At 41.4% G+C, this 143785-nt stretch overlaps 2 protein-coding genes and 2 pseudogenes across 4 annotated transcripts; 1 reads left to right on the top strand and 3 right to left on the bottom strand.

The window, feature by feature from the left end:
• Positions 1–30773: 30773 nt before the first annotated feature.
• LOC127223598 (glyceraldehyde-3-phosphate dehydrogenase-like) lies at positions 30774–31976 on the bottom strand (annotated as a pseudogene).
• Positions 31977–48557: 16581 nt separating this feature from the next.
• Slamf6 (SLAM family member 6) lies at positions 48558–70010 on the bottom strand. Of its 3 annotated transcripts, XM_051186293.1 has the most exons (8): positions 69696–70010; positions 57901–58251; positions 54123–54386; positions 53585–53695; positions 53162–53191; positions 52171–52247; positions 50689–50760; positions 48558–49844 (listed from the first exon to the last, which is right to left on the bottom strand). In XM_051186293.1, the coding sequence occupies exons 1-8, from the start codon at positions 69778–69780 to the stop codon at positions 49806–49808; spliced, it is 1029 nt and encodes a 342-aa protein (XP_051042250.1). In that variant the 5' UTR covers positions 69781–70010; the 3' UTR covers positions 48558–49805. The 3 variants fall into 3 exon arrangements, with proteins under 3 accessions (XP_051042250.1, XP_051042251.1, XP_051042249.1); XM_051186294.1 differs by lacking the exon at positions 50689–50760; XM_051186292.1 differs by lacking the exons at positions 48558–49844; positions 50689–50760 and having other exon boundaries at positions 51356–52247.
• Positions 70011–75129: 5119 nt separating this feature from the next.
• On the bottom strand, positions 75130–118107 carry Cd84 (CD84 molecule). The gene is made up of 9 exons (XM_051186295.1): positions 118047–118107; positions 114055–114165; positions 98819–99160; positions 95385–95636; positions 94903–95040; positions 82030–82121; positions 81027–81089; positions 80448–80513; positions 75130–75327 (listed from the first exon to the last, which is right to left on the bottom strand). The coding sequence occupies exons 2-8, from the start codon at positions 114098–114100 to the stop codon at positions 80448–80450; spliced, it is 999 nt and encodes a 332-aa protein (XP_051042252.1). The 5' UTR covers positions 114101–114165; positions 118047–118107; the 3' UTR covers positions 75130–75327.
• A 13636-nt stretch (positions 118108–131743) lies between these two features.
• On the top strand, positions 131744–132523 carry LOC127223285 (DNA-directed RNA polymerase II subunit RPB3-like; annotated as a pseudogene).
• Positions 132524–143785: the final 11262 nt, after the last annotated feature.

The raw sequence follows: 143785 nt of genomic DNA, 5'->3' as shown, positions 1-143785 counted from the left end.
CCCAAGTTTGTGTCACTCCAGGCTCTGCAGGAAACAGTGCCTCTAACCCAGTTCTTCCCCAAAGTGTCTCCTGGATGGAGGTCCCTTTTCAAAGGGCACAGGGCCTTCTTGATTTTACCCTAATTCTGAGCCCCCACTTAACAAACCTAAGTTCTTAGAGCCCTGCTCTCCAGTGGACTCTAATAGGGTTTCTCTGGGGGGCACAGCTTTGACCCCAGAGAGCCGCGGTGCCAAACTCCTGCAGGACAGCAGCTGACCCTATCCCCTGTCCCCTCCCATAGCCCTGAATACCTGGGCAAGGATGCACCTGTGACAGTAGTCACAGAGTTAGTATTTTCCCTGCAGTGTTACTTGCTTCCCATTGTTACAGCTGTACTTTCCTGCTACACACACACACACACACACACACACACCCCAAGTGGGAATTCCCTTCTTCTACCCAGGAGTCTTCACTGCTATTTGTGTGATCACATGAGTGTAGGCAAATTGTTTTGACCACTTTACTAGGGCTGTGGACAACTCCTGAGGAGAAGGGCAGGATAGACCCCTGAGGTCGGAGAGATCCTTGTCACTGACCTTCATTTCTTCTGAGCCATTCATTCCCATCCTTGCCCGTGAAGGATGAATGTTGACTTCTGTTGAGACTTGAGGATGTGCAGACCCTGCCCAACCCTGTGGTCTAAGACATTTTTCTTTTCTGCTCCAGCTTCCCCAGGCCCACTGACTTCCAGCTCTAGAGACCTGTGGCCTCATCTCTTCTTAGGGGAGGGGCCAGCAGCCCCTTTTCATGCCCTGCCTTACGTCCAGTTCTTTGCCTCAGGGGTCTCTTTTCCATGGCCTTCTAGGGTCCCATCCTCTTCGCTCCCTGCCTGGCTTTCTAGGCTCTATATTGGGGTGAGGGACCAGGATTCCTGCCTTTTGTGGCTCTTAGCTCCTCTCCCCAGTTTAACTAACATAGCCTTTGCACCAAATCTGAATCTCAATAATCTAAAGCTCACTTTGAGCAGGATTCACTAACCCTCTAATGGATATTTTCAGAGCCAACTTGAGCCTTTAAATCAGACACCTTTAAATGATTTTTTATCACAGGGAAAAAAATAGGAAATAACCACATCCATCCTTCTGGGATCCATGTGGAGGATGGTTCTGATGGCTGGGATGGAGCAATGGCCCTGGGCCGCTTCTCTAAACAACTCCCAAAGCCCCTGCATAGGCCTCGCTTCCCTGGAAATGTTACTGGTATTTGCCATGCCACGCCCACGCTGAGATGAGGTCCCCATTGATCTTGCTGTGAGGCTGTGGGATCCGCAGCCCACTCCCCCCTTACTAAGGGGCTCATCCATTAGTGCTTACTTTGTTCTCACAGGAATGGGCTTTTGGAACTGACTTAGACAGGGCCTTAAGGTGAGTCTAGGGCTGTAGTAGAGGTTCCTGGATAGACTACAGTGAAATAAATCTGTACTTGGGTTATCTTTTCTTAAAACAAACAAACAAACAAAAAACAAAACAAAACAAAAAAAAAAAAAAAAGGAAGAAAATCAGGTTTCAGAGGAGTCCTTTTTGGGTCACATAAATACCTCACTATCCTGGAATAGCAGGGCCTGGATAGTGATTGGGGTCACTGCCTTTGCGGGCAAGAATGGGGTGTGGTGTTGGTTTGAGCAGTGGGCGGGGGTGGGCAGAAGAAAAATATTTGGGATCTTAGTTGATGCCCTAGGGTTAGGGGCACGGGAGTGTTTATTTTAAGAACCTGCCATGTTTTTTAATCACTGTGATATTTTCATTCCTTTCCCCTAAAACGAAGAGAAAAAGTTTCCCTGACTCTCTGTCTAAGCACTAAGGGCTGTGACTAAGAATGGTAGCGTTTTGGTCCTTTGTGTCAGAACTGTGGTATCTTTGTCTACTTTGGTTGTGATTTATGTTTTAAAATGTCAGGATGAATTGTCAAGTGTATATCTCTGTGTGTGTGAGAGAGAGAGAGAGGAAGAGAGAGAGAGAGAGAGAGAGAGAGAGAGAGAGAGAGAGAGAGAGAGAGGTGTATGTGTGTCTGTCTTTTGCTTCTCCAGAATAGGGCGCTGTCCTCATGCTGTGAACTGCTGTGGGTGGGCAGCTGGGCCAGTCCCTCTGAGCAGTTTCCCCCACCAACCCTGCCCCAGCACTCATTCGGCTTCTATCCTTCCACTGTAGGAATGTGCCTACCCAGCCCAACGCCATCCACATAGGGGATGCTGTGCTGGGCTACTTCAGTTCACTTGTTTCTCTGTCTGTGTGGCATCCCAGCTCATCCCCACTGCACAACTTGGCCTTTGTTTCATGACCTTGGAGTGCTTACCTCTCTTCCCTCCACACCAGGACACCGTGCCTCAGTCCTTCACCTACCTCGCCACTCTGTCACTATTCCCCTTGGTTCCTTTCTAGGTTCTCCTAAATATGTGTTTTTGTTCTCTGTTTATATTTATGTCCCTCCAGTCTCTCTCACTCCTTTCCCCTTCCTTCCATCTCTTCCCTTATGCTTTTGCTCCTAGCCAGCCACAGCATTCCCACTGTAAACCCTGATTTAATAACGACAAGGAGGCAGGAGTCCCGGGAGGTCCTCACTCCAAATGTCTGTTTCCCAGGGTGTGTGCTTTCCCTGTTGGTTGGGCCTAGCTCTGCCTTGTCTCTTCCTGGTGTCTGTCAATCCCCCTCCCCACTCTGTTCTCCCTGTGGGGCAACATCTACTGATGGATTCTGTTCTGATGTGTGACTGTTGTAATTCGTTATTCTGTGTGCGGAGGAAGGGGCTTCTTGAGTCTCTTCCCAGTGAGATTGTAAATGTAGAATTCTCCATTGTTGGATCTAGATTTTTTTTATTCCTTTTTCTTCCCCCCTTCTTATTTTATCTTTTTTCTTCCCTTCCCTTCCCTCCCTCCCTCCCTCCCTCTTTCCCTCCCTCCCTCCCTCCCTGCCTCCTCCCTTCCTTCCTTCCTTTCTTTTCTTGGTTACAGAGCTGAGACCTTGTGCATGCATGTAGAAAATTGTAAAATGTAAATTTTTTTTAATATATAAAAAGCTTGTTTTTACAGTTTGCAGTGGATTAAACATTATGGCAACTTTAGGGATTTTTTTCTTAAACATAGGAACTAAAACTGTACAAATTTTTTTTATATATAAAATAAAGACATTTGACTTTTGTGGGGGTATTCTGTTGCTTTCCTTTTTTCAAGTGGGAGCTAAAAGTGGTCAAGGAAGAGAGAATATGTGACTGGGCAGTAGGGGGCAGTGTGAGCCTCGTCTTGCCACAGGCCCCAGGCGGTGTGGAGAAGAAATGAGGGGAGAAAGGAAACTGCTTGCTCTTAATCCTGATTCTGAGCAGAGAGAGCTGCAGTAGTTGATCTTCTGGGGGATGAGGAAGGAGGGATTGCTTTCATCCTGTGTCTTCCCTAGTAAGCTTGTGTGTGCGTGGCCTCCCAGGGAAGGACTGGAGTGGGTGGTCTAAGCCAGAAAAAGCTGATGTGATGGCTCCTCACAGGTTTCATTTATAAAGGTCCCCAAACTTCACCCCTGCTTGTTTTTATTTTTAAAAGATGGAATCCTGGGGCTGGAGAGATGGCACAGTGGTAAGAACACTTGTTGCTCTTACAGAGGACTCAAGTTTGGTTTCCAGCACCTACATTGGCAGTGGCTTATAACCACCTCTAACCCCAATTCCAGGGGATCTGGTGTTCTTTTCTGGCCTCTGAGAACTGCAGTCACACGTGTGTGTGTGTGTGTGTGTGTGTGTGTGTGTGTGTGTGTGTGTGTTAATCTTTTTTCTTTTTATTTATTTTTTTTCTCACACAGTACACCCTGACTACAGTTTCCCCTCCCTCCACCCCTCTAAGTTCCTTTCCCCCAGTTCCACTGATCCTCTGTTTCCCTTCATAAAGAGCAGGCTACCTAGAGATGTCAACAGAAAACAGTATAACAAGATGCAATAAGATTAGGCACAAATACTCATATCAAGGCTGGACAAGGCAACTCAGTAGGAGGAAAAGGGTCCCAAGAGCAGTAAAAGAGTCAGAGACACCTCTGCTCTCACTGTTAAGAGTCCTATAAAAAACCCCAAGTTAAACAACTATAACGTATGCAGAGGACCCATGTAGGCTCTGTGATTGTTGCTTTAGTCTCTGTGAGCACCTATGAGCCCTGCTTAGTTGATTCTGTGGACCATATTCCCTTGGTGACCTTGATTCCTTTGGCTCCTAAAATCTCCCCCCCCCCCCCGGGTTCCCCAAGCTCCACCTAATGTTTGGTTGTGGCTCTTTGCATCTGTTCCCATCAGCTGCCAAAGAAAGCCTCTCTGATGATGACTGGGTTGGGCACAGATCATGTTTGTCTTTCTGGGTTACATAACTCAGGATGATATTTTTTTCCTAGTTGTATTCATTTGCCTACAAATTTCACGATGTTATTTTTTCTAACAGCTGAGTAATAGTCCATGTGTAAATGTACCACATTTTATCCATTCTTTGAGGGACACTTGGGTTGTTTCTGGCTATTATGAATAAAGCCACTATGAACATAATTGACCAAGTGTCTTTGTGGTAGGATGGAGCATCTTTTGAGTATATGCCCAAGAGTAGTATAGTTGGGTCTTGAGGTAGATAAGTTACAATTTTCTAAGGAACTGCCATATAGATTTCCATAGAAGCTGTACAAATTTGTACCCCCACCAGCAATGGAGGAGTGTTCCCTTTGCCCTACATACTCACCAGCATGAACTGTCATTTATATAATTGATCTTAGCCATTCTGACAGGTGTAAGATGGACTCTCAAAGTAATTTTGATTTGTATTTCCCAGATGGCTTAAAAAAAAAAAAAACAAAAAGAAAAAACAAAACAAAAATGTTTATCAATGGAATTGACTCAAAGACCCAGACATAAATCCACACACTTATGAATACATGATTTTTGATAAAGAGGCCAGAAATACACTATGGAAAACAGCATCTTCAACAAATGGTGTCTTCATGTAGAAGAATGGAAATAGATCTACATTTATCACCCTGCACAAAACTCAAGTCCAAGTGACTCAAAGACCTCAACATAAAACCAGATACACTGAACCTGATAGAACGTAAAATGGAGAATAGCCTTGAATGCATTGGTACAGGAAACAACTTGCACAGCAGCATCAATAGCACAGGCACTAACATCAACAATTAATAAATAGGACCTCATGAAACTGAAAAGCTTCTGTAAGGTGAAGAAAATTGTCAATAGGACAAAGCAGCAGCTTACAGAATAGGAAAATTTTTTTACCAACTACACATCTGATAGAGGGCTAATATGCAAAATATATAAAGAACACAAGAAAATAGACATCAACAAACCAAATAATCCAATTTAAAAGAGGGATACAGATCTAAACAATTCTCAATAGAGGAATCTCAAATGGCTGAAAAACACTTAAAGAAATGTTCAAAAGAAAATCTTAAGAGAAAGGAGGGAGGTCTTACTATGTACCCCAAGCTGGCTTTGAATTTTCCCTCAATTTATGGAGTGCTGGATTCAGTAGTTCATCTCTGCTGGGCAGTGGTGTAGTAGCTGTCAATCCCAGCACTTGGGAGACAGAGGCAGGCAGATCTCTGAGTTCGAGGCCAGTCTGGTCTTCAGAGTGAGTTTCTGAACAGCCAAACTACACAGAGAGACCTTGTCTCAAATGCTGTGGGATAACCTTTCTGTAAACTGTGAATATGTGCTGCTCTAACTGGTTAATAAAGAAGCTCCTTTGGCCTATAGCTAGGTGAGAAAGCCAAGCTGAATACAGGGGTGGAGTTGGGGATGCAAGGCAGCCATCCAAGAAACAGGATGCCAACAGGCTGTTAAAAGGCACAGCCATGTGGCAATACATAGATTAATGGAAATGGGTTAATTTAAATGTAAGAGCTAGTTAGTGATAACCCTGAACAACAGGCTAAGCAGTCTGTAATTAATATTAAGCCTCTGTGATTATTTCAAGACCGGGAGGCCAGGAAACAAAAGGCCTGCTTCAATTTACTTGTGGTGTCCAATGTGGGGCACCACACAATGAGGGAAGTCTGGGGATTGTGTTACCTTTTATTAATATCAAAGTCGGTGCACAATGATTACAAGACAGAATGAGGTACCCAGGCTGTTCCCACTGGGGGACAGTGCTGCTGCTCTACAGCCTTGTTTCCAAAAGGTGATCCGGAAACTCCAAGCTGTGGCTTGCTGCTAGCTCATCCACCATTCAAGAGGGTGTACAACCCTTGCCCCCAGTTCTTATCAGGTTATGGATCCCCAGAGAAAACCACATACACTGGCCCAGCCACCCCAATACAATTGGCTATCAGGTGGAATTCCCACAACAACAAACACCCCAAAATCAACATCAACAACAACAAAAAGTGTACCTCCGTAGCTTTCAATGGATGGATGCATTCCCTCCCTCTTCCCCACTTCTTCTCTTCCCCTATGGTAATTTGTCTTGTCTCAGACTTGGCTATCCTGCTGTTACCGCCTCTCAGTACTGCTGTTGCAGGTGTGCTCCAGGCTGGGCCCCTAGTCTTGTTTGTTTAAAACAAACCTAAGCTTTCTTCTGTGGAGGTGACACATTTACTTGGTATTATCTTCCTTTTCCCCTGCCTCATGGTTTTTCTAGGCTTTGTGGATGACAATGGAAGACCCAGTCTACTGGAGATGCCAGATCAGAGAACTGAAATGGGAGTTCCAGTCAGTGTTCAGCAGTGTGGAGATGCTGATCCTAAAGGACTGTATAGTAGGGAGCTTTTCTCCTTTAAGGCTACAGAGGAGAGTGCCACAGTCTTGAGGTTAAGTTTTATTTCTCTAAGCATTGCTGGCATCTATCCCAACTCACATAGTGTTGGTGCTCAACAAAAATACTGTTAATGGCGCTGATGAGATGGTGTGCAGGAGCTAAGAGCACTGGATATTTTTCTAGATGACCCAGGTTTGATTCCCAGTAGCTCACAACTGTCTTTAACTTCAGTTCCAGGGGATATAATACCCCTTCCTGGCCTCTGAGGATACCAGGCATGCATGTGGTTCACAGACACCCACGCAGGCAAAAAACCCATATGTGTTTAAAAAAATCGATAAAGTTAAAAGTATTGCTAAATGAATAATGAATTGGATTAACATGATAAGGACTAGAAAGATGGCTTAGTCAGTGAAGTGCCTACCATGTAAGCACGAGGACCTGAGTTCAAATCCCCAGGATTCATGTAAAAAGCTGGGTAGCCACAGTGGTTTTGCTTGGGGAGGAAGGGAAACAAACAGATCTCTGGAGCTCATTGGTCAGCCAGGTCAGCTAAACCAATGAGCTCTACCCTGTCTAAAAAACAAGGTGAAGAGCAATCAAGGAATACATTCCCTCCACATACATGCATGTGTGTACATGCCTGCACAAACAGATTCATCCCCCATCCCCATACACAATAGGGGTACACATAGGATCATTTAGCTTTTGTTTCATTTTGAGATAGGGTCTCATGTATCTCAGCCTGTCCTGTGGATAACCTTCAATTCCTGATTGCCCTGCTTTCACATCCTGAGTGCTGTGTTTATAGTCCTACACAACCACGTTCAATCTAGGTGGTGCTAGGGATTGAACCCAGGGCTTTCATGGATGTTTGACAAGCACTCTACCAGTTAAGCTGTACCCAAAGCACCTTGCTTCTCCTTTAAAATGTCTTTCTTATGTGAATACAAAAATGCTTCTCTTGAAACTGCACTATTGTCCTCTTTGTAGTTAGGCTTGTAGAAGAATACTTCTATTTACTGTTTTCAGTTCATGTCACAGTCAAATTTTGATTTACTATGGCCAGATTTCTACCTCAAACTTTTGAAATTATTTTAATATAGAATAAATGCCTCTTAGTACACTAAGGTTTTGTTCAGTGTCTTGATGCTTGGTATTAAAGTATTTTACCTAGGCTGGTAAAGATATTGGCCATGACCCTGCTCTCACTGAACTGACCTGTGTGGATCTTTGAGCAGTCTCTTTCACTTCGTGGACTTCTTTCCTTAAAAGCTGGTTTAGGTTGGGCATGGGATGCACATGCCTTTAGGCCTAGCACCCTGGAGGCAGAGGCAGGTGAATCTGAGTTTAAGACCAGCCTGGTCTATAGAGCTAGTTCTAGGATAGCCAGGGCTACACAGAGAAACCTTGCCTCAAAAAAACTAAAAACCAACCAACTAACCAAAATGGGCTGGTGCAGGAAGTAATCAACATAAGGCCAGATCTCAGTACTTGCCAGGAAGACCTTATTTAGGGATTTACTAAGAGTGAAAGTTATGATCTCAGCCATTTGTCATGTAAACAAAGCATATTTGTAACCTTTAGCAGAGAAGGTACAGTTTGGAAGCACTTCATCTATCACTGAAGAACATAGGACTGTCAAGGTTATTCCTCAAATATGATGATCTTTGCAATGTAGCTGGAAAAAAGAAATAGCTGCCCATAGCTCCTGGTGAAATGACACATTACACTTAGTTCTTAGCGAGTTGTTACTTGTATTTTGGGGGAGCGGGACAGTTTATTCCTTTCTACAGAAATGAGAACAAGCTACTGAGAGCTCCTGATTTTATTTATTAGTCTAAACCAGCGATGGAAAGTCTCTTCCAATTGCTGGGAAGGTTGGATGGGGCAAGTCAGCTTTTGGGAAACTATTGTCGCATTGGTGTATTGTTAAGTGGTAGGAAGGAGGCGGGAGGAGAGAGGAGAGAGAAATTCTAGGGCACGTGGTGGAAAGAGTGCTGTAGCCCTTCACCATTTTAAGTAGAGGGTGAGATGTTGTGGAATATTACTTTCACTAGGTAGAGATGTGTTACATTTGTTTATGCTACAGAATATAACTTTACGTGTGTAAAGGTGTGGTACATTTGTTTCTGTTGTCTTTGTTAATGATGTAAAGATGTGTTATATTTGGCTGTGGTGCATTTATTAAATTATGTAAAGATGTGTTGCTGCTTTATCTTGCCTGCCTAAAGCACAGGATTGGTCTAATAAAAAGTGGAATGGTGCCAATAGCTAGGCAGAAGAGGAATAGGTAGGGCTGGAGAGCAGAGAGAATAAATAGGAGAAGGAATCTAGAGACAAGAGGAAGAACAAAAGGAACGAGGGAGAAAAGAGAGGAACTCATCTCGGGCCAGAAGCCAGGCAGCTACTAGCCAGATACAAGAAACAGTGACAGTAAGATACACAGAAGGATAAAAGATAAAAGCCCAAGGCAAAATGTAGATGAAGAGACTCAGATTAAAATAAGACCTAAACTGAGGCCTAGCATTAAAAACTAATAATAAGTCTCTGTGTCATGGTTTAGGAGCTGGTTGGTAGCCCAAATTTATTACAAAGGGCAGGACAGGCACAATACATAGCAAATGCCACATTTGCTGGTTTAGATGACTTTTGAAACCTGGGCAGTGCAATGGTTCTTGCCTCAGTAAGTTTTGGGAAGACATTTCTTTGTGCTAGATATTAGGATGCTCTCATTCCCTAGGAGTTTCCAGGACTTTTGCTAGCACAAGTGGGAAATATCATTATTGTCATTTTGTGACCTACTGTTGACAACTAAGGAAGCACATTGCGCTCTCCCTAGGGAGGCCCATGGCATAGGAAAGAGGCAGACTGAAGCGACAGTGTGTTTAAATCTTGAAGCCACTCCTTGCAAGGCTGTCTGTAATCTGATATCCTGTAACAGAATCTGTGGCTGGAAAAAAGTTTGGATATACTTGTGTCTTATTCATTTTTGCTTTTGCACACAACCAGCCTGTGTTGCTTGCTGCATGGCCAGGGCAAACGTGTGGTTAAAACCGGAAAAGTAGGCTTCTTTCCAGGACAGTGAGATTATGTATGTTACTATAGTGAACACATCATCTTACTGAACCTTACCAAGACTGAACCCCAATGTCAACTATGAGCTTTGATAATGTGCATCACTGTAGGTTTGCCAGTTGTGACACATGCCCCTCCTCGAGTGCAGGGTGCTGAACAGGGGAGGCTCTGCATGAGAGGGCGCAGGGAGTGGGAGTAAAGCAAATCTCTGTGCACAACTCTTAGAAAACTGAAGTCTGTATAAAGCACAAACAAACAAAAACCTAAGCAAAACACCAAGTACAGCCATGTGCGTGTAGTTCTAGACATAGATCAGACAAAAAAAGCACTAGTGTGGTACTTAAGATTTCCGATAAAAACGTGGAAACGCAGCAAGAGCATCTGAGGAGGAAAGGCAGGGCCTCATGATCTACCACAGATGCCAAAATTTGCATGAGCCCCACTGTGCCGGGAGGTGAGGTGGATAGGGCTGGGTCTTGCTCTTTACAACATCCTGTTAATGTTAGTTCCCACTGACACCCAAACATGTAATTCGAGGGTGGTAGATCGGGAGGGTTTTTATAGTCTAGATGAATTCCAGTGGGAGTGTTATCTTCTGCTTCTGTCCTTATCTCCTAACACAGTACCTTGCCCCACAAAGATGGGGTTGAACTGGAAAGAAAGCAGGCACAGCTAATGTGTAGACTTCAAGGACTGCTATGGAATCCAGTGCCTCTTGATTTGGAGCATATTAAGGAGCTGGACACCAAGTCTCTTTCTTTCATGGATTGAAATGTTCAGGTGGTTTTATTCTACCTTGAAACAAATCCCTAAATAGAGCATTTCAAACTGTCACTGTGCCTATGACATATGCACATCACTCCACTACTTTCTAGAAATGTAGCTTCTGATCCCACAGGTCTCTGTGTAGCCCTGGCTGTCCTGGAACTCACTCTGTAAACTAGGTTGGCCTCAAACTCAGAGATGTGCCTGCTTGCCTGCCTCTGCTTCTGGGATTAAAGGAGTGGGCTACCACCACCAGACTGGGAGTATACATCTTGAGGGTCTGGTGTCTTAGCCAGCTTGGGTCCCCAAGACAAAATGCCACAGATTGGGTGACTTAAGAGAACTTCTTAATTTCTTATTGTTCTGGAAGCTAAAAGTCAAGGTTTACATGGTTGGGATCTATAGAAAACTATTGGGTTGTAGATAACTTCTTTCTTATTGTGATATCACACTGGGGCGGGGAGAGGAGGGGAGGGAAGGAGAGAGACAGAGACAAAGAGACAGAGAGACTAAGAGACTAAGACTAGGTTTCTAATTTCTAGCCAAGTCACTAATACCATGATCAGGTCCCTCTTTCATGCCCTCATCTTGCCCTTATTTCTCCTCAAAGAACATCGAATTAGATGAGGCTTCAGCATTTGAATTCTGATCACATAATTCAGTCTGTATTACCTGGAGATGCTGTTAGGTCACCCTTTCTTGGAGTAGCAAGGCCCTAAGGGAAAACTTATGTACATATAAAGTTTAAGGGGACCAAACTTGCCTTTATAAGAAATAATGCTTGATGCAAGAGGTCAAAATTGTTTGCTGAGTGTGGTGGTGCATGCCTGTAATCTCAGCACTTGAGAGGCTGAGGCAGGAGAATCACTGTTTAATATCTTCTGGGCTAACTTGATGTACATAAGGAGACCCTATCTCAAAATATAAAAATTATTAGAAGGAAGCTTCATGACTATAATAAATAACTTGGTAAAGTCATTATTGTTCATGCTATATGATTGCAAATTGTGATTTCTGTGAGACTTTTAAATAATACATTGTAAGATGGCCTTATATGTAGAGAGCATAATGGTTCAAATAAGAGCCTTGATGCTGGGTTTTTCTCACTAAAAACCATACTGAGTTATCTTACCAGCATCCACTTATGGCAGCTCACAAACACATATAACTCCAATCCAGGGGGCCTGACACTTTCCTCTGACTTCCCATAGGCACTGCACTCACACACACACACACACACACACACACACACACACACACACACTTAAAAATGTTAAAAATAAACCTTAAAAAATGCCATGAAAACCGAGAGTTGGTGGCTCACACCTTTAATCCCAGCACTTGAGAGGCAGAGGCAGGTGGATCTCTGAGTTTAAGACCAGTCTGGTCTACAGACCTAGTTCTAGGACAACCGCCAAAGCAATACAGAGAAACCCTGTCTCAAAAAACAAACAAACAGACAAACAAAAACAAAACAAACAAACAACCCCTCCCAAAAAGCCATGAAGTTAAAGCAGCAGCTTGCATACTGTATGAAGTAATTATCTTCTGCTAGAAACTTCTTGTCAACACTACTGATAGAACAAAGGATATTTAGGACTTCTACTGTGTTTAAAGGATTCCAGATAAGATGCTATGACACACTCCAATATTTATATTTATTGCAATAGGTATAGAATGAAAATAAAGACCGAGACAGGGAGAATTCCCAAGAGCCCGAGGACCAGCAAGCCTGTTTATATATAGGAAGTGGAAAAACAAGAGGAGACCCTGCCTCTGAGTGGTGGTGGTGCTCATCTTTAAATACCAGCACTTGGGAGGCAGAGGGAGAGCAATCTCTGCGAGTTCAAGGCCAGTCTGGTCTCCAGAGCTCACAGCTAGGGCTGTACAGAGAAATCCTGTCCCAAACAAACCAAAAACCAAAACACCAAAATAAAAAAACAAAAAATAAGAAGAGATCCTGACATAAATAAGGTAACCGAGGTGGAAGGTGAAGATGGACGCCTGAAATTGTCCTCTGACTATATGTACTCCACAGCATGTGTGCACCCTGGTGTGAGCATACTTACACTCATATGAATGCATGCATAGGTTCTTGGTCAAAGAGACCTTGTCCTTTCTGTTCTGTGATGATACTGTCCAAGTAGTTTTTAAAAGTGAGTTTTGAAGCCACTGGACTTTACAAAGTTGCTCAAAAATTTCTCAGCATCAGAAATAAGAGTGGGGCTCAGGGTGGTGGCACACACCTTTAATCCTAGCATTTGGGACACAGAGGCAGGAGGATCTTTGTGAGTTCAAGGCTGGCCTGGTCTACAAAGGGAGTTCCAGGACAGCCAGGGCTACACAGAGGAACCTTGTCTCAAAACAAACAAACACACAAACAAACAAACAAATGGGCTGTTATTAAGAACAGTGATGCTGTAATTACGGTCCTTCATTGAGGCCCTGGTAGGGGAGAGATGCTAAGGAGAGCTGCTTATGACTTATAAAATTAGTGTTTTCAACAGGAATGCAGGAGTGTGGAGCTTGAAGTTAACCTCCAGAGATGCAAAAGCACAAGGCTAAGACTTCTTCAGGACAAAATTTATTTGTGCACCAAGGGGAGGGATTTTCCTGAGAACCTCAGTAAGTTCGTCACATAAGAATTCAACATCATAAGCACCCCTGGGCACGGTACATCACAGACAGGAGGACTGGGCAAGTTAGTGTTTTATTTAGTAATTATGGGTTAAAACCTTAACTACTACTGTGACCCTCATCCACTGCAGGGTAATTATTAGACCCAAATAATAGCCAACAGCCTTGGGGTGGCTGAAGTGGACCAAGCAAAGTGTTCATTAACTTTTTCCAGCTTTCCCATCACTGACAGCTTGTTACTCCAAGTTCATCAGTTAGATCCTCTTGAGTGATATGGGATGACATCTCTCAAATTTATCTTCACTATTACCATCCAAGAATGAACTTAGGATTTAATAGGTAAATAAGAGTATGCTTTTGTAGACTCTGGGTCTGATCCCCAGCATCACATAAACCAGTCTTGGTGGCACAGAGCTGTCATCTGGCATGCAAGAGGCAGAGGCAGGAGGATCAGAAATTCAAGGTTGTCTGTAGTGGGATATTCACTTTGTCTCCTTTTGTGGCACGCCCATTGGTGGGTGGAGCCAGGGGCGGAAGTGACCTGTGGAAGGATGTCTGAGGAGGAGACGGGAACACGCTCTTGCTGGCAGGACAGGGTCAGGAGAGGATCTGGTGGAACTTGCTGGTGTTCATCTGTCTAGGTTGTAAGTTATTTCTCCCTGAATAAACATCTATTTGGCCTATTTGTTTATCCTGATCCTTATTTAACTGCAATAGATGTCCTTGGTCGATGTAAAGATTCCAGCTTAGCATAGGATACACGAGACCCTGTCTCAAAAAAGTGCTTCATATGGTATTGAGGCTGGGTCCATGGCTGGGTCATAATTGCCAGTTAACACCAGATAAACCGCTAAGAAGGTCTTCCTGCTGGACTACACTTCCTAGAGCTCACCAGAATCACAACTTAAAGGCATTGATCATTTATAAGTCAAGTCGCTGTGTACAGAGTCACATGTGTTCTGCGTCTTGAAGGAGGATCACCTGGATAAATGAAAAGAGAAATAGTGGGAACAGAGTACATGCTTATTTATTTATTTACTTTGTTTGCTTTGTGCTGAGATCGCACTATGTAAGTTTGGCTGGCCTGGTACTGGCTATGTAGACCACACTGGCCTGGAACTCACAGAGATTTGCCTGCCTCTGCCTCTCAAGAGCTAGGACTAAAGGGGAACACTACTACTTCTGGCCTTTGGCATCTATTTTTGTCCTGGCTTTATTAATTTTGAGTTTCAAGAAAGAGTCATATTTGATCACAATTTATGGTGGGAGCCACCAGGGGGTAATTTTCATATCAGTAAAGGGTTAACCCAACAAAACAGTATCTTAGAAATTAGACTTTAATATCCGTGCCATCATAGTTTAGGCCCTACACGCAGTTCTCAAACTTCCTAGTGCAGCGACTCTTTAATACAGTTCCTCATGTTGTGGTGACCCCAGCCTTAAAATTATTTTTGTTGCTACTTCATAACTGTAATTTTGCCACTGTTATGAATTGTAATATAAATATCTGATATGCAGGATGGTCTTAGGCGACCCATGAAAAGGTCATTCGACTTTCCCCAAAGAGGGTCATGACCCACAGGTTGAGAACCACTGGTTTAGGGGATTATTATTTTAAACACTGGTTGGCAGGGAACTCACAGAGATCTATCTACCTGGCACTGCCTCCCCAAATGCTGGAATCCAAGGCATGAATCACTGTGTCCAGCAACAAGCCTCTATTATTATTATTATTTTTTTTGTCAGCATAGCAAAAGTTTCAAACATACTTTATGTTTTGTTCCTGTTGTTTTAAGACTGTTGAGACTAGGGATGGTAAATTTTCTTACTCTTCTGGATATAGACTGAACTTCCCACTTTTTATGCCTCCTGCTAATGCAGTAGGGTGGAGCAGTTGGGTGGAGTGGGGTGGGGACTGTTGTTACAGTCCATCCTGTTTTCATAGAAAGTAGCTTCTACTTCCTATGTGTTATATTATATAAATAGTTTAAGAAGTTTTTTTTTTTTTTTGTTTCAGAGTAGAACAACCAAGCCATTTGCTATCCCTGAGGCAAGAAAGCATCCTGCAGGCGTCATGAAACGGACCTTGCAGAGTCCCAGCTGCTGCTCCTGGTACCCTTGAAGTTTAGTCTGACCACCTCACCTTTGTCTGTGATTGCATGTGGTTGTTAATCTTCATCCCAGTGGCTAGAGAGCTCTGTTGCTAGAGCAGAAGGCTGTAGGTTGGCTAGTAAAATATTTCTTTAAAAAATCTCTTCTAAAGCCTAGATCCTGAAGGTATTCTCTGGTTCTTTTGAGATCTTATAGTGTCTTTTCAGATAGTCATTTTGACAGTCTGGAATTCAGTGTCACGTATGGTGACAAGTTGCATAGAGGGAGACCCTCTCCTTTTAATGTGATTTATTAAACAAAGGTTACAGCCCCAGCCCCCCCCCCCCCCGCCATTGCCACCTCTGCTATTTATCAGCTTCCTGTTGACTTTTGCTGTCTGAATCATCAGTGTTCCCTGTGCAAAAGTGAGAGTAATGGAATTGCTAATTGTGTGTTCATTCTTTGTTCTTCTCCGTTCATTGTTTCCACGTGGCCATTTTGCAAGTATGGTGTCCTGAGGACTCTTCAACACACTCAGTACTGAGTGCTTCTTAGCTCCCCCCTAGGCAGCCTGAGTCAGATCATCATGATTGGGAGGACTCAACGAGCTCCCTTTCATACAGTTTGCCAGCCTGCCACCAAGTCAAAAAGTAACAGTCACCTGCTTCGGATATTTTAAGGAGCATAAGGGATGATTTAAGTCATCAAGCTGAGGACTGTGACAGCAAACAATGAGTAGTGCCTGGAGAAGTTGAGTTTGTAGACAGAGGCATAAAAATCTGGGTCCTCCCTCCCCCAGATGATGCAGTTTTGTTTAAGTGTTGGACTACAAGAACTTCAATGTCTCTCTGACTTCCTAAAATACGGCAGGACTCTGCTCCCATCTTTCTATGTGGATACAGGAATCTTAGCTTCCTTTGGTTTCTTTTCCCATTGCTCTAGATCTTCTCACAGCACCTGTTCAGACTGAGTGCGCAGTACACATCTGATTTCTTTCTGCTTTGGGGAGTACAGTACAGATACACCTAGGGAGAAAGAGGAAAGGAAGCCTCCTATTTAGTGTATGTGTAGAGTTGAGAAGCAAGGATGAAGGTCCATGCAGTCTGCTCTAGGAGTCATTGTGAGGCCCTAGGGCAAGATAAGGACCTCTGCACCTCTTTCACTTACAAATAAGGAAAGCACAATAGTGATTTTGTTTATTATATGAGCTTGTTGAGAAGTGCAAATGCATTAATAACTATGCAAATGATAAAGTATTGGGCTGGAGATGCAGCTCAGTGGTGGAGTGTTTGCCTAGCAGTGTGAGGCCCTGGGTTATATATCCATGACCATTACCACCACCACCCAAAGAAGAGTATTTAAAAAATATAAGCAGTATACAAAGCCAGGCAGTGGTGGCACACCCCCCCAGCACTCAAGAGGCAGAGGCAGACAGATCTCTGTGAGTTTGAGGCCAGCCTGGTCTACAAAGTAAGTTCTAGGACAAGCTCCATAGACACTCATTTCATAGACACTCATTGGGTACTATTCTGGTCATGCTACACCATGTAACATATGCCATCAAGCAGCTCATGGTTGGTCATTAACCTCCCTAGAGATAGCTTGGAGTGGCCATTGAAACCTGTAGAAGCAAGAAACCTGTCTCCTTAGTTTCTTCAAGCATGAACTTTTGTGTTTGTAAAACAAAGCATTGTGAACTGGTTAGTTTTTGTCACCTTGGTACAATCTAGAGTTACCTGGCTCTCAACTGAGGAATGCCTCCCTCAGACTGGTCTGTGGGGAATTAATTTTCTTGGTTAATGATTGACATGAGAGGATCCATGCCATGGTGGGCAGTGCCATCCCTAGGAAGGTGCACTTGGTTGCATTAAAAAGCAAGCTGAGTGAGCCATGGAGAGCAAGGTGGTCAGTAGCATCCCTCTGTGTTCTCTGCTTCAGTTCTTGCCTTAAGTTTCTGCCTTGGCTTTCCTTGACGTAGCCTATAACCTGTAAGTCAAATAAACCCTTCCCTTCCCCGAGCTACTGTTGGCTGATGTATTTACCACAGCAACAGAAAATCAAACTCGGAAACACAGGAAAGATAAACCAGATGGTTGGTAATTTCCTTCTAAAATTCCCTGAGTCTGTGTCCTTGAACAAACCACAGTGTTCCTAATTTATTTTTCTTTCTAAGTAGGTTAATTGTTAAGGATCAAATGAGAAGTGTGTGAAAGGACTTTCAAACCCGACGAGGTTGTACAAATGTGATGTGTGCCCATTGCTACTGTTCTTGTCTCCTACTACCCAGTGTGAATGGGCCTCACAGCTGGCTACAGGACTGCCAAGATGAGAACAGAGTCCTTTGTTAAAACATTTTTAAGAGCTTCAGATATGGGTCAGTAGCTAAATAAAAGGCTGACGTAAGGAGATTGTGTGAGCCCAGGAATTTAGGACCAGCCTGGAACACGGAACTAAGACCCTGTCTACATGAATAAGATAAATGAGTAACAACAGACCATGTGTGATAATATTTGTCACAAATCCATGATTCCAGATCTAACAATGTTGTCTCCAGATGACAATTTCCAGACACCCAGTGTATCTGCTGTCCTTGAAGTGGCATATGGAATTAATGAACTTTCTCTAGTCTTTTCATGCATCTAAGACAGCACACAGGAGCCAGCCATGCAAGTTATTAGCCATTTAGTAGAAAGTGTGACATTCATCAGATGGGATTACGTAAGCAATTCTGGCTTTAGATTCCTTTTTAATTACACAGCAATATCTTTGGTTCACTTCACTGGTAGGCTATCTGTCTTGACTCAGTTGACACAAAAAGTTCTGCCTCTAGTGGCTCTGAGCAGTGCCCAAACCTTTCCATCAGAATCCTCTAACGTCTTATTCTGTTATCCTTCGTTTTCTACCCAGACATGCTCCTGGCTGTACTCCAGCTTCCCCCTGTCTTGAAGGCAATGCACCACCCCTTGGCCTCTCTGCTGCTTTAATGCTTACAGCTTTCTTTTACTTGTTTCAAATCTGTTCTTCTTGCTTGTAATGTAATCTTCAATCATAGAAACTGTCAGATGAACATCATCCCCACTACCCCCACTCAACAGAGATACTTCTGAGTTTTTAGAATGCCTGAGTTGGGACCTTTTGAAGTTTGGGCATATGGAGGGCCAGAGAAAACATCAGTGCTTCAAGGTGAAAAATAATCATGTGATGTGTAGACCCGGCAAGGGTAAAACTAATTGTTAAATAAGATAGTCACTCTCTTATCACTCAATGTTGTATAGCTAGGCTTAGTAGCAACTCATCAGATATTGTGTAGACGTATGATCCTGGCTGCCCATGAGCTTCTGAGGTTAGAGACTGGGCCATTCTAGGACAGCAAGCTTGTCATTGGACCTACTTGCCTTTTCCTTTTTTAGAAAATATGTTAAACTGAAAATTGGCATGAGGACTTTAGGGAGTGATGAAGTGATCAAAAATTAAATTTAAATGGTGATAATATAACTCTAAATTTTCTAAAATTTATCCAACTCTGAATGGCAAATTATTTGGTATGTAAATTATACCTCAATAGATGTTTTTGTTTGGTTTTCTTTTTCTTTTCTCTTTTCTTTCTTTTTTTCCCTTTGAGACAGAGTCTTACTGTGGAGCTCTGGCTGTCCTAGAACTCACTCTGTAAATCATGCTGGATTGGAACTCACATGCCAAGCCTCTGCATGCCTAGTGTTGGGATTAAAGGCATGCACAACTATGCCTAGCTTTCAATAAGTGTTTTTAATAATGATTTTAAAGGCATTTATTTTTATGTGTGCAAATGTTTGCCTGTGTGCATGTCTGTGCACCTCATGTGTGCATGGTGCCTGCAGAGACCAGAAGAGGGCAGTAAATTCCCTGGAACTGGATTTTATAGATGGTAGTGAGCTGGGAATCAAACTTGAGTCCTCTGGAAGAGCAATCAGTGCTAACAAATGCTGAGCCAACTCTCCATCTCAAAATGTTTCTGGAAACATAACAGTCATAGTTTTAAAAGAGTGCATTTATTTTACACTATACATTTTTATGTTTAAAGTAATTGAGATTCTCTTAAGAGACTAAATGTTCAAAGTAAAAGTTAAATTTAAAACCTGGAGAGTTACCTAGGGTGTACTAAAATTATGCAAACTTACGAAACATGGATATGTATTACTACCGACACTGCTTCTCCAGTCATTTAAAAATACTGTTCGTTTTAAATTTCAACACATTAAAATCCATGCTTGTGTGTATAGTTTTATGGGTTTTCACAAAGGGATACAGGCATAAAATCACTCTTGCAATCAAGATACAAAACAACTCTGCCACACTCAAATGTCTACTGGACCTGGCACAGTGGTACACACCTGGGACCCTAGCACTCAGGAGGTGGAGGTCAGCTCAGGTTACATAGCAAATGAGATATTGTCTTAAAATTTTTTCTCAGGGTCACCAATTAGTAATTAACCCCCTTTCTCAGCTCAAACCCTGGTTAATTCTCTGAACTATAATTTTATGTGTTCTAGTACAGTGTATTCTATGTACATTAAAAATACGGCCCTTTTTCCTTTTATTTACTCTGTGTGTATGTGGACAGAGAGAGAGAGAGAGAGAACACATGTATGCTGTGTGTTCTTCCTTTCTCTTTTTCTTGCTTTTTTTTTTTGTTTTTTTTTTTTTTTGTTTTTCTGAGATAAGATCTCTCTGTCCTGGCTATCATGGAACTAGCTATTTAGACCAGGCTGGCCTCACACTCACAGAGATCCTCCTGCCTCTGCCTCCCAAGTGCTGGGATAAAAGGCGTGCACCACCATGCCTGTCCTTGCAAAGATTTTCAAATGCAAGAATTTTAATTTTTAAACTACAAAAGTAATGGTTATTTTGGGAATGTGGGGATTTCCTGCTGTCACTTAGTCATACCGAGAAGGGTTTAAAGTTGTCAGAGGTTTTCATTGGTCTGACTTCAGTCACGTTCATAGAATCAGGGCCAGCCATCATCCCAGCTATACATGGGAAGAAGTGTGAGACCCACATTTACATAACTAGCTCTGAAGGGGAATACCCAGCTCTCTTTTCATAGGGTCAACCTCAGTATACTTTTGACTACAACTGCTGAGATTTTTATTATCATCTTTCCCCATAACTGAGTTCTAGCAAACATCCTGCCCCTTTCAGCTTCCTTTACCACATCCCAGATTACTAATGATTTCAACAGCACTTGGAATATACCACAAGCACTGGAAAAAGGCAGTTTTGGATTATCACCTCACCAAGTTATTGTTAATAGTTGTACCATAAAACCATAACTCATCTCCCTAGCTACTTTTGTATTGCTGTGATAAAAAGCCATGACCAGAACCAACTTACAGAAGGAAGAGGTCTTTCCGGCCTATAGCTTCAGAGAGATAGGAACCCATCATGGAGGGGAGACATGACGGCTACAGCAGGAAGCTGAGAGCCCCCCAACTTGAACCATAAGCACGAAGCGGAGGCAGCCACTAGAAATGGCTTGAGTCTTTAAACTCTCCAAGCCCATCTCCAGTGGCACACTTACTCCAATAAGGCTGCATCTCCTAAACTTCTCCAAACAGTGCCACCAACTGGGGGCCAAGTGTTCAAATCTATGGGTGTGTGTGTGTGTGTGTGTGTGTGTGTGTGTGTGTGTGTGCACAAGTGCGCGCTTATGTGTTGTGGTTTGGGGAGTATATATTCCTGTCTGAGTGTTGGTGGAGTCCAGGGAGGGCATGGGAACCCTTGGAGTTGTAGTTACAGGCAGTCTGAGCTACCTAACATGGGTGCCAGGAGTCCTCTAGGAGAGCAGTAAGTGCTCCTAGCCACTGAGCCACCCCTCTAACCCCACACATTTGATAATTCTTTATTGGATGCCAGATATCATGACATCATAAAATTTTAGATTTGCGCTTTTTGCACTCCTGTAGATAGTTCCTCCTACCTTGGGGTGCGCTCCCTGCCCCCTTGTTTTCTGTTTTTCCTTAGGTTATTTTAAGAATTTCTTTTTAGAGCCATTCTTTTTTTTTCAATTTGGTTTTACTGGTTGGTGTAGTTTGCATTACGTTTCCCCGGTCTGAGGTTCATTGAGCACCTTAGATGTCTGTGTTTGGGATTCATCAAATTTGGAATATTTTAAGCTACTAATCCTTCCAATTCTTTTTTTGTTCTTCCTTCTTTGGGGGTTCATTTATATTATATTGCTTAACAGTGCTTCCCTTCACTGATTTCCCCCCCTTTATTCATAATTTAGATGGTTTGTATTGAATACCATCAAGTTCATTTTCTGCACCAGTTAGGTCTACCTAGTGAAACTTATTTCAGTTTGTTTTCACATGAACGCAATGAGGAGAGGTGTAGAATATTTGTGTGTGTGTGTGTGTGTGTGTGTGTGTGTGTGTGTGTGTGTGACTTTTGCTTTTAAAGTCTTTTTATTGAGGCATCCAGAAAGGACACTACTCAAATCCTTTGTTTTGAGAAAGTCTAAGTGATGGATGACTTAGCAGCTGTTCTCTGAATTCACCATTGTGTTTGTACTTTTAATGGGCTTTCCTACCCGGTGATTAAGTGTGGTGTGAATATTAATGCAGGCCTTTGCCTGCAAGATGCAGATCCTTTGATGGGTGCCTTTGACTTGATGACTCCCCGGTGGCCAGGCTAAAATTTTCTTAGAATGGCAGCAGTCTGAGACCCAGCTAATCTAACCCTCCCTTTCCCCTCTTTCTCCCAGGGGTCAGATCTACACCACACTCTCCCTGCTTTCTCCAGCTCTTGTTACTCTCTCTTTCACAGGCATCTTCTCAACACAGCTTTGGCATCTGCTTCTTGGACGACCTGAATTAATCTATTTATTATTGTTGCTATTGTAGTTTTTATTTATAGTCAGAAAAAGGCCTTCCAGATTGGTATTTGAAGACTGGTGGTCCACTTTTCATCATTTTAAGGTCGAGGGACTAAAGAGCAGAGGTCCTTTTCAACTCATTAGCTTCAAAAATCCATTTATGCGTTGGCAGTTTTGCTCATATATGATACATCTGGTCACACTCATCCTGCTGTTCTCTCTCTCCATTTCCCCACTTCCGCCGAGTCTCCACCTCACTTTCATGCCTTTTTGTTTTGCCTTTTTCCGTGAATTAGTTAATTACTTACTTATTTAATTAATTGTGTATGTATGTTGGGGAAGGTGTGTGTGGTAGCAAGTGAGCATGCAGAGGACAGATAACTTTCAGCAGTCGATTCTCCTTCTACCTAGTAGGTCTTGGGATCAAACCCAGGTCAGCAGGCCTCTCAGCAAGCATCCTTAACTTTGGATCCACCTCACAGGTCCTTTCCACTTCCTGTAGTTTTGTTTTGGTGTTTGTTTTGTGGCCCATTGTATTTAACCGGGGTTACTCACATGGTCACAGGTGTGGAGCTACCCACTGGAATATTGGTAATTGCTCAGCAGCTCTCTCCTTGAAGACTTTCTTCTCCCTCACTAGCCCTAGACTGCCATTTGCTCCTCTGGGTAGGGTGGGATACTGTGAGCCCCTCGTTTATGGCTCTGTCTTGTGTGGGCCCTTTGTGAACAACGACAACTGTTGTGAGTATAGCTATGGCTGCGCAAGGCACATAAGCTGTTGTTTCACAGCTCCTAGCTCCCTTTTCTACAATGTTGCGGAAAGCTTGGAGGGAATGACATGGCTATCTTAAGTCTGAGCACTCAGCAGTTGCTTTCCCCTGGCACCTTGGCCAGCCACTGTGCTTTTCATTGCCAAGAGAAGCTCCTCTGATGGAGGCTGAGGCCTGCACTAGTCTGGGGTATGAATACATTTAGGAGGCAGTTCAACACCATGTCTATTTAGCAAAGCAAAAATACCAGTTTCACTCCTAGTGCCTATGACCTCCCCAGTCATGGGTTCTGTGACCAGAATTATACTATTGGCAATGAACTCCCTTCTATGGATTGGACCTCAGACATGACCCCAGATCAGTCGATGAACCCCATAACGGTTGCTTCATTATTGTACCAATAAGCACTTCATAGCTGGAAAGCTGCTGTTATTGCTTGAAGAGTCCAAAGCTAGGAAAGACTGTTGATAAAATAAAAACCATTAGGAGAATACAGGTTTAAGGTACAATACCTAGTTTAAGATAGGTAGGGAAGGTACATGAAAGTGGGCCACTAATGTTTCATAAACTAATTAATCAGAAGTAGGAATTTAGAGATGGTCTGACCATGAACTTTGCTCTCCAAGAAGATATCAGAATACCATAGGGGCTAGAATGGAAGCTAACAAGGACTCAAAGGGTGATTAAAAAAAAAAAAGTTAAAAAGCACTGTATTAGTCACTTTTCCATAACTGTGACTAATAGTTCAGAAAGACAACTTAAAAGAGGAAAGATTTTTTTCCCCCAGACCACATTTTGGAGGCTTCAGTAGCCCAAAGGGTAGTTGGACTCATTACTGTGGTCCTGAGACAAGATGGGGAAGATGTGCCATCAATGTGGTCCTGAGACAAGATGGGGATGATGTCCAGAGCATAAGTGTTTATCTCCTGGTGGACGGCTGCCAAGCAGACCCCCTCCCCTCGAGGTGCATGCTGGGTAGGGTGGAACAAGACACTCTTTGCTTCTTCCTCCAGTTAGGCTGCATCTTTCACCACACTCTAAAATACTATCAGTTGCTTAGTCCCCAAGAATTAGAATTAGATGGTAAGAATTAGGTGGTAAGACTCTTGCTGAAGATATCATACACTTTGCTGTAGGACACAGAGAAATCAAACTGAAACTGAGTTGGAAGTATTCTCCCTGCTAGCTTGATTTCAGAGTGCTGGAAGGTGCTATTCAGGCTGCTTGAGGAGAAAACCCATCAACAGTCTTACTTAGATGTGAGCCCTTTGGACTGTAATGATAACCTACCAGGCAAGATGTGCCTGTTGGTGTGATAGTGGCATGACTATTATGAAGATGACCAATTGCTTTCCAATTAGGTTGGACACCTGCCCCACAGAAGGGAGTTCATGACTGGTACTGCAAACCTGGTCAAAAGCTCATGGATGAGGATGTCATAAGTCTTAGAGAACTTATGACTGATGCTTTGCTAAACAGATGTATTATCAAAATGTCTCTTAAATATTTATGCTTAATACTATAGAGTAGGAGCTTTTGGCAGTTAATGGTGGCTAAGGAAGGAACAGTCATTTTCTCTAGTAATGAAGGTACTGGTAAGTTGCCCATGCTCCAGTAAATAACCTTATACCCATGCCCATGGAAGCAATCTTTATTAAAATTAGTGAGTCATTTGAAAAAAAAAAAAAACCCAACAATGTATGAAGATAGGGAGAGAGACTTTTTGAAAAAAAAAAAAAAAAGCAGTAGGGTTCCAGAAGAAATGGGAAGCAGATAAGAGAAGTAATGGAAGTATGTAAATATAAGCAAAAAATTATATATATGTGTGTGTGTATATGTGTGTGTGTGCTTGTATGAAGTTATCCAGTAATAAATAAAAATAAAGCATTAGAAAAAGGTTAATCAGTTGATTAGGTTGGAGTCACCATGGTCCAATCACCTCTTAATGAGGTGGAGACTGGAAACTAAAGTTTCAACCTATCGGTCTTTTTGGAGGATTTTTCATGCTCAAACCATAACAGGCACAGTCATGACTTGCACTTGGGCCAACAGCTGGGAAATTAAAGGCAGGATAAAGCTCAGCACATCTATCCTCTTTTTGTATCTGTCTTTTACTTTGGATCAGATTTCTATTCAGCTCTGTGTATAGGTGTGTTAATCACTTAAGGAGTGCCTGTGTAAAAGCTAATAATACAGGTTGATTAGCCTCCATTATTATTATTTTTTTATTTAGTTTTCTTGGTTAGCTTCACATTTATCTAACCTGCCTCACCTTTCAAGGAACAAAGACATTTTACTGTTAGCTTTTACACAATCTACTCTAGATCCCTGAAAATGTATCTGAAAGTGTCTGATATTGCTCTAAACCTGCAGTCTTGTTGGATTCTGGGAACAATAGAGTCTTGGAGGTAGATTACCCCATGTTGAAAGGCTGCCAACAAATGAGGGCAATTGTCCCACACCAGAACACAGGTGCAGACATCACCTGATGGGAACGGAAATGATCCCTTAATTGATGTGACAGAGACTTCTCTGGACTCACCTAACAGAGCCAGAATTGAGATAAGGGTCAACCAGATCACTGTTTGATCCGGGCCACCTGATCATGCATGGCCATTGCTCCCATGCCTCAGCTCTTCCTCCATCAAGCCTAAAGCTCACTGAAGTACTCTCAAAGCCAGGGCTGGAATGCAATGATGAGTTTTATTTTTTGAATATGCTGATACAATCTCAATTTACTATTACTTTTTCCTTTTGATTTCTGGAGTGAGTGGTCAGACCTAATTTGTTGGGACTCCTCAAAGTCAGGCCCTTTGTAGCCTAGGACATTAATAACAGCTGGAATACATCTTATATCCTATTGTGACCTGAAACATGGAATATACTTTAGGTTCTTCAAAGACTTCTCTGCTGGGGTCTTTAACTCTGATATTATAGCTCTTATCTGGCTTGATTTTTTTTGGTTTTATTTTTATATTTTTTTTATTTAATTTTTTTTCTTATTTTACATATAGATCCCAGTTCCCTTTCCCTCCCATCCTCCCATGCCCCCCACAGAGCCCCCATCCCATCCCCCATCCTCTCCCCAGGGAGGGTGAGGCCCTCCATGAGGGATCATCAAAGTCTGTCAAGTCATTTGGGGTAGGGCCTAGGCCCTCCCCTGTGTTTCTAGGCTAAGGGAGTATCCCACCATGGGGAATGTGCTCACAAAGCCTGTTCCTGCACTAGGGATACATCCTGGTTCCATTGTCAGAGGTATCATAGGCTTCCCAGGCCTCCTAACTGAGACCCACATTCAGGGGGGTCTGGGTCGGTCTTATGCTGGTTTCCCAGCTATCACTCTAGGGTCATTGAGCTCCCCCTTGTTCAGGTCAGCTGTTTCTGTAGGTCTCTCCAGCCTCGTCTTGACCCCTTTGCTCATTACTTCTCCCTCTCTGCAACTGGATTCCAGGAGTTTGGCTCAGTGTTTAGCTGTGGGTGTCTGCCTCTACTTCCATCAGCTACTGGATGAGGGCTCTAGGATGGCACATAAAGTAGTCATCAATCTCATTATTGGGGAAGGGCATTTAAGGTAGCCTCTCCACTATTGCTTTGATTTTTAGTTGGGATCATCCTTGTAGAACTCTGGATGTTTTCCTAGTGCAAGATTTCTCTTTAAACCTATAATGGCTCCCTCTATTATGGTATCTGTTTTCTTGTTCTTTGTTCTTCCCCTGATTAAATCTCCCTGCTCCCTCATGTTCTCCTCTCCCCTCCTCTTTCTCTGAACTCCCTCTCCCCTCCCTACTGTTCCCAAGATCAGGAGATCTTGTTCCTTTCCTCTTCAGTGAGGGACCTTGTATGAATCTCTTAGGTTCCTCCTTGTTTCCTAGCTTCTCTGGCGGTGTGGATTGTAGAATGGTGATCCTTTGCTTTATGTCTAAAATCCATATATCCATATATGAGTGAGTACATACCATGTTCGTCTTTTTGTGACGGTGTTACCTCACTCAGGATGTTTTCTTCTAGTTCTAGCCATTTTCTTGCGAATTTCAAAATACCTGGCTCAGTGTTTTTTTTTAGCTGCAACTCTTTTCCTAGACTTCATGGGCTTCCGTTGAGTGGTGAGCTTTCAGGTGAATTCCACCTTGGAATGCTTATGCTGCCCTGTAAGAACTCACGTGTGTGCCAGTCCTACCACAGGCAGATGGTCACTCTCTTTCTCTGCTCTGTGCTCTTAAGCACATCTGCCACAGCCTCTCTCCTTCTGTCTATACTCGGGGGATGTAGGTCTCTCCAAATGACCCACTCATGTTTCCACTGAAGCCTGTTGATTGACTTGACATGATGGGTGCTTCCTTTCCCCATAGGGGAGAGGAGCAGAACATAATATTCCAAAATATCCTGCCAAAGAGCTCTTTCCCCAATTCTCAACTTCAGTTCCTGAGGTAGGTGATGTACTGACTGTCACAACACCAGCTTTGGTTGTAGCCTTTAAATAAGAGCCCACACTTTGTAAGACAGGGAAAACATAGATTTTGTTTTTTGGAGCACCAGTTAAAACTAAATGAGAAAGAATCACATTTAAAATTTCATTTGCACGTAGACTACCCCACTTAATCAATAGTTATGTTGCTGCCATTTTGCACACAAGGAAAATGAGACTTATAGAGGCTAAGTAGCTTGTTAGAGATCACATGGATAAGTAACTGTTAGGAACAGGGTCTAAACCCAGGTCCCTCTGGTTTCAAAGTTTGGCTCTTTTTCTCTTGATAACCATGAATTGATTCCTGTGAACCTGGATCTGGAGTCATTGCTTTGTGTTCTGAATCAGTATAAACAGTCGTGTACTAGGGTCTCTGACTCAGTATTGTATTCTTAGTCTATTCACCTCTGTGGCTAAGTTTTCCTTTTTGTAAGCTGTGGAATATTAGAATAATACTTAAAAAAAAAAGTCTATTTCCCAACAGAGCTATATGATGATCAGGTGTGGGGGTGGTAGAGAGGGAACAAACAACCATTAATAGAACTAAAATTTATCGGGCATCTACAATCATGTGTCAGGCAAGGTCTGTGATAGGTTATTTACATATAATAATTTATTCAGAGTTAATAATATCTGTATCTGGCACAGCACAGTCATTGACAGAATGGTACTGGCCCCTAAGGGTCTTAACAGTAGTGCTGTGCTGATGAAAACTGCTGGGATAGGCCAAGTGCTTTAGCCAAGCAAGGCCGGACAGCTAGTGAAGGCCAATATTTACTCTTTGAGCCTTCCCACAACTAAGTGTGCTCTCTTGCTGATTACTTCACACTTTAGAAAAAGTAGCCACACACAGGCCAGCTATCATTATTCTCAGAGGCAGTTATACATACTGACGCCATTTGGACACCAGGCTAAGAAAATTCATCTTTATGGTTACCCTTGCAAAAGACCTCTGGGTTTTTTTCCAAAAAAAAAAAAAAAAAAAAAAACAAGACAAAACAAAAATTTTACTTCTTATGCTTCCAGTAGACCTAACTTGGAATTCAGTTAGAAGCTTCAAAATCTTCATCTCAAAGCTTTATTTCCTGCTAGACATGGTGGCAAACACCTTTAATTGCAGCACTGGGGAGGCAGAGACAGGCAATTTCTGAGTTCAAGGCCAGCCTGGTCTATAGAGGGAGTTCCAGGACAACCACAACTGTATAGACACCATCTCAAACCTAACACACAAAAAAGCTTTACTTCCTGTCTTTGAGATAGCATTCCTAGTCTAAGAGCCTTTAAATTCACGCACACAACACTCCAGAAACATGGAGAAAGGAGTGGGGAGGGGGCACGCGACCAGGCTGGGTTTTGAGTGTGTGTGTGTGCCTGTTTAATCTAGACAGGTTCACAATGACTGGAAAGTTTGCAAATTCTGAAGTCATTTCTTGCTTCACAACAGTTTTCAACATCAAAGGCTCTGGAGGCCTCAGTAGATTCTCTCAACAGTTGAGCTGTGAAAATCCTGAGAGGGAGGGGAGGTAAGGGTGAAAAGAAGACTCAACAAGTGCTTGAGGGACAACAGACGACAAACAGGAAGCATCAAGAAGGAAATGACTCACAAAGGAGGGGAAGGGTGCTCTTTCACTTTTATTACCCCCACCCCCGCCCCTCCCCGAGTTTCCATTAGCTTTGCTTCCAAAGCTTTCCTTCAACAAGACAAAGCCTCCCAAATCCCTTCTGTGAGAGAGCAAGTCACCTTTTCCGAAGACAACACAGGCTTCCTGACCTTGTCTTTCATTTTGCCTTCTTGTAGCCACCTTCATTCTGATGTTATGTTTGGTACTTATTATTATTGATGAAAACAGGGGATGAGCCAAAGATTTGTTAGTATATTATTTATAAACTGATCTTAATTGCTAAACTTCATCTAAGAAGTAGAAGGGCTCTTGGATGTGGGAAAGGCTGTTTTTGTTCAGGTGTAGGCCCCAAAGCCTGATCTGAAATGGGAACAGCTGTTTACTTAAATGTTGAAATTGGTCTGAATTACAGAGTAATGAATATGCTTCAGTTTTCCATGGTGGATAAGGTAGAAGAATACTGTGCTGGTAAAAAAAAAAAAAAAAAAAAAAATCAATCAATCAAACAAACAAAACAACCCAAAACAAAAAACCTTTGGTTCATAGCTGTTATGGATTTCTGTGGAAGAATTTGTACTAAGTTACTGAGAAAAGATGTCCACTAGCATATAGTATTTCACTATAAGCCAAGTAAGCATGAATAACTTCAAGAACAGCAGTAGCTTCCAAGGAAGGATGCTTTTAGGAGCTTAGAAAAATGATACCCAGTAAGAATGTCCCTCTCCAGGTATGTAGGTGTTGAAAACTGGCATTCTGCTGACCCCCCATCCCCCAACGATGGGTGGGACATGCATGGCCATGTCATCGCTATGTCACTCGTTTGGGGCTGCCTAGGAGACTCCTCTAGCTTTTATTCTTATAATTGTAACAAAAGAACAACAGTAGGAATTACCACAAACTCTGAGGATAGTGACTTAGAACACTTAATTTTAGTATTTCCTTTTATTTAAACATTTTTTATTGAATATTTGCTTCTTTGTTTCCTCTCTCTCTCTTTCATGTATGGGGCAGGAGGTCAATGTTGGGTCTTTATCATGCACCTCATATTTTTTTAAGATGGAGTTTCTCCCTCAGTCTGGGGCTCATTAACTGCTTAGAGTGGCTAGCCCACAAGCTCTGGGTATCTGTCTGTCTCCCTCTCATCTGTCCCCAGCACTGGAGTTATAGATGCACCCATGCTATATCATTGCCTGGATGCTGGGGCTCTGAGCTCAGGTCCTCATATTCATTTGGCAGGCATTTTACCAGCTGAGCAATCCCCCAGCCCCGAGCTTCCTTTCTGTATGGCGCTTTAGATTTCTGCCCTTGTTCTGAAGTTTTTAAGTGAAAGTGAGACAGACACACAGACTTGGACTGGTTGTCCTTTCGGGGACACAGCCCATGTTTGAGAAAGAACAGCATGGTGAGAACACCTGCAGAAGGTGAAATGACAGCAGGGATTGGAACAACTATAGACGCAGAAATTTGGAGAGGACACAAGGTAAACTAAGCATAATCACTTTCCAATGCTTCAGAAATGCGTATTCCCAGTGGAAATGCAGATTCCCAGTGGAGTACGCGAAGGCATTGCAATACTTTATTTAGATGTTAGAGGAAAGACGATCTTAAAAGGCAAAAGACACGGAATGATTTGGCTTATTTATTTATTTATTTATTTATTTGTTTGTTTGTTTGTTTTTGGATAGGTGCAGTGAACTTTATTGATGGTCTCAAGAGAGCAGGGCTCCCTAAGACCCTTAATTCTGGGGGTCTGGGATGGAAACTGTGAGGGAGATTAGTGTCAGGGGTTGTTGGACAGGGACTGCTCAGCAGCCAGGGCCTCTCTCTTGTTCATGTCCTTGCTGGGGGTGGATGGTCCAGGACGGGCTCTTACTCCTTGGAGGCCATGTAGGCCATGTAGGCCATGAGGTCCACCACCCTGTTGCTGTGGCCGAATTCATTGTCATACTAGGGAATGAGCTTTACGAAGTTGTCATTGAGAGCGATGCCAGCCCCAGCATCAAAGGTAGAAAAGCGGGAGTCACTGTTGAAGTCGCAGGAGACAACCTGGTCCTCGGTGTAGCCCAGGATGCCCTTCAGTGGGCCCTGGGATGCCTGCTTCACCACCTTCTTGATGTCATCATACTTGGCAGCTTTCTCCAGGTGGCATGTTAGATCCAGGATGGACACATTGGGAGTAGGAACATGGAAGGCCATGCTTCCCGTTCAGCTCTGGGATGACCTTGCCCACAGTCTTGGCAGCACCAATGGATGCAGGGATGATGTTCTGGGCAGACTCAAGCTCATCACGCCACAGCTTCCCGGAGGGGCCATCCACAGTCTTCTGGGTGGCGGTGATGGCATGGACTATGGTCATGAGTCCTTCCATAATGCCAAAGTTGTCATGGATGACCTTGGCCAGGGAGGCTAAGCAGTTGGTAGTGCAGGAAGCGTTGCTGACAATCTTGAGGGAGTTGTCATATTTCTCATGGTTCATACCCATCACAAACATGGGGGTATCAGCAGAAGGGGCTGAGATGATGACCTTCTTGGCCCCACCCTTCAAGTGGGCCCCAGCCTTCTCCATGGTAGTGAAGACACCAGTAGACTCCACAACATACTCGGGACCAGCATCACCCCATTTGATGTTGGCGGGATCTTGCTCCTGGAAGATGGTGACAATCTTCCCGTCAATTACAAGCTTCCCATTCTCAGCCTTGACTGTGCCTTTGAACTTGCCGTGGGTAGAGTCATACTGGAACATATAGACCATGTAGTTGAGGTCAATGAAGGGGTCATTGATGGCAACAATGTCCACTTTGCCAGAGTTGATGGCAGCCCTGGTAACCAGGCATCCAATACGGCCAAATCTGTTCATTCTGACCTTCACCATTGTGTCTCAGAAACGAGGCTGGCACTGCACGAAAAGATGCGGCTGTCTCTAGAACAGGGAGGAGCCGATTTGGTTTATCTATTTAAGAAATATTTTATATTAACATGGCTTAAATAAACAAATATGACTAAAAAAGATTTGAGTCATTATTGGCATTAGATATTAGGAGCTGATTCTCTCCTTCCAACACATGGGATCTAGGGATTGAACTCAAGTCATCCAACTTGGTGGAAGGTGCCTTTACCTATTAAGCCACCTTACCTGTCCCGTCATTATTAGATAAGTGAAGGATTGTGCTGATTTGGAAGTGTGTGTGTATACATGTGCCAGTTTTCCACTTTGATTCCTTTCTGGACTGTAAGGAAGGCATGGCACATGTATGGAAAGTATGACCCAAAAGCTATGCCTGTGAAATTATTACGTAGACATCCTCATAGAAGAGCTTAGTGACAACAAAAGGCTACCATCATGCTTATCTAAAAGCTCTCTGTAGGAGAGGTTCTTGTTTATAATCGGTGGTAATTGTATTCTTAGAACACAGCCAAAATGAAACGGCTGGTTAGAAGGTGCTGGGGTTAGGAGAGGCTCTTATAAACCAGTAATTAGTATTCTCTTAATAGGGCAGGGTCTCATAGAGAAACCCAATACACTGTGGTAATTAATAGCCACAGTCACAAACATGACTCACCATGAAATGGTCAAATTGTGTTAATCTGTTGAAGGTTTTCATCAAAATGTTTGTTACAAGAAGGGGTTGCTGGAAGAGGCTCTGAGAAACAATTTGTGGATCAGTCACGCTGTTTCTTAAGGACACTGTATGAAGAAGGTAGACAGGTCTATTCATTTTTATATTTGAGTTCTAAAATACCCCTGTAGCCACTCTCCTAAAATTTTCCAGGTTTGTTTATATTATTATATTTTATGTTAACCAAAACATCTCTGTGTTGTCTCTCTAGCTACACTTTCCCCTTCAATACTCTGTTCTTATCTTATTCTCAATTTATTTACAACCAATGCACAAGAAATCTACTTCCTGTTCGTAATCCTGGGCCTCTCTTTTTGTATCACAGTTCTCAAGTAAGATAGATGCCTTGCAGTATTAATCCTTTAAAGTGTTCCCATTCTCATGGACAGTCAGCTTAAAGTCCTGTTGAAGTGCCATTGGCTGCTCTGTTCCTTGGTGTTTTCTCCTCTTCGTTCCTCCTCCCAAACCTTTGTGACTGCCTAATTTTACTTTCTGGGCTTTTGAGTTCTATAGACATGTAACATAAACATGATCACACCCCCCCCCCACACACACACTTAGACAATGTACCCTAAGTAGCCCCAGCTGACTTGGAAGGCATGTAGTCCAGCTGACTTCAAATTCACAATCTGCTGCCTCAGTCTCCTAAGTGCTGGCATCACAGGCACGCATGAGCATAGGTAGGTCTTTTTGTGTCTGTTAGTCCACTCAACAAAATATCATCTGTATCGTAGCATGTGAAAGAATTCTTTTAATTAGGACTGAATGGATATCAATTTTGTAAATTATTGCTCTTTGTTTTATTTTTACTTTTTTTCCTTTGGAGACAGGGTTTCTCTGTGTAACAGTCCTAGCTAGTTTTGTAGACTAGGCTGGCCTTGAACTCAAAGAGATCTGCCTGCCTCCTCCTCCAAGATGTGGGGATTAAAGGCATGAGCCACCATCACCCGGCTGTTTTTGTTTTTTGAGACCAGATTTCTTTGCATAGCCCTGACTGTCCTAGAACTTGTTCTGTAGACTTGGCTGGCCTCAAACTCACAGAGACCCATCTGTCTCTGCCTTCTGAGTTCTGGGGTTAAAGTGTGCACCACCATGCCCGGCTTTATTTAAATGTTTTATTATTTTTATTTTTTTGTCTGTATGTGTGTGGTTGGGTGTGTGTGGAGGTCAGAGGATAACTTGCAGGAGTCTCTCCTACTATGTAGATTCTGGGAATTGAGCCCAAGTCATTAGGCTGGTAGCAAGTACCTTAACCCACTGAGCCATCTCGCTATGTTATGGAGAAGATCACAGACTCAATCTGGTTATAATTAGTTAAATTCATTGAAACTGCTAGCAGGACAACAATCTTTGAACCAAACTTGAAATGGCTGCATGAAGAGGCTATTTTGAAAAGTGAAAAACCTAAGAAGATCTTGAGTATCTGTATAAGCAAGTCATGGGCTGTTCTGCTCTGCTAAGATTAGGCAGTCAGGGCAACCTCAAAATAGTCCTTGAATGCGTTAAGTCAGTTACAGAAGCCAAAGAAGCAGTTAGTCATATCATAACCAAACAGAGGGTCATGGCTATACATTTTTGAGTGGAGGTCACTGAACCAGGGTTACTGGGAATTTACTGTCCAAGGACTGGAGTCAAATGGCTAGAGGGGACCAAGAGGGATGCCTAGTGCAAAATGGAGTTTCTTTAGCTTTAGCCACCAAAGCTGGCCCTATTTATGTTTTTCATTTTCTTTTTCCCTTCCCTCCCTCCTTCCCTTCCCTCCATCTCTCTCTCTTCTCTCTCTCTCTCTCTCTGTCTGTCTTTATTTCTTCCTTTTTTTTTTTTTTTTTTTTTTTATAGGGCCTTGGTATGTACCTGAGGTTAGCTTTGAACTCATGAACTTCTTGCCTCAGCTTTCTAAGTGGCGGGATAGATGTGTATACCATACCCAGAATATTTAAATAATTTTAACATATGTATTTTATATTTAGGTGAATGTTGTCACCTTATTATTTTAAGTACTCAGGGACTTTAGCTTTCCTTTTGTTAGTACCCTTTTATTTATCAGCACTTTCTGGTGGTCTTTGTTTGGGGACTCTCTTTTCTAAGCATGTAGAGCATATGTGAATAAATGATAAAGGAATACCACAAACCAAGGTCAACTTTGGTGTCGGTGTCTTGATTTGAGGAGGGCTCTAGGGTTGAGTGGTATGAACCTGAACCTTAAACCTAATGGAAGACAGATGTCTGGTACATGAATTCTCAGGTTCTCATGCAAGGCTGTGTTTCCTCCACTCAGAGTGCAGGCAGACAGACAAACCAACCTCAGAGACATCCCCTAATTCAAACAGATGGCTTTTCCCTTTAATCTACCAGATCATGCATGGCGCGATGCTAACTTTATAGGACTTTTTGTGTTTCATCTTTCGACTTTGAAAGGTTTTAAAACTTCACTTCCTTTTTGTAAATGTACATTATGTCCCAAGACCTGGGTGTGGGCTCCTAACCCAGACTTTCCAAGCAGTTGTTATTGAGGTTAGAGGTTTACAGTGTGAGAGAAAGGTCCCATGTCTGCCCAAGGGTTGTGAGCTCCAAGGGACATAATTGAACGAATTTGGAGACTGAAGTCAAGCAGAGACAAGTAGAACTAAGAGATGAAGTGAGACAAGGTTCTTATTATGTTATTTGAATTGTAGATCCTGCTGGGCTGGAAGCCACTTCTATCTTGGATTTTTCCAGCTATATAAGCCAAATGATCCCCCCCCCTTTTCCATTACACCCATGTATTAGCTACCTTCTTGTAATGACCAAATGCCAGAAGCAATGTAAGGGAAGGCTTTATTTTGGCTCACAGTTCAAAGAAACTGAGTCTATCATGGCAGGGGAGGCACATGAGATGACTGGTCACTTTGTCTCAGCAGTTAGGAAGCTGGGACAGAAGGAGAACAAGGAGTGGGATGGGACTATGTAATCTGAAGACCTTCTTCCCCTCCTGCAGATCCTCCAGTGAAGCTCCATCTTTTAAAGTTTCACAAACTTTCAAAACAGGTAACTGAAGACCAAGTGGTCAAAGACACAAGCCCCAACCATAAAGATACACCCAAACCATAAAGTTTTTTTTTAATACAATTTTGATTATTTTTAACACTATTATGATTAACCTATCTAGTTTCAAATTCTCTTTCAGTAATGGGTGTTTTAAAAAACCTGTCTTATAGAGATATTTATTTAACCCAGACAATAATAATCCTTGAAGTAGGGTGGTGTGGTAGTTTGAATGTAATTGGCACTATTAGGAGGTGTGGCCTTGTTGAAGGAAATGTGTCACTGAGGGGGCAGGCTTTGAGATCTCCTATGCTCAAGCTATGCCCAGTGTCTCAGTTCACTTCCTGTTGCCTGCATAAGATGTAAAACTCTCAGCTATCTCTCTAGCACCATGTCTGTCTGCAGCCCATGTTCCACCATGAAGATAATGGATTGAATCTCTGAACTGTAAGCTATCCAATTAAGTGTTTTCCTTTATAAGAGTTGACATGATCACGGTGTCTATTCACAGTAGTAGAAACCATAATTAAGATGTTGTTTTTCTGTTGGCTTAGGGGACAAAACCAAATCTACTGATATTTTAACTACTGTCTGTGCCTGAAGCCCAGCTGTCAGCACCTTGCTGCTCAGACCACTGCCTGGTGGGGCTTCCAGTTCTGCCAGTATTGGCTCAGCTGTGGCCACCAAATGTAGGTTTTAATTAAATTTTATCTTTATGTTTAGCAATAAAGACTTGGGATTCAGACATTGGAGTAAAACAAAACAAAACAAAACAAAACCCCAAACTCCTGGATCAGAGAAGCTGAGAATCAACCAGTTGACTTTCCTTTTTAGCTGGAGACGCAGCAAGAGAAGCGTCTCTTCATTTGTCCCAAAACAAAAAGACTGCGAATCTCCCTGCTTCTTTCTGTATGCCTGGCTATCCATATTCCTGGCTTCTCTAAGGCTAATTCTGGTCAGCTAATCCCTGGCTCTGCTCCCTGATTCAAGGTTAACTTGTATTAACACAATTTTGGGGTGTCAACAGTACAATTAAATATTCCAAAACACTGGGACACCAAGATCTAGAAGAATTGTGCCAGACTTTGTCACCCAGGTCTTGCAAGTAATCCTGCAGTGTCTCCTCGAGTATTTCCTTACTCACTATGCACCTTTCCCTATATTTTGGGATGGGAATATAATCTGGGCCATTATGTGTTGGAAGTACACCCCGGCTCTAGGAGTCAGTCGACAGGGACCCTGAGAGAGGGAGTGAGAGTGAGGAGACAAGAGACATGATGGAGACAAGACAGTATTCTGATCAAGTCTCGTGTAATGAATATAACTACAGGGTTTAAGTAGTAGAGAAATGAGAAAATGGGCCAAAGGGAGGATGTGAGGGGGGCAGAATGTCCTTCCAATCAGGGTGCTATACGATAAGCATGTGGTTGGGACTCTTTCAGGGTCAGACTGCATTATATGTTTAACAAGAGAACAGTCATAGGGGAATGGAAAATTACCAGTATGTTAGCATCTAAGAGAGTAGTAGGAAAGATGGCTGTTAAGATGCTTACTTTGCTCTGGGGTTTCCCCACAGAAGTATGTCATCTGTTCTTTTAATTTTGATTTTATAGGGGATTACAGTTAAGAGATTGCATGAATTTCAGGAGAAACTTTTGACTTTCAAAGATTGTTGAGACTGTGGTAGACTATGGGGACTTTTGAAGTTGAACTGAATGCTGTTCTGCATTATGGATTTTGTTACAAGCTTATGAGGGCCAGGACATGCAATGTGGTGGTCAGGAAGGGGAGGACAGTTTTTTAGTTGTTCTAGTTTTTGAGCAGGATGAGTCAAATTACCCAGACTTGAGTCCACAATGTTTTGTTCCTTTCTCTTCTCAGTTGGGCTCCAGAGATTATGTAGAGCTTTGCAGAGTAAGAAGTCAAGCTGCCTCAGGAACGTCGAAGAAATAAGAGAGGAAATATGTGGGGAATAGATGAAGTTCTGAGTGGATGTATATTGTTGACATAGGCACTGCCAAATCAAGGACCCCAATGCCTCAGACCATGGAAATGGCTAAGCCTTCCCCTGGTCTGAGTATGCATGTTGAGAAAGTCTACAGAAAGTATCAACTACGGCTTCCTCCTCCCAGATAACTTCAGCCTGAGATAGCTCAACCCTCTATGGAGATTGACTAACCCTCATCTGCAGTATGTAATAGACCTACCTCTGTGTTCAGCCATACACAATAAATATGCTGAGTTTGCAGGCTGTGGTTGGTGTGTCTCCATCAGAGAGGGCATGGCCCACTCAATCCCAGCTTTTCTATGTGTGTGTGTCTGTTCTGTCTTCATTCCCTGCTCAACCCCGTAAGGTCGGATCCCCGTAAGGTCGGATCCAAGGCTGTACAGATCATGGTGAGTTTCAAACCCCTATGGTATATCTTATTGGTCAGAAGCATGTCATGTGGCTTCTTCCATCTGCAGAGGAGCTGAGGAGGGAATGTTGTGACTTTTATTTTATCCTTGTAAAGAGAAAAGGAGGTAGAGATGGGAAAACCCATGTTAGCAACTTGGACTTTAACGCTTCCCTTCACTTATAAGCCATCAGATACCTGTTTCTTGTACACATTTTTCCATATTATAATGATGAGTGTTGGACAACGGGCACCAATTTGGAGACAATGGAACTTCTACAAATTAGTAGAATTTAATATTTAGGCAGATAAAACTGTTGTTAGTTTCATTGTTTCCTCCTCCACTGTAAACCTCTTAAAATGATTTTAAATTTTTTTTTATTTGTGTGTGTGTGTGTGTGTGTGTGTGATGTTTATATGCCATAAAGTGTGTGTGGAGGTCAGAGGACAACTTTCAGGACTCAGTTTTTTCTCTCTTGTTGTGGGTCCTGGGGATGAATCTGGGGTTATAGGGCTTGGAAGCAAGTGTCTTTATCTGATGAGCCATCTGAACAACCCTATTGTGAATATTTAACCTCAATTATCTTCTGTAAGTCTGCTCCTTATAGTGCCTTCAGTACCAATAGACTGCAGACTGCTGAGAAAATTGAGATCACAATATATGAAATTCCTCAATATTATACCTTACTCTCTGTTTCCCTTTAAAGAGTAGGACTCAAAATTGTAGTCTTTACCTCATTCACCTCCATTATGCTAAAAGCTACTTTATGTTGATCTTATTGTTTGTATGCTAATGTTTGGCTTCATGTGGTAGCAGGGGTACTGTAATTGTCAGCTGGACATTCATTGAAATCTCTTTGCAGGGCTTAGCCGCATCAACTATTCCTTCTTCTGAATACTTTTCTTTTTGCACCTCCAACTTTTAGTTATATTTACTTACTCAAACATGTATTTTTAAAATGCTTGTTTGTTTACTTGTTTGTATGTATATATGTATGTATTCACATGCATGTATGAAGGTCATGGCATGCATATGGAAGTCAGTCAGATGACAACTTGCAGAAGTTGGTTCTCTCTACTATGAGAGGTCCTGGATATCAACCATAGGTGCTCAGGCTTGGCAACAGACACTTTGACCTGCTATGCTCGCTATCTTGCCCGCCTTCAAATTTGTATCTTTAAAATAGGTTTATTTATTTATTTTTATTGTGTGTGTGTGTGTGTGTGTGTGTGTGTGTGTGTGTGTGAGAGAGAGAGAGAGAGAGAGAGAGAGAGAGAGAGAGAGAGAGAGAGAGAGACTGTATAGCATGTGTATGGGTGTCTGCAGAGACCAGAAGAGGGTATTTGATCCCTTGGAACCAGAGTTGCAGACAGTTTTGAGCTGCCTAATGTGCTACAATTAATTGTACTTGGGCTCACAAAACTATCTCTCAAGACCTTCAAATTTGCATTTTTAACGTGAGATCACAAAAGACAGAAATCCCCCCAAGCAAGCCCTTCTTTACATTATTTGCATTCTCCTCCTTGCCATCATCTGCTCTTCCCCTGAGACAGGCACGTGTTCTCTGCCGAGCTCAGTTTCTGAGAAAACAATCTCCAGTTTTAGTTTCTACTTCCATTTCTTCCTGATATTTCTCAAGTCTTTGCTTTCTAGCGTTTATGTGAGTAGAAGCTCCGTGCCAACTTCCTTCTCATCAAACTCATACATTACTTAAGATTTCTGAAGAACGTACTGACACATTTCCTGTTTCTTGGAACCCTCCCCTTCCTTGAGTTTTGTGAAGCTAGGTTCTCCTGGTTCCCCTGACTTCTATCAATTCCCCTTTCCCATCCTGTTGGGATCTGCATCACTAAAGCTCTTATCACGGGCTCTGTGATCATCTTTCCTTACCACACACTAGCACAGTCTCAGTAGTACCATGGCTCCAGCTTTCACTCAAATGAAAATGGTTTCCAAATGTGTAACTCTTCCACCAGATCCCTAAATGAGGTGGTGGTGGTGGTGGAGGGAACAAATCATACGTATATCTGCAAGATGCTCTAGGGAGTAAGAATGGAGACTTTGGAGGTATGTGCTTATCATATATAAAAATGGTAAGGAAGTTGGTGAGGATAGGGCTGAAAGTTTGGGAGGAAATTAGTAGCAAATGAAGACAGAGATACAATCATGAGGAGGTCAAGTCATGGAGACCTTAGGGACAATTTTAATGACTCTTTAGTTCTAGTGAGAAGAAAAACAAACAAACAAACAAACAAACAACTTGGAGGGACGGAGTAGAGAGGGTTATGTTCTGTTGAAGGCAACTTGGAACCCATTAGAAAACGAGCACAGTAACTGGTTGATGGTGTTCTGGACCAGGGGAGCAGGAGTGAAGCAGTTGATTTCAGTTCTGTTTTAAATGGAAAACTAACAGCACGTGTCCATAGATTGGGTGGGAGAATTCCAGGGAAAGGAGGACTCCAAGGTCTTTGTCTCAATAGCTGGAAAGATGGAGTTGCAACTTACTGAGCTGAAGGAACACTGTGGCAAAAACAAAGTGTGGAGCGATTGGGAAGGTCTACTTGGATTGATTAATTTATTAGAGATTTAAGTGTAGAAGCCTTAAGGCAGTTGGATAAAGAATGGCATGTAGGAGAGAAATAACACAAGGGGGATGAGGGGTGTAGATTGAAACAAAAGGGAAGAGTGAAGTGAATATCTGAAAGGCTAAAGGAATGGAGGGCAGGGTCATTGGGGAGGAGGTCAAGGACCAATGTGGTAAAAAACATTGAGTTAAACACATCAATTGATAGGGAGCAGTGACTACAACAGGAAGAGTAGGGCAGGGCTGGTTAAACCACTCTCCTCAGCGCCATGCATGATCTCCTCCTAACTAAAATTTTATCTGATGTTTTCTTCAGAATCAGTCATCACTTCCCCTTTCCTCTTATTCTTTCTTTTTTCATTCTCTTTCCTTTTATTCTTTACTTTCACGTTTCTTCCCTTTAAACTTCTTATTGAAAAAATTAAAGATAAGGTTTGCCATGAAGCCCAGGCTAGCCTTGAATTTGCAGCCCTCCTACCTCACTGAGGGCTGGGATTGTAGATTGTATCTGTGTGACTAACCCTGAAAAGCTCCTTCACCTTCAGTCATTTATATTTTCTTGAAATGTTACAGCCATGGGAACTATATATTCTCCTACCTTTTGGGTCAATTCCGTTTTTTTTTTTTTTTTTTTTTTTCATCTTGTAAACTTTTCTGCTCAGTGGGGTTGGTTACCAGTGTTCTCTACATGGTCTCTCTTCTCACTGTGTGCACACTTTCTGGGTGATTTTACTAATCTGTGACTTACTTCAGCTGCTGCCCAAATGCATATGGCCCCGAGTCTTTATCTCTAGCTTCCCTGAGCTCCTTTGTTCTTGTACTGTATTTCTAAGTGCTTGATGAGTAGCACTGATGTCCTCCCGGCAGTTTAAATTGGGCCTGAGCTATCTTCTCTAGTTTCCCTCCCTTAATTTTAAAATTTCAGTCAACCACAAATATGTTCTGACTTTTTGGTCTATTCCTCTTTCTCACTCAGCCACTAATTTCTTTGGATTCAGTTTTTCCTGTGTGTGTGTGTGTGTGAGAGAGAGAGAGAGAAAGAGAGAGAGAGAGAGAGAGAGAGGGCACACACTTGACATGTGAATGTATGGAGGCTAGAAGACAATCTAGGTGTTGATCCTTGCCTTCCACCTTGTTCTAGACAGGGTGGAGAGATGGCCCAGTGATTAAGAGTGCTTTTTATTCTTCTAGAAGATGTAAGTTTGGTCCCCATACTGGCTGGATTTTGTATGTCAACTTGACACAGGTTAGAGTCATCAGAGAGGAAGGTGCCTTGGTTACAGAAGTGCCCCCATGAGATCCAGGTATAAGGCATTTCTCAATTAGTGATAAGAGTGGTAAGAGTGGGAGGGCCCAGTCCATGGTGGGTGTTGCCATCCCTTAACCTAGAGACAGGAGAGAAGTCCCAGTCCCTACTTCAAATGACTTGACAGATTTACATAACCCCACCTGGATGGCATTGCCCTACATGTGGAGTTGGGGTGGGGGGATGGGAGGGGAGGATGGTCAGGGTGCATGTGAGGGGGGAGAGAAGGTAAAAAGGAGGGAGGGAGGGAGGGAGAGGGAACTGGGATCGACATGTAAAATAAAAATTAAAAAAAAAAACAAAACCAAAAAACTATCCAGCACAGAGGACAACTTGAGGGAGATCTCTCCTTCCACCTTGTGGACCCTACGGACTGAACTCAGGTGGTTGGGTTTGGTTGCAAATGCTTTAACCTGTTAACTTTCCCACCCAACCCTTGAAGTGTTTTCATTTATCAAGCAATTAAAAATAAAGAAAGAATGAAATAAAGGAGATGTCCAGTGACCCTTCTGATAAAGTCAGGGAAGGTAGGAAATACTTTCCAAAACAAGGTCACCAGGAAATTGTCAGGAAAATTGATGGAACTAGAAAAACTCATTCTGAGTGAGGTAACCCAGACCAAGAAAGACAAAGATGATATGTACTCACTCATTAAGTGGATATTGGCTGTAAAATAAGTGATAACTATGCTATAATCCACAGACCCAGAGAGACTAAGTAACAAGGAGGGTTCATGGGGGGACTCTCAATCTCCCTGGGAAGGGGAAATAGAAGAGGTTTTGTGAGTGGATTGAGGGCGGGTGGGGGTGGGAACATGAGAGATCAGATGGGGGGGTGATAATGAAAGAGAGTACTGAAAGTGTGGTGCATTGTGGGGTCAGGTTAAAAACCTGGTGCAAGGAAATTTCCCAGGAATCTACAAGAATGACCCCAGCTAAGATTCCTAGCAATAGTGGATACACAGCCTGAACTGGCCATCTCCTGTGACCACATTGGTGCCTGGCCCAATTGTCATCAGAAAGATATCATCCAGCAATTGATAGAAACAGATGCAGACCCAAATATTAAGCAGAGTTCAGGGAACTCTGCGGAAGAGGAGGAGAAAAGATTGTAGGAGCCAGAGGGGTGAAGGACACCATAAGAAAACTCACAGAATCAACTAACCGGGGCTCATGGAAATTCAACTGATAATCAGGGAGTCTGCATGGGACTGGCCTAGGCGCTCTGCATATATTCCTCAGCTGTGTAGCTTGGTCCTCTTGTGGAACTACTAATGTGGGAACAGGGGCTGTCCCTGACTCTTTTACTTTGTCTTTCTTGGTCTGGGTTACCTCACTCAGGATGAGTTTTTCTAGTTCTACCAATTTGCCTGACAATTTCCTGGTGACCTTGTTTTGGAAAGTATTTCCTACCTTCCCTGACTTTATCAGAAGGGTCACTGGACATCTCCTTTATTTCATTCTTTCTTCATTTTTAATTGCTTGATAAATGAAAACACTTCAAGGGTTGGGTGGGAAAGTTAACAGGTTAAAGCATTTGCAACCAAACCCAACCACCTGAGTTCAGTCCGTAGGGTCCACAAGGTGGAAGGAGAGATCTCCCTCAAGTTGTCCTCTATGCTGGATAGTTTTTTTTTTTTTTTTAATTTTTATTTTACATGTCGATCCCATTTCCCTCTCCCTCCCTCCCTCCTTTTTACCATCTCTCACCCCTCACATGCACCCTGACCATCCTCCCCTCCCATCCCCCACCCCAATTCCACATGTAGGGCAATGCCATCCAGGTGGGGTTATGTAAATCTGTCAAGTCATTTGAAGTAGGGACTAGGACTTCTCTCCTGTCTCTAGATTAAGGCAGTATCCCTCCATGGGGGATGTGTCTGCAAGGTCCTTTTGTGTACCAGGAATACATCCTGGTTCCACTGTCAGAGGTCCCTTAGACTGCTCAGTCCTTCTAGCGGAGACCTATGTTCAGGGAGTCTGAGTCAGTCCTGCGCTGGATTCTCAGATATCAGTCTGGGGGCCCATTAGCTCCTCCTTGTTCAGGTCAGCTGTCTCTATGTGTTTCTGCAACCTGGTCTTGTCCTCTCCATCTGCATCTGGATTCTAGTTCAACTTAGTGTTTAGTTATGGGTGTTTGCTTCTGCTTCCAACAGGTACTGGATGAGGGCTCCATGATGGTGGATAAGTTAGTTATTGATCTCATTATCAGGGAAGGGCATTTATGGTAGCCTTTCCACTGTTGCTCAAACTGTTAGTTGGAGTCAGTCTTGTAGGTCTCTGGACATTTCTCTAGAGTCAGTTTTCTCTTCAAACCAATAATGGCTCCCTCTTTTATGTTCGTTCTCTCTCTGTCTCTCTTTTCTGTCTGCTATTCCTACCCTGACTCAATTTTCCTAGTCGCATGTGCTTTCCTCTCCTCTGATTCTCTTTTTTCTACTTCTCTCTCCATTCACTGCTACCCCCCCCCCACTTCCCATGTGCTCTGGAGGACTTGTCCCTCCCCCTTTCTGTGAGGGACTTTATATGAATCTCTTAGAATACACCTTGTATCCTAGTTCCTCTGGTGGTGTGAATTATAGGCTGGTGATCCTTTGCTCTAGGTCTAAAATCCATATATGAGGAAGTACATACCATGTTCCTCTTTTTGTGACTGGGTTACCTCATTCAGGATGGTTTCTTCAAGTTCCACCCGCTTGCCTGCGAATTTCAAGATTTCATTATTTTTTCTGCTGAGTAGTATTCTATTGTGTAGATGTGCCACATCTTCATTATCCATTCTTCAATTGAGGGGCATCTAGGTTGCTTCCAGGTTTTTGCTATTACAAACAATGCTGCTATGAACATAGCTGAGCACGTGTCTTTGTTGCATGGATGTGGATCATTTGGGTATATGCCCAAGAGGTGGATTGCCGGGTCCTGTGGCAAACTGATTCCCATTTTCCTGAGGAAACACCATACTGATCTCCAAACTGGCTGTAAGAGTTTGCACTTACACCAGCAGTGGAGGAGTGTTCCCCTTTCTCCACATCCTCTCCAGCATAAGTGGTCATTGGTTTTTCTAATTTTAGCCATTCTGGCAGGGGTAAGATGGTATCTCAAAGTTGTTTTGATTTGCTATCAGGGTGATAGCTAAGGATGTTGAACACTTTCTTAAGTGTCTTTCAGGCTTTTTGATTTCCTCTATTGAGAATTCTCTCTTCTGTTCTGTACCCAATTTTTTAATAGGGTTATATGGTGTTTTGTTGACTAGTTTCTTGAGTTCTTTGTGTATTTTGGAGATCAGCCCTTTGTCAGATGTAGGATTGGTGAAAATCTTTTCCCAGTCTGCAGGCTGCTGTTTGGTCTTATCCACTATGTCCTTTGCCTTACAGAAGCTTCTAAGTTCGAGGAGGTCCCATTTATTAATTGTTGATCTCAGTGTCTGTGCTCCTGGAATTATGTTCAGGAAGCGGTCTCCTATACCAATTTGTTCAAGGGTACCTCCCACTGTCTCTTCTAAGAGGTTCAGTGTGGCTGGATTTATGTTGAGGTCTTTGATCCATTTGGACTTGAGTTTTGTGTGTGGCAATAGACATAGGTCTATCTGCAGTCTTCTACACATCATCATTCAGTTGTGCCAGCACCATTTGTTGAAGATGCTTTCCTCCCCCCATTGTATAATTTTAGCTGTTTTGTCGAAAATCAGGTGTTCATAGGTGTGTGGGTTAATATCAGGATTTTCGATTAGATTCCATTGGTTTACATGTTTATTTTTGTGCCAATACCAGGCTGTTTTCAGAACTATAGCTCTGTAGTAGAGCTTAAAGTCAGGAATGGTGATGCCTCCTGAAGTTCTTTTATTGTACAGGGTTGTTTTGGCTATCCTGGGTCTTTTGTTTTTCCATATAAAGTTGATTTTTATCCTTTCAAGGTCAGTGAAGAATTGTGGTGGGATTTTAATGGGGATTGCATTGAATCTGTAGATTGCTTTTGGCAAGATTGCCATTTTTACTATATTTATCCTACCTATCCAAGAACATGGGAGAGCTTTCCATTTTCTGGTATCTTCTTTAATTTCTTTCTTTAAAGCCATAAAGTTCTTATTACATAGGTCTTTCACTTGTTTGGTAAGTGTTACCCCAAGATACTTTATGTTGTTTGTGGCTATTGTAAAGGGTGATGTTTCTCTGATTTATTTCTCAGACTCTTTGTCGTCTGAATAAAATAGGGCTACTGATTTTTTTTTTGAGTTTATTTTGTATCCTGCTAGTTTGCTGAAGGTGTTTATCAGCTGTAGGAGTTCCCTGGTAGAGTTTATTGGGTCGCTTATGTAAACTATCATACCACCTGCAAATAGAGACAGTTTGACTTCTTCCTTTCCAATTTGGATCCCCTTGATCTCCTTTTGTTGTCTTATAGCTTTAGCTAGAACTTCAAGTACAATATTAAAGAGATATGGAGAGAGAGGGCAGCCTTAATTTGTTCCTGATTTTAGAGGAATCGCCTTAAGCGATTAAGGTCAGCCTGGTCTCTACAAAGAGAGTTCCAGGACAGCCAAGGCTACCCAGGGAAGCCCTGTCTTGAAAAACAAATGAACAGTTAAACAAAAAGAAGAGAGTTGAGGGTCATGTGAGGGGTTTGGAGGAGAATATCTAGGAGGGAAGGGAGGAGGAAGTGATGTAATTATATTTCAATTTAAAACATATTTTTTAATTAAAAAATAAAACATTGATGAGAATTTGGTTTTAAAGACCAAGAGAATAATACTAGATTTTGTAATGATTTAAGCATTTCATGTATATGTAGAAGAAATAAAAAGTTAGGATGTGTCAGAGTCAAAAAATCTTAACAGATTGTCTAAGGCACTGGCTCTCAATCCTCCTAATGTTTTTACCCTTTAATACAGTTCTTCATATTGTGGTGACCCCCCCAACCATAAAATTCTTTTTGTTGTTATGAATCATCATACAAATATCTGTGTTTTCTGATGGTCTTAAGTGACCCCTGTAAAAGGGTTATTTGACCTCAGGAAGTTGTGGCCCACAGGTTGAGAACTAGTTGTCTAAGGCAATGCAAAGGATGCCTCAAAATAAATGTTATGCTTCAGGTTTGGAAAGTAACCAGTTTAGAATGGAGTAAAATGCCATATGTTTCAGGAGGGTGTCTCTAAAAGAGTATAAACTTATAACTTAGTTAACAGACTTAATTAGATGGAGAGCACATTGAAAATTATTTTATATAGCTAAGGAGGACGGAAGTCTAATGAAAGCCAAGCCCCCCCCCCAAAAAAAAAGGCAACTATTAACTCTTAAGAAAAACAAAAACAAAAACAAAAAAACCCAAAAAGCAAAAAACAAATGTGACAAAGGAAATGTAATCAAATCACTTATTGCATCAGTAACCAACCACTTTTTAAGTATGGGAGTAGGGAACATAAAATAAAATTCTGTACCTAGTTTCTATATGTATTTCAAATCATTGCCTGACTTTTAACTATTAGTATATAAGATTGGGGAAAAAAAAGTAAGAGCAAAGATGACTGTTAGGATTATATATTTTGACCTAGGAAAGTTATTAAAGGGATATTACTAAGCAAAACTATAACAAGTTAAAACAAATGAAAAAATCCAAAAATAAACTAAAAACCAAGCAAAACTATGAAAATATTTTATTTTTGTAAAAATGATACTATTTTAATATAGGATTATTAATGGTAGTTATCTTGGATATTGTAGAGAAATTTTGTTGTGGAGTATGTCAGTTATTCATAATAAGCACATGTATTATTTTCTGAGAAAAAATGAGATATACTAAAAGAACTATTAAAAGCCCCTTCTCCCACTAAAAATCCTACTCAAGGACAGAGGAGCATTGTTTTTCACATGGAGTAAAAGAATATAATGGGAAACTTGCGCAAAGGCAAGAAATGGCATGAGCATAGTCAAGTAGTATACGTTCTCTTTTCTTATTATTTTACTTTTCATGACAGTCTTGCCATGTACCTTAGATGGTCATGGAACTTCCTGTGTAGCCCAGGCTGGCCTTGGACTTAGAATGCTTCTGCTTTAGGTGCTGAAGCTACTCAAGAAGATTCTATGACTTCAGAAAATAAAATTCAATAGAAAGAATAACATCTGTGATAATATCAATTTTTTTTGAGACAAGGTTTCATGTAGCCCAGGCTAGCCTTGAACTTTCTGTATAGCTGAGGACAACATTGAATCCTCTTGAGTCCACTTCCCAAGCATTGGGATTCTAGGAGTTCCAGCCAGATGGCACCAGGCAAAACTAGCATTTAGACCTGACATTTCTTGAGCTTTTGAATGTGTTAGGCACTATGCTAAGGGCTTCAGATTTACAGTTACCCCTTGTTATTCCTGGGAAATGGTTCTAGTTTATTCCTAGATGCCAGTTCCTCATATAAAATGGAACAGTATAGAACCTATATCTGCCTCAAGGGAATAATAAGAAAATGTATGTATATACTTAGTATAGATATAATTCTTTCGCAAATATTTCAGTTTGCATTGATAGAATACAGAGAAGCTGACCCACAGTTGCAGAGCCAACTGTATTCTCTTATTTAATTTTCACACAAACCCATTACATATACATTCATTTATTAAAATACTGTTTGAACACTTATAATGTGCTAGGTATTAATTAACACAATGTAATTAATTAACACAATGTACCAGCAATAAAATAATTATTGTTTCTGATCCCAACAACTTATGCTCTAATGATGGAAACAGATATTAAAAATAAATATTCAATGACATGATAAACAACATGGAAGATTGAGAGAATAATAAGGAAACCTACTTCAGGTAGAGTGCCCTGGGAAGATCTCTTCCAGAATCTGAAGTGTTTAAATAGAAATATAAAGAATAGGATGAACCCACAGGCACAGGAAGGGCCTTGAGGCAGATGTAAATCACTGTAATATAGAGAATGTTCTTCTTGCAAAGCGGAGCTGAGAGATCACAGAGGCCAAATAGAGAATGGAGAGAGTAAGGCTAGCAGAGTTTCCTGGGCCATGGAGACTGGCTTAGACTCATAGTGACATGAGGAGTCTGCTTGGTTATGAGCAAGTCAGAGAAAGAGCTGGTCTATACTGTTTGTCTTTTGGGCCATGGGCTGCAGGGAGACAAGAGAAAAACTAGAAGAGATATTTAGAGGTGGTTGGTGTATTCAGGTTCCAGATGGGGGAGGGTTGGATTTAGGATGATGATCTACAAGTTGGAAAGAGATAGACATGTTTAATGTACGTTGGAGGTAGAGGCTATAGGCCTTGGTGATAGAGAGGCTGTAATCAGTGATGGTTTTGATTCCTGACTTTAGCAATGTCCTCTTCTTATTTTTTGGCTATGAGATCCAAGCACCAATAACAGGAAACATCCCAGGAGGCCTGTCTGTCTAGTAAATGATTTGTAGGACATGAGTGTGGACCCATCCAACGCCAGACACTACACACTAAACAAAAACATCACACTCTATTTCCAACCAATTACCTCCTACTTGCCTTCTAGAAGGAGAGAAATAATTACCTGCAGAATTATAACCTGTTAGTCAAAACTCTGTTTAGTTATCAAAGAGAAAACAATATGTAGGTGTGTTATCCAAAACAGGATTTGTCCTGGAGTAGATTGGAAGGCAGTTATGGAATTTCCACACTGGAGATCTTGGTACTCTCCAAGCATCTGATCTGTGTATGCAGGACCAAGTCTGACACGATAACCCTGGATATCCAGATTCCATTGCCAGTAGGAAACCAGGCTTTTCTGTTCTCTTCTAAAGGGTCAGTAGATGCGTTCCTTATGAATTCCTTTAAAGTCCTCCACCAACTTACTAGATGTCCTTAAGAGTATTCATCCTGGGAGAAATGGGCTTGTTTTATGAGGAGAGAAAGAAGTAGATTAGTAGGTAGGCCATAGCCTACTTCCATTGCTACAGAGAGGACATGAAAGCCCTGCTGGTCAGATAGTAGAGCTATTGATGGCAAGAAGTAGGATTACATTAAAAAACAAGTAGAGTAATTATAATAGGTAGCCTAAAACAAGATATTTAAAAATTCATCACTTTATTTATTTTGTGTTGTATGTGTGTGTATGTATGTATGTGTGCATGCATGCATGTATGAATGTATGTACAGAGAATAACTTGTGGGGGTTGGTTATCTCCTACAATATGGGTCCTGGGGATTGAACTCAGGTCATCAGGCTTGGTGAAAATTGCCCTTTACCCATTGAGTTCTCTCATCAGCCCCAAGATAACTTTTTACATTTTGGTAATGTCCCAAGACTTTTTTTTTCCCTAGTGGTATTTGGACATCTGTAAAATGGACCTTTTATTTTATTTGCAATATTATAGGTTTTGGAGAGGAGTAAAAAAAAAGTACAAGAACATAGGGGCTGGCAAGAACATGGCTGCTGAGCAAGCATGAGGATTTGAGTTCAAGTCCCCATTCCCCAATGTAAAAAGCTGTGCATATGCTTGTAATGTCAGCACTTTAGGGGGCAGAGGCAGAGAGATTGTTTGGGTTTTCTGGCCACAGGTTTAGCTTTGGGTTCAGTGAGAGGCACTCTTTAATGGAAGTAAGATAGAGAATGGTAGGGGAGGGGACTGATGGGGTGGTTCCTATCCTCACACACATAAGCACAAACCACAGACATATATTAGACAGGCATTCATGCTTATAAAATGAAAGAAGATAAAACAGCCATGGATTTACCTCTCTGGAATGATTAACTATGGAGTAAATTGTCATAGAATCATTTTTTATAGATTTTGGGGTTTCCATTTCCTGTAAACAAACACACAAACAAACAAACAAAAAAGAGTTTTATGCATTTGACTCTCACAGAGACATAAGAGGGATGTGCACACATATATTTTTGGGGAAGGCAGTGTGATGAGAAAGAAGTGGATGCCAAGAGGAGGTGGGGACTACCAGTTTAAACCTGTGACGTTTTAGCAACATTTCTTGAGAAGTAGAAAAGCAACCTAAATAGAAGAGCAACAACATCCCATCAATGCAAAGTTCCCAACTAGAGACCAACAGAATTGTGGTTGTGTGTGAAGGGACAACAACATTGTTGTCTTGTATTGGACTCTATGCTTGCTTCTCCCATCTGTAAGAACTTACATGCCAGACAGTTATTGCAACATATCTTTTGTCTCAGTATTTATTAGCTATAACTGGAGCCATCCTCTTTGCCTGCTCCACTTATCCCTGTTATTCTAATGGTCCAGTCACCACGTTGTGGTCAAGCTTGGGAATTAGAAGTATAGGAATTCCTGGTTTTAATATTTAGAGAATAATTAAGGACCCAGAAACTTTCCAACACACACACACGCACGCACGCACGCACGCACGCACGCACGCACGCATACATGCGTATATATTTTAAAGAAGTTGGCAAATGGGCTAGCCATTAGTATTTTGGGTTTGTTAGAGAGCTTGCTCCCAGCAGGAGTTGGGAATGGCAATTGAGTAAGTGGTGTGAATGCCTTTATTGTCTTCTCTTTTAGGGATCTACTCCCATAAAGCCTGTGATGAGCTTGGCCAGGAGTGTTTGCTTGGGGAATCCAAAGCTTTAAGCTGGGTCATTTCAAGAATGTCACAATCTTTTGGCTTATTTCAGAAAACATGCGGACCAGCTACCCAGTCTGTCTAGTTACCCTGAAAAGTGTCCACACAATCATCTCCATCCTAGGTAGTGGGGACAGAGGGTTTCCTGGTGCTTGACCAAGGCCATCCTATTATGTGGGAGTTCTCTTGCTTTAGTTCTTTTTGTTGTGGAGGGGTTATGATTCTTGCCCTCCATGTCTCTTGAGATACCACTTTAGGCTCTCCTAGCACCCCTCTATCTGGACGACAGCTCCTCCTAGGGTATAATCTCCTCCGATCTATTCATGTGTTCATTGAGTGTCATGCTACATTCAGTAAGGGAAAGGGAGGATATTTAATTTGTACTTACAAGCAGGTTGTCCCTACCCAGAAGGGATAAGACCTACTGGAACACTGAAGAGTTAGAGAATACTGGGAATAAAGTAAAAGAATAAACATTCCCTTAAGGGTGATCATAGCAGACACTGGGATGATCAGCCCCGTGGTTGCTTTCTCCAGTAATGAATGTTGATGATCACGGTGACAAGTTTGTGAGTAAGCATAATAGTAACAATGATGGATGACAGAGTGGAAGGGACTTACCTGCATAGGATGAGTGACTTGTGCATACACAGTATTGTTCCCCGGAGACCCTGGAGAATCTGTGTTCTGGGAGGAATCTACGGTTAACACGAAAAAGGTATGGTTATGGGTGGTAGGACTGCAGGGCTTCTTCCCACAGGACCTTGGGTCTTGCTGATCTCTAGAATACTTTTTATCCCCAAAGCAGTTGTTTATAGCTTGCTCTTCCTTAAGTACTTCTCTTCATCTCCAGTCTTTGGGATTCTGAGCTAAACAAGAACTTTCATGTGGTCTATTCCTAACCTCATTTCTTGGGTGAGTTGACCATGTTCATATGATTTACAGTCTCAAGTGACTCCCTCATGTTCAACACTTAAAGGACTAAGGAGCACCACCCATGGGATCTCTGGAGACAGTGTGACAGATCTGACTGTTTTAGAGATGAAGAACTGCAGGTTCAAGAGAGCCCGGGAGACCTGTCCAAAGCCACTCAGAAAGCAGTGGGACAGGAAGTGTTCTGACCCGACTTTGTGCCCTTCTTCAATAATGGTGTCTTGAAACTATCACCCACAGGATTAGACTTAGAAAATGAGTCTGCATCGGCATCTCTTTACCATGCTTTCTTTTCCAACAGTGTCTATCCAATGAGGTCTAAACCTTGGCTGAACATCAATGGTGCAGTCATGGAGCCTGGTTTTGAGTGTTTCCTGCTCAAGCCCTATCTCTGTCTGAAACCAGCTGGGTGACAGTGGATGGTTTATGTGGTTTATGGATCCTTTCACTGGGGCTTATTTTCTCCCTCAGAAAGGAAGTAAGTGATCTTGACCTTGCCATAGAAAACCGTGGTGCCCCTCACATGCTTGGGAGGAACTCTACAGGTCTCACTGTGACAAATCCGTCTCTCTGATACCATAGGGTCCAGCTGAACAGTGATGTTCTGTTTTCTTTCAGCCCTGTGGCCAGCCCTTCTCTCTCTCCTCTTTCATTTGTAATTAAGAGCATGGATGCTTACCTGGATGTTGACTAGCCAAAAAAAGAGAACCTGAAAAACAAAACAAAACAATAACAACAACAACAACAACAACAAAAAAAAAAAAAAAAAAAAAAAAAAAAAAAACCCTGAAATGCATGACTTTAGTGAGGGAAGCCTTTCTCCCTCCTTTCCTAACAAGCATCTTTCCAGAGGATGCAGGTAACAGGTCCCAAATGAAGGGCAGTTGAGCAAATGTATCCTGCAAATGTGTCCACTTTTCTCAATAGTCACTTCCCTTGAAATATTAATAGACATCTGGTCACTCCCCAGGGCGTCATCCCAATGCACTCATTTAGCCAGAGGTTATGTCCACCCTCCCTTTAGCCCTTGGCAACCAGAGGTCCCAGACCCTAAACACTTGCAGTCTTAGAGGAGATAGAAAAAGGCTGAAGAAAAACTTACCTGTTTTTTTCTTCCAAAGACACATGCATATGCACACAATGACCATAACCAGCAAAGTACCAACAATTATAAACATTTGATGCCACTGTAGATTTTTCTTAGGTAAAACACCTGAAAAGAAGAAGAAGAGAAGTGGATCTTCTTAGTACACATAAATTGAGGATCCTCTGAGCTTGTTTTAGGCCTCTTTTGAGTCTCTTTTGGATTGCCTACAGGGACTGGGTATGGCCATTTAAACTCCCAGTTCAGGGCCCTGTCAGTCTTTCTGGGGTCCCTTCTGGAGGCAGGACAGGTAGGGTCTGGCTGGGGGAGGGAGAAAGCCATCCTGGCTCCTGAGGCTTTGCTCTTGGAAGAGGACTTAGTGGAGGCAAAGAGGGAGACTAATGAGAGGCATAGTTTTAGAGCCTGCCTGTCCCTCTCCTACAGGAGTTTGGCTCCTCCCACCGCCACTGTCTAGGCTCTCACATTGGCTGTGAATCCATGCTATCACACTACATAGCTGCTTGAAGCTACCAGAAAGACCCAAGGCAGAAGTTACCTTTGCAAAGACTCTGGGCAGAGACAGAGACGGACAGATTACTGACAGCGTTCTCAGCTTGGCAGGTATAACTCTGATCACTGGAATTCTTCGGGTCCCAGGAGACAGTGAGATTTGGTTTCCCTAAAGAGATACTTCCTGAGTCCCGCCACCCAACTGAGGCAGTATGCTTTGGATCCTCCACAATACAGGTCAGGTGGATCTCACAGGTCCCATTCTCAAACAGGCGAGTATGGTTGGTAACTTTTAAGTTACTCAGTTGTTCTGTGTAAAAAAGACCTTAGTTAAGGACACATGGCTTGGGCTGGAGAGATGACTCAGTTGTTAAGAGCACTGACTGCCCTTCTAGAGGATCCTGATTCAATTCCTAATGCTCACATGGCAGCTCACAACTTATTGTAAGTCTAGGATCCAACACTCTCACATAGACATACATGCAGGCCAAACATAATGCATATTAAAAAAAAAAAAAACCACATGATTGTTGTGAAATATTTTAACTAGGAATATTACTTTAAACATAGGAAGGTGTGTCCCATTTGTTTCTGCTACATTTTGTAACGATGTAAAGATGTGTTACATTTGTTTGTGCTACATTTGTTTAATCATGTAAAGATGTGTTGCATTTGTTTCAGCTTGGTTGCCTAAGGCACCTGATTGGTCTAATTAAAAAGCTGAGCAGCCAATAGGTAGGCAGGAGAGGGATAGGTGGGGATGGCAGGCAGAGAAAACAAGAAGGAGGAAAAATCTAGGCTTGAGAGAGGAGAGAGAAGAGAAAAGAGAACGAGGGAGATGTCCAGAGTCCATTAGTCAGGCAGCTGCCAGTCACAGCCAGACATGAGAAACTGTGAAAGTGGAAAATACAGACGGAAAGATAAAAAGCTCCGAGGCAAAGTGTAAGTTATAAGAGCGAGAGGGACAAGTATATGATAAGGCTGAGCATTCATAGCTAGTACGTCTCCAAGTCATGATTTGGGTGCTGGTTGATGGCCCACCAAAAAGTCTGCTACACCTGGCTTTGCTCATCAACCTGTGAGAAACATCCTCTACCGTCCTGCCTTTTCTTTCGGTGTGTGCATATGTGTGTATATGGCAGTACGTGTGCATGTGTGTATGGGTACATGCTTACATGCATGTGGAGGTTAAAGGTTGATGCTGCATGTCTTCCTCTATCATTCTCTGCCTTATATTTTGGAACAGGGTCTTTCATCCAACCTGGAGCTTACCACTAGTTGGTCAAGCATAGCTGCCCAACAAGCTCCAGGGGCTTTCCTGTCTCTTCCTCCTTAGAGCTGGGATTACAGATGTTAGCCATCACTCCCAGATATTTATGTGGATTCTGAGGACTGATGTTCAGCCTTCTTGAGGGATGCTCTTTGAGCACACATGAACTTCGTTATCTGTTCTGGATGGCTCTTCCTCCAGATATTCACATGTCTATTCTCTTAACATCAGTAGATGTTGACTCAAAGGTCAGGTCATGTTTTCCATGAGGCCTATTCTGATTGCTTCCTCTAAAATGATTCCTTGGGCCTGTTGTACATTCAGTGACAGAGCACTTTCCTAGTTTGCTCAAGGGCCTAGTTTTGGTCCCTAGCACCATGACTCCTACCTAGCCTGTACTCTGGCGCCACCGATGCCCCAATCCTCTTATTCTTAGCACTCACAGCATACTGTAAGTTTCATGAGGGCAACTACCTTTGTTTTGCTCACTGATGTTTTCCAGTTGCATAGTAGACTGCTTTGTACATTATCCATGGCAATAAATCTTGTTATTTAATGAATAAACATAACATGCCATCATGTACAACACTAAACTCTAGTCAGCTACTCCCAATTAATTGCAAATGATCTAAAAGATATCAAGTTTTTATTCTTTCTTTCTTTTTTTCTTTTAATATTTTTTGGTTTTTCAAGACAGGGTTTCTCTGTATTGCTCTGGGAGTTGTCCTGGAACTCACTCTGTAGACCAGGCTGGCCTCGAACCCACAGAGATCATCCTGCCTCTGTCCCCCAAGTGTTTGGATTAAAGGAGTGTGCTACCAGCACCCAGCTCATTATCCCTATCTTAACACATACAGAGCACATAGTCAGTGTCTGAGGAACAAAAGCTGTATTTTATCCTTGGAAATTCCTTCATGGGTGAGGGGAATGTTAGGACACAGCTCACATATCTTTGTGCGTCTGAGTCTGTGAAGGGAAGGTGTTCCAAGCAGCCCTGAATATGGGTTATCAATAAGTGTAAGGAGTCTGGTTGCTATAGACATAGTGTTCTGACAGTGTCAGGAGACTGGTGTCCCAGCACATGGGACAGAGCCTGGCAGGCAGCATTTATGCTCAGGTGTTCTGCTGCATGCGTGTCAGTTCTCTTCAGAAATCTGGTAATGATCTGACTATCACAAATTAGCCAGGTGATCCTGACTGTAATGTCTGGAACGAGGATATCCCTAAAGAGACACCCATATCTTAAATCCAGACTTGTGTTATCTTACTTGAATAAAGGATCTGTGCAACTTTTCTGTAAACTAGTTGAGGAAGTTACCCCTGACTTTCCAATGACTAGTGTCTGTCTAAGAGATAAGCAGAGGGATGTCTGAGACAGACAGAAGATGGGACATAAAGAGGTGGCCAAGGAACACCAAGGAATCTATAATAACCAGAGCAGAGACACAAAGAGCAGATGGCCTTCAGTCCATACCCAGAACTTCGCAAGAGTAGATTCATGTTATTTAGGCCATGAAACTTGTGAAATTTTGTTCTGGTTACTTGAGGAATCAAATACACTGTTCTGAGGCTACTTGGCTCAGAAAAATTTCTTGTTCAGTGTCATCTTTCAATGACGTCACTTTGACCAGCGTAACAAGGCAAAGTCATCAAATATGCAGGGAATAGAAAGGTTACAGGGTAACCAATTTGTGGAGACATTTTATTTTAATGGTGCCTTTTAAAGAATTCTACATCTTAAGCCAGAAGACTCTAAATGAATTTTAGATCTTGTGGACTCTGCAGTGAATAAAAATTACAGCATCTCAGTGGTCTTTAAAGTTATCTAGTATGGAGCCCAATTCATATATTTATTTTTAAAAATGTAATGACATTTAATTTTAATTTTTATTTATTTTTTGTTTGTTTGTTTTGAGAAAAGCTCTCTGTACATAGTTCCCTAGCTGTCCTGGAATTCACTCATCTGGTCTTGAACTCACAAGAGATCTACCTGCTTCTGTCCCTGGGGAGTGCTGGGATTAAAAGTGTGTACCAGCATGACAAAATAATATTTAGTTAATTTAACTATTTACTTTTATTTTTCTCTGTGTGTCTCTGTCGCTCTGTGTCTCTGTGTGTATGTGTGTGTGTCTGTGTACATGAGTTCTATGGTATGCATAAAGAGGTCAGAGGACAACTTGTAGGAGTCTGTCCTCTCCTTCCACTTGGGCCCTGGAAATCAGACTCAGGTCATCAGGCTTGGTAGCAAGCACGTTTACCTACTGAGCCATCTCACTGCCTGTGGATGCGTCTATTAACTCTACATTTCCGGTTGAAAGGGGAAGTGAGTTGACTGGTGTAGAGAGTCACAAGATGTAAGTTTCTAACTCAGCCCTGTTGCTATTTAGCGGTGCAGCGTAATCAAACTGTTCTACTTCTGGATCTTATGGTGATGCCAAATGCCATCCTTGTTATCACTAGGCCACAGTGCACTCTTGTTGGCACACAGGGTTGACATATGTTACTTGGATTTGTTTTCAGTTTATATGTGATTAAATGTTGTATTCAGACTCACCAAAGACCCTCAGTGTATAAATAGAGAAGTCATGTGTAGAGTCTTCTGTGGTTATCTGTGCTTTGTACACTCCTGCATCTGCCATTGTGAGGTTGTTGACTTGCAAGGAGTAGGACTGGGTGATGCTCAGTCGCTCTCCCTCCTTTGGATTAGTTTTGATGATGTGTGGAGTTTCAGACTTATTTAGCTGGACGATAAGGATTGCAGTGACCTGTGATGCTTCTGCTTCATGATGCCAGACGATGACACTGGTCTCCTTTCCTGCAGGAAGCTCCAGAAGAAGAGTTGCAGACCCCCCTAGGACACCATTCACCACCTTTGGGCTTTGGGTGCTTTGTGAAACTTCATTCCCTGTAAATGAAGAAGGAGCAGGCTATAAAGCTGTCCCAGTAAGCCCCTTCCATTCCTGTATCCTTTCTCTTAATTCTGCCAGTCTGTTTAAGCTCTTTGGAAGAAAGCTAGAGGTGTTATGGGGGAATAAAAAGGGTTAGAAGTGTTGTGGTGGGCAATTAGACTTCCAGTATCTCCACCTCCAGCAAAATATCTGGGAGTTTTGGTCAACAGGCAATTGGTCTAGTTAGATGATCCTGACCCATGGTCTACTTCCACCCTGACTGGTCATACTTTTGTGACCTTAGTCACTGAAATCTTTTGGCACCAATCTGTGAGAGGAATAATGAACTTTATTAACTCCTTGACACAAACTCCAACAATCTCAAGTCTTTGCTGATGGCAGTACTGTCATGACAGCCATTTACAACTTACCTAATGTCTGTCCATGTAGCATGCTTTTGCAACCCAGAGAGTCAATAATAGGGATACTGCATATACAGTTCTTTGTCTGCATTATTTCATTTGATGTTGATACATGTCTTTGAGGCCATTAAAAATGTCTGTTTATGGACAAAGAGACTGAGATATAGAGAGGTTAACTAACTTTTTTTGGTTGTCCATCTAAAAAACAGCAGAGCCAGAAAAGGGAGTTGAACTCCCAGGAAGTGGAGTCACAGACAGTTGTGAGCTGCCATGTTGATGCTGGGAATCAAACTAGAGTTCTCTGAGAGAGCACCCATGCTCTTTCTTAACTGCTGAGTCATCACTCCAGTCCTGTTATTACAACTCTTAAAAGAGGATGCATCTTCAGAGTCAGGGCCAAATTCTTTAAAAATTTTTTTTTAAATTTACATAGCAGTTTTTCATTTATTTTTACATACCAACCAGTTTCCCTTTCCTTCTCTCCTCCTGTCCCCTGCCTTTTCCCAACTATCCCTGCTCCCCATCTATAACTCCTTCATCTCCATTCAGAAAGGGACAGGCCTCCCATGGGCTTGCACAAAGCATGGCGCATCAAGTGAGGCAGCACGGAGGTGGGGCCAGGTAATCCAGCATGGTGGAATGGGTTACCAAAAGCCAGCTAAGTGCCAGAGAGAGGTCCTGCTCTCACTGTTAAAAGCCTTACTAAAAGACCAAGCTACACGACTGTCACACACATGCACATATAACAACCACAAGGACACTTGCTAATCTATGTTCATAGCAATGCAAGTTCTTAGCACGTATTACTGTTTTCTAGAGATCTGCTTATTTGTCACACAGTGATTATGCTCATTTTCAAGCACAGTGTTTGACACATGATAGGATCTGTGGAAATGTTTGGCTGTCAGTCAACAAATAAACCTGATTATGATGTCAGCTTTCTGGGGGACGGGTGTCTTATTTTCTAGGGAAGAGTTGCATATGTGTGTGTATTTATGGGGTGGCCCAGAGAATCCTGAAACACTAACTCAACTCTTGCATGACCTGGCACTTCTGCTTTCTTTCCTGAATTGCCATATGTTCCAGGCACATCTGTGTTGCTGCTACACATCCCCTCCTACACTGTGCTTCCCATCAGCCTTTTGACACATGGCTATTTGTCATTTTGACTTCTCTTCCCTCTCAGAATCACATGAGTAAAACATAGCAAGCAGAGTCTGGAGTTCAAAAGACTCCCTCAAGTACTATTCTGTTTATTTAAAATTAAAACCAAGTAAGACAGGGCTGTACTGTTAGAAATCCTAGGACTCACCAGGGACTCTTCCTCCCACTGCCTAGCATATTATTTAAGTTCTCTTGATTTTATAGATCAAAATGATTAGGTTTTTTTTTCTTTTTTCTTGTGTGTGTGTGTGTGTGTGTGTGTGTGTGTGTGGTTGTGGTTCTGAGACAAGGTCTTATATATAGCCCAGGCTAGCCTCAAACTTGCAATCCTCTGCCTTAGACTCCTGAGGCCTAGGATTACAGGCATGTGTCTCTATGCCTGGATTATTAGTTTTTGTCAAAGAGAATAAATGTATTCTGCTATTTACTTAGTTTTGTGTTAATTTAGCAGGTGAAAATTTAGAAATCATGGCATCAAGACCATATTATTGATTCCCCTTCATATGTCTGCTTCTGATCTAGATCTGTGAAATCCATATGTTGTATGTATGAACAAGTCTTGATTTGCTGGTTTGCTGTCTGTCAGAGAAGACTGACAGGTGAATGAGTAGCTATGATGTGGTGGATAGGCATTGACTTGGAATTAGGTTTGTCTCTGCATTGTCTGAGTACTGCTATTATATCATCTATGTTGTTTCCTGTGTACTCTTACTGTTTAGCACAGTTTCAAGTCAACAAATAATGAATTGATGGAGGTATGAATGTGCTCTGTGAATAGTGAATGATGGACCAGGGACAGTAATGAAGGAGCAAGCCAAAAAAATATGATGTTGTAGGAAGATTTTGAATAACAGGGACTTTCCCATTGCTCAGCAATTTGTAAATTTCCTCAATGATTCTGCTGTCTTTGCACTGATGTTATTTATGTCTGAAATGCTTTCCCCTTCATTTCTACTTGATAAGTTGTTATTTATCTTTGAAAGGTAGCTGAAATACCTGTTCACTTCTGCTTATATTCATGGAAGTTTTCACTGGGGGAGGAAAGGGGAGTTGTATTGAAGGTAGAGAGGTGCATGGACAGAAGGAACAGAAGGAATAGTTCCCTGCAAGTCTAAAACCAGATCTGAGCCAACAAACTTATAGTGCATGAAGATCAGAAGTTACTGAGTATGTTCAAAAGACCACCAGGTGACAGTGGTTTGGCCCAGAGGAAACACAGATTTTTTTTTTTAATCACTCTGGGCCAACACGTTTGGTGTGGGTACTAATGTTCTGAGATATCCATGTGCTCTGCTGGCAGTAAATATGGAAGGCTGGAATCAGAATAGAAGAGCAGAAGTTGGAAAGACACTTCATGGTGCCTCTGGCTGTGGCAGGCTACTTGGAATGTTGGTGGGAGAGGATGGATAGAAAGCATCCTGTTGGCACTCTACAAACCAATGGAGGACCACTTGAACTATGGAGAGGGTGCTGACAGTTTCTGGTGATATCAAACCTGGGAACATTATCTCATACTTTTTATGTTCTACCCAATGGATGACATGTTCTGGGAACACAATGTCTGGCTTAGCTTTTTATTTCTCCAGAAGTTGCTTCAGAGTATTCAGTGAAAGCTGTCTAGACTGAAATTAGAATGTAGAAAGTCTTAATGGGTCACTTGAACATTGAGAGTTAACTTTGTAAAGTATTAGTACATGTACTTTGGAGAAGTAGAAAAGTATGTGGAAAAGAGTGTTTTAGAAAGCATATGGCATAGGCAGGCCTAAGATGGCTCTGAAGAAGAATCAAAATTCACAAGAAACCCTGGTGTTTCTAACCTAGAAGACTTAGGTCTGTTCATAGCCAAAAGGATACAGTGGAATATTTTATTTCCCAGGCAAATGGATTTATTGAGCGAGTTGACAGAGAAAGGAAGAGAAATATAGAGCAGAACTTTTAGGTGGATTGGGATGCAGGAAAGGTGGCCATTAGGATAGCAAGAGCCCTTGGTGAACTTCATTGTCTAAAACAGTCAATGAACTAAAGAGAAAACCAGAGTAGAGTTAAACTGTATCCTGAGAGGTGTGGACATGAAAGCACAGTAAGCTAAAACCTAGGGATACAGCAAAAGCACAGAACAGAGGAGTGTCAAAAGCTATAAATGCTCTCACATTAAGAAAGAAGGAAGATCTCAAGTCAAAAATTTGACAAAGCCACAGACATCAGGCAAGAAAAGTAATGAAAGAGAAAGAAAAAGAAAACAAACAAACAAAATATCCTAACTCTCCAGTGGTTTTCAACCTGTGGGCTTCAACCTTTGAAAAATGCATATTTCTGATGGTCTTAGGAACTAAGATACTGTTCAGTAGCAAAATTACAGTTATGAAGTAGCAACAAAAATAAATTTATGGTTGGGCATTCCTAAGACCATTGGAAATATGTATTTCCAATATGAAAACCACCGTGGAACTAAATGTGGGAAAATCCTTAACAAAATATCAACAAACTAAACTGAACAACAGCATGAGGTTATACACCCAGTTTTGCTGGGTGTGGTAGCTCATTGCTTTAATCTCAGCACTCGAGACAAAGGCAAGTGAATCTTTGTGAGTTCAAAGCCAACCTAGTCATCATAGTGAGCTCTAGGATCCCAGGGCTACAAAAAGAGAAACTGTCTCCACAAACAAAAACAAAACCCCAACAAAAACTAGTGTTTGTATTTCTCAACACTAGCATGAAGAACAATCTATAAAGGAAATGAAGAAAATGATTTCCACTTATAATAGCATCCAAAAGAACAATATAGCTAGGAGTACGTAGATTTGTACCAATCTTGGCCAGAGAAGCTTCTTCTGACATGGGCAACAGTTAATGCAATGACTCAGAGTCAAATGGTGGGACTAAGTGACTGTTGAATGCTCATCCCTAAATAGGACATCTATTTCAACCCCACAAGATTCAGGAAATTTCAGGGAAGATAATGTGGAAAGAATATTGGAGACAGAGAATGCAGAGGGGTGCTGTGCAATGATGTTTTGTAGATGTGACATTACAGTTTCACTAATGAACTCAGTGCAGCTGTGGTTACTTGCACAAGATCAAGCCAACAAAATCAGTCAACATCCCAGCAGGCATCTCAAAGGGTTACAGAAACAGCAACAACACCCCACAAAACAGCTCAGTTCTAGGCAGATACCCCATATGAATTATTGGTTAGGGAGGCCCCAGAGGAGACTCAAACACACTGGCTATTGAAATTGCTCTTGGTTGTCCCCCAAAACAACATGGTAAGACCCTATTGCCAAAGATCCCACTTATTTGGGATACAGGACATAGAGAAATCAACTGCTAACTTAGCAGGGCACTCTCTGCCTGCTGGCTAACTTACATAGTGCCAGAAGGTGCCATGCAAGCTGCTAGAGGAGAACAGATATCAGTGGTCTCTTCCACTGTTGGACCCTGAGTACTGCAACACTGACATGTGGCCAAGATATGCTTTCTGGTTCAGTTATAGCATGAAAGGTTATTCTGATCAGATGTAAGGCCCGTTACACAGGAAAGATTTTGTACCTGGTATGTTAACATGGTTAGAAGACTTTGATGGGGGAAATCATAGGTCCTGGGAAAGGAAGAGGGAACCAACTATTGTTTGCTAGCATTTTGCTAAGTGTTCATTCTGTCAAACTGAGTTCTAAACATTTGTGTTTATACCCACAGATTTATGCTGCTTTCAACTTTGGTCAGGGAAGCTTCTTTTTGCAACAGGTAGTTAATGCAGAGACTCATGATTGGCCAAAGTACTGGGTATAAATAACTCTGGGTGATCAATTTTATTAACTTCTCACCATCCAAGGCTCAGGGACTTCAAAGAAGAGGGAGAGAAAAGAGCAAAAGATGTGAAACACTGACTTCTAGACATGAAAGCGTTGTTGTATATAACTACTCACAGCAACTGTGGTTACCTGCAGAAGAGAAGGCATTGAAGTTTCACATGTATCAGATGGGCTAACGGCAGCTGATGGCTGCCTGCTGAGGGAGAGTCACCCTCCTTTGGAGATGTGGCTGATAGTAGGTTGTTCATGTCCCTGGGCATAGCCACACTGCTATGCATATGGGCAGCATTAATTGGACTCAGAGAGTCATTAATGACAGCCTGAATAAAAGAAGGAAAAGGATAACCTGAAGCTGAGAAGGAGGTAAAGTGTGTGTTTGTGTGTGTGTGGGGGGGGACAGAGGAAGTGTCGAATGGATGTGACCAATGAACATTGTAGAGATGTGTGGAACTTACAAAGAAAATAAAAGTTTATGTATAGCAAATGAGTTTATTAATAAAATGTCAAAGCAGCTTTCATAGTGGAAGAAAATCAGCCATATATCCCAGTAGAGGATTAATATCTAGAATATGGAAAGAACTAAAGAAAACCAAACCAAACCAAAACAAAAAACAACCTAATAAAAGAATGGGCTGTGGAAACGAACAGAGAATTTTCCAAAAGAAGAAATTCAGAATACTAATAAACACTTTAAAAAGTGTTCAATATCTTCTCCCATGAGGGCAATGAAAATTAAAACCATTTTGAGATTCCATTTCAGGCCAAGCAGGATGGCTAACGTGAAGAATACAAATGACTACAAAGGTTGGTGAAGATACGGGCAATGAGAAAGTCTCATCCATTATTAGTAGGAATGTAAATGTATACTCAAAAATACTGAAAATAGGATTGCCATATGATCTACCAATACCACTTCAGGGTATATACACCAAAGGATTCCATATCTTACCACAGAGAACCTACACAGCTATACTCACTGATACTGTGTTTACAATAGCTAGGAAATGGATTCACCCTTAATAACCATTAATAGACGAATGAATAATTAAAATGTCATATATATATATATACATATATATATATGTTAGAATTTTTATTGATTAGTTATAAAGAAAAAGGAAATTATGAGAATTTCAGGAAAGTGAGCAGAACTAAAATTTTCTTGAATGAAATAATGAAGACTGAGGAAGACAAATGCCACATGTTCTGTCATATATACAAGATCCTAGCATCATTTTTTTCATTATTTTACTTTTAGTTTTTAAGATGAAAAAAGTTGATACTAAGTAATTGTTCAATTACTTAGTTGTCTTTACCATACCATTATTTTTAGTTATAAAACAATCACCTTCAGGAAGCTAAATATTTCCAAATGTGAAAAATTAAAGAATTAGTTTGCTATCCTTATGCAAAAAAGACAGAAAAAAAAAAACAGAAAGAAAGAAAGAAAAAAGGAAAGAAGGAAGAAAGAAAAGACATTGGGACAAATGGATACCTAGATACAAAAGAATGAAGCTAAGTTCCTGTTTCTCACATCAACTTAAACTGCACCTGGATGTGGCAGCACATGCCATTGGTCTTAACATTTGGATGCAGAGAGGAAGATCTCTGTAAGTTCTAGTCCAGCCTGTTCTACATAGCAAGTTCTAGGCCAGCCAAGACTACAAGTGAATCCCTGTCTCAACAAAACTCAAACTATTTTAAGTACCAGTTAAGAGTTAAATCTATAAAACTTATAGAAGAAAACCTAAGGGCTGGGCTAGGGATCTAGTTAGTGGCAGTATGCTTGCCTAGCATTCAATAAAACTCTGGATTTGAACTATAAACAACCACAAGGGTCATTATTAATGATCCTGAATTTGACAATAGATTCTTAGATATGATACCAAAACACAAGTAATGAAAGAAAAAAGGTAAATATTATGTCAAATTTTTTTTTTTTTTTTAAATGTGTATCAGTGTTAGGACACATATCTTAGCAGCAGATCCTTAACATTCTATTAGATGAGACATAATAGGTCAGCCATTGTATGCTTTCATTTAGTTGCTCAATAGATGCAGAAAGCATATTGGGGTTGGCTTAGGAGATGGGGACAGGAAGAAATGGGAGGTGAAGAACAGACTTCTCTCTCTGTCAGGTTTGATCCAAAGGATAGGAAGCACAAACTCTACCACTGAGCTACATGCCCAGCCTGGAATTTTCTTTTTGAGTGATGGATACTTTGAAACAATAGATTTGATGATTACAGGATGTGTGCCATGCACATTTCATCTTGAAAATTAAAAAAGAAAGGCCTTATGGCGAGCAACGGAAACAACCTGAGATCTGGAGTGAGGGATCCAAAGCGGAGAGGTGTGAGGAGCAGAAAGCTAGAGATTACAGTGGGGACAGAACACAGAGTCTGAGCAATGGAAAGTCATGTGTTTTTGAGCATAACAACAAGATGTGAAACAGCAGCCTGTCTTTGATGAGGTAAAACAACGACTTGAACATGCAGATTGTTGTAAAAAATAGTATTGGGAGGTGGGGGAGGGGAGTCATTAGACAACAAAACAATCTGTTATCAGTAGAACCATACACACTTTTGACTCAAAAAATTTCAGAACAAGGGTGGCCAGTGTAGTTCAGTGGCAGAATGATAGCATGCTTGAGGCTGTAGGTCGGATCCTTAGCTGCAAAATAAATGGAAGAAGGAAGGGGAGAGGGTAGAAGGGAAGATTTGGGAGCCGGCCCACATGTTTTTCCTCTACCTACACATCCACCTGCTGCTCTTCCCTGGGCCTCAGAGTACCTGCATCTGCTTCCTTCATACCCACCCAAAGAATTAATTCCTGGTTTCCTCTGGCACTAATTTCAGTGTGACTACAATTCAGAAACTTGCTACTCAAGGTGTGGTCCATGGGCAGGCAACATTGATAGCACCTGGGAGTTTGTTAGAAATGCAGATTTTACAGCTTCCTCTCAGAGTCTCCAGTCTAATAAAATTCTCAAGATATATATATATATATATATATATATATATATATATATATATATATATATATCTATGTTTGACGAATTCCTATGTAGAAAGGATAATTAGAGAAGTAGCTGAGGTCCACCAGGGAGCTTGATTTCATCTACAACCATTACCATTATTTTGCTTTTAGGGTTTTCCTATTTTGGTTTGCTGTGTAGCCCAGGTTGCCTCAGTATCCTAAACTGGGATTAAAAGCATGCACCATCACACCTGGATGTTGGACTATTAAAAAAAAGTTTTTGCTAAGATCTATTAATTATATGTGGTACTAGGTTTTATTGTATTTTCACACATGTATATTTTGATAATATTTACCCACAGTACCCTCTCTGGCCCCTTCTCACTCCTGTTAATCTCCTTCTTCTAAACTAACCCGCCTTCTATTTTTCTTTCCTTTTTTTTCTCTGATGAGCCAATGAGTTTCTTAGGGTTGCTTACAGGAGTTATGTACAGATGCCAGGACATCTGACAAGTGGCCACACCACTGAGGAAAAAGTCTTTCCCTCCCCAACAAACCATTAACCACTTAAAGGTCCCGGAGGGAGGGGATGGGCCTGATCGGTCTCCTCCATCTCCTTGACAGAATGTTGTTAGGCCTAATTTTGTGCTTGTCTTGTGCTGGTAATCACAGCTGCTGCGCATCAAAGAGTACAACTGTCATGTTACATAGTAAGTTGGGTTTGCCCCCAAGGAAATGAGTTAAAAGAGAATGAAGGGGGTTGAGGTGATGCAAGAACTGGCAAAGTGCTTGTTGCCATGCAATCTGAGTTCAGATTTCCAAGTACAAAGCCAGGTGAATTTAACGTAAAGCCAGTGCTGTAATCTCAGCTCTGGGGAGGCAAGGAGAGCCCTGGGGAGGCAGAAAGAGCCCTGGGGCTTAATGTTCGGTCAGCCTAGCCAAATGAGCCAGCTTTGGGTTCATTGAGAGGCCTATTTCAAGAAATAAAGGAAGAGAGAGAAGCAGTTATTTAAACCACTCACTGGATGCCCCCCACTTGCTCCCACCTGTTTGTAAACACACAAGAATAACTAAACACTCATTTATGCACACAAAAGGAAATAAGACTAGATTTCCAACATGGTTTAGCTTTGAGCTAAGTTTCCTAATTGAATCAGGATGTGTCTCTACCTGAAAGCTTGTAGTGAGTGAGTCATTCTCTCCATCTTCTCGAGAGCATCTTGTCCTACACATTTGCTACAGTGGTCTTGTCTTTCCTCACTCATTCCAAACTCTTCCCCTATACATTTCCCCTCACCCTCCCATATTTCTGTATTTGACCCCTTCCCTACTTAACTGCACATCATTTTCACCTGTTCCAGAAAGTTCTTCCTCACCTCCCAGTCCAGAGCAGTCCCCTTGTTTTTGGGGTCCTACCTAGTTTTACTTTGGAACCAGATGCTCCACTTTCCACCCCAGCAACCACAGTTCCGCTCCACCAAGTGGTTTCTGACCACCTGCATCTGTGTCTTGCAGATGCAGTCAACTGTGTTCTTACTCTACATCCTCTCCCACAGCTGTGTGGCAGTGAGCTGTTACTTAGGCGCTGTACCTTTGCTCATCCAAACATGGGGACTGAGCCTCACATTTCACAGGCTTGCTATAAGAAGAATCCACAGAGATATGGAAGAGGGATATTAAGAAGTGAACTCTCAGAAATTTTCATTTTCCCTGAAAATTTAAACGTGAGGTTAAAAACTCAAGTTGCTGCTTGGTCCCAGGTCAGGAAGCAGCAACACGGATGCGAGTACACTAATTCTCATCTTTTTCTGCATCTTGTATGTGTTTCCCAGGGTTCTGTCCTTGTTTTTCTGTTCTCCCTAGTTTGACTAAGTCTCTATTCTTAGCCTTGTGCCTCAGTATCTAGCTGCTTTCAGGACTCTCCTCTCACTGATACCATAAAGCAGATCCAAAGAGGAGCTGACCCTCCTCCTTGTGGCTAGTCCTCCATCCTACCTCTTCCTCCATTTGACTGTCCTGTTTGCAATGGTACTTCCCCCCCTCTATCTCTTTCTCTTTCTCACTCATTTCTTCAAATTATTTGTTGCTAGTCAGTGCACATTTTACTTGTTTTGAGCTTATCTTCCCTGCCAAGATGTTAATTCCATAAGAACAGAACTTTTGCTGACTTAGGTCCTGATGTAGTTCCTGAAACTACTACAGTGCTGAGTCATTGTTAAATGACCTAATGAATTTTCCTTTCCTCTTAGTGCTGTTGTTAATTAATCTAGTTAGTTCTATGTCTGCAGTATGTCTTGATCTTTCTTGTGTTACTGATAGATTTAGTCAAGTCAACTGTTTTTTGTTTGTTGTTTGTTTTTGTTTTGTTTTGTTCTTCAGACTCTTGCTGGCTAATGAGATTTTGACAAGTTATTTAAATTATCATAGACTCAGTTCCCTGTGTTAACATGAAGCTATAAATAGAATAAATTCATACACATGCCATATGACTTCTAAACATAATGCATGTTTAATATCTAGCCAATTTTTTTCCCCCAGTGAACTCCCCCAGGGTTAGGTCTGAGTTAGTAGCGGTTGATATCCTTTCCTAGAACAGTACACTTCAGCCCAGATGCTACTGTGGTTTCTCAAACTCTCCATTGTAACAGCAGCGAAAAGAAACAAAGACTCAGCCAAACCTTTCCTAACTGCAGTTCTGGGTTTTCAGTATTTGGTTGAAGAGCAAAGTTCAGGAAAGATAATGAATCCCCCTGAAGTTACACAATATAACAGCAGTTAAAACGCTGAAAATTTTTTTCCTCCTTAAACTTATTTTTGTACCACAACATGTTGGTCACAAACAGTCCTGACTTTCAAAGACTCGTTTCCCATGCCCAGAAAACACTCCCTTTCAGTCATGCCCAGCTGAAATTTTGCCCCAAATCAGTCTCCCTGCAGTCTGAGGGAAGCAGTTTGCTATGAACCACCTTGAACTTCCTCAGTCGCTGACAGAGAAAGTTGGCACGATCTAGATGACTTAGACTAGCAAGCTGTCCCAAAGAAGGGAACCACTCAGCAACAATATCAGTGTCCACAGACATTTACCTGAGCCAAGGCAGAAGACAAGTGGAAACAGCCAGACCATCATCTGACCAGCGGAGTCAGGCGCTGGAGCCCTTGAGACAACCATCCTTTGACCAGCTTGTCACTGAGACTTCCCTTTCCTCTGGTGATGAGAACTCTTCCTGTGTTAGTCAGCCTTTGGTTATCGATCTTCACTTTCACACATAGCTTATAGAAATGCCTTGTATAAGTTAAGACTCCTAGTAATGGGGTATATAGAGCCTGGATTGGCCACTTCCTGCAACCAGGACTTCCAGAGGAGGGACTGGGACACCAACCCAGCCACAAAACCTTCGATCTACAATTTGTCCTGCCTGCAAGCTGTACTGAAGTAAAGATGTTACATAAACTGGGAGTGGCCAACCAATAGCTGAGCCAGCTTGAAACCCATGCCACAAGAAGAAGCCCACGTCTGACACTGCCTGGAGGTCCAGGAACCAGAGGCTGGATAGCTCAGAGACCTAGGATAGAACCAAATACAATGGGGTGGGGGGATGAGGGGGTGGGGGGTTATGGAGTTGGGGGTCTGGGGGTGGGGGGTGGGGAGTCAATGAAACAATTCCTAATGATACTCTGCTATACTCATAGACAGGTACCCAGCATAATCGTCATTAGAGAGGCTTCATCCAGCAACTGATGGAAACAGATGCAAAGACCCACCACCAGCCAAACATTAGGCTGAACTCTGCATCCTGCAGAAGATGGGAAGTATTGTAGGAGCCAGATGGGTCAGGAACACCTCAAGAAAATTCAGGGCTCACAGGGACTCACAGAGACTGAAGTGACAATTGGAGAGCCTGCATGAGACTGAGCCAGACCCTCTGCATACATTTATGCTGAGCTTTACATTTTTGTGGGATTCCTAACAATGGGAGTGGAAAGAGAGGGGGCTGCTGTCTCTGAATCTTTTGCCTGATTTTAGGATGCCTTTTCTCCTACTGGGTTGCCTAGTTCAGTCTTTCTTTTTTTTTTAATTAATTAATTTTTTATATTCCAATCCCAGGTTCCCCTCCTCCCTCTCCTCCCACTCTCCCCTCCTTCCAACATCCCACCTCCCATCTGCTTCTCAGAGAGGGTTAAGCCTCCCCTAAGTCTGTCCCATAACCTTGTTGAGGAAGAACCAAGGTACCCTCCCATATCTAGACTGAGCAAGGTTTCTCTCCATAGAGAATGGGCTCCACAAAGTCTGTTTACACATTATAGTTAGATCTTGGTCCCACTGCCAGTGACTTCATGTATACCCCAAGCCATACCACTGTCCCCTGTATTCGGGGATCCTGGTTCAGTCCTATGCCTGTTTTGCTTAGCCAAGTCTTAATATGAGGGGAGGTGCCTAGTCTTATTTGAATTTGATACAGCATATTTGGTTGATATCCCTGGGAGGCCTGCCCTTTTCTGAAGGAAAATGGAGGAGTAGTGGGGAGAGAGGCTGGGCGGGGGGAGGAGGGAGGGAGACTGTGGTGGGGATATAATACATAAGAGAAGAATACATTTTAAAAAAGAGTTTGTATAATTTTAATTTTAAAAAAGTGTAGGTAAATTTGTATTTTGAGCTGTCTATGCATTTGAGAAAATGTTCACCTTGTCTGTGGCATCTTCTGTGATGTCTATCAGATCCTACTGGCTTGTCGTATTGCTCAGGTCCTTTATTTAAAGACTTCCTGTAGTTCTGACCCCAGAAGATTCATATGTTGGAGGTTTGGTCTCCAGTGTGGTGACTCAGAGGGGGTGGTGGGACCTTTGAAATGTAGGAGACTATTATGTCATTGATGGTGCTTTGACAGTGGGCTTATCAGGTATGCAAATGCCTTGGACCACCCCTATGACAGCTAACCCCTCACCCATTCACCAGTAACCCCAATGAACTAACCTAGACCTAGTGGGGGCTGTTTCTTTGTCTTGCTGTCAATGTCCCATCTGGAGATCTGGAGTGAATAGAAATACTTGTTCAAATCTGAGAGGGAGGGTTGCATGACTCCCTGCTACAGGTGAGGTACATGCAATAGTGACTGACCCTACTGTGGGTGGAGCATCCATTGGGCAATCCTGATATGATTACTCTTTCCCTGTGGTATGGGACAGTGTGCCCCCTTCCTGTGGTGGCTTGTGTGATGTCCTCTGATATGAATAAAACATGCAACTGAAGGGGAACATCTTTGAGGGGAAACCCTATCTTCCTCTATGCGGTATGGTTGGCATGCCCCTTTTATGAATGCAGTCTGTCAATCAAACATAGGAATGCCCCCAAGGTGGCTGATGGACTAGAGAATCTTTGTAATCCCAGAATCCCACATATGGCATGTGATTATAAGCAAGTCATAGAAATAGACACTTGGTCTCTGCTGGATGCCATAAGAGATGTAATTGAGGATAACATTTCTGCTCAGAAGGAACTGCTGGCAGGAGGAGGGGATTGCAATAGAAGAGACACATGGAGGCTCAGAAACAAGGAGGACCCTGAAAGAGACGTACATGGTCACCCACAGAAGGGGAAAGGGACACGATCTCCTGAGTATATTGGAGTGGGGAGGCAGTGAGTGGAGAGGGAGTTAGGAGAAAGAGAAGGGGAGAAGAGGAGGGGAGAGGAAGACATGAGGGAGCAGGAAGATTGAGTTGGGGAAGGAATAGAGGAGAGCAAGGAAAGAGATACCATAATAGAGGGATCCATTATAGGTTTGAAGAGAAATCTGGCACTAGGGAAATGTCCAGAGAACTACAAGGACGACCCCAACTAACAATATAAGCAATAATGGAGAGGCTATTTTAAATGCCCTTCCCTGATAATGAGATTGATGACTACCTTATATGCTATCCTAGAGCCTTCATCCAGTAGCTGATGGAAACAGCAGATACCCAGAGCAAAACACTAGCCAAACTCCTGGAATCCAGTTGCAGAGAGGGAGAAGTGATAAACAAAGGGGTCAAGACCAGGCTATAGAAACCCACAGAGACAGCTGACCTGTATAAGAAGGAGCTCATGGACTCCAGTCTGATAGCTGGGAAACCAGCATTGGACCAACCCAGACCCCTTGAACATGGGTCTCAGTTAGAAGGCCTGGGAAGTCTATGGGGCCCCTGACAGTGGAACCAGGATGCGCGAAAGGACTTTGGGAGCACATTCCCCGTGGAGGGATACCCCCTTAACCTAGAAACATGAGGGAGGGGCTAGGCCCTACCCCAATTAACTTGACAGATTTTGATGATCCCTCCTGGAAGGCCTCACCCTCCCTGAGGAGTGGGTTCGGAATGAGATGGGGGAGGTTTGGGGACATGGTAGGGTGGGAGGGAGAGGGAACTGGGATCTATATGTAAAATAATAAAACAAAATAAAGAGACACACGGATGCTATTTTCTACATTGCCTTCTGATTTGGCAGGAAAGGAGGGATAAGAAGGATGGGTTTGCATTTTTTTTTTTTTTTTCCAGGCAGTTAAGAGAATTCGTTAGACCTGGGCTAGAGAACCCTTCCTGGAACCCAAAAGTCTTGATCCGTGGGAAGAATCAGATAGTGAGGAATGAAGGAAGGAAGCAGAAGTGACAGAAGATATCCTTCAGGCCTGACTTTTAATACATAAGAAGGAAACATCTGTGATTCAGTATGCATAGAGAAGCCTTCATCATTTCTTAGCCCAGGAGATGATGTCAGTCGGGGGAATATTTGGTCCCTCAAATGCTTCAGCTGGGAGAGATTTGTAAATAAGCAATAGAAGAACTTTCCACAGCCTGGCTTGGGAGGTCATGGGACATGGGAGAGGAAGGCATGGGATCAGCCTGATATTGTGGAAGTGAGAAATTGAGATATATTATGGATTTTTCTCTTTCAGACATACGCTACATAGTTTGAGGCAGTGTAAGGGAAACCATTCCCAATGAGATGGCTTATATGAACAGTTAGGGAAGCTTGACTATCACTGCCTGGAGCCTATCATGGTTGGGGAGGTGTGTAGTTCTCCAGGATGAGACACTGCATGGCATATAGATTATAGTGGTTATGGATGATTAAGATCTAAATAATGCGGTATCTCCACCCATAAACTGTGTTTTGAAGAAACAGTTGACACAAGTGATGGGGTATTTTTAACGCTATATCTCCAATGTTAAAAATTATACTTCTAGATTGAATTCCAAGACCAATTAGCATTTGCTTAGAAGAGACAGCAATGGACCTTCAGAGGCCCTGCCCACCCTCTGTGTGCATACAAGCGCTCTATCTGCATGTATGCCTGTACACCAGAAGAGGGCATCAAATCTTATTTCAGATGGTTGTGAGCCCTCATGTGGTGCTGGGAATTGTACTCAAGACCTCTGGAAGAGCAGCCAGTACTCTTAACCCCTGAGCCATCTCTCCAGCACACCTGCCCACCCTCTTTAAAAGGATTCATTATGTAATGCTAAACAGCATGTCTTACAGATTTGGAGAATCATCTGGAAGGCCAGTAAAAATGATAGGTAAAAAGTTTGAAGAATTCATCCTGTGTGGGTGGGGAAAAGGCACTTCTAGGAACACAAAGTTGTTGAGATAAAAAAAGATATGTGTAGCAGGAGTATATTACCTCTTAAGCAATTATTAATCGGGGAGGTCCATGAGGATCCCCATAAAATATAAGGTATTGCCACTGCTATTAGCTACATGTCAGAACTAGATGCTGAGTTTTCCACAACTGAAGACACTGTTTTGTTGCAGGATGTTAAAAAAAATAAAATTTGGACTAAATCAAAAGCTCATTTCTTGTTGGTTAGCTTTTGTAGTACTCGAAGGAACTATAACAGAATTGTGGAGAAGAATTGTGACCAACAGTCTTGTTTGGCTATGGAACTTGTATGCTATACTTTTGACACTCTAGTCAGAATATGCCATTGGTTCAAAAGTGGCACAGCTGATGTAAACACAACCAACTGCTTTCTGCTGCTTTTTTAGGTTCACCTCACAGGATAGAACAAATATTTGGTACTATAAGCCAGGGTAAAATCTATGACTGGGGAATTATAGGATTGAGGAGGCTACTGCTATTGTTTTGTTAAATAGGTATTATGTATCTCTTAACTTACCTTCTAAATATTTATGCCTGTATCCACACATTACTGCAGAATTTCTTTTTTCCCATAGATAGTGATTACCAGATTGAAAACCAGTTGAAATACTGAGAGTAAGTGACTTTTGCTGTGGAACAGTGCCACAGCCATAAATAGAAGAGGATATTAGGACATTATTATTACTCCCTTAAGAAACATTGTAGCAGAGAGGGTAGAAAAGAAGCAACAGCCAGAAGGAGGGATGGAGGTGTTGTATAGCTATTTTCTCTGAATTGAAACTTTTCTTCCAGGAGGGAGGTGGAAGGTTCACAAGACTCAGGAAACTCATCAAGAAGATCACATAATTCACAAGGCTTAGGAAGTTCATGAAAACTTTTAAGACCCAGGAAACCCATCACCAAGTTTATTGAAGCAGCAAAACACGGTGGTAGGAAAGGAGACTCTTCAGCCGAGCCTCCTGTAGGTTGTTCAGGGGACTTCAGGGATGCATGTTCAGCCATGCCTGGGTGGGTTTTTCGGTGATGCAGCCATCTGCCCTCGAGTCACCTGTGCTATTGTAAGACATCCATCACCTGAGCATCTGAAAGCAATACCAGTAAAGTTATGGCCTCACCAAGCTGAACTTGGATTAAGTGGTTTGTTTGGTTTATTATCAGTGCTTTATCTGGTAGGAAGGGACTTTTTTTTTTCTTCATATCTCCCCAGGAACAGTCACACAACCCTAGGATTGTTTATACTTATACTCACAGATTTGATCTATTTCAGTGAATGCATGTAAAGCAAAACCAGCCAAGGGGAATGAATACACAAGGCGGGTGCTGACAGAAGTGGCTGAGTGGGAAAAGGCATTTGGTATCAAGCCTGATGACTCGAGTTTGATCCCCGGGGACCTGTGTGGTGGAAGAAACAGAACTGACTCCTACGAGCTGTCTTCTGACTTCTACATGCAAAGTGGCATGTGTGTGCCTCCCCTTATACAGTAGATAAAATAGAATAATTAAAAAATAAGAGGGAGAGGCAAGGCATAAAGCCGTTTCCTGTTAAGAGCTTCACAACATATTCTCAGGTCCTGTGGAAACCACAGCCTCATTGCTTTAGTTTCTTTTTTCCAAGTGGTACTGTGGATGACAACTCGAGAGCTCCCTAGTCTCAGATTCTAAAGTATTTTGGGATTTCAGAATGCACAGGGCTTGTGCTATGTTGACTGTCTTTTGCTGTTTCAGCTAGTTTCTTTCTTCTTTCTTTGAAAAAAAAAAAACTCAGGCAAATAAAAAGATTCATTATAAAACAGTGCTTATTGTGTTTCTTTATCTGATGAAGTGGAGCGTGTAGTCCATTGCTTTAACAACAAAGTAAATCTTAAAGATAAAGAAATTTACAAATGAGTGAAATAAAAAGTGACAAGAAGAAAAGACAAGACATTGTGTTCCTAAATTCTGAGACAGGTTTAGTAGCATGTTTATTATCATTAAAGCATGATCTTCTTAAAAATAAACCAATATAGCAAAAAGTCATTTTGAGAATTTAATATTCATTAAGCTTGGAGTACTCAAAAAAATATGGTAAAATAGGTTCCTGACCAAAATGAACTCACTGACTAGTCAGAGAGACTGTTAAAAAAATACAACAGCTTTATGGCCACCACAGGAGGTTGTGAGTGCTACTACTAAGCATTTAGGTATGACATACTATAGAAGTAAAAATAGAATGACATATAATTAGCTTTGGTTGGAGAATTTGAGAGGGATAACAAAGAGAAGATACTGAGTCTGACTCCAAAGACAGATATGGCATGAGCAAGTGTGTGTGTGGGACGTGGAAATGATTTAGCAGTTTGTGGATCATAATAATTCTGTGTCATTGGAACCAGACAGCCACAGAATGCTAATCTTTTGGGGGAATGAATTCCAGTAAGGAAAGAGGAAATTGAGTTATTGCTTTTTATGTGTGACAGTTTCTGGGTAGCACACAACAAGGTCTGCAGGCATGTGTGAGAATTAGGTAGATGGAGGGAATGAGCTTGAGATGAGCCACTTGGAGGAGTTGGAATTGACAGAATCCAGTAACTGATTAGATACAAAGGGGGACTGTGATGCAGAAAGAAGGAAGGGTCAAGATTTTTCCTATTCAGTTAAATGGGTGACTTAGCCTTTCTGTGACTCTCAGCCTCTTAATCCATGACCAGCATAATGTATCTACTTCAGAAAGCAGATGATTTTTTACTGTTTCTCAAGAGCTTCAAGTGAGTTATGTCCAAAAGAGCACAGAGAGTGGCACAATCTGTGCACCGAATAAATGGTAGTCTTTATGCTTACAGTGGATGATTACCTTGCACAGGGAAATCAGGAGAGCAAGGCTGTGGAGGTCAGGGAAGATTTGGTTCAATTTGGGGCACATTAAGTTAGAGGTGACTCTTGACATTACAAGAAGATCAGGGCTGGGAATAAGCAAAAGTGAAAGGGTTGGGACTGGAACTTGTTTAAGAAATGACAGACAACTCATAAGACAAAAGACATGCCTCTACTTCTTGTTTTCAAAGACACTGCCATGTTTAGATCAGAGAGTGGACCCAGAAACTCGTATAGGGCTGATGAGAACAGACTGTTCAATCAGCCAGCAAACGTTCACTACCATCAGCAATTTCTTCATGCTTTCTTAAAGCAAATCTCTCAAGGTCTGAAAGCCTCTAGATAACAATGCTCTGCTCAGTATTTTGCTTCCTCAGGTTAGAGGTCAAAAGTTCTACTAACTATTATTTGTCAAAATATCTTAATACTTTAATATATTTTGAAAAATCTCAAAGGCTTCTCATACTAGCAAGCTTTAAGTAGTTCAGTGCAATCCTCTAAATTCTTACTTTTTCTGTTCCTGTTATTCGTATGGTAGACATGCTAATGGTAGACATGCACACTGTTCACCTCATTTTGTAAAAACTCATCAGAAACATACATGACTATGACCCCTTGTTTGATAGGAAAGCAGCTTTGCCCAGATTCAGCCAAAGAGCTCTGTAGAAGCTTCTTCAGTTTGATGGTCATTGCCAATAGAAAAGTTGTGTGGCTGGCCACATAACAATGGAATTAACATGACAGTATATTTGCATTGATCTACTTTTAGTAGCTTTAAAAGAATAGTCTATGCAAGTATTTATTCAACAGATGTTTGGTGATCCATCTATTATGCAAAAATGCCAGATGTGTGCTATGTCTGAGGCCAAATGTCAAGCATTGAAGATCCACAGCAGGGAAATGGAGTCTGTGTGTCAGGGTGCAAATGTATGAAATCTCACATTCAACTCCTGACTTCCAAGCTTTCTGATTATGCCAATGTTTTTATCCCGTTAGTCTTAATGTAACCTAGAAGAATTAATTTCTACTTTACAGGACTGTTGTATCAACAACAATATACAATGTAGTAATGGTTGACATGCAAATTAAGCCCCAGGTGAATTGTTACAAACTCTTTGCCCATTAAGAGCTCTCCATTTTATTTTCATTATTATTTAGATATAGCCATTGTCCTTTCTGTCTCTTTGAGGAGACAGGTATAGTAGTAGGTAAGTAGTAGGTAAGTGTGTGTATGCAGAAGGAACAGATGGGCCTGCAACAAAATAGCCTTAGTCACAAGGAATGAATTAAAAAGACCTTTCTGTGTTCTGGCATATTCTTATAGTAACACCTCACTTAATGCTTACAACTAGCCCTGCTAAGGTAGGTACCATTAACTATGTCCATTTTACAGATGGGCAACAAGAGGACAGGAGGTTCAAGTGATTTGCTCCAAGATCACTAGGAAACAAAGGTTTTAGATTTAGGTATCCAGTGTCAGAGCCCACATTTCTGATCACTCAGGTTTTTTTCTGTTTGACTTTGGTTTTCAAGCTTCATTTATACACAGTAGAGACTATGCTTTTTAGAAAATCATACAAATCAAGGGAAATTCAGGAAAAAGTCAAACTGAAAAATAGGTATAAATCTGGAAGAAACTCTGGCTCGGTAATTTCTTCTCACCAGGTTTTAGCTACGACTGGTCTCTGTTGACCTAACACAGACCATAAGGGCTTCTTCATGCCTGTAGGCGTTTCCCAAGGAGGCCTAGCCAAGCTCTTCTCTGTGTGCTGTCTAGTTCGTGGATGTTTTTTAGATTAAAAAGATTTTAAATAGCTCCATTTTCCCCATTCCTTGGGGAGCACGAGTTGCAACTTCTCATTTACTTAGGTGAATCCTCCATGAAACCTTGTATTTGTGAAGAGGGGTCATCCTGGGTCACCATCACTTTTCACTAGAGGGCACTGTGTTGACATCTCAATTTTGTGTGTGTTGGGGGTGGGGGGGCACTTTGAGGCCAGTAAGAGATCCTGTCCTATTGAAAGTATACTTTGATATTTATGAGCCTATTGGCCACAACAATCTAGTTCATTTACAAAGACTTAAATGGGAAAATAATATAATTTTTCAGAAGACTCTGAGGACTGAGTCCAAAGAAAGGAGTGAATAGCTTATATCTTCGTAAATCACAAGATTCCCCTCCCCCCCCAAAGAAACAAATACAAGTTGGTCCTGAGCCCAAAGGCCTCCTCAAGAATCCCTATGCTTCAAACAAAATTGGTCGGGTTGAAGGCCTAGAGGACTCTCGCCTTTGGTCCTTTCTGTTTGGCACTGTATACCAGAGCTTTAAGATGTGGGGAATTTGAGTGAACTCACAGGAATAGGAAGAGACAAGTTGGAGAATGAGGTCCAAGATTCCTCAACTCAACTACAGGATGAGGAGTGACTCTGGGGAGCCAAGTGTAACTTTGACTTGTCTGCATCCTTTATGGCCAAGTCTCTTTTTTCATTTCTATGTGTACTTCTCCAGGGCACTGCCCCTTCATGCCTAGCTCACTACTTCAGCTGTCTGAAGTAATATACAGGGAAGGCAAGCCTGGCCAGAAAGAAAATCTTATGAGGTTTCTGGAGAACTCCAATGATCTAGTTTCTACAGAAAGAACATACTATAATGTTATACTTAGACAATGTATCTGCCTGGCTTAGGGCCACAACTCAAAGTTTTCCAGGTAGCATGGTCATCTATATTTGGGCTAATAGTGGCAGTTGTGGTCCCTGCAGGGTGGTTCCTGAGGTGAGGGATGAATAGGGGCTGCTATGTAGCCTATACTTGGTTTGCCATGCCATGCATTCAAATAAGGAGTTACTCATGCTCCAAGGATGCCTTTCCTAAGTTGCTTAAGGTACTCTACCAACTGGTGGAGGCCTTGCATCAGGGTTCTGTACACATGCTGAGTCTGCACAGAACATCTAGCTGGTGTGCTATGGTGTGTTCCAGGTGTCAAAAATATTGTTTGATATCTTCCCACAGCTGTTGGACAGTGATGCTACATCTAGATGCGAGCATCTTCCATCTATCTTCAGACTTCTTTAAACATGAGCAACCTTGATGATTTTATCCAGTGTGTCATAAAAATTATTTTTACATGTTCTATGATATGAGGAAGTTTGGGAGGCACCATATCAGGGATAAGTAAGGGTGTCTATAAGTCCATCTGGGTACAAATAATGCCCAACAACAGAAGATTACTCTGCTTGTATGTTTGGATGTGGTTATCTGTAAGGGATAGCCAGAAAAGGTCTAGGTCTCCAGAATATCCACTCTATCACTGGTTATAACTTCCGTTACAGTGGAAGAAGGCTGCCTGCTCACCTAGACGACAATCTCATTACCCAAAGTCTTGGGAGGTTTGCCATCCTTTGTGTTGTTTTTCTGAATCTGTGTAAAAGAGGGAAATACAAAAGCATGTTAGCTGAAAGGTCCCATGAGGTTCCAGGAGAGTTAAGGAAATGGCACAGGGTGATGTCTTAGATTTCTCCTGTGCTTGGGAACATCTGGGATGACAATGCTATTTTCTTTGGTGAGCCCTTTGCCTTTGCCTCAGGGAGGCATCTCTTCTTAGCCCAGAAGAGATATAAATAGAGGGGAATAGGGGTATTGGGAATTGGTTTTGATTGTTGGGCTTCAAGCAACATCCATGTTGCATTATTTGTTCCTAGTTCAGCCTTAGTTGTTTTTATTCTCCAACAATTCCATTTTCATCCCTACACAGAGACAAGTGGCATCTCATCACTACTAATGTCTCATGTAATCTAGAACTTAGGATGCCGTGAACAACTTCTCTGTTGGCTTGAGGAGACTTGAGCTTGCAATACAATTTGGATGGATGGGATACACTAGGGTGGGGAGAACAAATGGAGGAAGAGAGGTGAAAAGCTATTCAGGATTTACCTTCTCATAAAACTTCACCGAGGAGTAAATGGTGTTCACTGACTCTTCTTTTTGGGATAGCACCTGGAAAAGAGATCCTTTGCCCTCAGCGAGAGTGCAGGGGACGAACCTCAAGAGTCTCCCGCCCTAATTCCACTCTCTCCATCACCCTCATCTGATCCCACTTTACTGTGCAGCCTCCTTTTCCAGCATCAGCTCTTGTTCCCTCCAACTTTTGAATCGGGTTAAGGTAGAGATAAAGATGAATGGGTGGCAGCTGGGCACAGCCTTGTAGCAAGAACACCTCCAAAGGCCAAGAGGAAGGTTCTGTGTAGTTTGGACTGAGTCTTGCTCAGTTGGAAGTTGTAGTTTTCTGCAAGTTATGTGAATCCTTAATAGCATCCCGACAGTTTAAGTACAGGGTCAGACTAAGCAGAGAAACCTGAGTGTCTCCCTTCAGTCCTTGCAGACTGCAGAGAAACAGGCTTGTGTAGGCACAGAAAATGATCTTTAGTGGAGGTGAGGCCCAGGCAGGCAGACAAAAGGCAAAAAGTGTGGGTCAGAGTGAATTAAGAGTCTGAGATAACAAGCTTCTGATAGACCAGCTAGTGTAGTTCAAGGGTGTCTATCTTTAGTTATGTGTCCTTGGAATAACCTTAGCAATGACTTTGCCCTGTTGAAACCCCACGACATCCCTCATTTCACAATAAGGACTCTTTAATTGTTTGATCCCTCTGGGGAGAACTTATTAAACACAAATCACATCTAACCCATGGCTAAACTTTCATGTGAAGCTCAGGGACTTATACTATGGAGGCTGCCATGAGGAGACAATGGACTATGTTTGCTTTCATGGGGAGATTCATGGCATCATTTCTTAAGCATAGTGTTTCTTGGTGGGTTCCTCCAGATTCTTGGCTGTAGCTTCTTTCTACACAATGGCAAACAGAGGGCAATTACTGCCCAAGACTCCTATTCTTCTGGTGGTAGTGGTAGGGTGTATTCATGAGTAGCATCAGCTCACCTTGGACTCAGGGATTTCATCATAGATTCTGGACTCTGTGGGATGATCATTTCTTGAGATTTTATGATATTTGGTTTTCTCTGAGACATCATCTGCCACAAATAAACATAAAACAATGGTCTGTAAAGGGACGGTTTTTAGAGACTGTTCAGTCTTATTTTATCTTTCGTGAAAAAGAAATAAAACCCAGAGGTCAAATGGTCCCTGCCTTACAAAGCTTAGACCCTCAGATAGTCTTTCCATCCCAAGGACTACATGTGTGATAGGACATCTGTCATTCAGATCTCACGGAAAGCCCAGTTTAGCTTAAAGAGAATTTTCCCAGTTCTGTATGGAACAAACTAAGGCATCACTTACTGGCTGAGAGCTTATCGTGGTAAAGGCAGGTGCCAATATTGATGGTAATGGTTGATACTCCTGAGACAATGCCTTGTGGAGTTTCAAGGCTTCTAATCTAAAGGATATCAATTATTCCAGAAGGCTAAGTAAACAAGGACTAGAAAGAAAAGGAATTCTGCTGGTAGGCTGACCCACAAGAATAACTGGGATATTCAGCCCCATGTGCCCTTCAGGGAGAATCACCCTCAGAAGCTGGCTTTAATCGATAGATAGATAGATAGATAGATAGATAGATAGATAATATAAATATATAAATGATATATAGATCCTCCTGGTTATTAAGGAGAACTGTGTCTCATAAAGTTAAGAAAAGTTTCTGGATCCCTGGTCTAGTTTTTGAAGGTTTTGTTTAATATCTAGGGAGGATCTGTGCACATATGTATCCAAATGCTGCAAAGGTCCCCATTAGCCACTTTGTGAAGGCGAAGAATGGAGGACAGATTTCATTCTTCCCTGAATTCCCTATATGAAGTTCTTAAGGCTGTGTGAGGGAGAGAGAAGACCACAGTAAGGAAAGGTGTTGCTTCCAGAGAACTCCACATGTAGAGAGGAAGGAGAGAGGGGATTAAAATTTAAAAGGGGGAGGGAGCAGAGTTGCTAGAGAGGGTGGCTGGTGAGCAGGGGCTTGAGTACAACAAAGGAAGGGTGATCAAAGATGTCTGTGGTCCAAGAATGGAGTCATGTGAGGAGAATTCTCAGTGCTTGTGAGAAAACTTCAAGAAAACAAATATCTTGTGACCCCAATTTCTTCAAAGTATGGAATTGTTCTTGGAATGTGTTTTTGTGCTCCTCCAAAATATAATGAATAGAACTGAGTTTACTTCACATTATTTGTCACAACTGGCTGTTGTCATTTGTTTATTTGCCTCTATGGAAAAACATGCTTTTGCCACATTTGGCTTTGCCACATATGCTTCACTCAAGCGGCTCTTCTTACCCCTCAGAGTATAAGTCATCTGATGCTCTAAATAAATTTGGCTATTGCTTGAGACTTTAATCTGTCTCATTTTTAGGCTCCACACCCCCAGATCCCACCACCTCTACAGAGGTGAACAGTTGACTTTAAAGGAGATGGACTAGTATGAGATAATCTAGTAAGACACATACAACATCTCTCTTGCAGCTTGAGGCACTGTGATGAGGTCACAAAGGCTTACATATAAGAGATCTATGTTCTGACCTAAGTTATGACAAAAGAAATGTAAGTTTACTACCCAGTTTTATAGTCCAGTGTGCCATGAGGTGATTAATATTCTTGATCTGAGAGTGAATATTAATGACCAAATTTTATTGCAAAGTAAAACTAGAAAAGGTATTTTTCTTTTGATAATCTGTGATTCAAATTTGTACCACTTCTTCAGCATACATCCCAGAACTACATCAGAGGGAATAATGGGCTTAAGACCCATCATGTGGGCTCTGCCAGAGGTGGAGTTTTTACCCAGAATGCACCACTTGAGGGAGCAACAGAATTCTTGTGTCAAAGACAATACCTGGCCACACTGCACTGGCTCCATGGAAATGTGCTTGTAAGCTAACGTGTCACTTGAGAATAGACTCTCAGGCTGGAGGGATAATGGCTCATCCATTAAAAGGCTGGGTTTACAACCAAAAAATACAAGAGAACAGAGACTCTTCTGGTGCATGGAGGTTAAATTTGGTTTCATTTGAGTTAAACCTCTCCAGCTGGTAAAGTTAAACCAACCTTGAAGTTAAAATGTTACAGTGTCACACTTGTGAATTGGTCATATGGGTAAGGAGAGGATAAAGCCCTTTTGGATGGGGAAGTATTGCTAGAAGCCAGAAATTAGAGGCAAAAGCACCATCAACAAGTAGGTCTGCTCTCACCTGCTCTGGAGAACAACAGCAATGCTTGGATGGGGAAAAGGAGTGAGAAAGGAGAAGAAAGGATAAGTCCTCACAACATGTGTACATTCACCCTGGACAAGCTGGGGCTGCCAACTGCACTGCACTTTGAGAGTGAGATGGCCCTTTATTCTTACAAATTATAAGGGGAGGGGGGGTCTCTTTTTACTAGCCTTGAGTACTACCGAAGTATAGACTGTATGAGTTATTTTTCCCATTATTGTAATAGAATACAGGTAGGGATGAAATTCTATCTTGACTATTATTTGGCCAGTTAGTTTAGCTCTGTAAGATTCCATCTTCTCAGTTGTAAGATATCCATAATAATAGGGCTTAATGCATATACTTATTAAGTAAACTACACACATGCAATAGTTAGCCTGGCCCCTGGTACACAGGTACTCGGTAAACATTAGTTCCTCTGTGTATAATTGGCAGGCCTGAGTATGGCATAGAGGTGGTATTCTAAGGGAAAGGTTTTTATGACATGCATCATAACACAAATGAATTCAGGAAAGGGAGATATCATAGTTCCTTAGGCGTGGTTTCTAAGTTTACTCAGTGAAACATCTGTCTTCCTCTTACAACTGAAGGAGTAAGGAGAGACTGAAACAGAGTGAGATAGATAAATGCAGGCTATCCTTTCCAGCCACAAATAAGATTGAGAGCACTTTATCCACCTCACCAAGTCGGGGGCAAAGATCAGGCTAGCTTTGAAATATAGAAGCCTGTGATAATCTCTATCAATATTGGCACCTGCCTTTACCACGATAAGCTCTCAGCCAGTTAAGTGATGCCTTAGTTTGTCCTTTAAATTCTTACCACTCCTTTCTCTAAAACACCACTTGAGCCCTTTTTGCCTTATTGTTCTACAACCCTATCTGATGTCTTTTTCTGACTATTTCAGTCATGGGGGTATGCATATGTGCACACAAACACACACACCATTAAAATTTTTTTAAAATAAAAATGTAGAGACAAAAAAAAAATCCCCTCCCTCAAAAGCATAAACACTCACCCTTCTACAATCAGACTCTGAGCACTTGGGGACTGGCCCCGGTGATTTTTTTTTAACATATAGATCCCAGTTCCTCTCCCTTCCTCCCTTTCTCCCTTCCTCTCTTCCTCCCTCCCTCTCTCCCTCCCTTCCTCCCTTTCTCCCTCTCTCCCCACCTCACATGCACCCCCACCATCCTCCCATCCCCTCCCATCTCCTCGACTCCACATGTAGGGTGATGCCATCCAGGAGGGGTCATCTACATCTGTCAAGTCATTTGAAGTAGGGACTAGGACTTCTCTCCTGTCTCTAGGTTAAGGCAGTTATCCCTCCATGGGGGATGTGTCCACAAGGTCCTTTTGTACACTAGGAATACATCCTGGTTCCACTGTCTGAGCTCTCTTAGACTGCTCAGTCCTTCTGGCTGAGACCCATATTCAGGGGTGCCTGAGTCAGTCCCATGCTGGATTCCCAGCTATCAGTCTGGGGGCCCGTTAGCTCCTCCTTGTTCAGGTAAGCTGTCTCTATGTGTTTCTGCAGCCTGGTCTTGCCCTCTCCCTCTGCATCTGGATTCTAGTTTGGCTCAGTGTTTAATTGTGGGTGTTTGCTTTCTGTTTCCAACAGGTACTAGATGAGGGCTCCATGATGGTGGATAAGTTAATTGTTCATCTCATTATCAGGGAAGGGCATTTATGGTAGCCTTTCCACTGTTGCTCAAATTATTAGTTGGAGTCAGTCTTGTTGGTCTCTGGACATTTCTTTAGGTTCAGTTTTCTCTTCAGTCCTATAATGGCTCCCTCCTTTATGTTCTCTCTCTCTCTCTCTCTCTCTCTCTCTCTCTCTCTCTCTCTCTGTCTTCTATCCCTCCCCTGACTCAATGTGCTTTCCTCTCCTCCCTTTCTCTTTCTCCTAGTTCCCTCTCCACTCACTGCCCTCCCCCACTCCCCATGTGCTCTGGAGAACTTGTCCCTTCCTCCTTCTGTGAGGGACCTTATAAGAATCTCTTAGAATACACCTTGTATCCTAGTTCCTCTGGCGGTGTTAATTATAGGCTGGTGATCTTTTGCTCTAGGTCTAAAATCCATATATGAGTGAGTACATACCATGTTCCTCTTTTTGTGACTAGGTTACCTCATTCAGAATGGTTTCTTCAAGTTCCATCCAGTTGCCTGCAAATTCCAGGATTCCATTGTTTTTTTTCCACAGAGTAGTATTCCATTGTGCAGATGTGCCACATTTTTCTTCAGTTGAGGGGCATCTAGGTTGCTTCCAGGTTCTTGCTATTACAAATAATGCTGCTATGAACATAGTTGAGCACATGTCTTTGTTGCATGAATGGATTGCTGGTCTTGTGGTAAACTGATTTCCATTTTCCTGAGGAACCACCATACTGATCTCCAAAATGGCTGTACAAATTTGCACTCCCACCAGCAGTGGAGGAGTGTTCCACTTTCTCCACATCTTCTCCAGCATAAGTTATTATTGGTGATTCTAATTAAGATGGTATCTCAGAGTTGTTTTGATTTGCATTTCCCTGATAGCTAAAGAGGTTGAGTACTTTCTTAAGTGTCTTTCAGCCTTTTTGATTTCCTACAGAGCTATATTCCTGAAAACAGCCTGGTACTGGCACAAAAATAGACAAGTAGACCAATGGAATCGAATCGAAAATCCTGATATTAACCCACACACCTATAAACACCTGATTTTTTGACAAAACAGCTAAAAGAATACAATGCGGGGAGGACAGCATCTTCAACAAATGGTGCTGGCACAACTGGATGATGGTGTGTAGAAGATGGCAGATAGACCCATGTCAATCGCCTCGCACAAAACTCAAGTCCAAATGGATCAAAAACCTCAACATAAACCCAGCCACACTGAACCTCTCAGAATAGAAAGTGGGAGGTACCCTTGAACAAATTGGTATAGGAGACTACTTCCTGAACGTAACTCCAGGAGTACAGACACTGAGAGCAACAATTAATAAATGAGACCTCCTCAAACTTAGAAGCTTCTGTAAGGCAAAGGACACAGTGGACAAGACCAAATGACAGCCCACAGACTGGGAAAAGATCCTACATCTGACAAAGGGCTGATCTCCAAAATATACAAAGAACTCAAGAAATTAGTCAACAAAACACCAAATAACCCTATTAAAAAATGGGGTACAGAACTGAAGAGCGAATCCCTGGTGATATCTTATGATTAATTCAAATGTCTAGTGTTAAGAAAGATAGCTGATATTGTAAAATTTACTACTTAACAAGATAGTGAGATGCCCATATATGGGCCACATACAAATGTCTTGGAAAATAAGACCAAATAATTTCCAACATGGAGAGTCTGGAGAGAACAGAACCGCCATTCCTCTGCTCTCGATTTCTTTGCAATTAAACTATACCAGGGAACAAAGGAGACCTGACTATCCAGGCAGGACCACCTGTAATTTCCACAGGCTTGGTCTCTGACCCCGCCTCCAGTCCTCTGCTGGAGTCCCGGGCCCCTCCCAGAGATCCGCCTGTCTCTGCGGGTCCACTTTGAGTTCCTGCGGGCAAGATCCTTGACCCCCAAATCCTGGCCTCTGCCAAAGAAAGAGATCTCAGCTGGAGAGCGCCAGTTTCCAGTGAGATCTGACTATCCTGCAAAACCTTCTCAAGTTCCAGCTCAGCCCTTGCCCTCTTCCGCCAGCTATTGGCCAGAGCTATTGGCCAGAGGACCACTGTGAGTACCTGCTGGCATCTTCTTCTGGATCCTCATCCTTGACCCCATCCCTGGATCCCTGTCTGCGGAGAAACCTCCTAGAGAGCTTGGACCACACAGAGCTACAGATATTGAATCTCAGACCCACATAAGCCCATGGGGGAAGTACCATAGAGAGAGGGGGAGACCCCACCAACACCTACTGGAAGAAGCTATGGGAAGAAGGCAATACAAGAGAACACCTAACAACAGAAAGACAAGCATGACACCACCAGAATCTAGGGAATCTACACCAACTAGAATGGAACACAACAACAAAGCACAGGAAGCAGAAGGGTACGACTTAAAAATTACCATCATAAAAATGATAGAGGCCCTCAAAGAAGAAGTGAGAAAATCCCTTAAAGAAATGGAGGAAAAAACAAATAAAAAAGTGGAAGAAATGAACAAATTCCTTAAGGAAAGTACAGAAAGCCAAGAAAAAACAAGCAGGTGAAGGAAACGATTCAAGACTTGAAAACTGAAATAGAGAAAATAAAGGCAACACAAACTGAAGGAATGCTGGAAATTGAAAAGCTGGGCAAAAAATCGGCAACTACGGACACAAGCATAACCAACAGAATTCAAGAGATGGAAGAGAGAATATCAGGCATGGAAGATAAACTAGAAGAAATAGATTCATTGACCAAAGAAAATCATAAATCCAACAAATCCTTACACAAAACATCCAAGAAAAGTGGGACACCATTAAAAGGCCAAACCTAAGAATAATAGGCATAGAGGAAGATGAGGAAGCCCAGCTCAAAGGTGCAGAAAACATATTCAACAAAATCATTGAGGAAAACTTTCCAAATCTGAAGAAGGACATGCCCATGAAAGTACAAGAAGCATACCGAACACCAAATAGACTGGACAAAAGAAAAAAGACCCCTCGACATATAATAATCAAAACACCTAACATACAGAATAAAGAAAGAATATTAAAAGCAGCGAAGGAAAAAGGACAGGTAACATATAAAGGCAGACCTATCAAAATTACACCTGACTTCTCCATGGAAACCCTCAAGGCCAGAAGGTCCTGGATAGATGTTCTAAAAGTATTAAGAGAACACGGATGCCAGCCTAGGCTACTATATCCAGCAAAACCCTCAATCAATATAGATGGAGAGAACAAGATATTTAATGACAAAACCAGATTTTCCCAATACGTATCTACAAATCCAGCCCTACAGAAAGTATTGGAAGGAAAACTCCAACCCAAGGAAGGTAACTACGCCCACAAAAATGTAGGCAACAGATAATCCAACTACACCAGAAACCAAGGGTGAAGCAGAACTAATATATTCACAATACCAACTGCCAACAACAAACCTAAATCAAACAAGCATCAACAATCAATGGTCCTTACTCACCCTCAACATTAATGGTCTTAACTCACCTATAAAAAGGCACAGGCTAACAGAATGGATACGAAGACAGAATCCATCCTTCTGCTGCATACAAGAAACACATCTAAGCTTCAAAGATAGACATTACCTCAGGGTAAAGGGTTGGGAAAAGATTTTCCAATCAAATGGAAATAAGGAGCAAGCAGGCGTAGCTATCCTAATATCTAACAAGTTAGACTTCAAACCAAAATTAGTCAAAAGAGATGAAGACGGTCATTTCATATTCATTGCAGGAGAAATCCATCAACACAAAGTCTCAGTTCTGAACATCTATGCCCCTAATACAAAGTCACCCACATTCGTAAAAGAAACACTACTAAAACTCAAAGCTCATATACCTCACACACTTATAGTGGGAGACTTCAATACACCACTCTCAACACTAAACAGGACCACAAATCAGAAACTCAACAAAGAAACAAAAGAATTAACAGAAGTTATGTCTCAACTTGGGTTAACAGACATCTATAGAACATTCCATCCAAAGACAAAAGAATATACCTTCTTCTCTGCTCCACATGGAACCTTCTCTAAAATCGACCACATACTAGGTGACATAACAAACCTCAACAGATACAAGAGAATAGGAATAGTCCCCTGTATCTTATCGGAGCACCATGCTTTAAAATTGGAATTCAACAACAACACAAATAGCAGAAAACCTGCAAACTCATGGAAACTGAACAATGTGCAATTGCACCACTCCTGGGTCAAAGAAGAAAGAAAGAAAGAAATTAAGGACTTTCTAATATTCAACGAGAATGAGGATACAACATACCCGAACTTATGGGACACCTTGAAAGCAGTGCTACGAGGGAAGTTCACTGCACCAAGTGCCCATATGAAGAAAACAGAGGATAGTCACATAAGAGAATTAACAGCGCAACTGAAAGCCTTAGAACAGAGAGAAGCAAATTCACCCCACAGGAGTAGACGCCAGGAAATAATCAACTTGAGGGCTGAAATCAACAAAATAGAAACCAGGAAAACAATACAAAAAAAAAAAAAAATCAATGCAACGAAGAGTTGGTTTTTTGAGAAAATCAACAAGATAGACAAACCTTTATCCAAATTAATGAAAAAGCAGAGACAGAACATGCAAATTAACAAAATCAGAAATGAAACGGGGAACATAACAACAGACACAGAAGAAATCCAGACAATTTTCAGGTCATACTTTGAAAATCTGTATTCCACAAAAATTGAAAATTCAAAGGAATTCGACAAGTTTCTGGATAACTATCACCTACCAAATTAAATCAAGAACAGACAACTTAAATAGACCTATAACCCGCAATGAAATAGAAGCAGTCATCGAAAGCCTTCCAACCAAAAAAAGTCCAGGGCCAGATGGATTCAGCGCAGAATTCTACCAGACATTCAAGGAAGAACTAATACCACTACTCCTCAAACTGTTCCACAAGATAGAAACAGAAGGTTCATTGCCAAACTCTTTTTATGAGGCCACAATAACTTTGGTACCCAAACCTCACAAAGACACAACTAAGAAAAAAAACTACAGACCAATATCCCTGATGAACATCGATGCAAAAATACTCAATAAAATACTGGCAAACCGAATTCAAGAATACATCAGAGAAATCATCCACCATGACCAAGTAGGCTTCATACCTGGAATGCAGGGATGGTTTAACATACGAAAATCTATCAATGTGATCCACCATATAGACAAACAGAAAAAGAAAAACCATATGATTATCTCCCTAGATGCGGAAAAATCCTTCAACAAAATTCAACACCCTTTCATGATAAAGGTCTTGGAGAGGTCAGGGATAACAGGAACATACCTAAACATAATAAGAGCAATATACAGCAAACCAACTGCCAACATCAAACTGAATGGAGAGAAACTTAAGCCAATTCCTCTAAAATCAAGAACAAGACAAGGCTGTCCTCTCTCTCCATATCTCTTCAATATCATACTAGAAGTTCTAGCTAATGCTATAAGACAACAAAAGGAGATCAAAGGGATCCAAATTGGAAAGGAAGAAGTCAAACTGTCTCTATTTGCAGATGATATGATAGTTTACATAACTGACCCAATAAACTCTACCAGGGAACTCCTACAGCTGATAAACACCTTCAGCAAACTAGCAGGATACAAAATAAACTCAAAAAAATCAGTAGCCCTACTTTTTTCAGACGACAAAGAGACAGAGAAATAAATCAGAGAAACATCACCCTTTACAATAGCCACAAACAACATAAAGTATCTTGGTGTAACGCTTACCAAACAAGTAAAAGACCTATATAATAAGAACTTTGTGACTCTAAAGAAAGAAATTAAAGAAGATACCAGAAAATGGAAAGATCTCCCATGCTCTTGGATAGGTAGGATAAACATAGTAAAAATGGCAATCTTACCAAAAGCAATCTACAGATTCAATGCAATCCCCATTAAAATCCCACCACAATTCTTCATTGACCTTGACAGGATAACAATCAACTTTATATGGAAAATCAAAAGACCCAGGATAGCCAAAGCAACCCTATACAATAAAAGAACTTCAGGAGGCATCACCATTCCTGACTTTAAGCTCTACTACAGAGCTAGAGTTCTGAAAACAGCCTGTTATTGGCATAAAAATAGACAGGTAGACCAATGGAATCAAATTGAAAATCCTGATATTAATCCACGCACCTATGAACACCTGATTTTCGACAAAACAGGTAAAATTATACAATGGGGCAAGGACAGCATCTTCAACAAATGTTGCTGGTACAATTGGATGAGGGTGTGTAGAAGACTGCAGATAGACCCATGTCTGTCGCCATGCACAAAACTCAAGTCCAAATGGATCAAAGACCTCAACATCAATCCAGCCACATTGAACCTCTTAGAAGAGAAAGTAGGAGGTACCCTTGAACAAATTGGTATAGGAGACCACTTCTTGAACATAACTCCAGGGGCACAGACACTGAAAGAAACAATTAATAAATGGGACCTCTTCAAACTTAGAAGCTTCTGTAAAGCAAAGGACACAGTGGACAAGACCAAACGGCAGCCCACTGACTGGGAAAAGATTTTCACCAATCCTATATCCGACAAAGGGCTGATCTCCAAAATATACAAAGAACTCAAGAAACTAGTCAACAAAACACCAAACAACCCTATTAAAAAATGGAGTACAGAACTGAAGAAAGAATTCTCAATAGAGGAAATCAAAAAGGCTGAAAGACACTTAAGAAAATGCTCCACATCCTTAGCTACCAGGGAAATGCAAATCAAAACAACTTTGAGATACCATCTTACCCCTGCCAGAATGGCTAAAATTAGAAACACCAGTGATGACTTATGTTGGAGAGGATGTGGAGAAAGTGGAACACTCCTCCACTGCTGGTGGGAGTGCAAACTCATACAGCCATTTTGTAGATCAGTATGGCGGTTCCTCAGGAAAATGGGAATTAGTTTACCACAGGACCCGGCAATCCCCCTCTTAGGCATATACCCAAAAGATTCACATCCATGCAACAAAGACATCTGTTCAACTATGTTCATAGCAGCACTATTTGTAATAGCAAGAACCTGGAAGCAACCTAGATGCCCCTCAATTGAAGAATGGTTAATGAAGATGTGGCACATCTACACAATGGAATACTACTCTGCAGAAAAAAAATAATGGTATCTTGAAATTCGCAGGCAAGTGGATGGCACTTGAAGAAACCATCCTGAATGAGGTAACCCAGTCACAAAAAGAGGAACACAGTATGTACTCACTCATATATATGTATTTTAGACCTAGAGCAAAGGATCTCCAGCCTATAATTCACATCACCAGAGGAACTAGGATACAAGGTGTATTCTAAGAGATTCATATAAAGTCCCTCACAGAACTGGGAAGGGACAAGTCCCCCAGAGCTCAGGTGAAGTGGGGGGGGGGCAGCGAATGGAGAGAGAAGTAGGAGAAAATGAGGGGGAGGAAAGGAAAACATGTGCGACCAGGAAGATTGAGCCTGGTTAGGAATAGAAGATAGGAAAGAGAGAGAGAGAGAGGCAGAGACAGAGAGAGAGAACATAAAAGAGGGAGCCAATATTGGTTTGAAGATAAAATTGAATACAAAGAAAGGTCTAGAGAACTACAAGACTGCTCCCAACTAACAATCTGAGCTTCCGTGGAAAGGCTATCATCAATGCCCTTCCCGGAGATTGAGATCAACAACTAACTTCTCCATGGAGCCCTCAACTAATGCCTGTTGAAAACAGGATCAAACACCCATAACTAAACACTGAGTCGAACTAGAACCCAGATGCAGATGGAGAGGACAAGACCATGCGGCAGAAACACATACAGACAACTTACCTGAACAAGGAGGAGCTAACGGCCACTAGACTGATAGCTGGGAAGCCAGCATGGGACTGACTCAGGCCCCCCTGAATATGGGTCTCAACCAGAAGGACTGAGCAGTCTAAGAGACCTCAGACAGTGGAGCCAGGATGTATCCCTGGTGCACAAAAGGACTTTGTGAAGACATCCCCCATGGAGGGATAACTGCCTTAATCTAGAGACAGGAGAGAAGCCCTAGTCCCTACTTCACATGACCTGTCAGATCTACATGACCCCAACTGGATGGCATTCCCCTACATATGGAATTGGGGTGGGGGGATGGGAAGGGAGGGTGGTTAGAGTGCATGTGAGAGGGCAGAGAGGGTAAAAGGGAGGGAAGGAGGGAGGGAGGAATGAAGAGAGGGAGGGAGGGAGGGAGGGAGAGGGAACTGGGGTTGACATGTAAAATAATAAATTAAATTTAAAAAAATGCTTTGACTCCAAAATTTAAGTTGAAGGACAAGTTACTGGGGAAAAGGATTTCTATTTTTGTTTCCACAGAAAATGAAAAGATGTGGATTCCTTCCAGACTAATGTGGTTTGATCACGCCAGACCACCTGAAACAGAGTACCAGGTGATCCTACATTCAAAACAGCTGGACAGAGCAGCCTTACAGACTACAGCCAGGATTTCTGAATCTTCTTAGAATCCCCCATGACAGCGCCCCTTACCAGCAGGAAGTAGTTTGGAAAGAACAATGCCCAAATTCCCAAATATTGTCTATAAATGTTTGTTTTTATTTAAATGGACTTTGTTATATAAAATAAATTAATAAAAAAAAGACCAAATAATTTCCTTTAATAGTTAAAGGAAATTGCTGTTGCCTTTCATGGGATATTCTCTCTCTGAGACTACCTACTGCATCCCTCTTTCTCTTGTAGCACATTTTCCTTATTACCCCCCCCCCCCCGTGTGTGTGTGTGTGTGTGTGTGTGTGTGTGTGAGTGTGTGCATGTGTGCTTGCATGTTTGTTCTAGACTGGCAAATATTTTTACCCCCCCACCCCTCCTCCTTTGGCTTGCTGTTATGGTTCCCAAAATGATACACTCTGCTCCATCCTGGCTAAATAAACAACTTCACTCCATGGAAGAAAGAAGACACATTCTCACATTTTACCTTCCAGGTCAATCTTATTTCGCCTTCTCATGTACAAATAGAACAGAAGCCCCAAAACCAAAATGAGAATAACCAGAGGGAGAGCAGCAGCCAGTCCACTTGGCAACACAGCACGTCGAACGGAGAAGTTTGGGATGTCTGGAAGAGAAATTGTTGTGAGTCCTTGCTATTAGGAGACAGGGCCAAGATTCTGTGCAGGCCACTGTCAAGACAGGATGCCCATGAGAGTGCTAAAGCTCTTCGTTTGACAGTCTGAATTATAGTCAACCAGGGGCTCTTCAAAATGCCCGGGAATGCTTAGCACTTCTTAGAATGCTTTGGTCCACCCCCCCCCCCCCCATGCTACCTGGGTGTGCTTATACCCAGGGCTAGTGTCAGCGTAGAGGAGGGAGATGCATGTGAAGACTAGTCAAAGGTTAAGCCTTGAAGCTCTTCAAAGTGATTTCTGAGGCTTTCCAGAAAAGATGGATGCAGCTGGTTACCTGTGCAGAGTTGCTGGGCAGTGACAGAGTTAGAGCTGTTGCTGACAGGGTTCTGGGCAGTACATGTGTAAGTCAGATTTTGGTCCTCAGGGGACTGGAAGATTTGAAGGACATTGCTTCTCTCTCCCAAGGGGCTCCAACTGTATGTCACATTCCCTTCTTCTTTCTCCACAGAGCATGTTAGTGTGACATTACAAGAATTGTTCAAAAATGTTATTAAAGTCTGTGTAATTTTTGGTTTTCTAAGCCGACCTATGAAGAGAAAACATACAGGGAGCTGAAACTAGCATCTGTAAGACAAGCTCCTGAGAATCAATTGTTAACTTTTCTGGAATTCGTATGATAGATATTAGACACAGTATTAAAATTTAAGTTATGCAAATTAATTATTCTAAAATTATTTAAAAATCATTTTTGGTATTTTACTATAGTGTACATGCCAGCAGTGAGCTGCACATATTGCATCCATGCTCTGTGATGTCATACAAGTGAGCATTTCTTTTCAACCCTGGAGATCTTAAAATCAGCCATAGAAGATGTTAATAAATAAATGTTTTTCCTATATTTATTAATTTTCCATCACTCCCATTAAGCGTTTAACAAGAGCTTTTTGTTTCTTTGCTTTTTGAGATTATAATATAATTAAATAACTTCTTCCTTCCCTTTACTCCTTCCAAATCTTTTCATATACCCCTCCTTTTTCAATTCATGGCCTGTTATTTCATTATTTCTTGTTACACGAATACATGTACACAGCCATATACTTATATCTATTTTTTCATTTTCCCTTTTATTGAAAATAGTATTTTTTCTCATATGGATATATCCAGGGACAGAAAGACAGGGACAGTAGAGAAGAAATAGGAGTAGTAGAGGAAGAGAAACTAGTCATGGCCGAAGTTTTTAACAACAGAAATTTGGAAATTTTGTAACTTTGGGCTTGATTTATTCTTTTGGTTATGATGCTCTCTACACCTGAGAAAGCAATGGAGGAAAAGTTGCTAAAACAGATGAAACTTAAAACATGTTATGTTTGTAGCTATTGCATTATTAATATAAAACAAAATCCTATACTGATCCAGTATCTGTAAAACATTTCTTGTTTTCTTTTTTTTTTTCCCTCAGCAAAAGAGTCACTTATATTTAGGCATGCAGATAAATACCTATAATTTGGGAGTGGGAGATAGAAAGATTATGAATTTGAGGCCAGCCAGGGATACCTACTACAACCATTCTAAAACCAAAACAGGAGTGTATCTGAAAATTGTGCGCGTTGAAGGTATGGTGGTTTGAATCAAAATGGTTCCCATTGGCTCATATGTTTAAATGTGTAGTCACCAGGAAATGAAACTGCTTGAAACAATTAGGAGGCGTGGCCTTGTTGGAGTAGGAGTGGCTTTGTTGGAGTAGGTGTGGCTTTGTTGGAGTAGGAGTGGCTTTGTTGGAGTAGGTGTGGCTGCTTCTATTTCTCTGGGGGTTATAGATCTGTTTAAATTACTTATTTGATCTTGGTTTAACTTTGGCAAGCAGTATTCACCACAAAGATTGTCTATCTAATTTAGATCTTCCAATTTAGTGAAGGAATGGGTTTCCAAGGTGTCTGTTGTTATGCTTTCCCTTTTCATTTCTGATTTTGTTAATTTGGATATTCTCATTCTGTCTTGTAGTTATTTTGGATAACTTGTATATCTTGTTGGTTTTTTTTCAAAGAACCAACTCTTTTTTTTTTAAAAAAAAAAAACTTCTTTATTGACTCTTTGGAGGGTTTCATATCATGCACCCCAATTCTGTTCTTTAATTCCTGTGCTTGGGAGGCAGAGGCAGGTGGATCTCTGTGAATTCAAAGCCAGCTTGTTCTACAGAGTGAGTGCCAGGACGGGCTCCAAAGCTACACAGAGAAACCCTGTCTCATACAACGAAACAAAACAAACAAACAAAAAGGTGTTAGTACCATAGTTCCAGCATTTTTCTGATTAGTTTTTGTCTGGATGATTTGTCTGTTGGTGAGAATTGGGTATTGAGGTCTCCCACAATCTGTGTGAGAGTCAAGTCAATCTGTGACTCAAGCTATAGTGATGTTTCTTTTACAAATGTGGGTACCCTTGTGTTTGGGCATAGATGTTAACATTTGCAAAGTCCTCTTGGACTTTGACGAGTATGTATATTGTTCTACCCTGTTTCTTTTAATTAGTTTTAGTTTGAAGTCTATTTTGTCAGATACTAAAATGGCTACACCAACTTGTTTCTTAGATCTATTTGTGTGAAATACCTTTTCCTAACCCCTTTACTCTGAGGTGATGTCTATTTTTGATGTTGAGGTGTATTTCTTGGATGCAGCAGAAGGATGGGCCCTTTTTCACATCTATTTTGTTAGTCTGTCTTTTTACTGGGGGGAATTGAGACCACTGATATTGAGAGATGTCAATGATTGTTGATTTCCATCATTTAGCTTTTGTTGTTGCTTTTGGTGGTAGTGGGATGTGTGTGTGTGTGTGTGTGTGTGTGTGTGTGTGTGTGTGTGTGTGGTGGGTATTGGTATAACCATAATGGTGAAAACTACAATTTCATTTTGCTTTCTCAGTAGGAACCGAGATGTTATCTGCAGTAAGCTGCTAGGCAGAGAAAGCCGGAGTCAGGGCTGACAAATCTCCATCCACCCTCTGGAACTGAGACAAGGGACTCTTGGGATGGTACACTTAACTACTTTGATCATGGTATCCAGTGGTGCACTTGTGATTAAGTTCTACAGGAATACGAGGGATTCCATTCACAAATAAGCACAGATATAGTGGGAGCATTCTAAGCCTGCTCTGCAGACTGCACAGTTTCCTGTTTTGACTTTGCACACTGAGCAGGACACTTACAGGAGGAGAGTGTTCAACCAGCACCTGCTTATTTCATCTCCTTGGAATCGAGGGGGTGGGCAGTGGAGAGAGGTCATCCCAGAGGGTTTGCTAGAGTACAAGGTCATCCTAGAGGGTTTGCTAGAGTACGAGGTCATCTCAGAGGGTTTGCTAGAGTACTGGAGATAAGCCTGGGGTGGGGGTTGGATCTAGAGGAACAGAAGGGGAAGTGAAGGGTGCATAACACCTCCTTTTGTGGTTCTTTACATTTTCCTGTGCACTCTGCAGTTATTTTAAAATAAGCGCTTTTTAGAGACCACTTTGTAGATGGCGTCTTACTAGATTGTCATAATAACTCTTGCAAACTAAATAGTATTATTGTCGACATTTCATAAGAAAGGAAAATAAAGATCCACTGGAAAAACAATACGACTAAAGTCTGTGTTGGCCAACATTAAAGTTAACCATTAGAAGTGCTGATGAGCCTATACAATTTAAGTATGAAAAGAGTTAGGAAACCATTCTCAGAAATTTAGGTCAGAAATCTCGAAAGCAAAAGTAAAATCTGCCCTCTGTCCTCCCATAACTTACGGTAGATATGAAGGTGATACTTCTTTGTAGTGGTGGAGGTATTATTCTGTATATTTATGTCTGCACTGTAAGTTCCTGCATCTTCCATCCTCAGGTGTGTAATGACTAGGTCATAGTTCTGATCTATGACAGCTATTCGTCCTTCATAAGCGGCCTGGGTCACTGTCACCTCAGGTGGTTCTCCTTTGAGTCTGGATTTTACAAAAGCAACGGATGATTTAGAGAGCCAGACAATGTTCTTAACTTTCTGTGGCTCTTGCATATTTAAGGGGAAAGTAACCGACTCCCCAAGAATCCCATTCACCACAAGCAAATCTGCATCTCTTCCTGCTGTTTCAGGCCCTGGGGATATAAAAAGAAAACAGTAACCATCAGATTGTTGAACCTCTGTGATCCTTCTCTTTCTTGAGTATCACTGAGGAACTGCTTCAGACACTGCTCATCCTGTGTCATGAGGATTTCTTCTTTCATTCTAGGTATGTTTTTCCTCTTCTTTTTTGTTTGTTCGAGTCTGTCTCTCTGTCTCTGTCTCTGTCTCTCTCTCTCTCTCTCTCTCTGTGTGTGTGTGTGTGGTCCTGGCTGTCCTGTAACTAGCTCTGTAGACCAGGCTGACCTTGAACTCAAAGAGATCTGTCCTCCTCTGTCTCCTGAGTGCTGGGATTACTTTAGGTATGTTTAATGTGCTATGACAACCAAAATTTGTGTTGTCTGAAACAAAACTGTGCCTGAACAAATGCACGTGTTCATTCATAAATGAATGAATGAAGAAATGAACTTAGCTTTACTTGCTTCAAGAGAATGTATACAACATAAGAGTATTGCAATACTTAACTCGCTTAACAGCCATTGTATGTCAAAGACTCTATGTAGGTTGGGAAGATAGACGTGAACAGAAAAGATACCCCTAAAATCATCAACCTTGGGAATAATTTTTCCAGAACCTAGAAGAAACCTAGAACACTTTGACTTTATCTTCTAAGGATAAAAGGGAAAATATAACACGTTTTTTTTAAGACCACAGTAAAAAACAACAAACAAACAAACAAACAAGAAAAGCAGTAACTCTTTTAATCCAGGAACTTAACCCAAATTCTTCCACTACTGGGCAGAAGGATCAGAAAAGGGACACACTTGATATCGTGGACCTAAGGAGGGCTTCTTGTCTCTTTTCCTTGAATGCCTTCTAGCATTCAGAATTTATGCATCTAGGTAAACATTTTTTAATACAGCAGATTTACTTGCTTTGGATTCTTTAATAATCAGTAGTGTTTGCGACTGGCAGGGATGATACATGAAGTATGCAATAATACATATGACATGGGAACTGACCAGTCAGAAACGGTATAATCTCAAACAACTAGCTGAGCTGTTTTGATATAGACTAGTTATGTGTAAGCCCCAAAGGCCAAGCCATGTTTTCCACATAAGTGGTTTCAGGTTAACCCTAAAGTTGACACAGGGCATGGTAGACAGAGGGTCTGTTGAGAATGCAAGTTGCTAAAATGAAAGAATTTCTTAACCATGAGTGGTGCTCACTCATGGCCACCTTTGCCCTACAGCCCAGCAGCTACTGCAGGATCCCAGGACTGCTAGGATGGACCTCTTTCCTTTCAGGCCATTGGAAGGCTTGCCCTCAGGAGGAATATACTGGTGCCTTAGTTGGAATGGGCAAGCCAAGTTAACATGTTTCAGGGCACTACAACAAGGAAGGGTGAGGTGGGAGGAAATTAGGGACACTTACCCATCAACATTTATTAAGTGCTAACTACACATTCATGCTATGTTAGGACCCAGGGATAATAGGATACCACTATAGTCCCGAGGAGCCCACAAAATATAAAAGGAAACATGATGAGTGCTAAATGGAAAGGACAACAGGAAGAAAACACATGGAAAACATAAAGTTAGGCTAATGCTGTCTGCAGTAGCCACATTTTGCAGAAATCCCCAACATCAAGTGTCACCAGATAAATTCTCCTACTGGGCTGATAGGGTTCACAAAGGCCCCTCAGATATCTTAGCTTGTGTCTCAGGTATAGCATGCCAGAGGCTAAACTCAAGGACCCGGAACTTGTTTTCTGGTGCTGTGTGACTTCTAAATGCTCAACGGATTTCAAACTGAGGGCCCCAAATGTTCATTTTACAGTAGCTCCTGCAAATGCCATAGCCAACCCCTGTCTCAGATCTCCTAAATGTCTCTAGGCTTTTAAGAATTGAGGTCCTATGGCTTAACTGTTATTCTACTCTTTGGGTTTAAGTTAGGTATGAGATGAATCAGATACATGATATCTAATTCTGGCTGTATTCCATCATTATATTCTGAAATGTGGGGGCCATTTGCTAAGGCTGAGAGCTTCCTGGTGTTAGGGCAGTTGTGCAACCACAAGTGTTTGAATGTGGTGTGGGTGTTAAGCTATGCTCCATTCCCCACAGCAAAGTCATTCAGGAAATGATGCTGGGCTATCAAGAGCAATGAGCAGGGAGGACGATAGGTAGGTGATACTACAGGGGGAGTTACTGCAGTTTTGTTTGCACTGCTGATGCTGTTGCTGTTGCTAAAAGAACTCAAGCTCACTGAGAAAAAGCAAAAGAGTCTGCAAAGGTGTGAGCGGAACTTTCTGCTGCTTGTAAAGGCACACAACTTCTCTGAGAAAGGTGGCTGCAAGACTACAGCACAGAGCTGAAACACACACATGACATAGCCTCCAGCCTGGGCATCTACTTCCAAACTGGGAAAACTCAATAAAGTTACAAAACCTTTCCCAGTCTATAATAGCTGATACATTGGCCCCATCTACTCATCAGCAAACGGTGTAATGTGAATGGGGGTGCCATGTTAACTATCGAAGTAAAACTGCTGTGGATAATTCGTAGTGTTGGTCATGACCAATTGGTATGTGCATTTTAAAGACTGCATGATGCTGAGGCCATATAGGACCCCCTCTACATTAAAGCAGATTTATGGGATGATTCAAGTAAAGTCTAGCTGGATGTTTTTAAGTGCTCTATTCGGTGGGTCTCAATCCACTCTTAAAACACTTCAGTTTGGAAAGAAAGAACCATTCTGCCAATCAACTCCAATATTTATTTTTCTACATGCTTTAGAGATTCAATTATTATAATATCACTGGAGGGAATCTCAGCAAAATCCAATTTTGGAGAGAATTTGTGGCACAAAAATGTCTTGAAAGGGGACTGAGATTTGCATGTCATACGTGAGGCCCCGAGTTTGAGCCTCAGGGGAATTAATACCAAGTTGGGGTAATAAGACACATGTATATAACTTTCCTTTGCAGTATGAAGTGGGAAATGTCAGGCAAATGAATGATGTTTTTCGATGGTAATTTCAGTCAAAATTCAAAAAGGAAAGAGTGTTTTGAACTGTGGCTATTAAAAAAATATTGGAAAGAGTAGAATTCTCTAGATGTAGGGAAGAAAATGTATCTACGGTCTTTGCATTCTGAATTCAAGATGACAAGTTTTGATGTGGATTGAGTCTAGATTTTCATGATGGGGAAGAGAGAAGAGAGGGAGAGAAAAAGAGAGAGAGAAAGAGAGAAAAGGGGAGAGAGGGAGACAGAGGGAGAGAGAAAGAAAGGGAGAGAGAGAGAGAGAGAGAGAGAGAGAAGGAGAACTAGAAACAAATTAGATTTTTGGATCAGTCTTAAATTTGAGTTTATCTAATATGTAGAGGGAATCCACTAAAGTTTTTGATGATTAAGATTAAAATAATGTGCTGGTATAATTTAAAATAGTAATGATGTATATAAAGAATAAGAAGCTTTGGTAATAGAGGAAACAGATATACTGTAAAGAAACTAGATAGAACTTAAAAGGCTAATGTACCCCTCAGGTCATGAACCAAAGGAGTTATAATAGGAATGGAAAGGAAGGGCTGAGTTTGAGAGACAGTGCAAGGAAGGGCAATGAAGAAATAGGCATCTAATACAATTCACTTGTTTTGCTATTTGTTTTTTGCTTCTGCTTTGTGGCAGTGAAAAACTAATAATAGAAAACAGATAACCAGGAAAGATGTCAAAGGGAAAAGACACAGTGTTAGAATTGTTGAATCTCAGATGAGATTGAACCATCTACATAAGCAGTTGGAAGGAAGGATGATAGGAGAAAGCATGGTCTAGAGGTATTGTCAGCTGGAAGAGAGTAGCAACAGAACCTGCTTGTTGTGGGATATTTGTACACTGTGTGAAGATATATTGCTGCAGTTGGTATAATAAAAAGGTGAATGGCCAATAGCTAGTCAGGAGGTATAGAAGGAATTTCTGGGGAGAGACAGGAAAAGGAGGGGGAGTCTAGGCATGCAAGATAATCTATAAGCCAGGGTGCTTCACCTCAGAGCATGTGTCTGCTCTATTCTCTCTTCTTACCAGCCCCTCCAGCAGGCCTTCATTTTATGTAGGTCTTGTCTCTAATACCCTCCCATCAGAAAGAGCTTTCCTGACTGTCACCACTCTAAAAGTATTGGGACCTGGGAGAATGGAGCCTAAAAATGAGGCAGACTAAAGTCTCATGCAATAAATAATTATTTTTATTTTGGCTTTGTTTGAGACAAGGTTTCTCTGTGTAGCTTCCAGACCTGTCCTGGAACTTACTCTGTAGACAAGGCTGTCCTCGAACTCACAGAGATCCACCTGCCTCTGCCTCCCAAGTGCTGGGATTAAAGGCATGTACCACCACTGCCTGGCCACAGATAATTTTTATTCTGAGCTTTAAGCAAGGCCATCATATAAGCAAAGTTCAAGCTATATACAATCACAAGGGCAAGCTGTGCTGAATAGCAACAGTAAATGCAGTGGGTAATCTGAAGCAAGACCTCTCTCATTTGCTACTTCTAGGATGGGCACAAGAGCACATTTCAAGAACAATCCTGTGCTTTGATGGGTCAAGGTCACAGGACTCTTGTTCTGCTTTCTTGGAGTTTTCTCACAAGCACTAATGATTCTTCTCACACAGCTTCATCCGTGGACTGTGTTCCAATGCCTGACCACCAGTGTTAAAGCATTCCACTCATTGTGTTTTCTTTTTGTGTCAGAGAACACTACTATGGTCTCAACTATGTATATTGACTTATCATCAGTCCCCTCCCCTGAACACAGCCTACACAGTCTTGTCTTTATCACTAATGTTCCTTCTATAACTAGTGGATGGGTTTTTAAGCAGTTCTTGAGGTGGGGGTTGGGGTGGGAGAATAAACATGAATACCCTTTCTTGCTATGGGTATAATCACTGTCTCTATTTAGCAATAGAAATATGAAATAAAAATAAACAACAGGAGAGAAGATCCAACAGAAAAACTAAAAATGAGGGACAGAGAGAACTCTTCACTGACCTCTGGGTCTTGGCCAGAGTTTGAACCGATTAATAAGAAGGGGCAGTCAGAAAATTGTAGCTTCTTTCTATTAGGATATCTGCTCTGTTTGAAAAGAAAATCCACATAAAACTATAGAATGGGGATCTACAACATAGCAACAGTGCCCCAAACTGCAGATCAAGAAGCATAATCCATGCCAGGCTCTATTACTTGTTACAGCCAGTCCATTACGGTCCATGAAGGAGAGAGACAACACTGATGGGTTCCAAAGACTTTTATAAATCACCACTAAGTGGGGTCACTGATCCATCAGGGCTGTAGGACAAGAACTCGAGAACTTGGTTTCCTCTGAAAGTACCAAGCAGGTGCAGAAGCGGTGTTTATAAACACAAAAATCACAAACATTTGTTGCCAAGTTACAGATACAATTTTCACAATCAGAAGTCAAAGATCAGGGACTTTCCTTGTGTGTTCCATCACTGTCAACTGACACAAAATGGGAGTTTTTCAGTCCAACCAATCAGATTCGTTTGTTCTTTCTGTTGCTAGGAACAGCCATGATGTTATAAAGAACTAAGGGACATAACAGACTATTTTTATTTGAGGAGGAGATCTGTCAGCCATTGGAAAGCTCTTAGCTCTCCTAAGGCTTGGGAGCTTGAATTTTGTTTCACCCTACAGGTAAAATGGAGTCTGAAGTCAAAATGGCAGTACGTAGGCCAAGGTGCTTTTGCCTGTTGCCTTCACTGCTGACTAGCTAGACATCTAAGAATGTACTGAAACACAGTACATGTACAGCTAAGAATGTACAGCTAAGTCTTAGGATCCTACCTGGGAAATGAAACGAAGCAGAGCTGTCATTTTGAGCTACTTTGAGGACTAGGTGATATGACAGATCCCTCCAGTTTGAGTACTAATGGGGAAGAATTAAGAGAGCCTTGACCTGCTCCTTTGAAAGTTGCTGTTGACTTGCTGTTTACGAACGTGACTTCCTGGATGTGACTACTGGTGTCATGAAATACTAGCCATCAGTCCTAGGAAAAATTAGCAACCCCTTCATGCCTCAGTTTCCTCAGTTTTACAGTGGCACTAGTAATTACACTGACCTCGTAAAAGTGTCATGAGATGCTTTGCTGATGCCCATGGGAGGCCTGCTCCTTTCTGAGTGAATACGGAGGAGGGGTGGATTGAAGGGGGGTGGGTGGAGGGGAAGTGAGAGGAAGGAATGGGAAGAAAAGAGAGAGGGACAGCTGCAAATGGGGCTGTAAAATAAATAAATAAATTAATAAAAAAGTGTCATGAGAGCTAAATAAGCTACAATTGTGGGCTGGCAAATAGAATAAGAGGTTGGAGGGATGACTCAGTCTGTCAAGTAATTGCTATGTAAGCATGAGGACCTGAATTTAGATCTTTAGCATACATCTGTAACTCCAGCACCATGGGGGGGTGGGGTTGGGGGGCGGGAAGAGATGGGCAGATCCCTGGAAGCTCATTGGCCAGCCATTCTATCTGAATAAGTGAACTCCAGGTTCAATTAGAGAGCCTGTTTAAAAAATAATGTGTCACATATGCACCTGCATGTACACTCTCTCTTTCTCATCCGTTAATACCCCCCAAACAATAACCATTGTTGAAGGGACTCAAACAATACTTCATACTACTCTGAAGGTAAAAGAAAAGGTTGGGAAATCGGGGTGAAGAGGAAGGATATGTTAGAAAGGAACTAGGACAGTTGAATTATTGCTTAACACTCACTGCTGTCTTTTGCTTCTCCATGGCTCTTTAAATAAGCATTTCTGTTCTTGTTTGAGGGGGTGGGGCAGTAGCTAAACTATCTTTTCTTGTTCTCCATCCCAGAGTTAGCAGTATGGTTAGAAGCTCCCTCAATTTTTGAGACCGGGGAGGGTGAACAGACATAGTTCGAGTACACAGCACTCAAATAAGAGTCAGTTATATTAATAAAAGTAACGCAAGAGATGTTGAGAGCTGTAGTGATACATTATTTATGATTTATTAAAGCTTGCCTGAGGATTCAGAAAGCAAAGTCAGCTTCAAGCTGTAGAGACCATGCAGTGCTGGCACACGCCTTAAATCCCAGGACTCAGGAGACAAAGGCAGATGGATCTCTGTGAGTTCAAGGCCACCCAGGGATACATGGGATCCAGTCAGTCTAAAAGAGTAATGGAGCTCATATCTTTAATCCCAGCACTAGAGAGGCATAAAAGATAGGAGCAAGGTCTTCAGTAGTCAGTATCAGGATTCTCCAGCCACGCTGAGGAGAGCATAGTAGTCTAGGATTGCAGTCTGAGGTTTGGTGGAGTCAGGATCACCTTTCATTCTGAGGTGGAGGTAAGAGCTAGTGGCTGGCTGCTTTGCTTTTCTGATCTTCAGCTTGAAGCTTGAACTCCAATACCAGTCTCTGGGCCTTTCATGTGTTGTGTTAGAGTGCAAGGAGGAAGGAAAGGGCTGTGCAACAGAAATCCTATGTCACTCTCCTTAATTATAGAAAGTCTTGAGTCACAATTTTGTTTGTTAGTTTAAAAGAAACCTACAACCCTTTATAGCAGTATATTATTTTCCCCCAGATATTTTTACTTTTTAAAGATTTAGGTTACTCTGAATAAATAAATTAAAAATCGAAATCAAACACAAAATCTCAAACAGAACTGGGGACATAGTCACCCATTGCTTTACTATTATTGTTTTTCCTATTAGCATACATTTAAACTTTGAATAAAATAAAATCCCCCACTTTTTGACTTCTGAGTTTCTATGTAGTAATGCTTCCTTCTGAAAATAGGCTTATCAGTACTATCCATCTTATAGAGCATCATGGCATTGAACACAGTAATAATTGTAGAGGACTTAGAATTTCGTCAGACATACAGAGATTGCTTCATACATGGTTAGTTTTTGCTATTATTGATGAGAGATAGGAGAAAAATAAAATGGGAAGGGTTGAACAAATAGATGCAAAAATGAGAGGAAGAAGGAAAATAATCAAACTAATACAGAAAAGATTTACAGAAAGAACTAACAAGAAGCAAGTGGCAGACTCTCTGTCTTCTGTCTCTGGAGGTTGTGACTCCATGACACGTGGGAGGTGGGAGACAATCAGTCACAGAGTTTACAGAACCACGAGAAAAGGGATCAGAGCATAAGACTGTAAATCTTGGTTTTGAGAAAACTTTTCCAGCACAAAGAAGTCATGGGTTTATTGTCTCCAACTTCCTTGTATCAGTGATTTCAGGGAAAAATGGAGATTTCTTCCTTCATCCCTTGGTTGTTTTACTGCTTCGATTGAGGGGGAAGAAAAGCAGTGTTGATCTTCATGCCTAGCCCTGAGTAGAAGGGACAACTCTACCAAGGAGAACAGCAGGAAGAATCTAGAGCATATTGTGCCTTTAGGAAGAATCTGTGAAATAACCCTTAAGAGGGGAAACATAGGTACACTTGGGTGATCCATACTTCTGACTTATTTGAAAACAAGGCCCCACTGCCTGTTTTGAGGATGCCTGACAAAATGAATATCTCATCCCTGGTTTCATTTTTAGAACCCCAGTAGCCTGCACTCAAACTCAAACTGCTACTGTTTTTCTATTTAGCTTCCTTGGACCATTCCAGAAACAGCTAAGTCCTGCCCAGGATCTCCGCATAAGGGAACCAGGACCCTTCTTAATAAAGCATGAATGCAGCAACAGAATTAGCTAACATATACAAGTTTTTGAGACAGGATCTCACTATATATAGAGGGCTGACCTAGAACTCACTATGTAGACCAGAATGGTTTGGAATTTCCTTGCCTCTGTTTTGCAAATGCTCGGACTAAAGGTATACATCACCAGGTTTGACTAATATTTTTAAAGCACTTACTACATTTAAACACACACACACACACACACAGACACACACACACCCCATCGTCACCACCACTACTACCACCATTATCATCACCACCACAAAATAACAAGAATCAACAATCACTGTCTTTGACATCTCTCAATATCAGTGATGTCAATTCTCTAATTGAAAAGATATAGACTAACAGAATGGATGTGAAAACAGCGTCCATACTTCTGCTGCATCCGAGAAACATACATTAATATCAAGGATGGGTATTACTTCAGGGTAAAGGGTCGGGAAAAGATATTCCAAGCATATGGACCTAAGAAACAAGCTGGTGTAGCCATTTTGGTATCTGACAAAATAGAGTTCAAACTAAAACTAATCAGAAGAGATAGGGAAGGACATTGCACACTCATCAAAGGGAAGATCCACCAAGAGGACATTGCAATTCTTAACATATCTGCCCAAACACAAGGATACCCAGGGTTGTAAAAGAAACACCATTTCAGCTTAAATCACAAATTGACTCTCACACACTGATATTTGGAGACCTCACTGCCCAACTCCCACCAATAGACAGGTCATCTAGACAAAAACTAATCTGAGAAATGCTGGAGCTAACAGACTTTATAAACCAAATGGACCTAACAAATACTTACAGAACATCTCACCCAAAAGAATATATCCACTTCTCTGTACCTCATGGAGCGTTCTTCAAAATTGACCACATACTTGAAGACAAAGCAAGACCAGGCTACAGAAACCCACAGAGACAGCTGACCTGAGCAAGTGGGAGCTCATGGACCCCCAGGGGAAACCAGCATTGGACCGACTCAGACTTCCTGAATGTGGGTCTCAGTTAGAAGGCCTGGGCAGTCTAAGGGACCTCTGACAGTGGAATCAGGATGTATCCCTGGTGCACGAAAAGACTTTGGGAACACATTCTCTTTGGAAGGATACTCCCTTAGCCGGAGGAATGGGATTTGGGGGGGGGGTCGAGGGGGCATGGGAGGGAGAGGGCACTGGGATTGATATGTAAAATAAGAAAAAGACACACACACACACACACACACATACATATATATGAAAAGAAAATTGAAACAATTTCCCAAATTCTATCAGATCATCACAGATTAAACCAGAATATCAAAAGAAAACAAAACCAAAAACAGAAGCAACAGAAAGCTTATGGAAACTGAACAACTCTCTACTGAATGAAAAATAGACCAAGACAGACATTAAGACTGTCTGGATTTCAATGAAAATGAATACATAGCATGCTCAAACTTAAGGTACACAAAGAATTTAGGCTCTAAGAGGCCTAAATTAAAAACAAACACCTGGCAAGAGTTCATACTAGCAACTTAACAGCACACCAGAAAGTGCTAGAACAAAAGACATAATCACAACCAGAGACGTAGACAGCAAGAAATAATCAATAAAACAGAAACAAAGAGAACAATACAAAAGAAAAATCAATCAAACAAAGAGTTGGTTCTTTGAGAAAATCAACAAGATAGACAAGCATTTGTTTAAACTAAAAGGCAGAGCTAGAATATCCAAATTGACAAAATCAGAAATGAAAGGGGGAAGTATAACAATAGACACCTAGGAAATACAGAGAACCAAAAGTATATTCCTAAAAAACTTATACTTCATTAAATTGGAAAATAGAATAGAAAGGGGTAATTTTCTCAGTAGATACGCTTACCAAAGTTAAGCCAAGATCAGATAAGCAATTTAAACAGATCTGTAACTCCCAATGAAATAGAAGCAGTTATTAAAACTCTCCCAACTAAAAAAAGCCTAGGGCTAGAAACATACCAGACTTTCAAAGAAGTCTTAATTCCAACACTCCTCAAAATATTTCACAAAATAGAAACAGAAGGAACATTGCCCAATTCATGTTATAAGGGCACAGTAACCCTGATACCAAAACCACACAAAGCCCCCCCCCCAGAAAGAAAATTACAGATCAATTCCCCTAATGAACATAGATACAAAAATACTCAAATACTTGCAAACTGAATCCAACAACACATTGAAAAGATCATCCACCATGATCAAGTAGGCTTCATCCCAGAAATACTAGGATGGTTCAATATATAAAAACCAATAAATGTAATCCACCATAAATAAACTGAAAGAAAGAAAAAACCCACATGATCATCCCATTAGATGCAGAATAAGTCTTTGGCAAAATCCAACACCTTCATGATAAGAATCCTAGAGAGAGTAAAGATGAAAGGGACATATCTAAACATAATAAAAGTGGTTTTTATTACAGCAAGCTCATAGGCAATATCAAATTAAATGGAGAGAATTTCAACTAAAATCAGGAACGAGACAAGCTTGTCCATTTTCTCCACACCTGAGCAATAAGACAACTGAAGGAAGTCAGTGATATACAGTTCGGAAAGGAAGAAATCAAAGTATCTTTATTTTCAGATGGTATGATAGTGTACAGAAGTGACCCTAGAAATTCCACCAGGAACTCCTACAACTAATCAACACTTTCAGCAAAGAAGCTAGTTACAGAATTAACTCACAGACTTTAGTAGCTCTCCTATAGAAATCGTGGGAAAACCTTCACTATAGCCTCAAATAATATAAAATACCTTCTTGGGTTAATTGTAAACAAGCAAGTGAAAGTCTTGTATGATAAAAACTGTAAAATAAAAAGAAATAGATAAAGATATTAGAAGAAACAATCTCCCACGCTCAAGGATTAATATAGTAAAATGGCCATCCTACAAAGAGCAATCTACAGACAATGCAATCTCCATTAAAATTCCAACTCAATTCTTCACAGATCTTGAAAGGACAATTGTTAACTTCATATGGAAAACACAAAACAAAACAAAACAGTATAATTAAAACAATCCTGAAAAATAAAAGAACTTTGGGGGGGGTCTCATTTATTACCAATCTCAAGTAATATTACAAAGCTACAGTAATAGAAACAGCATGGTATTGGCATAGAAAAAAGACATGTTGACCAATGGAATTTAATTGAAGACCCAGGCATAAATCTACAGACATATGGACACATGATTTTTGATAAAGAAGACAAAATTATACAATGGGAAAAGGAAAGCATCTTCAACAAGTGGCATTGGTCTAACTAGATGTCTCCATGTAGAAGAATGCAAATAGATCCAAACATCACCCTGCACAAAATTCAAGTCCAAGTGGATCAAAGACCTCAACATAAAAGTCAGATACACTGAACTGATAGAAGAGAAAGCAGGGGATAGCCTTGTACTCATCAGCACAGGAGAAGACTTCTTGAATGGAACATGGACAACATAGGCACTAAGATCAACAATTAATAAACAGGACTTCAAGAAACTGAAAAGTTTCAGTAAGGCAAAGGTCACTGTCATTCAAACAAAGTAGCAGCCTACAGAATGAGAAAAGATATTTAGCAACTCACCATCTGATAGAGAACTAATATCTACAATATACGAAGAACTCAAGAAACCAGATATCAAAAAAATCCAGTTTAAAAATGGGGTACAGATTTAAACAGAGAATTTTCAATAGAGGAAACTCAAATAACTGAGAAATACTTAAAGAATTGTTCAACATCTTTAGTCATCGGGGAAAAGCAGTTCAAAACTACTTTGAGATTCCATCTTATACCTGTCAGAATGGCTAAGATCAATAACTTAAGTGACAACTCATGTTGAAGAGGATATGGAATAAGGGGAACACTCATCCATTGCTGATGGGAGTGCAAACTTGTACAGCCATTATGGAAACGAATATGGCAGTTCCTCATAAAGTCGGGAATCTATCTACCTCAAGATCTGTTTATACCACTCCTGGTCATATACCCAAGAGGTACTTCATACTACTGCAGGGACACTTGCTCAACCATGTTCATTGCTGTTCTGTTCCTAATAGCCCAAAACCACCTAGATGTTCCTAACAGAATAACGAATAAAGAAACTGTGGTACATTTTCACAATGGGATATTTCTCAGCTTAAAAAAAGAATTTACATCATAAAATTGGTAGACAAATGGATGGAGCTAGGAAAAAATCATTCTGAATAAGGTAACCCAGATCCAGAAAGATAAATACGGTATGCATTCACTTATATGTGGATATTAGCCATTAAATAAATTATTACCAATCTACAATTCATAGACCCAGAGAGGCTAAGTATAGAGGAAGGTAAGGGGGGGGGCACATGAATCTTTCCAGGAGGGGAAAATGGAGTAGATTTTATGTGCGGTGGGGCAAGTTGGGACAGAAACAGGAGGAGAGGATCAGGAAGAGGAGACAGGGTTGAGGAAGGGAATGTGGGAGAGACAGTTGGAAGGGAGGGACATTTGAGGGATGGCATGGGAGCCTAGTGCAGTGGAAACTTTCTAAATTATATCAAGGCACAGCTAACGAGGTCTCCTAATAATTGGGGAGATGGAGTCCCAACTGGCCATGTCTTGTCACCAAATGAGGCCTCCAGTACCAGGACTAGGTTTTATTTAGTTGAGTTGTTGGACAAGGGTGTCTCATGAAATCCCCAAATGACCCAGGCTGTTGCTAAGACAAGTGGGGCCCCATGTTGGAGGATAATACCAATACACCTCAATGAACATTGAGACGTGCACCTGGTGCCTACGTGGAGTCTGTATCCCTATATTCTAGTGTGTCTGGTATGGGAAGGTACTCTGAAGGCTACCAAAAGAGAAAGCAAACACTAACACATACACAAAACCTTTGACCTATAATCTGTCATGCATGAAAGATAGGCCAGGGCAATGGTGACACAAGGGAGTAACTAGCCAATGTCTGATTTGGCTTAAAGCACATTCCATGAGATGGAACCCATACTGGACACTGCTTGTGTGACACAGAGACTAGATAGCCCAGAGACCTAGGATAAAACCAAACACTACTTGTCTTAAAAAGTAACAACAAAATGACTCCTACTGATATTCTGCTATCCTCATAGATCAATGTCTTTTCCAGCCATCATCAGAGAAACTTCCTCCTGCAGTAGATGGGAACAGAGACCCACAGCCAGACTATGCAGAGAGAGAGAGTCCTTGGAATACACATGGCTTTAAATGGGATGTCTCCATCGCCAGAGGTGTTGGAGGACACCAGGAGATCAAGAGTTTCTGAGTCAACTCAGCAAGGCTCCTATGATCTCACAGAGACTGAAGCAGCAGGCACAGGGCCCGTATGGGGCTGCACCCGGTTTTCTGTATATGTTATAGCTTTCCGCTCCTGTGTGTGTGAATGAGTGGTCTGGTTCTTGTGTCTGCTGTTGGGCTCTTTTCCTTCTGTGGATTACACTGTCCAGCCTCAGAGTGGTGGCTTTTGTTTCATCCTACTACATTTTATTTTGTCATGGTTGTTTGTTATCTTCAGAAGCCTGTTCTTGTCTAATGTGAGACAGAAAGTGGTTCTAGAGAGGAGGGGAGGTGGAGAGGAACTGGAAGGAATTTAGAGAGGGTTAACTATAGCCAGGACATAGTGTATTAGCAAAATATCTACTTTTAATAAATGGGGAGGGAAAGAAAATAAAAAAGTATTCTTATCCTACTTGCTAGTGTTTTCCATTACATGACTCCAATGCCTAGCATTAATTAACTAATTAACTACCCAACAAAACATTTGTGAAGTGCCTACTATGTCCCAGGCATATTATGGAGACAAGACCAGCAAAGCTGAGAGGATTAAATAAAGAGATGGAGATACAAGAGAGAAATCAAACAGAGTGGTGCTGGAAATGAAAAACTTTAGTCAAATAAGTAGTGGAAAGCCTCACCAACAAAACGACCATGGGGGGGAGGAGGAGAGAGTAACAGGAATTGAAGGCATAGTTTGGAACTGAACTATCAAGCAGAAGGTGATTGATTGGTTTATTGCTTGAATGAAATTAAGGACATAGTTTGGATCTTAAGGTCTTCCTGTAGTTCAGTGTTCTGAGTATAATAGAAATAGAAGTCAGGACAGTCTGTTGAAAATAGATCAAAGGGTCAAGCCGATGCCTTCCCAAACATAGTTTTTAAAATTTTTAAATTCTAACAAGGTTCAGAACTTACAGGTTTGCAGGCAAAGGAACCAGATCCACAAGTGGTGGTGAGCCATCTCTGGGCAGGCTGTAGTCTTCTGGGGGAGGAGACTCTCTTTTACACTTGTGACATTTCCGGAAGCTTGAGAGAGGAAGTGGGTGCTGATTAAGGAGAATTTGTTTACACTCTACTTAACTAGTATTTCCCACTACCTAACTACAGTGCCTATTCATTGTTAATTAATTATTCAACAAACATTTATTAAGTACCCACTATGAGCCAGACATATTACAGATGTTAATAATATCAACATCAATAAAGTAATTGACTGCCTTCCTCTTGTGAAGTTTATATCATTTTTTTGAGGCACTGATAATTACATAGTAAATTTCAATAAACAGTGATATGTGTTGCAGCAGGAAGAAATACAAGGATCTCTGACAGTGGAGGCATCTACTCCAGGTTAGGGTGGGTTGGAGATTTCTGAAAGGAATTGACAATTTAGCTGAGACAAATATGCGGAATGATTAGCATTATCAGCCAAAGGGTTAACTATATTCTAAATCATAAAAATAAGCCATCCATAAGCACTGTATCCCTGTCACTGGTCCACTGTCACCTAGGTAAGTTAATTCCCTGACTCCTGAGTCTGCATCAGTTGTCTCTACAACTGAACCACCTGCAGCACTTAGTGAGACAACACCAAGGCCCAGTCTGAATGGTCAGTGTGTCAAGCGCATTCCAAAAGGCAGACACACTGTTCCTAATGGAAGGCCAGAGTTAGAGCCAAAGCTAGATCTAAAGTCAGCCAGAGCCAAATAAGATCCAGAGTAGGAGCCAGAACCAGAACCAGAACCAGAACCAGAGTGTAAACCAAATTCAAGTCCAGAGCCGGTCCAGACAGGTGCTCAACACTGGAGAGCACAGGACATGCTTAGTCCCAGAGGAACTCCAAGCAGCAAGGCAGGAGCCAAGGAAGGAACATGAGAGACGCCAGGTAGTATCCAGCAATAACTGGGCCTGTTCCTGCTAGTGACTATTGTTGCAGATGGTGTCCTGCTCTTAGAGTAGGCTTAGAGAGACAGCTTAGTGCTCTAAGCACAGAGGGAAAGGACAACTTTACTACAATCTGATCCATCGGAACACTGCGCTCACTCACTGAAGCAAGAAAAGTGACCTCAGAGGAATTAACTAGGACACCTAAGCTGCAAACTCCAGTGCAAAACCACAAATAACATTAAAAAAAAAAAAATCAAGAAAACTTGTCTTGTGTTGGAGAGATGACTCAGTGGTTAGTGCTCTCTGCTCTTCCAGAGGAGCTGTGTTTGATTCCCAGCACCTACAACTGTCTGTAACTCCTATTTCAGGGGCTCAAACACTATCTTTTGGCCTCTGAAGGCATGGCACACATGTGATGCACAGACACACATGCAAAACTATCATACCTATAAAATAAAAATAAGGGGGAAAACCCGTCCATTTCTTCCTTAAACTACACATCTCAGAGTAATGACTTCTGATCAAAGTGATTTAGAAAGAGCTTTTAGTAGAATAACTAAAGAAATTAAAACCTATTTAAAGAAATGAAAGTGCACCCAAACAAGCAGCTTAATGAAATAAGGAAGCTACGGTCAGAGTAGAAATTGGAATTTTATAAAGAGACAGAAAAACCAAACTGAAGTGATTCTAGAAATGAAAAAGCTTAAATGAAATAAATAATGCAGTGGAAAACCTCACCAACTATCAAGCATGGGGGAGGGAGAGTAACACAGGGATTGGAGGCGTAGGAAGAGATCGAGATAATTAAGTCAGAGATGATTGGTTTAACAAAATAAAAGTGTGGAATGTGGGATACCCTTAGGGCATCATAGAAAGACCATATTTATGAATTATGGCTTAGAAGAAGTTGAATTCCATGCCAAAGTGTAGAAAATATTTCCTACATAATCATAGTAAAATTACTTCTAAATTAAGGGAAACAGAGGTTAATCTATGGAAAAAAGTACACAGAACACCAAATGGGGTGACTGGAAAAAGAAAAGCCTCCTCCGTGTTATACCATTGTAAAAATACTAAAAATACATAACAAAGAGCATGTATTAAAGGCTGCAATACACTGAAGAAACTGAGAAAGACACTAAGTTGGCAAAACCTCTCATGTTCATAAACTGGAAGCATTAATATTGTGAAAATGGCCATTTCCCTCAAACTAATCAACAGACTTTCAGTGTGACACCCATCAAAATTCTCACATCATTTTTCCACAGACATAGAAAAGGAATCTTAAAATTCATATGGAAGCACAAAAGACTCTGGGTAGGCAAAGCACTTCTGGATAAAAGGAACCATGATGGAGAGGGGGAGGGGGAGGGCTCTTGAGCCCTCCCCCCTAGCTGAGGAGCCGCCAACAAGCTGTGCGGCAGGAGGCACAGCTACAAGGTGTGGTCACTGATAAGTTGTCTGCATTCTAGTGGATGGCCCCATGCTCATGCATATCTGATCCCACATTTGTGCTTATTTGAGCAGCACTAATTGAATTCAGTGGGCATCTCTATCATCTGTATCTATCTATATGTGTACATGTATATGCACACACGTATATACATATATGTACATGGAGTTCATAGTTAGGACAATGTGTTAGGGTTTTGGGAGCAGCAGGTTCAGGGAGAGTTGGAAGGGGGAGATGGGGTGGGTGGATATGATCATACTATATTACGTACATTTTTAAAAATTAAAAATACTATTTTTAGAGGAAGAATGTCATGGGTCTCACCCGACCTGATTCCAAGTTATACTGCAGAGCCATAGTAGTAAAAAACTGCAGAATGGTACTGGCACAAGAACAGACACATAGATCTAGGGGATTAAACTTAGGGTTCCTATTGCTGTGAAGAGACACCATGACCATGGCAACTCTTTTTGTTTTTATTTTTTAATTTCATTTTACATTCCAATCACAGTTCTCCTTCACACACCTCCCCCTGCCTCCCTTTTGCCTCTCCTCAGCCCTCCCCCAGCTCATTCCTCCTCACAAGGGCTTCCATGAGGAGTTAACATAGTATGGCACAATAGGTTGGGGCAGGGACAGATCCCTCTCCCATGCATTAAGACTGAGCATGGCATCCCACCATGTATGTGTCTGTGTGTGTGTGTGTGTGTGTGTGTGTGTGTGTGTGTGTGTGTGTGAAGCCTTTGTGTGTGGGACCACCCCTGGGCTGATGGTCCCAGGCTTTTTAAAAAACAGGCTGAGCAAATCATAAGGAGGAGGCTAGAGCATATCTCCATGGCCTCTGCTTCAGCTCTTGCCTCCAGGTTCCTGCCCTGTTAGAGTTACTGTCTTTGATTTCCTTCAGTGATGCACTGCAATGTGGAAGTGTAAGCTAAATAAGCCCTCTTCTCCCCAATTTACCTTCGGATGTGGTGTTGCATCACTGCAATAAAAACCCTAACTAGGACACAGTTATTATAGGCCTCTAGAGTCTCCCTGGCCAATAACTCCTAGAGGTAACCCACCACTGGTTCTGAGCTTTTCATTGAACAACCTTATAGCTTTTGGGAGCCCCTTTCCCAACCCATGTGGGATACCTTTAAAATAATCAAGGCAAAACAACTGTCGTTTTTACGGATGGTTTTTAGAGGTTTCTCTAATTTTGTCAGTTCTCAGAAGTTAGTATTAAAAAACAACAACAACAATAAAGTCCCAAATTCACGTAATAATACCTCTTAACAAACAGTGAACAGGTTCTCCAAAACTCCACAATAGTTCATTTAAATCATAAGTTGATATTAGTTAGCAGCTAAGGTAAAATATTTGCAAGCTCCAATACATGAAGATTTACATGTTCCTCAGCCGTGAGGTTTCCTTATCCTGAAGCACTGCTACGGGCCTTCCATGTACTTCCTCACCTCCATGGACTTGGTGGGGCCAGCTCAAGCAGTACTGGTCAGGGCCAAGGAAGAGCTGGGTCAGGATAAACAAATAGGCCGAATAGCTGTTTATTCAGGGAGAAATAACTTACAACTTAGACAGATGAACACCAGAAAATTCAACCCGATGCTCTCCAGAAAATTCAACCCGATGTTCTCCTGTCCGAGTCACGCCAGCAAGAGAACTTTTCCAGGCTCTCTCTCCGAACTCCTTCCACAGGTCACTTCCGCCCATGGCTCCACCCCCCATGGGCGTGGTCAGTGTCACAGAAGGACTATCTCACTACAGATGACTTTAAACCCACATGCCTGGACTTCCCTACATGGCTTGCATGTAGTTCCGCAGGTCAGAGTCTGCCTCCTCAGTAGTGATTTACTGTCTCTATGAGTCTGGGGTTGGGGTGGGGTGGGTCTTGCGGATCTTGATGAAAGTTTAAGAGCGTCCTGAGACTTGTGAGCTGGTTGTTCTTGGAGTCTCATGAGTTTCACTTATCCTTTCAAGGCAGGAATGTTTGATTCAGAGGAAATTATTGCACAGCACACACCCTGTACACAAATCAGTTTCTAATGGATGGAAGACCCCAAATTAAATCCAGAAATGCTGAAACTGCTGAGGGAAAATGCTCTGGGATATAGGTAGAGGGATAAGATCTGAATAGATCCTCCAAAGTACAGAACCTAGCCCCAAGAATTAAATGGGATCACATTAAATCAAAGAGCTTTTGCACAGCAACAGAAATGTCAATAGTGTGAATAGTCTAGAGATCAGGAGATGATCTGTTGTCTACATTCCAGATGAAGGGTGGGTATCTGGAATGTTTTAAAATACTTCAGAAATCAAACAATAAAACCAGTACCTTGCTTCTCAATAAATGTGCAAGTGAACTCAACAGATACTTCTCAAAAGTAGTATAAATGGCCAATAAATGTTTTGAGGAGTGTTCAATATCCTTATCCATTAGAGAAATGCAAATTATAATTACTTTGAGGACCCATCTCTCTCAGTTCAGAAGGCTGGCATCAAGAAAACCAATGATAAAAAATGCTGGTGAGTATGTGGGGAAAGAGGAATACTAACCGAATGCTGGTGGCAGTGTAAGACGTACAACCACTACGGAAATTTGGGTAAGCATTTCTCAAAAATCAACAATAGGACATCAGCAAGATGACCCAGCATATCACTCCTGTGCACACCCCACAAGAACTCGGTGTTCTACTGTAGAGATACGTACACATCCATGTTAACTGATGCTCTATTTACAATAGCAGGGAAATGGAATCAGTCTAGATGTCCATCAACTGATGAATGGCTAATGAAATGTAGTGTATGTACACAATGGAACTCATTCAAAGGTAAAGGAAAAATTCGAGGAAATGGATAGAACTAGAGAATAGTATTATATGAGGTAACAGACACAAAAAGACAAACATAACATGCTCTTTCTTATTCTAACAGTTAAATCTATGTATCTAAGTGGGAGGGTAAGAGAAGGCAGGAGGCTAGTGCCTGTGAGATGAGAAAGACAGGCTTTAAGAGCTGGGCTGTGGAGGACAGTAGAACACAGAAGATACAAAAGGGGACTCTGATGGAGGAAGTATACAGCAGGGAAAGGGGGTGACCATAGATTTTGGGGAGAATAGGGGAGATAACTACATCTCACTGAATGTGCACATTTTTCTTGTCACTACTCAATATCACGTTTACATAACATTTCCATTATATTAGGTTCTATAAGCACAATTAAAAAATTTCAGTATAAGTTTTTTTTTGGGGGGGGGGTAGATTCCTGATGGGAATTCCTATGCCCGAAAAAGAGCAGGCACTGAGCAGTCATAAAGACACACTTACTACTTGTTGGGTGTGCAGGTTCATTTCTGGAACTACAGGAAGTAATTTCACATGAGAAACAGCTGAAGGAATTGGGGCTGACTTTGGTTCTACCTAAAGATCCCCCACTCACAACTACAGTCATCTCACAACAGACAGCTGAGTTCAGACCAAGAAGAGAGCAGTCTCTAGCACGAATGCTATTGGGGGGATGTCCTATTGTGTGGTTGAATCTTGGATATTTCAAAATAGAAATTAAAAAAAAAAAATCTGCCACTTTCTTTGTGAACTCCTCCCAAGCCTCCAATGACCTTTGGGGCTAGTTATCTAAGAGATGCTGTTTTTCTAGTGTAAAAACAGCTGTAGCAAGTGGTAACAGGATAAATACGAGTGTGTGAGGGGGCGGGTGGGGGCGCTGCACTGGTTATGATGTTAGCTTGCGAGCTGAACTGCAGGAACTGCTCACTGGGCTATAGAGTGAGAACCTACCTTAAAGAAGAGCAATAAGAGCATTGAAAAATTAGTATGGTATCCTCTACCTTTACATATCCTCCCTCCTTTTGAGACATGACCTTGATATATAGCCCAGGCTGGTCCAGAACTTGTAATCTTTCTGCTTCTGCCCCTCCAGTGCTGGGGTTCACAGGTGTATCACCATACCTGACTCCCTTACTTGACTTTCTGGTTTTACTCTCCTCCAATAGGGAAGGACGTGGAGTCTTCATCTCCATGTTGTGAACTCTATTGGTCAGTTCTCCATTGTGGTGGTTTGAATAAGAATGGCCCCCATAAACTCTGTATTTGAATGGTTAGAGATCAGGGAGTGGAGCCCTTTTATGGGATTAGAAGGATTAGGAGGTGTGGCCCTGTTGGAGGAAGTGTGTCACTTGGGGTGGACATTGAGGTCTTAAAAACCCATGCCAGTGCCCTCTCCCCCTTTCAGTCTGTGGATCAGAGTGTAGCTCTCAGATACTTCTCTAACGCCATGCCAGCTGTATGATAGTCTTTCTATTACTGTGAAGCGATACTATGATCACAGCAATTTTTACAAAGGAAAACATTTAATTGGGAGTGGCTTACAGTTTCAGAGGTTTAGCCCATGGCAAGAAGCATGGCAGTATGAAATCAAACATGGTACTGGAGAAGCAGCTGAGAGCCATACTGTGTGTGAGAAGGACACAGTGTGCCATACGGGGTGTAACTGGAGCATAGGAGACCCCAAAGCCTGCCCCCACAGTGACACACTTCCTCCAACAAGGCCACACCCACTCCAATAAGGGCACACCTCCTAATAGTGCCACTCCCTGAGGGCCAAACAGTCAAACACTTGAGTCTATGGGGGCCATTTCTATTCTAACCACCATACCTAACATGCCTGCCACCATGTTTCCTGCCATGGTGGTAATTAACTAAACCTCTGAAACTATAAGCAAAAAGACCCTAATTAAATGCTTTCTAAGAGTTGCATTGGTCATGGTGTCTGGTCACAGCAATAGGACAGTGATTAAGACATCCATATAGAGAGAAAAAAAAAAAAACCCACTACTATGTGCTTATGATTAAAAGAGACACTAAATTCAGAAATATTATTTGATGTTTTGATATATTGGGTGAAAAACCAGGTTTTGTTATAATGGCAAACTGTTAAAAATAGTTTTATTAAATATAAACTAATAAAAATAGTTTTATTAAAAAATTATTTCTAGGAGCTAGGAGATGGTCCAGCAGTTAAAGTATGTATTATTCTTGCAGAGGACGTGATTTCAGTACAACAGCTAAGTCAGACAGCTCACAACCACCTGCAACTCCAGATCCAGGGCACCTGACACCCTTTTCAGGCCTCAGCAGTTATGTGCAAAAATTCACACGTAAAACTGTACATATGCACACAATTATAAATAAAATAACTCTTTAAAATTTTTTTCTAAAAGCAAACCTAAGACATCTCTCTGTTTTTGTGATGTGTGTGCGCACTCACATGTTTGTGTATATGCAAGTGTAAGTGTGGGTGTGTACATGCACGACAGGCATGCGGAGGACAGAGGGCAACTTTGAGAGCCTCTAATCGACCTGGAACTTCACTGAATCACCCAGACTAACTGGCCCATGAACTTCCAGTGACCACCTGTCTCTGCCTCATGTCTCACCACTGCTGAGATTAAAGGTGGATGTCACCTCTCTCAGCTTTCCATGTGGTTTGGGAATCCAAACTCAGGTCCTCATATTTACAAGGCATGTGGTTTACTGAGTTCTCTGCCAAGCTCAACATCTGCTTTCACTGAGATAAAATAAGATAAAAATTCTACTTATTACTGTTCATATATTATGCTATATTAAGACAAATAATAATTTCTGGTACATGGTCACAAAATTTCATTAGTGTTCTACTTTTATCATCTTTAGTACCTGGTCATTGCAATTTATTCTACATAATATATAATTTTATCTTACTCTAGCTAATTCTCTTGTAAACCAATTGCCTATAAACTTTTTAAAGTTCACATTTTATGATATTTAAGATCATTAGAATAATTAAATGATTCCTCTTGATATTTTTCTCTGAGATAGCAATTTTCTGTAATTATTGAGGCACTATGAAGCTCTGCAAACAAACTAAAACCAAAACCAGTAACTACAAAAGTCTGCTGAATGGAAGATGCTTTTTTTTCTGTCTTATCTTGTTTCTTCTAAAGTATTTTTTTTTAAACAGTGAGCTATCATAAAGTGAGTGACTTCTTTTTGTCACCGTTTTCAAGGCCAGAAAATGGAAGACCAAAGTTCTAGATGATTCCGGGTCTGGTGACAGCCTCCTTCCTCATAAAATGTTCCTGTCACTGTGAAAGAATCATGGCAAAAGAGAAGAGGCAGCTTTTACTCTCTCTCTCTCTCTCTCTCTCTCTCTCTCTCTCCCTCTCCCTCTCTCTCTCTCTCTCTCTTACACACACACACACACACACACACACACAACTCTGGCAGACTCCTGCTGCTCAGGTCCAGGCCATACCTACCAGAAGAACAGGTGAATGGCTCACCTGCCAGCTGAACCGCCCCACTTCCTAAATTCAGTTCTTAAAGACCCATCCCATCCTGCCCCACTGTATCTCCTCCATTGGTATACCCCTACCACAACTCTACCCTCTAAAATCAGAAGCCTGGACAGATGTCTTGCAGACTAAGAAACCATAGATGCCAGTTCAGACTACTATACTCAGCAAAACTTTTCAATCACCATAAATGAAGAAAACAAGATACTTCATGATAAAGTCAAATTTAACCAATATCTATCCACAAGTCCAGCCATACACAAGGTACTAGAAAGAAAACTCCAACCAAAGAAGGTTAACTATACCTGTGAAAACACAGACAATAAGTAGTCTCAAACCAGCAAAATCCAAACAAGGGAAACACATGAATACACACATGCACACACACTACCACCACTACCAAAATAATAGGAATTAACAATTATTAGTTATTGTTATCTCTCAATATCATGAACTCAATTCCCCAATAAAAAGAGTCAGGCTAATGGGCAGAATGGATTTGCAAACAAAATTCATCCTTCTGCAGCATACAAGAAACACACCTCAATATCAAAGATAGACGTTACCACAGATTAAAGGGTTGGGAAAAGATTTTCCAAGCAAATGGACCCAAGAAGCAAGCTGGTGTGGTGATTTTTAATATCTAACAAAATAGACTTAACCAAGATTAATAAAAAGAGATGGAAAAAGACATTTCATTGTCATCAAAGGAAAGCTCCACTAAGATGATGTTTCAATTCTTTTCAATTCAACATCTATGCCTCATATGCAAGGGTACCCACATTTGTAGAAGAAAAAATTACTCAAGCTTAAATCACACATTGAACATCACACATTAGTAGGGGAAGACTTCAGTGGTGAGACTTTGCTCTCACCAAAGGGCAGGTCATCCATACAAAAACCAAACAGAGAATACTGGAGCAACAGACCTTTTGAAACAAATGAACCTAACATATACCTATAGAATATTTCACCCAAACACAAAAGAACATAACTTCTTCTCAGCACCTTGGAACATTCTCCAAAACTGACCACTTACTGGGTCACAAAGTAAGTCTCAATAGGTACAAAACAAAACAAACAAACAAACAAATCAGAACAACCTACTTTATCCAACCAGACCACCAAGGATTAAAGCTGAACTTCAACAACAATAGAAACAGCAAAAATCCTACAAACTCATGGAAACTAACAATTCACGACTGAACCACCTCTGGGTCAGGGAAGAAACAAAGAAAGGAATTAAAGACTTCTAGAATTCAATGAGAATGAATGAAGAACAAGTACATACACAAATTTATGGAACACAATGAAAGTGGTGCTAACAGGAAAGTTCATCTAACTAAGTGCCTTAATAAAGAAATTGGAGAGATCTCACAATGACAACTTAACAGCACACCTGAAGACTCTAAAACAAAAAGAAGCAAACATGTACCAGAGGAGTAGATAGCAGGGAATAATCAAACTGAGGGCTGAAATAGAAACAAACATACTGATACAATGAATCAATGAAACAAAGAGTTGGTTCTTTGAGAAAATTAGCAAGATAGACAAACCCTTATGCAAACGGACTAAAAGATAAAGAAAATATCCAAACAAAAATGAAAAGGGGAACATAACAACAAACACCAAGAAAATCCAAAGAATAATTAGGTCATAATTCAAAAAACTGTACTCCACAAAATTGGAAAATTTAAAAGAAATGGACAATTTTCTTGATAGGTACCACTCACCAAAGTTAAATCAAGATCAGATAAACAATTTAAATAGACCTATAACCTTCAAGAAAATAGAAGTAGTCATTAAAATCTCCCAACCTCTGCACCCCCCCCAAAAAAAACCCAGGACCAGATGGATTTAGTGCTGAATTCTATCAAACTTTCAAAGAAGATCTAATAACAATACTCCTCAAATTATTCCACAAAATAGAAACAGGAAGAACATTACCATTTTCATTTTATGAGGTCATAGTCACCCTAATAGCCAAACCACACAAATATTCAAAATGAAAAAGAATTACAGACCAATTTACCTCATGAACATAGGTGCAAAAGTACTCAATAAAATACTTGTAACAAAATCCAAGAACACATCAAAAAGATTGTCCATCATGATTATGTAGGCTTCATCTCAGAGTTGTGAGGATGGATCAACATGTGAAAATCTGTCAATCCACTATATAACAAATTGAATGAACAAAAACCCACATGATCGTCTCACTAGATGCTAGAAAAGCCTTTGACAAATCCAACATCCCTTCCTGATAAAAGTCTTGGAGAGATCAGGGATAAAAGAGACATACCTAAACATAATAAAGACAATTTCAGAAAGCCTATAGCCAACATCAAATTAAACAGAGAGAAACTCAAAGCAATTCCACTAAAATCAGGAATAAGACAAGGCTGTCCACTCTCTCCATATCTATTCAATATAGTACTCAAAGTTCTACCTGGAGCCTTAAGACAACAAAAGGAGATTAGGGATACAAAAGGAAGGGAAGAAATCAAAGTATTGCTATTTACAAATGGTATGGTAGTATATATAAATGACCCCAAAAATTCTACCAGAGAACTCCTACAGCTGGTGAATACCTTCAGTAGAGTGGTTGGATACAAAACTAAGTAAAAAATATCTGTAGCTCTCCTATATACAAATGATAAATGGGCTAAGAAAGCAATAAGAGGATTAGCACCATTTCCAATAGCCTCTAATCAAGCAAGTTAAAGACCTGTATTATTAAAAACTTCAAGTCTTTGAAGAAGAAAATTGAAGAAGCTATCAGAAGATGGAAAGATCTCCCATGTTCATGGATTGGCAGGGTTAACGCAGTAAAAATGGCCATCTTACCAAAAACAATCTACAGATTCAATGCAATTCCCATCAAAATTTCAATACATTCCTTTACAGACCTTGAAAGAACAATATTCAACAAAACAAAACAAACACAAAAGACTAAATCAATCTATTCAATCAAAGACTTCAGGAGTTATCACTATCTCTGGTTTCAAGCTGTACTATAGAGCTGTAGTAATAAAAACTGCATGGTATTGGCACAAAAATAGAAGGTGGATAAATAGAATCAAATGGAAAACCCAGATGTAAATATACATACCTATGGATACATGATTTTTGATAATGAAGCCAGAAATATACAATAGAAAAAATAAAGCATCTCCAGCAATTGGTGCTGGTCTAACTGGATGTCAGTATGTAGAAAGATGCAAATAGATATCACCCTGCACAAAACTCAAGTCCAAGTGGATCAAAGACCTCAACATAAAATGAAATACACTGACCTGATAGAAGAGAAAGTGGGGAATAGCCTTGAATACATTGGCACAGGAGACAACTTCCTGATCAGAATACCAATAACACACTCACTAAGTTTGACAATTAATAAATGGGACCTCGTAAAACTGAAAAGTTTATGTAAGGCAAAGAACACAGCCAATAAGCTATACCACTCCTTAGCATATGCCTGTAGGGGTCTGACCTAAGTTTTCTGTGTATGTTATGGATGAATAGCTTGGTGTTTTTGTGGGATTCCTAACAGTGGGAGCAGGGGCTGTCTCTGATTCTTTGTCCTCTTATTGGGTTGTGTTGTCCAGCCCTGCTGTGATGGTAGGTGCCTGGTCTTATCGTGGCTTGTTCTGCCATTGTTATTGTCCCTGGGATGCCTGTTCTTTTTTGAAGGAAGGCAAGGATGGTGAATCTGGGGGAGAGGGGAAGTGAGGGAGGAAGACTGAGGGAAGGGGATCTTTGTGAGTTTAAAGCCAGACTGGTCTACAAAGCTACACAGATAAACCCTGTCTTGAAAAACAAAAACAAACAAAAAAACCAAACCAAACAAAAAAAGGGCACAAATCTCAATTGAGAATGGTAATTGTCTTCTCTTTCATGACATAATTGCCTTCTGAAGGCTTTACACAATACCATCATCTTGGAGGTCATGAGTTCAACATATCAGTTTTAGGGAAGTAACAGTATTCAGATCATAACTTTCTGAACCCTAAATATCTATATAAACATGTGAACCATATTTTCAGATTCTATATGTATTAAGTCTTCTACTCAAAATACATTTCTTATTCAGGTATTCTTATGATAAAACTGTTATCAAATAAGTTGTACTTAATTATTTTTTGGGTAATCTTGGCAAACAAATATGACAAAAATTTTTAATTGAATTTCCATGGAATATAAAATTTTGAATTGTAATTTCTTCACAGATATCAAAAGATATAGCATAGCTTAAGTTGTTAACTTCTGAGAGAAATGACTACACTTGATGGGAGATAAGTGTCTCATGTTCCTCATAGCAATTTGGAGCTGTGATGTTAAGGTCACCAGTGAGCTTTGGAAACAACAGCACACCATGATCTGTAATCACTGACAACTACCGCTGTTTCCCCACACTGCTGGGGATGGAGAGGTAGGACTGAGTTTATACATAGGCTGAATATTGAACTACTTTTCGTCAGGGAAGGGACAGGCAGAAAATAATAATTGAAGCTGTCAAGTGTAGAGAGAAAGTTGTAAATATGAAATGGCCTCTAATATGCACTGATTTTTTTTCTCAATAGAGCAGGAATTCATGGAGGCTTGGGAGACAGACTGATAAGAACTGGCAAGAGGCCAAATTACAACAAAAATTTAGTTTTAAAAGCTTTAGTTGCCTGTACTTGTGGTTCTGGATCTTTTATTCCAGAAAACAGAGTCAGTGTTCCAGCGAGCTGGGCAGAAGCGGCTGGTTTTATGAACAGAGTATCTCCAAGGGAAGCACAAACCAAGAACAAAGAATAGATTTGTTCCTCAGCTTTGAGCCCAAAGTTGTTTTTCCTAGAAGTCAGGACCAGAAGGCAGAGCAACAGCAAGGTAACTGGTGAGCACTGGCTTACTGTATGTTATGATTTTTCCTTCTTGCTAAGAATTAAAAAGAACATAATTTTATTACCATGGCAACTGAACCTGCCTTGTCAGGGCTAGGACCACAGCCCAGAGGCCCAGATTGCCTAGCATATGCAAAATTGATCCCTGGTCTCACCAAACTGGACAGATCAGAACACCAGGGCTGGGATTGGGAACTTAATCCCAAATAATTGTGTCCTATTGTGAAATTATTGCTCAGTCCTGTAGTTCTGGGACAGCCTTCCATGGTTACGTCTCCCTTAACTAATTTGTCAGATTGTGTGGAATTCCAGACTGAAGTGGTGGGCTGAGTAAGTTGAAAAGTCCCCCAGATCTTAGGAAAACAGATGTTTACCAGTATCTTAGTTAAAAGCTTAGGAGAACCACACCAAAGGAACTGGGTAAAACAAAAGTTTTATTTTTATTAGGTCTTACTTAAATTGAAACTCAACCTGACTAAGCTGAATTCCTAATTATAATAAAGGGATCAACCTCTTATAAGATCTGCCTGATAGAAAGAGGAAGTGGGTTGTCTGATAGGACAGAATATAGCTGAAAGCTTTGACTTCCTATGTATACAGTGCATCAAGTTTTAAAATGCCACACAGATGAAAATGATTGATCAGAGTGACTGTTTAATGCCTGGTCCTAAAGGAAGCATCTGTATCACATCCTCCAAGAATCAGGAAACATCACAGAAGAAGGGGTGGAGAGAACATAGAAACTAGAAGGAGCAAGGGGAGAGGAATGGCAGGGCTGTTGCATATGATAACTCACAGCAACTGTGATTACATGCATGACATTTATTTTAATTTTAGCCAATCAAGTATGTGATACAGAACACTTACTTTCATTCTCATTATCTCTGAACCCTGGTGGCAGAGCGGGATATGGTGAATGCTCTCGATTCTGTTTTCCACTTCAATACCTGTTAACATGCTGTCGCAGAGGCAGCAAAGATTCTTGGGGCTCCGGCTCTCCCCAAAGACTTATATGCAGATAATGACTGAAGGCGGATGGAGAGATACTTTCTTTAGTGGTGTAACCACTGGTATGGTGCATACACTACTAGAAACAAATTCCCACTCATGCTTCTATACACCTTAATTAAACTCCTAGGACTACACACAGAAAAAAAGACAAAAAAAGTAGAAATGGGGTCCATCTTCTGTTTCCATCAGCTACTGGATGAAGGCTCTAGGATGGCATATACGGTAGTCATCAATCTCATTATCAGGGAGGGGCATTTAAGGTAGCCTCTCCACTTTTGCTTTGATTCTTAGTTGGGTTCCCTAGTGCTAGATTTCTCTTTAATCCTATAATGGCTCCCTCTATTAAGGTATCTCTTTTCTTGTTCTCTTCTATTCTACCCCCCCATTCAGTCTTCCTGATCCCTCTTCTTCTCCCCTTCTCTGTTTCCTCCCTCCTTCCCCTCTTCTCCATGCTCCCAATTTGCTAAGGAGCCCTTGCTCCTTTCTCCTTCTGCAGGGTACCATGTACGTCTCTCTCAGGGTCCTCCTTGTTCCCTAGCTTTTCTGGCTAGGATTCTGTGGATTGTAGGCTGGTGATACTTTGCTGTATGTCTAATATCCATATATGAGTGAGTGCATATGGTTTTTTCTTTCTGTGACTGTGTTACTTCATTCAGGATGTTTTTTTTTTTTTTTTTTTTTTTTTCTAGTTCTGTCCATTTGCCTGCGAATTTCAAGATTCCATTGTTTTTGCTTGTTTGTCTTTTGTTTTTGTTTTTTCTTTTTTGAGTAATACTCCATTGTGTAAATGTACCATATTTTCTTGATCCATTCTTCGGTTGGGGGCATCTAGGTTGCTTCCAGGTTCTGGTTATTACAAACAATGCTGCTATGAACATATTTAAATATATGTCCTTGTTGTATAAATGTGCATCCTTTGGGTATATGCCTGAGAGTGGAATTGCTGGACCTTGAGGTAGACTGGTTCCTGTTTTCCTGAGAAAGCACCATACTGATTTCCAAAGTGGCTGTACGAGTTTGCACAGTGGAGGAGCGTTCCTCTTTCTCCACATCCTCTCCAGCATAAACTGTCATTGGTGTTTTTTATTTTAGCCATTCTGGCAGGTATAAGATGGTATCTAGAGTTGTTTTGATTTGCATTTCCCTGATGGCTAAGGATGTTGAGCACTTTCTTAGATGTCTTTCAGCTATTTTAGATTCCTCTATTGAGAATTCTCTACTTAGTTCTGTACCCCACTTTTTAATTGGATTGTTTGGTGTTTTGGTGACTAGCTTCTTGAGTTTTTTTCTTTTATATTTTGGAAGTCAGCCCTCTGTCAGATGTGGGGTTGGTGAAGATCATTTGCTATTCAGTGGGCTGCCATTTTGTCTTGTTGACTGTGTGCTTTGCCTTACAGAAGCTTCTCAGTTTGAGGAGGTCCCATTTATTGTTTGTCTCAGTGTCTGTGCCAATGGTGTTATGTTCAGGAAGCGGTCTCCTGTACCAATTTGTTCAAGGTACCTCCTATTTTCTCTTCTCCCACTGCTAAACACTGAGCTGAATTCCTGGAATTCAGTTGTAGAGAGGGAAAAGGGTGAGCAAAGGGGTCAAGAGAAACCCACAGAAACAGCTGACCTGACCAAATGAGAGCACATGGACTTCCGTTGTAAAGCTGGGGAACCAGCATTGTACTGAAACAAGCCCACTGAATGTGGGTGCCAGGTAGGAGGCCTGGGCAGTCAGTCTATGGGACCTCTGACAGTGGAACTAGTATTGATCCCTAGTGCACAAATGGACTTCGGGAGCACATTCCTCATGGAGGGAAACTCTTTCAGCCTAGATACACAGAGGAGAGCCTAGGCCCTCCCCTAAATGATGTGACAGACTTTGATGATCCCCCATGGAAGGCCTCACTCTTCCTGGGGAGTGAGTGGGGGTTTGGATGAGGGGGTTGGTGGGGGGGAGGGGATGGGAAGGAGAGGGAACTGGGATTAATATGTAAAATAAGATTGTTTCTAAATTAAACAGATAAATTTTTTTAAAAAAGAAGTGGGGTCCAGCTGGAAAGAGGAAGTGAGATATGAAAGAGTAACTAGGTGTGAAACGATCAAAATACACTAGGTATATGTGTGAAATGTCATAAAGGAACCCATTAGATGGATAATTAATATTTGCTAATAAAGCATTTTAAATGTTATTAATAACCAAGAGGAGAAAGAGAAAGCAAGGGCTTGGGGAGTATGTGGGTGGAAGAGTACATGTCTGGTATGCATGAAATCCCAGAGTCAATTCACAGCCCTTATCCTCAATGAAAGAGCGCGAGAGTCAGATGATGATGTAAAAGAATACCTTAATGATCTTGCAATGAGGAAAAAAATTTCTAAAAAGATACAAAAGCATAAATAATCATGTAAAAATGAATATCTAAAGCAAATTTGGCTTCTGCTTAGTGAATGACAGCACAGTGTTGAGTGTCACAGCCGACTAATATCACAAAAGGATGGTAAAAGCCTTGCATGCTCAAGAATAGAAAAGGTTATCTGGTAGGAGAATCAGTTAACAGTATGTATAAATAATTCATAGAAGTAGAAAATAGAATGCAAATAAGCATCGAGAGCATTCACTATCTCCTTCCCTGCCACCAGGGATCAGAGGTAGAAAAATGAAAACAAGTGTTCTGTATCACATACTTGATCAGCTAAAAATAAAACAAAACCCCCAATCCCCAGATACTGTAGTACCAAGTGCTGGTGAGGAGGTGGGAAAGGAGGAATCCTAACATATCGAGAATGGAAGTATGAATTTTGCATAATAACTACATACACTACAGTAGTTAATTTGCATAATATTCCACAAAGCAATTCTACCTTGGTGACCACTCAGAACACTTCTATAGATTCAAAGACATGAAAAGTTGATAGATATTCACAATAACCAGGAAGTGAAGAAACCAGAACATCAACAAGGAATTATACAACAAAAATATGACATATCCATAGACTATAACACTCTATTTAAAAAATTCAAGTAAAACGTATGTGGGGTCACCAACCAGCCTACTGTGAGGATCCCGGAACTCACTGAAGAGAATGTCAAGTTCATTATCGAGGACACGGACCTGGAGGTGGCCAATTCCATTCAGAGGGTCTTCATTGCCGAGGTGCCCATAATAGCTATCGACTGGGTTCAGATCGATGCCAATTCCTCAGTCCTTCACGACGAATTCATTGCTCACAGGCTTGGATTGATCCCCCTCACTAGTGATGACATTGTTGACAAGCTGCAGTACTCCCGGGACTGCCCATGTGAAGAGTTTTGCCCTGAGTGTTCTGTGGAATTCACTCTTGACGTGAGGTGCAATGAAGACCAGATTTGCCATGTTACCTCTCGAGATCTCAACTCCAACAGCCCCCGGGTTATTTCTGTGACATCCTGGAACCGGGATAACGACCCCAATGACTCTGTGGAGCAGGATGACATCCTTATTGTCAAGCTGAGGAAGGGCCAGGAGTTTAGACTTCGAGCCTATGCCAAGAAGGGCTTTGGCAAGGAACATGCCAAGTGGAACCTCACTGCAGGGGTAGCTTTTGAATATGATCCAGACAACGCACTTAGGCACACGGTGTATCCCAAGCCAACAGTGAGTACTCCGAGCTGGATGAGGATGAGTCACAAGCCAGAGAGGTTTTACTACAATGTGGAGCCCTGTGGCTCACTGCGCCCTGAAACCATTTTCCTCTCAGCCCTGTCTGGGTTAAAGAAGAAGCAGCGTGATTTACAGACTCAGTTAAGCCATGACGTGCTCACTATAAACTAGCCACCCTCTGCAGAAGACTAGGTTCAAGGTCTTCAGGTCTTGGGAACCCTTCTGGTTTCTGGGCTCTGGACTGCAGCTGCTCAAAACTGCTAGAAGGTCACTGGAGAGATTGCCAGGGGTTCTACTGGTGTTAGACAGGGCAGTTTTTCACTAGGCATTTAGCATTCTGGGCCCTACCTTGTTGGCTACTGTGGTATTCTTTAGAATGCCAGGCACCCCTTCCATCCTGTTTCCTATCTTACTTGTAGGGAGCCTCACTGCTTGTTATTTGAGAGCCACTGACCTAGAATTCTGATTATTCCAGCTTTTTAAATCTCTGCCCAAGGAAAGGTGTTTTCACAGCTGTACCTTAGGCTTCTGGTGTTGGGACTGAGTATTAGGACTTTCATTGAAGCGGCCTGTGACCTTTCAAGTTCTTCCCAGGGTCAGGGCCAACTACCGGCACTTGAAGTTTCAGGTGTCCCTAAGCTGAGATGTCACCCTTTAGGACTAGTGTCAGACCCTTGCTATCCTCTGTCCACAGGTAAACTTGCTGTTTTATCATCTGGCCTGACCTTCCCTGGGGTGGGGTGGGTAGGGGGTGGGGGGGGTGGAGGGTGGGTGACAGACCACACACTGCCACAGACCCCTCCTACATTTCCTTTCTCTTTAGTGGTGTTCAGGCCCTGCCCTTAGTATGTCTCCAGGTAGAAACAGACCTGCCCATAGTGGTTTTTAGGCAGCCTGGGGAAAAGCTCACACAAGCACAGAAAGGAAGGGGTATTTATTGATCAACAGTAGTTGTCTTTTTACAAGTTTTTATTTTTGGCAATAAAAAGCACAACATACAAAAAAAAAAAAAAACACACCACATATGCAACTAAAGAGTACAATGTTGAATAGTAGACAAAAGGCTTGGGAGACAGAATGACATATCTACTTAAATAACTTGAAACTGATTTCAAATATGTGCATATATTGCAAATACAAATAAATGTATAAACAATGAACTAAAGGGCACAAGTTACGAGACAGTTAGGGACTGTCACAATTTGCATCTGATTGTCACATATAGGTTTATTCTGTTTGTTTCCCAGATGGTAGTGCTGTTTTGGGAGGGTGCTGAACTTTAGGAAAGGAGGCCAACCTGACTGAAATAGGTCTCTAAGAATGGGCTCTTGAAGACTATACTTAGCCCCTAGTTCCTGCCTCACTCTTTGCTTCCTGGTGCACTGTGATGTGAACACTTTCCATCCACTGCATACTCCTGCTGCCATGATCTGAGTTCTTTTACCTTTCTTTCCTGCCATGATGGACTGAAACCCTCTGAAACTCTGCACCAAAATAAATATTTCTTCCCTTACATTGTTTCTGGCAAGTGTCAAGGTCACATGACACAAAAATAATGAATACAAAGATGGCTATAGGGACAAAGTATGGATAAACATTCTGGCCTTAACTCATACCATGTTACCTATTGAAAATGTGCTCTCAGTTTCTCAATCACCATGGGAGCAAAGGACTTACTGTGGACTTACTTCATGGTCTATTATCCATTGAAAGTATGAAATGCATCTTTCTATAATTTCCAACTCTTTCAATAATTTTATTGATCACAAGAAGTTTGTGCCGTAATAGTCTCCAAGAACAAACTGGGTGGTTCTTGGGGGGAACACTACTAACAGTTAATTTTGGCTCACAGTTTGAAAGGATACAATTGTCATGAAGGGAAATCATAGTACAGTTTATGGCAATAAAAAATGCAGCTGGGCTCCTCACATCTTGGTGGACAAGGAAGCAGGGAACTTGGACCAGAAGCAGGCTTGACTTTGACACTCCATCCCCAACAGTGACTTCCTTCCTCTAGTTAGAAACTATCTCTACATTCTACAGTCTCTTCAATTGTTGACAGCATCTGGGGAGTAAGTTTTCAAACCGGTAGGGGACATTTCACACTTGAATTATGATATTCTTTTCCACCCCCCAACAACTTATGGCCCTCTCATAATCCAAAATGTATTCAGCTCAATTTCAAAAGGCTGGTTCCAACACTTTACAAAAGCCCAAGGTCTGAAGACCCTTCTGGAACTCAAGGCAATTTCTTAACTATGAACTCTTGTAAAAATAACTTTTAAAAAACCAACTTATTACATAATTCTGACTTTTAATGGCAGAGTAAAGATTTCCATTCCAAAAGCAGAATAGAATGGAAATACCAGACCAAATCAGGATTGAACTGCAACAGGGCGAATACGAAATCCTGAAGCTCCATGTCCAACATTTGGAGTTCCTGGTGGCAGTATCTGGTCTCCAATGGGCTTGGGTATCCCTAGCTTTATAGTTCTACTGCTGTAATACACGTGACCTCTCTCTTAAGCTGGCTACACTAGATGCCTGCATCTTTTCTCAAATGGGTATCTCATGTTCCTGGCATTAACACTGGAGATCTATGGGAACGCATTGTGGTTCCCCTTCACAGCTCCATTGCACAGCCCATTCAGGAGCCCCAATAAGAAATCAAACCCTGTAACACACCAGTCTCAGCAATTTTCTTGAATCTTGGTGCAAGCCTCTTAACATTCTTCATGTTAGCCAGACCTATCACTATGTGGTAACCACTGTCACATTCTAAATGTAGTCTAGTCCCCTTCTCATCATAGCTTAGTGATCTCTGAGTGTTTGTGAGGCCAGACCTGGGTAAACATTTCCTTAGGTGATTCTCTTGGAGTGGAATATTACTACTGTGGCACCTTCTATTTGGGCACTTTCCTTTTAAATTCAAGTTTTTCAAGCGTGCTCTCATTGTTACACTATGGAGGTTTCAATGGGTGGAGAGCTGTCTAGTGCAGAGATCCAGGCTTTTCTTTATTTGTGCTTTGTTGGTAATTTCAAACTTGCTTATGCTTCTTGTCTGAAAAATTGTCACATCTTTTCTGCCATACGTTCTCCTCTTTCACACTATAACTTGGCCTAAGAGCTAAATTATAAACAATAATAATGCTACAATTCAAATGCTGTGCTGATTTGAAACTCTCTTTTCCAAATCAACAAGTTCAACATTTTACTTTAGCCTCACTCAGATTTTCAGGACACTGGCAGGATGTAGTCATGGTCTTAGTCAGGATATAACACTAATGGCCCCTAGCTCAGTTCCCAATAGACTCCTTGCTTCTCTTCTGAAATTTAATGAGTTATACTTCTCTATCTCTATTTTCACCAGCATTGAAAGCATTTGATTTTCTACCTGTTTTACTCATTAAACTCATCACAGCAACAACCCCACTTGGCACCAATTTTCCCTGCTATTTTCCTTTCCCATTTCAGTCACAGAATATTACAGAAACAGTTTGAGATGAAAGAATTTATTTGAGCTTGCAGTTTGAGAAAGCATAGTCCACCATGGTGAGAAAATCATGGCAGGGATTATAGGGACAAAACACATGACTGGAATGCTTCACTTTTTTTCCCCTCATGGTCTGGAAAGTATTGGTCTTGGGCTAGAAGCAAGGGTGGGTTATATTTCCTGAAGGCTGCTTCCAATGACCCACTTTATCTACCTAGTCTCTAATTCCTAAACGTCCCAGGCCATCCAAAAATTAAGCATATTTTACATTTGAAATACAGTTCAGTCTTAAACAGTAAATTCTGAGAAACACTGGCAAGCAGAATGTGATTAGAAAATAAAGGATGATGAGAAGACATGTAGGGGATCTGTACATGTATCGGATAGTTAAACAAATAGAGAAATACAATAGAATTTTAAGGGAGAAGAAAGCCTTAGGAATTATCTTGCAGTGAGTATGCTTTATCCATTGAGCCAACTCTACAGGAATGATATTTCTTAAGATGTTCTCAAGTCAGATACAATGGTACATGCCTATAATCTCATACTCAGGAGTCTGTTCAAGGATAGACTGGACTACTGAACTTCTCTTTCTTTTTTATTTCTGAGACAGGGTCTCACGATTTAAGCCTGGCTGTCTTGGAACTTGCTAATTGAGCCAGGTTGGTCTTGAACTCATAGAGATCTACCTGTCTCTTCCTCCAGAGTACTAGGATTAAAGGTGTGTGCCATTGCACTCAACTATTATGAACTTCTTGATACCACCAACCCCAGTTGACGTAAACTTCATCTAGGTTAAAAATAACTCCAAGACCAGCTTATTCCTGAGTTTTTCTTTCCCAAGGTTGGCAGTAAAGAGTTGTTCTGCTACTATGCCAGCCAGCAGAGTAAGCCTGGAAGCCTCAGAAGCCACATTAAGTCGAATTCTCTAGCAGGCTGCCAGTCAATTTTATGCAGAGATGGAAAAGCACAAAAACCAGAATTTTAAGATCACATTGCTCCTCTCTTGACCTCTCTGGGAGGTAGTTGAAAGACCCTCTTACCCTGAGTCACGCACGCACACACACACGCACACACACACACACACAGGCAAAAACTTCTAGGTGGAGAAATTTGTTAATTATAAATAAAATGGAATAATTAAAGAAATATTGGGAATAGGAATAATGGATAAAGGTCTTTAAGTATTCAAAGAATTTCAAGATGGAAGGAGGACTTATTTTTATTTTATTTTATTCCAGTAGATGCAGGTTTAGCCAGCTTCAGATGTTATTACACACACACAGAAGCAGTTTTCCACTCATGCTTCCCAGCTCATCTCTCATTGCCCTCAGTATTTCCAAAGGGACTAAGAGACTGTTGGGGTGTTATGGCTCCAGATGCAGGCCCAGCTCTATGAACTTCTTCCCTGTTCACCAGTTCCCCTTTCTTTGTGGGGAGCTGTCTGCATGATTGACATCAGTTTTCCCTGAGCTAAGGCAAAATGACCAGGGAGCAGCTGACCACCGTCCCGAGGTACAGAGCTGACCACACACAACAGCTAGCATCTTCACAGTCTAATAAGCAACTTACCCCTGCTTGTAAAAATGAAATCACTCCCATAAACTTTACATGTTATAATACAGAATTCCCTACCATTAAAAAAAAATCTTTCACTATCTGACCATGCACAGAGTATGCTCAGAAATGCTCCCACCTCTACATGTGACAATGAGTCTTTCCTATGTAGATACATGTAAGTTTCCTCATTTTCTCCATTGTTCTCTTTATTTGGCAAAACTGTCTCCACTCTTTTTTTAAAAATGATTTATTTGTTTTTGTGTGCATTGGTGTTTTGCCTACATGTATGTCTGTGTGATGGTGTTCCATCGCATGCAGTTGGGATTATAGACAGTTGTGAACTGCTGTATGGATGTTGGGAGTTGAACCTGGATCCTCTGGAAGAGCAGTTAGTGCTCTTAACTTCTGAGCCATCTCTCCAGCCCCATCTGCACTCTTTTATCTTCTACTTGTACTTATTGGTTTTTCCCTCACCATCAGCTGAACTCATTGAATTTGGTACACCTCAGTGATGGACTCAAGGCTACTGGAGTGTGAATGTCTCCTCTCTCCCAGAATCAATGATGTTAGGAATATTGTAGAAAAGATGAGGAATTTGATCTGGGCACAGACTTCATTCACTGCCCCTATGATTGCTTCAAACCCTGACTTTCTACACTTACATAAAGCAAAATGACGCCTGAAGAACTTTAAGGTAAAATAAGTAAATAAAGGCAAGAAACTTGAAAGGCAAATTCATTTGACCCACCAATCTTTATTGCTTTTCAAGTCTTCCGTTTCATTTTCTCCTCTTCCAAATTATGTCACACAATCCTGATCTCTTTATGATCTGTGACCACATCGGTGTCATTTGGCAGTTTCTGTTACAGGTGACTATTTTGTCTTCTTTAGAATTTTCCTTATTTTCTGTGATTCCAAGTGACTTTATAATGAAGAGATGTCAAATAGTGGTTCTATTTCTTGAACTAAGTTGCGGAATCTCATCTTTGGTCATTCCATTAAATTTCTCTGCATTCCCGTAATCAGACCAAACTTCTCACACAAAATAATCTTATCTTCTTGACTTTTGAAGTCTGAGTTGAACAGACCTTCCAGCTGCTTAGCTAGGATCCCTTGTGGGACTATATATTGTAGCTATGGTCTTTGTGTTAACATTATCAGCATCCACTTTTATTTTTTGGTGGGTCCCAGTAGACAATGTATTGAACCCCTTTCAATCACCCATTTATGTATTTCATAACAAGGTTTTGCTCAAATAACTTCATACACAACAGTGGCCCCATAAAATTACTGTAGAGCTGAAAAATTCCTGTTAATAGCACAATGCATTGTTCACACATTTGCAGTGATCTGGTGCAACCACACTTACCACATTGTCAGTCCTATAAAACACACATGTATGGAGCCCACAATAGTTGAGAATAAGTTTGATGCTAATTGATGTGTTTATATGCTATATTTTTCTTCATTGTAACATTTTTGCCTTACACTTTTTAAGCGGTTTTGCTATCAACAGTCGATCAGCATGCAGAGCATAGCAACAGACACTCATCTATCTTGCGCCGTGTTTCAGAGTGCATCATTTTTCTCTTGCGTTTGATCTAATCTATTATTTTCTTAAATATGGACTGAGGAACAATAAGCTAATATACATACCATAGACATGTGTGAAAGCATATTTTAAAATGGTGAAATTGCCTAATTATGCATTTCTAAGAAATTATCCTCATTGTTAAGTGCCACGTGACTATTTTACTTTCTGTGCTCAATGTAGCTCCACTGCTGGGATTCAAATTCAGAGCCTCACAATATAGGCAGTGCCATTCGTTTGAATAGGATCTTTACTCATAGAGCTACTGACACCTAGTGGACAGAGCACAAGGGTGCTGTTAAATGAGCAGAACCACCTATCAGGTACATGTTCTAACCCATAGCAGGACCTTAGAAACTATAGTTAGTGGATGAATCATGGAATACAAATAGGATTGTTCAGTGAAATGACTTACTGCAGTTAACTATGCTTAGACCCTGTCACTAACCCATATTAAGCCTTCTCATCTGCTAAGGGAAGAGGCAGCTCCCTCTAGTTTGTGTTTTGAGCTGAGGTGAGCTCAGTTACACTTTTGGCAAGTACATATCTAAGACCACACCCTTCAGATGTAGAGAGACAATGGTGGAGCCACTGGCGTGGTTTAGATGATTTTGTCATACTACCCTCATGTGGACAATATGTAGAACTTGTTTTGAGCATTGATTTCTCTGTCTGTCTGTCTGTCTGTCTGTCTGTCTGTCTGTCTCTCTCTCTCTCTCTCTCTCTCTCTCTCTCTCTCGGTTTTAAGGCATCTGGAGAACCTTGGCAATAGTGGAAGTGTGTATGATGGCTATTCTTGGTGTGAACTTGACAACATCTGGAACTAAAACCTTCAGATGGAGGGCATACCTGTGAGGGAATTTTTGTTGAATTTTAAGTAGGATAATAAACTTCGTTTTGAAAAAACTTTTAATATATTAATTTATTTTACATACAACCACAGTTTTTTCTCTCATCCCATTCCCTCCTCCTACCTCCTTCTACCCCCACCCCCATCCACTCTTCTTCTGTCTCCATTCAGAAAGGGTAAGGCCTCCCATGGGAGTCAATAAAGCATGGCATATCAAGTTAAGGCAGGACCAAGCTTCTTTCCCTTGCATCAAGGCTGGGCAAGACATCCCACCATAGGGAACAGGTTCCAAAGAGCCAGTTCATACATCAGGGACATGTTCTGGTCCCACTGATAAGGATCCTACAAAAGACCAAGCTACACAACTGTCACTCACATGCACAGGGCCTAGGTCAGTCTTATGCTGACTCCCTGGCTATTGGTCCAGAGTTTGTGAGCTCTCACAAGCTCAAGTCAGTTGTCTCTGTGGTTTTCCCCATCATGGTCTTGGCCCCCTTTGCTCATATAATTCTTCCTCCCTCTCTTCAACTGGACTCCTGGAGCTCAGCCCAGTGCTTGGTTATGGATCTTTACATTTGTTTCCATCAAATACTAGATGAAGGCTCTGTGATGACAATTAGGGTAGTCACCAATCTGATCACAAGGAAAGGCCATTTTAGTCACCTTCTCCACTATTGCTATGAGTCTTAGCTGGGGTCATCCTTGTGGGTTCCTAGGAGTTTCTCTGGCACCCATTTTCTCCCAAACCCCACAATGGCCCCCACTATCAAGATATTTCTTTCATTATTCCCTCTCCCAACTATCCTACTCCCAACATGAACATTCTGATCCCTCATGTTCTTGTCTCCCATCCCTTCCCATCTACCCACCTCCAACCCCCAGTTTACCCAGAACATAGAATCGATTTCCTCTTCCCAGGGAGATCCATGCATTCCTCTTAGGGTCCTCCTTGTTACCTAGCTTCTCTGGGGCTGTGGATTGTAGCCTGGTTGGTTGTTCTTAGTGTCTCTGGATAAATTGACAAAAGATAAGGTTGAGCTCTGAGATAAAATTAATCAGCTTCTAGCATCTCAGAATATGGTGAAGCACGATAATGAACTTAGTGATAAAATCATCCAGCTCCAGATGTGCATAAACAATCTCAAGCAGTGGTTCTCAACCTTCCTAGTGATGAGAAATTTTCATACAGTTCCTCATATTGTGCTGACCCCAAACATAAAATCATTTTCATTACTACTTCCTAACTGTAATTTTGCTACTGTTATGAATTGTAATGTGAATACCTGTGTTTTCCAATGACCTTGGGGGTCTTGGCCCACAGGTTGAGAACCACTGATCTAAAGGTTTCTGAGTGTTCCCTGGAAGAGAATCTTTTTTTCAGCAGCCACAGAGATCAAGTTGCAGAAAATCAAACCATAGCCCTTATTATAAGGTTGGCTGAATGACAGCAAAAATTCAAGTCCCAGCCTGGGAGTGTGTCAGTGGCTAAAGTAAGGGCACTAAGTGGTACAGAATCAGATTCTGTAGCTTGGGATGGGGATGTGTGGAAGGATTCTATTGAAGCAGAGAACTTCACACCTTCAGATTCTCAAGGGTTAATCTCACTCCTACCCCTAGCAACATTGCCCTTCTCACTTTTGACTGAGGAAATTAACCCTTCATTATCTACTAAACCAGTTGTAACTTTTACTGAAGGAAATTCCAGGAAGACAATACTCATGTCCTTTCAGGCCTACCAATAAATAGTTAGTTGTCTTTAGATCTACAACTAGATTTAAGGCACAGCAGGCTTCTAGAAGGGAGGTAGAAAGTAGAGTCATGAGGAAGTGCAGTATGCTACTAAAGAGATTAATGAGTTTGCTAATTCATTCAAGTGGAAGTCTGGGGAAATGGGTGGGAATGAATTTTTAAGGGTGGGGGAGTAAGAACATAAAACTAGATCAGGCTGAGTTTATTGATACAGGTCCTCTGAATGGAGGTTCTAGGTTAAATATGGAAATTCCCACAGTTAAAAAAAAAAGTGTCAAAAATGTGTTTGAATGATTGGCAGAAGCCAATCATTTGTCAGATTTGTCAGAAGGCCTACTGAAAAGGAGATGGCGATGCCTGATATCCCTTAACTTAGGACTGATGGAGGGATTTCTAAAGCTCAGGGAAATTGCAATGCCAAAGTAGGGACACTGTGTAAAACCTAACCCTCCACAGTGGGAAGGTCCAGAAGACTCGCCCTTCACTAATCCTATAAGAGAAAAAATGATGAGAGGGTCACTGGCACAGCTGGAGAGCTTTGCTGTGGCTCTTTCTCGTTTGGAGATGCTGCTGCTCAGTTGGATGAGTTTTAATGGGGCCCTGAGGTGGCAAGGACCAGGTGACAGCACTGAAGTGACAAAGGCAGGGTAATAGTAGTTATCATAATAGCTAACATAGACAAAGCAATGTTCATAATAGCCTAACCAGTAATGGTCAGTACAGGCAAGGTGAATTTTAGGGTGGCATGACTCATCTTGCCTTTTGGAAGCTGCTAATCAATCATGGTGTTGGTTGTAATTTAAAAAATAAAAATAAAAAAGTGGCTCGAGAGAAAGATGCCATGCAATAGAGTTCAAGTGGAGGTTGTTGTTTTTGTTATTATTATTGTTATTGGAAAAAGGATCATAAAAAGGGGGACAGGAGACAGGGGAGACCAGCCTCCAGGAGCAATGGGAAAGAGGAAAGAGAGGAAGAGAGAGAGAGAGAGGACAGAGAGAGAGAGAGGGGCAGAGAGAAATAAATAGAGTAAGAGGAACAGAGAGAGAGAGGGGGGAGAGAGAGAAAGAGACAGAGAGAAGAGAGGGATGGGAGGTGGGCAGGGCCCTTTAAAAATAGAAAATATTGAATAGCCCTTAGTAGCAGCAGCTGAGGGTGTATCTTGTCAGAACCCCAAAGGCAGACCAGTAAGATGCCTAAATACAGTGTTCCAAAGCATGAAATAGGTAAGAGGCCTACTAAATTTTTGTTTAATTTGCATAAGCAGAAGAATTCTCAAACAAATGGTAGAAAGGCTACATTGGATCATTACAAAAGAAAAATCTTGCCCCATGAATCAGTTTCCAGACTTGAGTCAGTTTGCCGATTCAGAACCCCTTTATTGAAGGGACAGCTAGGTTCTCCTAAGGAAGAACCTTGGTAAACACCTAAAAGTTTCACAGTTACCCTTTCTCCTATCTTTCCTCAGAGGGACCTAAAGCTGTTTATAATGGTAACTGTACATTTGGGGGGGAGGAAACAACCAGACTTCCCAGAGTCTATTGGATACTGGTTCTGAATTGATGCTGATTCTAGTAGACTCCAAGAAACATTGTGGCCAGTTAAAGTCTGGGGCTTACGGAGTTCAGATGATTAACAGGGTTTTGGCTGAAGTCTGACTTACAGCAAGTCCAGCGTGTCCCCAGACTCATCCTGTTGCTTATTTCCCCAGTACCAGAATGTACAAATGGGAGAGATACACTTAGAAGTTGGCAAAATTCCCTGGTTGGTTCCCTGACCTGTGAAAAGAGGGCTAAATGGAAGCCTCTAAAGTTGCCTCTGACAAGAAAAATAGTGAATCAAAAATAGTATGGTATCCCCGGAGGAACTTCAGAAATTAGTGCCACCATCAAGGACTTGAAAGATTCAGGGTTCCCACCATATCTCCCTTTAACTAGTAACAACTGATTGGAAAACGCAATCAGGTAGTGACTGTGAGCAGCTGCTGTACCAGGTTGATGTCCTTACTTGAGCACATCAACACATCTCCTGGTACATGGTATGCAGCTACTGATCTAGCAAATGTCTTTTTCTCAGTATCTGTTCATAAGGACCACCAGAAGAAATTTGCTTTCATTTGGGAAGGCCGGCAGCATATCTTTACTGTTTTGCCTCAGGGTTATATTAACTCTCCATCCCTGAGTCAGGAAAAGA

Source organism: Phodopus roborovskii, unplaced genomic scaffold, assembly GCF_943737965.1.
Source record: "Phodopus roborovskii unplaced genomic scaffold, PHOROB, whole genome shotgun sequence".
NCBI lineage: Eukaryota > Metazoa > Chordata > Mammalia > Rodentia > Cricetidae > Phodopus > Phodopus roborovskii.
The sequence above is the reverse complement of the archived record's forward strand: the minus strand, read 5'-3'. Positions and strand labels throughout refer to the sequence as shown.

Bases quoted from the DNA above. Each gene is read 5' to 3' on its own strand.
- Slamf6 (XM_051186292.1), bottom strand. From the start codon at position 69,780: ATGGTTGTCTCAAGGGCTCCAGCGCCTGACTCCGCTGGTCAGATGATG. The intron at 54,387-57,900 runs GTGAGTCTGAAT...TTTTTTACACAG, and splicing joins TTATACACTGAGGGTCTTTG to AACAACTGAGTAACTTAAAA. The intron at 53,696-54,122 runs GTAACTTCTGCC...TCTTCTTTTCAG, and splicing joins TGCCCAGAGTCTTTGCAAAG to GTGTTTTACCTAAGAAAAAT.
- Cd84 (XM_051186295.1), bottom strand. From the start codon at position 114,100: ATGGCTCACCACCACTTGTGGATCTGGTTCCTTTGCCTGCAAACCT. The intron at 99,161-114,054 runs GTAAGTTCTGAA...TTATATCCCCAG, and splicing joins GTTCCTTTGCCTGCAAACCT to GGCCTGAAACAGCAGGAAGA. The intron at 80,514-81,026 runs GTAAATCCTGAA...TCTTTTACACAG, and splicing joins CGGTGAAGTTTTATGAGAAG to ATTCAGAAAAACAACACAAA.